The sequence below is a fragment of the Bos indicus genome, chromosome 5 (assembly GCF_029378745.1).
Source record: "Bos indicus isolate NIAB-ARS_2022 breed Sahiwal x Tharparkar chromosome 5, NIAB-ARS_B.indTharparkar_mat_pri_1.0, whole genome shotgun sequence".
NCBI classification, from domain to species: Eukaryota; Metazoa; Chordata; class Mammalia; order Artiodactyla; family Bovidae; genus Bos; species Bos indicus.
Genome location: NC_091764.1, coordinates 310,544 through 432,439, shown reverse-complemented (window position 1 = coordinate 432,439; position 121,896 = coordinate 310,544). Strand labels below are relative to the sequence as shown.

General features: G+C 43.9%; 1 protein-coding gene and 1 long non-coding RNA gene across 3 annotated transcripts; both read right to left on the bottom strand.

The window, feature by feature from the left end:
• Positions 1-7,079: 7,079 nt before the first annotated feature.
• On the bottom strand, positions 7,080-17,238 carry LOC139176098 (uncharacterized). The gene is made up of 4 exons (XR_011566502.1): positions 15,103-17,238; positions 12,236-12,269; positions 8,038-8,098; positions 7,080-7,948 (listed from the first exon to the last, which is right to left on the bottom strand). It is a non-coding gene; the product is annotated as an uncharacterized lncRNA (long non-coding RNA).
• Positions 17,239-17,362: 124 nt separating this feature from the next.
• LOC109558650 (uncharacterized) lies at positions 17,363-84,542 on the bottom strand. 2 transcript variants are annotated; one of them, XM_070788803.1, is made up of 10 exons: positions 83,871-84,542; positions 68,269-68,351; positions 66,027-66,148; positions 45,939-46,009; positions 45,055-45,148; positions 43,975-44,087; positions 42,304-42,433; positions 24,262-37,952; positions 19,821-19,927; positions 17,363-18,339 (listed from the first exon to the last, which is right to left on the bottom strand). In XM_070788803.1, the coding sequence occupies exons 1-2, from the start codon at positions 84,425-84,427 to the stop codon at positions 68,276-68,278; spliced, it is 633 nt and encodes a 210-aa protein (XP_070644904.1). In that variant the 5' UTR covers positions 84,428-84,542; the 3' UTR covers positions 17,363-18,339; positions 19,821-19,927; positions 24,262-37,952; positions 42,304-42,433; positions 43,975-44,087; positions 45,055-45,148; positions 45,939-46,009; positions 66,027-66,148; positions 68,269-68,275. The 2 variants fall into 2 exon arrangements, with proteins under 2 accessions (XP_070644904.1, XP_070644903.1); XM_070788802.1 differs by lacking the exon at positions 68,269-68,351.
• Positions 84,543-121,896: the final 37,354 nt, after the last annotated feature.

Below are 121,896 nucleotides of genomic sequence, written 5' to 3'. Positions count from 1 at the left end.
ACTCTGTGAACCTCTCCAGGTGTTCCTCACTGTGTAGGAGCTTTTCATCATTAACCTAGATGTTTTATCATTGGTGCTGTATAAATGTAGAAGTCTTGAGGCTACTGTAAGAATAAGACTGAAAACCAGAGGCAGGAGGCTTAAGTCCAAAACCTGAGAACACCAGAGAACTCCTGACTCCTGGGAACATTAATTGATAAGAGCTTATCCAAAAGCCCCCATACCTACACGGAAACCAAGCACCACCCAAAAGCCAACAAGTTGCAGAGCAAGACAAGCCACACAAATTCTCCAGCAACGCAGGAACATAGCCCTGAACTTCAATGTACAGGCTGCCCAAAGTCACACCAAAACCATAGACATCCCAAAACTCACTACTGGTCACTTAATTGCACTCCAGACAGAAGAAATCCAGCTCCACCCACCAGAACACTGACACAAGCTTCCCTAACCAGGAAATCTTGACAAGCCAACCGTCCAACACCACCCACAGTGAGGAACCTCCAAAATAAAGAGGAACCACAAACTGCCAGAATACTGAAAGGCCACCCCAAATGCAGCAATCTAAACAAGATGAAAAAGCAGAGAAATTCTCAGCAGGTAAAGGAACATGATAAATACCCACCAAACCAAACAAAAGAGGAGGAGATAGGGAGTCTACCTGAGAAAGAATTCAGAATAATGATAGTAAAAATGATCCAAAATCTTGAAAACATAATGGAGTTACAGATAAATAGCCTGGAGACAAGGATTGAGAAAATGCAAGACATGATTAACAAGGACCTAGAAGAAATAAAAAAGAGTCAATCAATAATGAATAATGCAACAAATGAGATAAAAAACACTCTGGAGGGAACCAACAGTCGAATAGCAGAGATAGAAGATAGGATAAGTGAGGTAGAATATAGAATGGTAGAAATAAATGAAGCAGAGAAGAAAAAATAAAAAAAATAAAATAAAAGAAATGAGGACAACCTCAGAGACCTCTGGGACAATGCTAAACACCCCCATATTCGAGTCAGAGGAGTCCCAGAAGAAGAAGACAAAAAGAAAGGCCACGAGAAAATACTTGATGTGATAATAGTTGAAAACTTCCCTAAAATGTGGAAGCAAATAGTCATCCAAGTCCAAGAAACCCAGAGAGTCCCAAACAGGATAAACCCAAGGCAAAACACCCAAAGACACATATTAATCAGATTAACAAAGATCAAACACAAAGAACAAATATTAAAAGCAGCAAGGGAAAAACAACAAATAACACACAAGGGGATTCCCATAAGGATAACAGCTGATCTTTCGATAGAAACTCATCAGGCCAGAAGGGAATGGCAGGACATACTTAAAGTGATGAAAGAGAAAAACCTACAACCCAGATTACTCTACCAAGCACGGAGCTCATTCAAATATAAAGGAGAAATGAAAAGCTTTACAGATAAGCAAAAGCTGAGAGAATTCAGCACCACCAAACCAGCTCTTCAACAAATGCTAAAGGTTCTTCTCTAGACAGGAAACACAGAAAGGGTGTATAAACTCGAAACCCAAAACAACAAAGTAAATGGCAATGGGATCATACTTATCAATAATTAACTTAAATGTAAGTGGATTGAGTGTCCCAACCAAAAGACAAAGACTGGCTGAATGGATACAAAAACTAGACCCCTATATATGTTGTCTACAAAAGACCACTTCAAAACAGGGGACACATACAGACGGAAAGTGAAGGGCTGAAAAAAGTTATTTGATGCAAATGGAGGCCAAAAGAAAGCAAGAGTAGCAATACTCATATCAGATAAAGTAGAATTTAAAATAAAGGCTGTGAAAAGAGACAAAGAAGGAAACTACATAATGACCAATGGATCAATCCAAGAAGAAGACATAACAATTATAAAAATATATGCACCAACATAGGAGCACCACAATATGTGAGGCAAATGCTAACAAGTATGAAATCAGAAATTAACAATAACACAATAATAGTGGAAGACTTTAATACCCCGCTCACACATATGGATAGATCACCTAAACAGAAAATTAACAAGGAAACACAAACTTTAAATGATACAATGGACCAGTTAGATGTAAATGATATCTATAAGACATTTCACCCCAAAACAATGAATTTCACCTTTTTCTCAAGTGCACATGGAACCTTCTCCAGGATAGATCACATCCTGGGTCATAAATCTAGCCTTGGTAAATTCAAAAAAAAATGAAATCATTCCAAACCTCTTTTCTGACCACAATGAAGTAAGATTAGATGTCAATTACAGGAGAAAAACTATTAAAAATTCCAACATATGGAGGCTGAACAATATGCTTCTGAATAACCAACAAATCACAGAATAAATCAAAAAAGAAATCAAAATATGCATAGAAATGAAGGAAAATGAAAACAAAACAACCCCAAACCTATGGGACACTGTAAAAGCAGTGTTAAGGGGAAGGCTCATAGCACTACAGGCTTACCTCAAGAAACAAGAAAATAGTCAAATAAATAACCTAACTCTACACCTAAAGCAACTAGAAAAGGAAGAAATGAAGAACCCCAAGGTTAGTAGAAGGAAAGAAATCTTAAAAATTAGGGCAGAAAGAAATGCAAAAGAAACAAAAGAGACCATAATAAACAAAGCTAAAAGCTGTTTCTTTGAAAAGATAAATAAAATTGACTAGCCATTAGCCAGACTCATCAAGAAAGAAAGGGAGAAAAATAAAATCAACAAACTTAGAAATGAAAATGGATAAATCACAACAGACAGCACAGAAATACAAAGGATCATAAGAAACTACTATCAGCAACTATATGCCAATAAAATGGACAACTTGGAAGAAATGGAAAAATTCTTAGAAAAGTATAACTTTCAAAAACTTAACCAGGGAGAAATAGAAAATCTTAACAGACCCATTACAAGCATGGAAATCAAAACTATAATCAGAAATCTTTCAGCAAAAAAAAGCCCAGGTCCAGATGGCTTCACAGCTGAATTCTAACAAAAATTTAGAGAAGAGCTAAAACCTATCCTACCGAAACTCTTCCAGAAAATTGCAGAGAAAAGTAAACTTCCAAACTCATTCTAGGAGGCCACCATTACCCCAATACAAAAACCAGACAAAGATGCCCTGAAAAAAGAAAACTACTGATGAACATAGATGCAAGAATCCTTAACAAAATTCTAGCAAACAGAATCCAACAACATATTAAAAAGATCATACATCATGACCAAGTAGGCTTTATCCCAGGGATGCAAGAATTTTTCAATATCTGCAAATCAATCAATGTAATACACCACATTAACAAATTGAAAGATAAAAAAACATACGGTTATATCTCAACAGATGCAGAGAAAGCCTTTGAGAAAATTCAACATCCATTTATGATAAAACTTTCCAGAAAGCAGGAACAGAAGGAACATACCTCAACATAATAAAAGCTATATATAACAAACTCACAGCAAACATTATCCTCAGTGGTGAAAAATTGAAAGCATTTCCCCTCAAGTCAGGTACAAGACCCAGGTACCCACTCTCACCACTCTCACCACAAGGGTGCCCACTCTACTCAACATAGTTTTGGAAGTTTTGGCCACAGTAATCAGAGCAGAAAAAGAAATAAAAGAAATCCAGATTGGAAAAGAAGAAGTAAAACTTTCACTGTTTGCAGATAACATGATCTTCTACATAGAAAACCCTAAAGAGTCCACCAGAAAATTACCAGAGCCAATCAACGAATATAGTAAAGTAGCAGGATATAAAATTAACACAGAGAAACCCCTTGCATTCCTATACACAAACAATGAGGAAACAGAAACAGAAATTAAAGAAACAATTCAATTCACCATTGCAATGAAAAGAATAAAATACTTAGAATATACCTACCTAAAGAAACAAAATAGCTATATATAGAAAACTATAAAACACTGTTGAAAGAAATCAAAGAGGACACAAATAGATGGAGAAATAGACCATGTTCATGGATTGGAAGAATCAATATAGTGAAAATGAGTATACTACCCAAAGCAATCTATAGATTCAATGCAATTTCTATCAAGCTACTGATGGTATTTTTCACAGAACTAGAACAAATAATATCACAATTTGTATGGAAATACAAAAAAACTTCGAATAGCCAAGGAAATCTTGTGAAAGAAGAATGGAACTGGAGGAATCAACCTGCCTGACTTCAGGCTATACTACAAAGCTACAGTCATCAAGACAGTATGGTACTGGCACAAAGACAGGAATATAGATTAATGGAACAAAATAGAAAGCCCAGAGATAAATCCATGCACCTATGGACACCTTATTGATGACAAAGGAGGCAAGAATATACAATGGACAAAAGACAGTCTCTTTATCAAGTGGTGCTGGGAAAACCGGTCAACCACTTGTAAAAGAATGAAACACGAATACTTTCTAATACCATACACAAAAATAAACTCAAAATAGATTAAAGATCTAAACATAAGACCAGAAACTATAAAACTCCTAGAGGAAAACATAGGTAAAACACTCTCCGACATACATCACAGCAGGGTCCTCTATGACCCACCTCCCAGAGTAATGGAAATAAAAGCAAAAATAAACAAATGGGATCTAATTAAACTTAAAGGCTTTTGCACAACGAAAGAAACTATAAGGATGGTGAAGAGAGAGCCTTCAGAATGGGAGAAAATAATAGCAAATGAAGCAACTGACAAAGAATTAATCTCAAAAATATACAAGCAGCTCCTGCTCCTCATTCCAGAAAAATAAACGACCCAATCAAAATATTGGCCAAAGAACTAGACAGACATTTCTCCAAAGACGACATACAGATGGCTAACAAACACATGAAAAGATCCTCAACATCACTCATTATCAGGAAAATGCAAATCAAAACCACCATGAGGTACCATCTCATGCCAGTCAGAATGGCTGCTATCCAAGAGTCTACAAACAATAAATGCTGGAGAGAGTGTGGAGAAAAGGGAACCCTCTTACATTGTTGGTGGGAATGAAAACTAGTACAGCCACTATGGAGAACAGTGTGGAGATTCCTTTAAAAAACTGGAAATAGAACTGCCATACGACCCAGCAATCCCACTGCTGGGCATACACACTGAGGAAACCAGAAGTGAAAGAGACACATGTACCCCAATGTTCATTGCAGCACAGTTTATAATAGCCAGGACATGGAAGTAACCTAGGTGTCCATCAGCAGATGAATGGTTAAGAAAGCTGTGGTACATATACACAATGGAATATTACACAGCCATTAAAAAGAATATGTTTAAATCAGTTCTAATGAGGTGGATGAAACTGGAGACTATTATACGGAGTAAAGTAAGCCAGAAAGAAAACCACCAATATAGTATACTAACACATATATATGGAATTTAGAAAGATGGTAACAATAACCCTATATGCGAGACAGCAAAGGAGACACAGATGTAAAGAACAGTCTTTTGGACTCTATGGGGGAAGGCAAGGGTGGGATGACTTGAGAGAATATCATTGAAACATGTATATTATCATATGTGAAACAGATTGCCAGTCCAGGTTCGATGCATGAGACAGGGTGCTCAGGGCTGGTGCACTGGGATGACCCAGAGGGATGGGATGGGGAGGGAAGTGGGAGGGGAGTTCAGGATGGGGAACACATGTACATCCATGGCTGATTCATGTCCGTGTATGGCAAAACCACTACAATATTGTAAAGTAACTAGCCTCCAATTAAAATAAAAAATAAATAAATAAAAATAACGTGGAATGTACATGTTGCTAGAGATATTTTTAAAAGAAAATAATATCTTCCACAGATAATTTTGTAAACTCTGATGGTAATTTTTCTTTCCTTATGATTTAATAATAACAAGTAGTCTATATAAATGGCAACCCACTCCAGTATTCTTGCCTGGAGAATACCAGGGACAGGGGAGCCTGGTGAGCTGCCGTCTATAGGGTCGCACAGAGTCGGACACGACTGAAGCGACATAGCAGCAGAAGCAGCAGCAGTCTATATAAGAAAAAAGCATAAATCGTGATTTCATTCATTTAATGTATATTCAGTTCAGTTCAGTTCAGTCACTCAGTCGTGTCTGACTCTTTGCTACCCCAAGAATCCCAGCACGCCAGGCCTCCCAGTCCATCACCAACTCCCTGAGTTCACCCAGACTCACGTCCATCGAGTCACTGATGCCATCCAGCCATCTCATCCTCTGTCATCCCCTTCTCCTCCTGCCCCCAATCCCTCCCAGCATCAGAGTCTTTTCCAATGAGTCAACTCTTCGCATGAAGTGGCCAAAGTACTGGAGTTTCAACTTTTGCATCATTCCTTTCAAAGAAATCCCAGGGCTGATCTCCTTCAGAATGGACTGGTTGGATCTCCTTGCAGTCCAAGGGACTCTCAAGAGTCTTCTCCAACACCACAGTTCAAAAGCATCAATTACCCATTATTTGCTGACATTCAGAAAAAAAGAAATCAGAATCTCTCCAGAGGAAAAAAGTATAATTCTACATTTCTTCTTTCAGACTGTTGCAGCTGAAAATTTTCTTATTTAATGAAGAGAGATTAAGAATCTCATTTATAAAATTAAAAATTATAATTTTAGTAAGAATAATTGATAAAATGCTTATGTATTTCCTCTTTATTTTCAGAAACACCTAAAACACCCACCAAGATTATAGCAAACAGTAAGATAAATTAAACAAGTACATTAAGTATTTAGTGTTGGACACGACTGAGCGACTGAACTGAACTGAAGTTAGAAACCACAAGAAACAGAAGGGCCAGAAATTCTTAATTCATAATACATCTCCGAAGGCCTAAAACAGGGCTCATCTTGAATTATATCTAAACGAAAGTTTTGCTAGGTTAAACAGAAGACATTGCTTCATTAATTTCAAAGTAAGAATTTTTTAAAAAAGAGAAATCACTTCAAATTTAAATGAACTTCCAGAGGGAACTATAATATATATATAGTTATATATATATTAATAATACATAATAATATATTATTATATTAGTAATATATATAATATATATATAACTACAATTAAATATAACAACTATATTATATATATATATACACACACACATACACAAACACAAGTATAAACAAATCACATTGCTGTACACCTGAAACTTACACAGTATTTTAAACTGACTACACTTCAATTCAACGAAAAAACAAGAACCACCACCAACCTCAAAAACAACCACCAAAAAAAAAAAATAATAATAAGGAACACATTTTTTTTTTAGTTCTTCAAAAAATCAGCTATATGTCATTCAAAAGAGTATGAGCATTGTTTTTTTTACAACCTCACTTTCTCTTCTTAAGTTGAATTTGAAATAATTTCTCACATATTTATAATATAGAGTTCCTGGTCTGACTGATCCCACTCTTTCTGTTGTGTTTGTATAGTATCTGTCTCATCTTCACCCTCATTCCATCTTATATTCATCTTGTCTTTCTTAAAGGAATTCTTCCCCTTCATCCTCCTCCCCATCTTCATATTTATTTAGTTGTTTTTCCTCAGTGCTTTGTAATTCTTTTGGCATTCTTTGTAATTCATAATGGCATACTTAGTATACCAATATTTATAAATCTGAATCATGCACATGTATGGCTCTTATTATCACACCATTTCATCTCGTGACTTTGAGGGCTTCTATTTCTGTGGTGGGATCCTTTTTGTCACCATAAGGATCAGGGGACTGCTATGTGAACAAATACAGGAAAAGAAGAGTTACAAACAGAACAACTTACCTTTGTACGACCAAGGCCTGCTACAGACTTGAGAAGTTTTGAAACAGGCTCAGGCAATGGGAAGGCAGGATGACAGATGCCCTCAAACCAGGGTGATGGTTTGGGAAATGTTTCAACCACATCTTCAACGTTACTATCAGAATTATTGTCCTGAGAGAACGTTGTACTCTCTGGTCTCAAAATGCCACATTTTGCTTCTACTACAGTGAAAACAGGAGAGAGTACATGAGAACATGTGTCATTTCAAATCAAGGAATAACACCAGGAGGACAATCTTCAAATAACTTACTGTTTTTCTTGGATTGCTGAGAAGCCTTCATTAGCTTTGTTAACTTTGATTTCAGGACATGCTGGAGAAGAAAATAAGAGCTTGAAGAATATAACAAGTATCAACCTGAATAAAAGAATTATAACATCCCCCATTCCTCTATGATCTAACACAAAGAGCACAGGCTCTGGAGTCATTCAGATGTGGATTCAAATCCCAGTTCTGTCCCTGACTGACCTTCTCATGGGGAAAGGACTATGACAGATCACATCAGAAGCCCCAGATGTTCCTCTCCTTACCCCTAATTGACTGCTATACAAATACTAGGACACCCACTAGATTACTTTCTCTACCAAAATGTTCTAGAGTAATAAGTTATCCCCGGTAGTTTAGAGCACTATTGAAAAACTAAGACATTTAAATTAATTGCTATATTTTGAAATTTGCTTCCATGATTAATATGTACATGGATTATCACTTGTGAAGGGAAATATGAAAGTTTAGGTTTTAACAGAACTTTATTTATATGGGCTAGAACTGCAAACACGATAAGCTACTTCTATTCTGTTTGTCAAACAACTAGAGACCAATGAAACAGGCAAAAAAATTCAGCTGCTTCCATGAAACAGGGAAAAAACAAGGTTAAACCCATAGGGCAATGATCATGAAAGAATGCCACACTCTAAATAGAAAGCCATAAGCAAACATGTTCACAGTAGAGACAGAGAGATGGACTGAAAGAACAGACACTGAAGAAATGTGTTCTGCAAGGAAAAATTAGGTTAACAGTAAATATTAAAAATAAAAAATAAAAAAGTAGAGGAGGAAGAAGAAAGGAAAAAGTGAGACATTCCTAGTTAAGAACAAACTTTATGGAAAAAAAAACAAGTATAATAAAGTATGTGGAGAAACACATATATTTAGACTTTATATACAATAGATCAGTTACATATCAGTATTCTTAAGGATATACTATGAGCAAAACCTCCGTTTCATATGATTTTATTGATATATTTTTATGCATCTACACTGCTCATCAAATTTTATGAAAATATCAACATCAGTTCAGCTCAGTTCAGTTGCTCAGTTGTGTGCAACTCTCTGCGATCCCATGGACTGCAGCACACCAGGCTTCCCTGTTCATCACCAACTCCCAGAGGTTTTACAAACTCTTGTCCATTGAGTGGGGGATGCCATCCAACCATCTCATCCTCTGTCGTTCCCTTCTCCTCCAGCCTTCAAACTTTCCTAGAACCGGTATTTTCCAATGAGTCAGGTCTTCGCATCAGATGACCAAACTATTGGAGTTTCAGCTTCAGCACCAATCCTTTCAATGAATATTCAGGACTGATTTCCTTTAGAATGGACTAATTGGATCTCCTTGCAGTCCAAGGGACTCTGAAGAGTCTTCAATACCACAGTTCAAAAGCAGCAATTATTCGGCGCTCAGCCTGCTTTATAGTCCAACTCTCACATCCATACATGACTACTATAAAAACCATAGCTTAGACTAGACAGAACTTTGATGGCAAAGTATTATCCCTGCTTTTGAATCTGCTCTCTAGGTTGAGCATAGCTTTTCATCCAAGGAGCAAGCGTCTTTTAATTTCATGGCTGCAGTCACCATCTGCAGTGATTTTGAGCCCCCCAAAAGAAGTCTGTCACTGTTTCCATTGTTTCCCCATCTATTTGCCATGAAGTGATGGGACCAGATGCCATGATCTTAGTTTTCTGAATGTTTTGTTGTAAGTCAACTTTTTCACTCTCCTCTTTCACTTTCATCAAGAGGTTCTTTAGTGCTTCTTCAATTTCTGCCATCATGGTGGTGTCACCTGTGTATGTGAGGTTATTGACATTTCTTCTAGCTATCTTGATTCCAGCTTGTGCTTCATTCAGCCTAGCATTTCGTATGATGTACTCTGCATGTAAGTAAAATAAGCAGGGTGAAAATTTATATCCTTGATGTACTCCTTTCCTGAGTTGGACCCAGTCTATTGTTCCATATCCAGTTCTAACTGTTGCTTCTTGTCCTGTATACAGACTTCTCCAGAGGCAGTTCAGATGGTCTGGTACTCCCATCTCTGGTTCCTATGCCTTTTCTAAATCCAGCTTGAACATATGAAGTTCATGGTTCACGTACTCTTGAAGCCTGGCTTGGAAAATTTTGAGCATTACTTTGCTAGCATGTGAGATGTGTGCCATTATGTGGTAGTTTGAACATTCTTTGACATTGCCTTTCTTTGGGATTGGAAGGAAAACTGACCTTTTCCAGTCCTGTGGCCACTGATGAGTTTTCCAGATTTGCTGGCATATTGAGTGCAGCACTTTCACAGCATCATCTTTGAGGATTTGAAATAGCTGAACTGAAATTCCATCACCTCCACTAGCTTTGGTCATAGTGATGCTTCTTAAGGCCTATTTGACTTCGCATTCCAGGATGTTTGGCTCTAGGTGAGTGATCACACCATCCTGGTTATCTGGATCATAAAGATCTTTTTTTTGTAGAGTTCTGTGTGTTCTTGCAACCTCATCTTAATATCTTCTGCTTTTCTTAGGTCGATACCATTTTGTCCTTTATGGTGTCCGTCTTCATGAAATGTTCCCATGGTATCTCTAATTTTCTTCAAGAGATCTCCTGCCTTTCCCATTCTAGTTTTTCCTCTGTTTCTTTGCATTCATCACTGAGAAAAGCTTTCTTATCTCTCTGCTATTCTTTGGAACTCTCCATTCAAATGGGCATATCTTTCCATTTCTCCTTTGCCTTTTGCTTCTCTTCTTTCCTCAGGTATTTGGAAGGCCTCCTCAGACAACCATTTTGCCTTTTTGCTTTTCTTCTTGGGTATGATCTTGATAACTGCCTCTTGTACAATGTCATGAATCTCCATCCATAGTTCTTCAGGCACTCTGTTTATCGGATCTAATCCCTTGAATCTATTTGTCACTATCACTGTCTAATCATAAGAGTAAATACTACATGAACCTAATTTCAGAGCAGGAAAACTAATTTCACAAGAGAACACTTTACCTTGTTTTAAAATCTAAGATTTCATCATTTTATGTAGGCCCTAAATCAATGCCAGGTTTGTTGAGAAATATTTAAACCAAAAACATACAATAAAAATGAGTGAGCTCATGACCTTGAACAAAAGAAAAAAAAAGTGAAAGTTTGTCTATATATTAAATGAACTTTCTTGACATGAATACAATTTGGCCTGTTTTAAAACAGCTTTATTTTTCTAAATTTTTTTTTTTAAGATTTCTTGATGTGGACCACTTTTAAAGTGTTTACTGAATTAGTTCCAATGGTGCTTCTATTTTATGTTTTGGCTGTCTGACCCTGGGTCATGTGAGATCTTAGCTTCTCTGACCGAGTATCAAACCCTCACTGCCTACATTGGAAGATGTCTTACGAACCATCTTAACCACTGCACCCCTAGGGAAGTCTCCAAAAAAGTTTTTTGTTACCTATTTCCGCATCCATCTCTCCCAACCTATGAAATATCTAGTTAACACTCATTCATAGTTTCCATAACAGAGAGTGACAGCCAAGGTATCGGCAGAGGCTAAAAATAATTTTTCACTAAAAGTTCTAATTGCTGAACTGAACTGAAAATCCAGTTGATGGATTGATCAAATAATTCTTGTTTGCCCAAACTGGAATAAACCTGATGACTTAAAACAAAGTGGAAGAATAGGCTTTTCCTTCTTCACTGTCTGTTCAAGGTTCAGAGACGAATCTGAGTCCGTCCAAAATGGGAGTCTTGGTCTGTCAGCAGGGATACCACTTACTGAGACGGCACCACTTCTCTCCTTTACCCTCAGGGAGTACAGGGAGTTTCCCCACATTGTCAAAACTTAAAATGTGCACGTCAAAGAACTAATTTATATCTTTAACTTACATGCTACATGGGTACATCTCATGGTCTCTGCTGAGGGCCATGGGAGTGGACATGGGAGCCAGGAAGGCCAATTGTCAAATCACAGGTCAGCTCATTTTAACCAGGGTCAATTCATTAACCTCCTTAAATCACAGCTGCCTAATTAAGTAAAATTAGGACACAGCTACTTTACAAAGCTGCTGTGATGACTCTATGAGGTCACAAATGTTAAGCACATAATGCAGTGTCTAACCCAGAGTAGAACACCCAACAACCATTAGTTTCTCTTCTCCGTGTTCCCTTAGTTAAACATATAATTTAAAACATCCATAAAATCCTACCTCCTTGAAGAGTCCTCTTCAGAACTCTCATCCACTATTAAAGAAAAAAGCAAGATAAATTTTAAATCCACAGAAGAAAAATATAGACTATTAAAACCTCAACACTGAGACTTTGTTTAAAAGTATTCCTTTCAAACCACACCTGGAGGCCACACTAGAGGAAGGGAACAGTGGTTGTACTATACTCGTAGGCCACTAATACCTAAGAACCACTCCTCCACTTTATAGTCATCAAATGCAAAACAAAACAACAAAGAAAAGAACTGCTGTTTACAATGACTATAATCCTAACCAAACCCCGGTAGACTGACAGAAAATGATACTATACCATTAATACAATAAGTGCTGTAAGCTGACAATAGCACGCATAAACAGCACAGTATTTCTGGATTTCTATTGCCTGGAGCACTGAACAGAGACTATAGGTGTCTTGCTGGGACTGACCACTTCTCTGGCTCTTCAGTTCACAATGAAAACGCCCTATCACAGGGAAGCTTGGTCAAAGGCACTGAACCTCAGAGCAAGGTAAAATACCAGAAACAAAAGTCTTCTGTTCCTGGCCCTCTTTCCAAAGGCAAGAGAAGTATGAAAGATGTAGTGATTCCAGGTTTAGAAAGGACAATGTCTTGAAAGGCAGGTAGGGAAGGGCAAACGGGTAAAGGGGCTCAATTCAGTGATGAGAATGGGGACTAGATTTGTAGTGGTGAGCATGAAGTAGGGTACACAGAAGCTGAACTTTTTAAAAAACTTTTTTAAAAAGTTAAGTTTCTGTGTGTGTGTGTGTGTTTAAAAAGAATCTCTTTAGATTATCTCCTTCAATTGCTCAAGAGTATCTGGACCACACAGATAAGGATGGTCCAAAGAGTACTGAGTACTAGTGAGGGATATCATTATATCAGTCCTTCCCATTATATGGCAAATGTTTATAGAAATCATGCTTTTTCAGCTTGGAAGGCATACATCATCACATCCTAAGCTGATGAACAAGGGGAGGGAGGGAAGGATGGAGGGAACCATGGACTTTGGTGCTGTTGGACAACATTTCCCAGGGGATGTCATGATCTGATGCTGGAGGGATGACTCACATGCAGTGACTCCACGGGGAAAGGAGCACTGCAAGCTTGAGCAAGGAGAGCAGGGGCAGTGATTTTTAAATGTTTTCACCCTGTGACATCAGAACAATGCTTAGTACATAAAAGACACTTGAAAGTTATCTGTTTAATGAACAAATGAACAAATAAATAAGCATGTTTTCTTTGAAAATTTTCTTTAGAAAAATACAGAAATTAACCAGAGAAAAACTCTATTCTGAGCGTATTGAAGACCAAGACACTGTGATTTCTATATCTCATCTGACTAGTGTAATAAACCAACCTACAGTTCTTTGATAGATGTTTTTGTGGTTCAGTCACCAAATCGTGTCTGACTCTTGTGATCCCATGGACTACAGCTCACCAGGCCCTTCTGTCCATGGGATTTCCCAGGCAAGAGTATGGGAGTGGGTTGCCATTTTCTTCTCCAGGGGATCTTCCCAACACAGGGATCAAGCCGTATCTCCTACATTGAGGGGTAGATTCTTTACTACTGAGCCACCTGGGAAGCCCCCTTTGATTAGATAGAGGTCTATTCTGTTAAAGGTATCCTTGGATACCCTGTACAATGTGCTAGATGCCACATCCAGTGGACCTAATGCTGTTTTTCTTAATGCAAAGTATTTTTGTGCTTTTATTAGAACTTGTAGAATCCCTAGTTGTTCTATTTGAATATCTATTATGATAATCTTTTAACTGACGGCAAGAGAACATCTTATTCTTACAAAACTATACTCTCATGACAATTGTCCCACACACAAAAGAAAATATCTGATCCTAAGGAAGTCAACATATCTCACTCTCTCTGGATCTGTAAGGAATGAAGTTGGTAATCTAGACCTGCTTGGTACAATAGGCAAAATAACTGGTTCTCAACCAGGCATTGCTCTTCTGCCTTCTGTACAATTGGTAGGTATCGTTCAGAAATAATCTCTCACTACAATGCTGCACACTGCCTCAGCTTTGCAGTTATTGTTTATCATTTCTTATCCTACCAGGAAGGGATTATTCAGGTTCCCAGTTTTAATGATGGTAACTATTTTAGTGAGACTAATTACTACAAAGTGAAAGTGAAGTCTCTCAGTCGTGTCTGACTCTTTGCGACCCCATGGACTGTAGCCTACCAGGCTCCTCTGTCCATGGGATTTTCCAGTCAATAGTACTAGAGTGGATTGCCATTTCCTTCTCCAGGGCATATTCCCGAGCCAGGGATCGAACCTGGGTCTCCTGCATTGTAGACAGACGCTTTACTGTCTGAGCCATCGTTCACTAAATGCAAACCATTTCTAAAAATGAAAGTTCACTTTCATAAGACGTCCAATCTGCTGTACTATGACTATAGATGAAATATACGTCATACTCACTTAAATTTTTTTCTGATTTACACAAAGATCTAATATAGGACTTTGCTGCTGCTGCTGCTGCTGCTAAGTTGCTTTAGTCATGTCCAACTCTGTGCAACCCCAAAGACAGCAGCCCACCAGGCTCCCCTGTCCCTGGGATTCTCCAGGCAAGAACACTGGAGTGGGTTGCCATTTCCTTCTCCAGGCCATATTAAACAGATGGATTTCTTTTCAGACAATACTGTCTTTGATGTCAAATCACTACAATTAACTTCTTAAAGAATTCTGAATACTAGAGTATAAATAAATTAAAAAATAAAATACACATGAAATTTACACTACTTTTTTCATAGTTCTTCATTATTGAAACGTCCTCATTCCTACTTTATCTACAGTAGAATCACTGAGAGTAATTCGGTATCAGAAGACGTACCTGGGTTGTTCTTTTCAGGAGAAGTTTTAGATCTCTTTTCTTTATATTCAGAAATCAGTTGGCGAAAGCAATGTATGAAAAATGAGATAAATAATATTTTAACACTGATATGAAAAACAACTACCAAATTCTTAGATCATTTCAGACAATTCAGAGATAATATCAAAACTTCAATTGTCATATACATTTCAAGTTTCTAAGTTCTATAAACTTTTATTTAGCATGTAGTAAAGGAGAAAGTAAAGGTATATTTTCACCCTGCTTATTTAACTTATATGCAGCTAGGCTGGATGAAGCACAAGCTGGAATCAAGATTGCCACGAGAAATATCAATAACCTAGATATGCAGATGACACCACACTTATGGAAGAAAATGAAGAAGAACTAAAAAGCCTCTTGATGAAAGTGAAAGAAGAGAGTGAAATAGTTGGCTTAAAGCTCAACATTCAGAAAACTAAGATCATGGCATCCGGTCCCATCACTTCATGGCAAATAGATGGGGAAACAGTGACTGACTTTGTTTTTTGGGCTCCAAAATCACTGCAGATGGTGAGTGCAGCCAAGAAATTAAAAGATGCTTACTCCTTGAAAAGAAAGTTAGACCAACTTACATATTAAAAAGCAGAGACATTACTTTCTCAACATAGGTCCATCTAGTTAAGGTTATGGTTTTTCCAGTAGTCATGTATGGATGTGAGAGTTGGACTATAAAGAAAGCTGAGCACAGAAGAATTGATGCTTCTGAACTGTAGTCTTGGAAAAGACTCTTGAGTGTCCCTTGGACTGCAAGGAGATCCAACCAGTCCATCCTAAAGGAAATCAGTCCTGGGTGTTCATTGGAAGGACGGATGTTGAAGCTGAAACTCCAATATTTTGGCCACCTGATGTGAAGAGCAGACTCACTTGAAAAGACCCTGATGTTGGGAAAGACTGAAGGCAGGAGGAGAGAGGGACAACAGAGGATGAGATGGTTGGATGACATCACCTACTCAATGGACATGATTTTGGGTAAAGTCTGGGAGCTGGTGACAGACAGGGAGGCTTGGCGTCCTGTGGTGCATGGGGTCCCAAAGAGTCGAACTCGACTGAGCAACTGAACTGAACTGAAAGGAGAAAAAAAGGAAGATGAAGTAGGCATGAACTCAGGGCAGTACAGCTCGAATAATTAACTAGATTTAGCTTGGCATACAAAAAATCTCTTGAGCTTGCAAATCCTACCTCTATAACCAACTGCTCTTTGTTCCTGGAGGAGTTGTTTCTCTTCAGTTCAAACTCCTTCCTCTACACAACTGGGCTATTACTATCTTATTTCAAAAGAGGATTAATAGAATGTAATGAGATAATATACACACAAAATGCTTGCAGAAACAAAGAGTGGAATAATTTCATCTTCAACTTTGTTGCTGTAACTACTTTGGAATTCAAAGTAAATCCCAATGTGTGAGTTTTCATATGTTTAACATTCAAGTGTTGCATGAAACTGTTATTAATTCTGGCAATTAGCTATTCTTTGTGGTTTGTAATTTAGGGAATCTCAGCTTTTAGATAATGTGTACCTAAATTTATTTATAACATACGAATTCACTACATTAGAGAACATAATGATCCCCCATTATTGCAACTAATTACACCAAGAGCAGAAAACTAATCACAATCAAGACCTGGCCTGGACCACTATTCTTCCTTATCTACCTACTCAAACTCTGAACCAGCAGATCTTTCTGACAATGATGTTTAATCTCCATGTTCCTCTCCAATTCACTTGGAAGACATATCTCTACTCTTACAGTGGGTACTGGCAAGTTCTAGACAGGGCTTACCTCTCTGAATTCCAACTATCTTACTTGAGATTTAGGGATTTCTGCTGAATGGGTTCCTTATGGGGCAGATTCTGAAAGCATTTAAGGTGGAGGCAGACAGAAATCCATTGGAAGATGTTCATTATTACAGGAAACAGATCCCATGAGGGGCCAAGCATAATTAGGGAATCTCAGGCAAGCTGGCACCCACTACTCTGGGAAGGATGACAGGGAACCTGTGACCTAAGAAAAGGTGCCCCCATAGGACAGAAAGCCACCTTGAGTTTCAAGTCTAGATACAAAGGAGAAAGGGAAGTCTGCTCAATCCCTGCAGGAGCACTTGACCCTCTCTGACAGCCAAAAATGGTCCCCACTGACATCGGCTAGGAGAAAAGATAAATAAGAGCCTCAAGGGCACCTCATCGTGAAGATCTAGGCTTCCACTTGGGCTCCACATAAGGTCTCTGAGTGAGAGGTGAAGCTAGGCCGCCCAGCTGCCCAAACTGGGTGCTGGAGCTTTGTTTGCAGCAGTGATTGAGCGACAGCATACATATGAGAACAAAGGAGCTCTCACTCTGAAGTCAACATGTGCATCACCTTAAAGGCTGGGGAATCGGGACCCAGAGGGGCGGCCTGGGAGCAAAGGTTAATCAAGAGCCCACTGCAGGATGAGTTTTGTTTTGTTTTGTTTTCCTTTTAAAATGATTTTATTAAAGGTCTTTATAGAGCCCTATCCAGACTCCAGATCCAGCTGCCAAGCAGACCCTGTCAAGACCAGCTGTAGCAGCAGTGCTACATCAGTAGAATCAATGCAAGGAACAGAATGATGAGAAGGAACTATTTTCTCCCCTCCAAATGACTTATGGAAGAGGACTGTTTCATTGATCTTAGGGAATCCTCCGGGTTCTTGGAAAATTCAAGCAGAAGTGTATAGAGAGGCAAGCCCTCAAGGGAAAACAGGATTTGCTGCTGAAATAAATATTTCAAGACCCAAAGAACTAGTTAGAAATATCACAACTGTGACACTGTTCATACACCATACCAAGAGGTCACACTTGAAATGAAATAGCTAATGTCAAGCTTTCTAAGGATCAAGGTCTACATGTCCTGAGATAAAGCACCCCAAGCCACAGCCAAGAGTAACTAATTGGCTTTCAGCTCTTGAGGGGGAACATCTCACCACCATTCTCCAAACTGCTTGCATCAAACTGGAACTCTCATTGGTCATGTAGCAAGTAACAGTTAAAATTATTTTTGGCTGCAGTTTAGTGACAACTGGCATTTTAATGTGAACACTTACATATTAAAACCACTAATAACAGCATATTCTTCTGCAGTCCATCCAAAAACATCTTGAGAAAAGATGTCAGCACCTTGTTGAAGAAGAAGTCTGATGACATTTGCTGATTCATACTTGACAGCAAGCATGAGGGCTGTTCTAAAACAACAGAGAGATGACTTCAGCCTCAGGAAGTTGAGTTGACTTATTAAACAGTTAATTTGATATGCTTTACCAAGTGAACGCCTTGCTCTTTCATGAAGAACTGACCATTTACAGGCTCAAGTGTGCATCTTTGCAAATTACCTCCAAGGCTAAAATGAAGGGACAGAAAAGAAGCCTCCTGTCCCACTTGGATGTCAGGTAGCAGCACTTACTATTTCAAAAGTCCCTGATGGGACTTCCCTGGTGGCCCAGTGGATAAGACTCCAGGCTCCCAAGGCAGGGGCCTAGGTTCCATCCCTGGTCAGGGAACTTGATCCCATATGCTGCAACTAAGAGTTCCCACAACTAGGACCCCATGTAGCCAAATAAATAAATGTTTTTTTTTTTTTTTTTTTTAAATAACAATAAAGTCCTTGATGGACAAGAAATGATGCTGAGGTCACTTATCTGAGGCAGATGACTATTTAAGGGATAAATTCCCTATTTCCTCCTTAGTCTGATATATTCGGCTTCAAAGTCAGCTAGAGGTTGGGTTAAGGAAAGGCTACTTGCAGGTTTAAATAAAAAATATTGATAATAATGGGAATAAAAATAGTCATGGTGGCAGTTAATGATGTGGATAAGCATGTGCTAGGTGCTAAAAATGAAATACTATACATAAAATCTTTCTTACACACAGGGACCTTTGAAGGATGCATTACTATTTGCCTTTTGTATCAGGAAACGTATTTGCTGATGATAACCCTAATCGGTAGGAAACCTAGGAATTGAACCTAGTCTGAATCTAAAGCCCATCATTTTCGTCTGTATCGTTCACCTCTGACTTGTCTTTGTTAAAGGAACTGTTTCTCTGATCAAAGCTATCCTTCTTGCTTCTACCTGCATTAAAAATGAAAATATCAAAATGTACTAAAATGAGAAAGGATAAAAACTGATGAGCCTAAAGTGTCTGGTGACCATGAGTAATAATCACCTTTTTGTGGCTGTTGTTATTTAGTAGCTATGTTGTATCTGAATCTTTTGTAACCTAGTAACATCAGCATTCTTCAAACAAAGAGTTATCCAAAAGACCAAATCAAGTCTTTTAGTTTTACTATGCATCTTATAAAAATATATACATAAAAAGTAGAGGTTAAAGAATTCTTTTAAAGGAATTAAGAAACTCGATACTGTCATGAGGTAAACTCAAAAGCAGAATCCATATTTCACAAAGCTAATAAAACTAATTTGAAATACCTCAGCTATTACAAGATCAACCAACCAAACAAAAAGAGGTTGCATATGACATCAGTCAATATTATAAAGGAATATGAATCCTGCTATACATTCCTGCTATATATTATTCATGATTTCCAGTCAGAAAAATTGATTTTCTACCTAAGTAGATCACAAATGAATCCTCTTATTCATTTAATCTTGATATTACCATCCTAGAACAGCACTAAGGGTTTTAAAAAGTAAAAGAACAACAATACCTTTTCATCTTATCAACTGCATGTATATTTGCTTCTTTCTTTACTAAAAACTCCACCATTTGCCCTCTGCTTTCACATATCGCAAGTAAGAGTGGTGTCAGGTCATCCTGTAAAACAGGGAGAACCATTTCTAATGTACACAGTTAACCTATTTCTAAACTGAAATTAAAATCGTGCAATAGATTCTCTTAACTTAAAAATAAAAGTCAGAAAGTAAATGAAAGACAGCCCCCTCCTCATTGCCCTGTGCATCTTCTTTCTCTTTAATATGCTCCTCCTCTGGGCCTTCCTTGGCGGTCCAGTGGCTAAGTGTCAAGCTCCCAATGCAGGGGGTGCGGGTATCATTTAGCTACTGTATCAGCTGCATATTTTAGGGACAATGCTGAGGCAGAAATATAGAATACTATCTGTAGCATGCATAACCTATCCAAAGATGACCATGAGTAAACTCAAAAGGTTTACAGACATTCCAGTGGGAATATTATTCTCTACATGAACATGCAAAGAGATAAACTTTTTTTTCTTTTCAAAAAGTTAATTCTGGGAACCCTGTTTTACTGTTTTCTCAGAAATGTCTCTTGGACTGTAATATTACTCATTCTCTCTTCCTTGCTTGCTCCTTTCCACCACCCTTCCTTAAGTTAGACATTCTTGCTGAGAGGTCAGCATTAGCTAGATGCTAACTGCATGCAGAATGAGCACCCTCCCCACCTTATCTTCAAAGACCCTTCTTGATGACTCTCATGTGATTACCTCCAGACCACCAGAAGGAAGCTTCCAAAATCCTAGAGTTTTGGTGTCTGTCTTGCTTTAATGTTTTAGTTAAAGATTGCAATATAAAATTACCAATAAATACATGGTCAACATTTTCTTGGGGAGTTGCTCTTCCACCAGCTCTCCCTGCACTGTCTCTTATAATCTTGTGTGTTTGTGAGAGTTATTCAGTTCAAAACCACCACAACCAACTTAAAAATTCTAATTTGAAAAATTAAATCCCATTCTTAAGAAATTTTTTAAAATATGAAATCAATTATAGATTAATTAGACTGTCTTTAAAAACCTTCAAATATTTATCAAAATAAACTATCAATCAACAATTGGAAACTCAAATGCTTATGGATGGAAAGCTGATGACCTGAGTAAGTGAAAAAGCGAGGTGAGAATGGTAACCCCTCAAACACATGTCCCACACCAAAGGGGTGGCCTCTGCATGCAGACTAAACAGTAGGATGGGCTCAAGGGGGTCCAGATTTGGTCCTTGGAGAAGCCTGAACTTCTGCATGAGCCTCCTAAATTTGAAATGTTGACTCAATGTATGGAGGTAAACTAAACACATCCAAGGTCCATGTCTAGTTTATGGCCCACTTTGGGTTTTATGTTTGCTCTTTCCAAACAGGTGGGTATAAAGCAAATATTTGTATGTGAAACCTTTCCTTTCTTTAGTATCATATGTTTCACAAAAATAGTGGGTCACAATATGTAATAAAAAAGCTATTAAGACTCATAATTCAATTAAACATAAATTCTTTTAAAATGACTCATAATTCACAGTCAAGAATGTTTCCACTGCCTGTTGAAAGTACAATCTATCTCTAGATTCTTCTAGATTGTTAATAAAATGGATCATGAGTTTCCAAGCCTGCTTAAAATAAATGCTTAAAACAATTCCCCTCTGTACTGTTACTAATTTCAAGGGTTTTAAAGCTCTCATCTGCTTATGCCAGGGATCAGCAATTCTAACAGACACACTGCAAGAGTCCGTCCTGAAGCTGACACCAAAAAATGCTCATGAGTTACTATTACTGCAGTCAGGAAAACCCTGTTGGTAACAAACATCTGTTGACCTAATGACCTGGATGATAAGTGAAGGTGCAAAATCCTTAAAGGGTCAGACTCTACAGACGAAGTGACTTCGCCATGAGCAAATCGCTAAAGACTCTCAGAGTGTCACTGAATGATGAGTGGTTGGAAGGAAAAGGAGTTATCATTCAAGCCCATAGATATTGCCAAAGATACTCCTTTTAATGTCTCAAACACAGGGGCAGAGAAAAAGTCAGGCTAATATTGTTGGAAAGGAGGGAGCTGATGGATGTAGTTAGCACTGATCAAACTCCAACACTTAGGGAGACTATTTTCTTTTGTGAATGGTACATTTAGAAATTACATGTATTCAGTCTATAGTTGTTCATCAAGGATTGGATCAGAATATCAAGGGAATATTTCTAAATACACACGTCCAAGCATTCCTTGATTTACTCAGTCAAAATCTACAGTGAACAGCCTAGGGTTATACATTTTTAAAATAAGTTTTCCCAAATAATTGTGGTTCACCAGCAGAATATAGCTGAGAATTAGTGCAGTAACCACTCCAGTCTCATCTCTTACTCACACAGCCAATTCCTTCTCTTACGTGAAAGTTTGAATAAAAAAGAAAAGTGTAAGAAGCAAGAGTCATCAAAACTGCAATTTTTAAAATTTTCCTGGGTAAACAGTGGTAGAACAGGGACTAGTAAACCCAAAAGGCAACCTGATCTCATTATTTATAAACCCCTTACTTCCTTCCCATCAAGACATTCTAGATGGGAGAGCAGAGTCTAGACTCTTATCTAAGTGGATGGTTCTGCCAGAATAGGATAATATCAGGTAGTTATTTGTTCTTCCCTCTTAATTCCCACTTAATAGCCACCTATTCACTGTCAGTCTGTTTTGATCAGAGTCTTCTTAAAACTGGCACCTAGGTAAGTTTACAATTCACTCACACGCCTTTTCAAAATAACAACTATTATCCCTGCAAACTGAAAAGCATATTAGAAATATATGAACTGAAAGGAATAAAAAGCATAAACCAAAATCTCGGGACTTCCGTGGTGGTCCCGTGACTGGGTCTCAGTGCTCCCAGGAAAAAGGACCTGGATTCGACCCCTAGTCAGGAAACTAGATCCTACATGCTGAAATGAAGCCCAGCTCAGCCAAATAAATAAATATTAAAATAAATAAATCCTCTTCTTGGCATTTCCCAACTGCCAAAATTCCAGCTTGACTTGCACTTTTCACTTGCTTGCTCCTTTTCCTTTCCTTTTAGCCTCTTAAGACTTGGGCAATGAGAGAGAAACTGTTTATATAAACTTTTTTTCATAAAATGGGAATTTGTGAACAGCAGCAAGATTTCTAATACATTGTAAAATGCTTTCATTATGTTTGAATTTTAAGACAAAGTCTACTGAGGCAAATTTTTCTTTACTGTGTTATTTTAGACTGCTTACAAAAAAAAAAAAAACCTTAAGTGGGGGAAAATATTTGGAAAATGTTTTGCCTTTAACAAGTGCAGTATTTCACGAATACCAGCCATAAATGCATAAAGGAATGCTTTACTCTCTAATCTTGAGAAATATCATGATTTAAAGTGAAATCTTAGACAACTTGGTTCCTTCAAAATACTTTCACTCAGGGAAGGCTGGAGCTTCCAAAGAAGGAAAACTGAGCCCACCTGTTAGAGTGGAGGGAGTTCCTGGTGGGGCTGCAGCTATAGGACGTCACGTGTGTCCTGGAGAAAGCAGGAGGGGTGACTTCATCATCATCAGCTCCACAGGCACAGCTGCAACCTCACTGAGCAGCTCCCTGGGGCTGAGCACAGGAGACCCCGAGATGTACATCACAAACCAAGTGGTCACCAGCACAAGTGAACGCCCTTGCTGGGAGTCAAACATGACCTGACCCTCTTGGCTGGATCTCAGAACCAGGGTCCTGGAGGGCTCAGAGCTCCAGGCCTGCTGCCTCCCAGGCCCACTTGCACTCACCCGGCTCCCCCTCATGGGCACTGGGTGTCCTTCCTCCTCCCACCCACCCCCAGGGGCACCCATTCTTTGAGCTCCTGGAAGCAGCCACTTCTCACATCACTTCACTCCCCCCAGGTCTTCATCATTTGTAGGCTCTGAGTCTACCACCCACTCCTGGGCACGTTCTGATGGGAAATCTTCCTTCTGGGGTAGACGGCTGGGTGGGAGACACAGCTTTGCCCTCTCTATGGGATTCAACATTTTCCCCCCTGCAGTGGCTTTGGAGTTGTTTCCATGGTAACAGGGTTTGATGGACACTATTCAGTTTACCTATTTACATAGTTAGAAATAAAACACTTCTACTCTTGCCTGGAAAATCCCATGGATGGAGGAGTCTGGTAGGCTGCCATCCATGGGGTCGCAAAGAGTCGGACACAACTGAGTGACTTCACTTTCACTTTCCACTTTCATGCATTGGAGAAGGAAGTGGCAACCCACTCCAGTGTTCTTGCCTGGAGAATTCCAGGGATGGGGGAGCCTGGTGGGCTGCCGTCTATGGGGTCGCAACAAGATAGGACTGAAGCGACTTAGCAACAGCAGCAGCAGCAGCAGTTTAAAAAAAATGCTTTGCAAATATTTTGTAAATAAAATTAGTTGAGATATACCTTGTTCCTGGCTTTTATATTGGCGTCGTAGGAAAGCAGCTTTGCTGTGAGTGATATATTCTGGCAAAAGACAGCTTAGTGGAGAGCGGTATTCCCACAGACGTCCATGACATTTGGGTCAGCACCATGCTCCAGCAGAAGAGTCGCACACTCCTCTTCTTAGCATTCTATGACCTGTCAGTGATGTGCCAAGAAACAGAATGTAAATTCTAGGAATTCAAAGTAAACAGTCCACAAGCTTCACCGGTTTACTATATCTAAATGAGATGAATTCACTTTTAGTCTCAGTAGTTAAATCACACCCACCTCGTATGGACACGGTTCACTACCCCATACCTTCATCAGCGCAAGCAAGAGGAGTTTTCAAGAAAATGTAGTGTTACTGTTTCAAAACAAATAATTGTTCCTGTGGTTGAAAACATTCAATAGCATGCTATTCCTATCCCTCTAAAACAAATATTTCATTTCCTTCTGGAGAAAGAACATTATATATTAGCATTAGCTCTTCTTAACACAGTAATGAAAGAACAATTTACTTGAATAGAATGACCATGACCTTGAGATTCAGCTCAACTTGGGTTTGAATTTCACTTTCACTCTGTCACTTAGCTGTCACTCAGCCTCTCTGTGCCTCAATTTCCTCATCAGCAAAATGGAGAGAGAGAAGTAGTTCTCTCACAGGACAGCACTGCGGTGCTTAAATGAGATCCATGCAAAGAGTTTAGAACCATTCCTGGCACAGGTAACAGTTCAGTAACTGTTAGGTAATATAATCATACTTATTGCTGCTGCTGCTGCTAAGTCACGTCAGTCGTGTCTGACCCTGTGTGACCCCATAGATGGCAGCCCAGCAGACTCCTCCGTCCCTGGGACTCTCCAGGCAAGAGCACTGGAGTGGGGTGCCATTGCCTTCCGATTTTACAAGGACAACATCTCAATGAAGTCAAAGGATATCATACCTCCTTTGCAGATACATTTTGAGGATTAGAGACAACACTGTGCTTCAATGATTCGAATACCTTCATTTTCTGACATTTTAATGTCTCTGACATTGGAATGAAATTTATAATTCACAATGTATGTACAACTATAATTGGTAGCATTTTTCTTTGCTCATTTCTCATTTTTCCCATTGACCTAATTACTATAAGGTCTTTTTGTCTATGGTTGCTTCTTTTTAATTAAAATATAGATGATGCATACTACATATTATTATATATTAGAGGTACACAACATAGTGATTCACAATTTTTACAGGTCATACTCTATTTAAAGTTATTATACAATATTTGCTATATTTCCCATGTTGTACAATACATCACAGTAGCTGGCAGGATTTTTGTTCCCCCACCAGGTATTGAACCTTGGGCCCACAGCAGTGAGTCTTAACCACTGGATGACAAAGGAACTCCCTAGACTCCCTTGCCTTCTGAAAAGGCTGAAAGTTGTCAGAAAATAGCAATCCTCAAAAAAAAAAAAAATTCTAAAAATAAATTGAAAGTGAGAAATCATTTTTTTTTCTGTGCCACATTCCTATCAGTGCCAAAAAGACAAGCCCTGTCTGCTAATCCGACTTGCCTATAGACAGCTTGATCTACAGAGAGTTTTAATTTTTTTATGTTGTTAAAATGTTAAATCCACATCCAGATTTCTTTTCTTTTCTTTTTTTTTTTTTTGTGTGTGTGTGTGTCTAAATCCAGGAAAATCCAGAATTCTTACTTTTGAAATCATTCTTAGAAAGGTCTTTGGGGTGTTAGGGAGGCTCACAAGGAAGGCGATATATGTATACTTACAACTGATTTATGATGTTATACAGCAGAAAACAACACAACATTGTAAAGCAATTATTCTCCAATTTAAAAAAAATTAAGGTTAAGAAACAGTAGAAAGAGAAAAAACAGAAGGTCTCTGTCAGCAGATAAAAAATGTATAAATAGGAATCTGAGTTTTATTCTGGTACTTTTCTCACTGTGCATATTTGAAATGTTTGATCCATACTCTATCTGAAACTTTTTGGTGAGATAAAAATTGAGTTACTTTTCTCTTTTACCAGGTTATTTCTCCACCATCTACACACAGTTTATCATTTCTAACAGAAAAGGTCATCATTTTCAAGATCTAAAGTTTTACATACATTTGGGTGTTTGGGCATTCTGTTCCATTCATTTATCTATATTTTCAGTTGTTAGTAAATGAACACTTTGTGAGCACTTATAGCACATTTTGATATCTAGAAGCACAAATCTTCCTCTACTATACAAAACTTTTAATTTCATCACAACAATTAAAGACAGCATATGTAACCCAAAATATTTAAAACCATGAAATGTTGATTTGTTTAAATATAGAAAGACCATACATCCTAAGAAAATGTCTTCCTATTCAAGGACACAGCCAGCTTCCTACTTCAAAGCTGGCTTCTAAGGTCCTTCAGCAAAGAACACATATACCTAAGTATACACTGATATAAAATGGATATTGAATTGTATCTGAAGAATTTTTAATCCAGAATTTGATTTGGCATGGGAATTATTTTGCTCAATATGCAGTTTTATGTAACATATAACCTTATGGTATAAAAATATATACATTAAAAATAAGATGTTGACAACATCAGAAATCTGCCCACTGCCATGATCCACAATAGGCGATCCATGAAGAAGTGTTTTCATAAATCACATGAGAAAAAATGCGAGAGCCAGAAGGTTCAGAAGATTTATATAACTTGAGAGCTTTTACTCATGAGTACATCATGCTAATCCATGCAAATAAAAAGTAGGAGGAAGAAAGGAAAAACAGATGCTATTCATGTTTCATTTTATTTCTGTGATTACTAACATTCAGTTAAATGACTTCAAAACTTTCAGTAAAGCTCTATAAGGGGAATTATAAGTGGGTCCAAAACCAGCAAGGCTTTTTGCTGCCTATAAAGTCTGCAGGGTGCTGGATCCCAGGAAGGTATCCAGGAGCCTTGGAGGGGAAACTCACAGGCGGGATCTCTGCCAGGCCCCTCCACCCCGCTTACCTGTTCATCTTATTCCTGATGATTCCTTATTCCATTTTTTCCAAACAACAGAACAGGCTGCACTTTGGCTACATTGCCCATAATGGCAGCTTTGTGGATCTTTCTGAGGTCTTTGTCTTGGGTGCGGTACCCGGGCTGGAAGTTGATTCCATGACCACTGTCTCTCACTGAGTTGATGGAGGAGCCAAAGGGTGACACACCCTTCTTACTCCTGAAGCCAAAAATCTTCTTCATCGCAGAGCCTATGGACTCCAAACACACTTCGGCTCTTCACAGTCCCCTAAACCCAGCACAAGCACAACAGGCAAGCCAGAGTTGTCCCTCCACAACCTCCCAGATGGGAAGCTCAATGGTTTGGAGTCTTTCATCCCAGAATGATCGTTGCTAAGCAACACATCTAAACACATTGCCCATGCGCACAGAGGCCTGGCGTGCCAGCCCAGTGCTCATATGCAAGAACTGTAAGTTCATTTCCTGAAAGAAACAAACCATATCAATAAACCCTTACCTAAACTAAGAAGGAAAGAGAGGAAACTGAAATACAGAAATGAAAGTGACATTATAACTGTGTAACTGTCAAAATAACTATAGTATCCAAAGCAATCTACAGATTCACTGCAATTTCTATCAAATTACCAATGGCATTTTTCACAAAACTAGAACAAAAAATTGTACAGTGTGTATGGAAACAAAAGACCCCAAATAGACAAAGCAATCTTGAGAAAGAAAAACAAGAGCTGACAGAATCAGATACCCTGACTGCAGACTACTCTGCAAGCTTCACTAATCAAAACACAGTACTAGCACAAAAAACAGAAATATATTGAATGATCAAAGGAATAAGACAGAAAGTCCAGAAAGAAACCTACGTACCTGTAGTCAATTAATCTAGATAAAGGAGGCAAGGCTATACAAAGGAGAAAAGACAGCCCCTTCAATAAGTGGTGCTGAGAAAACTCAACAGCTACATGTATAAGAAGGAAATTAGAACACTCACTAACATCATGCACAAAGATAAACTCAAAAGGGATTAAGCATCTAAATATAAAACAGGTCCTGTAAAACTCAGAGGAGAATATAGGCAGGACAAACTCTGATATAAATTACAGCAGGAACATTTTTTCATCCACCTCTTAGAGTAATGAAAATAGAAACAGAAGTAAGCAAATGGGATATAATTAAACATAAAAGCTTTTGCACAGTGCAGGAAATCATAAACAAGACAGATGACAACCCACAGAATGGGAGACAATATTTGCAAATGATGCAATTGACAAGGGATTAATCTCCACCATATTCAAACAGGTCAAAGAGCTCAATATCAAAAAACAAACAACCTGATCAAAAAATGAGTATAAGATCTAAATACACATTTCTGTAAGGAATACCTACAGACGACCAAAAAGCACAAGAGGGATGCTCAGAAAGGATGCTCCACATCACTATTATAGAAATGCACAAATACTACAATAAGGTATCATTTCACTCCAATCAGAATAGCCACCATCAAAAAATATACAAACAATAAATGCTGGAGAGAGTGTGGAAAAAAGGAATCCTTCTACACTGCTTATGGAATGCAACTAGGTACACCCACTGTAGAAAACTCTATAAAGGTTGCTATAAAAACTAAATATAGAGTTGCCATATAATTCAGCAATCTCAATTCTGGGCATATATCTGGAGAAAACCATAATTCAAAAAGGTACATGCACCCCTATGTTCACTGCAGAACTATTTACAATAGTCAAGACACTGAAGCAACCTAAGTGTCCATCAACAGAAGAATGGATAAAGAAGATGTGGTATACACACACACACACACACACACACACACTCACACACACAACAAAAATGGAATATTACTCAGCCATAAAAAGAAATAATAATGCCATTTGCAGCAACGCAGATGGATCTCGAGAAAAACAAGTATCCCATCACTTACATGTGCAATTTAATAAAAATAAACTTATTTACACAACAGAAACCAACTCAAAAGATCTGAAAATCAAATTATGGTTATGAAAGGGGAAACATGAGGGGAAGGACAAATTAGGAGATTGGGGTTAACATATATATACTATTTTCTAGTAGTCATGTATGGATATGAGATTTGTACAATAAAGAAGGCTGACTGCCAAAGAATTAATGCTTTTGAACTGTGGTGTTGGGAGTAGACTCTCAAGAGTCCTTGGACTGGAAGGAGATTAAACCATTTAATCCTAAAGGAAATCAATCCTGAATATTCATTGGAAGGACTAATGTTGAGGCTGAAGCTTCAATACTTCAGCCACTTGATGTGAAGAGCTGACTCATCAGAAAAGACCCTTATGCTGGGAAAGATGGAAGGCAGGAGGAGAAAGGGGACCACAGAGGACGAGAGGGTAGGATCGCATAACCAACTCAATGGGTATGAATTTGAGCTAACCCCACAAGATAGTGGAGGACAGAGGAGGTTGGTGGGCTGCAGTCCATTGGTCGCAGAGTCGGACACGACTGAGTGACTAACATTTTCACTTTGAATATGGAAAACTTAACAGTGCTGGTTTTTAAATCACGTAAGTTAGCTGCAGAGAAAATACTTAGTATCGAAAGTACTTAGATACTACTGTTTAAAAGTAGTATTAATACTACTTAAAAGTAGTATTTTTAAAATCCCGTATAAATTTTCATCATACACACAAAAATATTTCCCTTTAATAAAGATTTTCTCAACTAAAATGTCATGAAAACAGTCCAGAAGGGAAATTTTTATTATTTATCTTTTAGATCATATATTTTTCTTCAAAATCTGTACATATACTTGTGATGTTTTCAAAAGCAGGTCCTGAGACAGATTTGACCCATCTGTAGCTCCTAGAGGAGACAACCCATAGGACTCTGCCAGGAGCCAGCGAGAGACATTCCACTCGTGACAAAGGTCATGAGGAAGGAGGCTTGGCATACGCAAAGGTGGGATCGAGCCTCAGGAGTCCCCCTGGATATTCTCGAGCATCTACCCCCAAAAAACCGGAGTCTGCCTACTTTATTGCTTTGTGCTCTCACCTCTGACTTTACTGCGGGCTGTCCCCCACCATCATCTCGCTCTCTCTGTCAAAGAGTTAACTTACAGCTCCAATTAATAAAGTTCCTGGGCAATTAGGAGTGTTTAAATCCAAACCCCTCAGATAGCCCTCTAACTCACCTGACAAGTTTACCCGGACTTCTACAGCTATGCATATGATTGTTTACAGTCTCCCAGCCTCGAGAGGCACGGGAAGCTTAGAGCCTCTCAGAGAGTTAGAAACTGTCAGAATAAAACTAGTAAAAGATATCATTGATGAGCCAATGCTTATTGCCAAGTTTTCACATCCCCTGTATTGTATCCTTGAATATGTATTAATTAATAGTTGGTATGTAGAAAAAATTAGTGGCCTTGGTGTTAGTAACTTTAGACCCTTAAGGTAATAAATTCTTTCCTTTGTTGTAAACCCATTACACATCCGCCCTATGGGAATGCAATTTTATCTAACACCTTCGGAAGATGGCGCCAAACCTTAAAAAAATTACTCTTAGAGAAAATAAGTCTTTGTCAAGAGTCATAAAATGTTAATAGGCCTTCTGGCCAGAAGATGATGTAAATCACCTTAACCATTTGTGTACGATAAATGTGCAGGAAAGAAACCCTGGTTTTCGATAAGGATCAAAGACTGCTGACTTTGCATCCCCTATTACCCTCTATGTGTAACTTAGGGTACAAAAACCCTTGTTGAAAATAAAGCTACAGGCCTTGCTCACCAAAGCTTGGTCTTCCCATGTCATTCTTCCCCTCAATTTCCAGCCGAGTCTCCATCTGGAGCGCGGAAATCCTCTGCGACCATTTATTTGCCTGGGCTTCTAAGACCCACTCGAGAAGGTGTCTAAGGTGGGGCACCCTCCGCTATTCAAGAGGGCGCCTGCGGCCTCCGTGGTCAGAGCTAACCTGGTGTCACGGGTTATATTGATTTTCCGCATAAACCAAGATACTCAGCTTCTTTTCTCCACTGAATTTTCCTACTGAGCTATCCTCATTCTATTACTCTTTATATCTTTGATAAATAAATAAATAAATAGGTCGCCGAAGCCGTCTCTCCTTCGAATACCCTGGATCAGCCGGGGCTGGACCTCGGCAGGACTCAGATTCAAATTCAGCAGCAACTGGAAAGAAAAAGGATTATATCCTTTATCTAAAATACTTGAGTTAACTTGCTGCTGCTAAGTCGCTTCAGTCGTGTCTGACTCTGTGCGACCACATAGATGGCAGCCCACCAGGCTCCGCCATCCCTGGGATTCCCCAGGCAAGAACAATGGAGTGGGTTGCCATTTCCTTCTCCAATGCATGAAAGTGGAAAGTGAAAGTGAAGTCGCTCAGTTGTGTCCAACACTCCGCAACCCAATGGACTGCAGCCTACCAGGCTCCTCCGCCCATGGGATTCTCCAGGCAAGAGTACTGGAGTGGGGTGCCACTCTGTGAGTTAACTTAGTAAAAAAACAAAACAAAACAAAAAAAACCCTGAAATATTTCTAAGTACTCTGAAAAAGGAAACATATCTATAAATGACAGAAAACAAAATACAAGATTACAATTATATAATCAGCCCAAGGTCCCAAGTGTGGCTGAGTATCAGAGCTTCTGGCTTTCTCATTCTTCATTCATTTACTCAATAACTATCTGCTAAGGTGCTGTGACAAACACTGGAATTACAAGATGAAGGTGACCCCAGTCACCCTGATAAATGATAATGCCATAAACTGTAAAAACAGATCAACAGACAATTTCCATATGGAGTCATAAATACTAAGACAGGTATACAAGATGGCACAAGGAACACTCAGAAGGGACAGCCGGCTTTGTGTCAATACTGCCAGCTTTTTGGTGGAGGTGCTATGGAAGTAGCTACCTGAAGGACAGGAAAAATACAAGAGTCAGAGGGGAGAAGCATATACAAAGACCAGAGGTGAGGAAACGAATCTGTGGGATCCTACACAGTCTGGCTGGTTAGATGCACAGTTAAGTGGCAGAATAAGGTGGTAAAGAGATAAGGCCAACTACTTTGGAAGGACCCGCATTGATGCAGGTGTTTGGAGCCTTTCCTGAGGGCAAGAGATAAACTAGTGACAAAGTTAATGACACAGAAATTATAAAGCACCCACCAAGTGACAGCTACGCAAACATGACTGCTTGAGTCTGGGTGTTCTAGCCTTAACCACTACAAGACACTTGAGACGTTGATGAACTCCACGCTTTCTGAGAATGGTGTCAGGGTGTAGATGGACAGTTTCACAGTGATGGCAGTAGTAGAGAAAGGATACAGCCAGAAATAAATAGAAATACATAGACCTTTTTAGATTTTTTTTTAAACTATGGAACATGATGAATAAATGAGGAAGAAGAATATTTTTTACTATGACTGCTCAGGCTTTCACATTTTTCATTATCTATGTATAAGAAAAAAATTAACATGGCATTTATTATCCAAACAATGGAAAGAGATGTCATTTATTGTTTACAGTGTATTTCAGAAATCAATATCTAAATTTAATTCATACATTTTGGCAACATTCCTTCTCTTAGTTCTCTAGTTATACTCCTGTGCAACTCCTGCTGCATCTGAAATAAGTCAAATATCATTTATCTTTAAGTTAAGCAAGAGATATTATCATAGGAATGTTATACAGCTTACTAAGTGTGACATTTAAATAATACTTTTAGAGACTAGACCTAACTTGAAGATTACTTAAGTAGAAAAATAATCACATAAATAAAAGAAAATACATTCCTACCTATTCCGCTTATAAATAACAGAGAACACACATATATATAGAATGTTAATCTGATAATAAGTACAATAAATATCAGTCTCTAGAGTACACATAATTTCAAAGAATTAGAGAATGACCTAGGTCAATCCTAGGATTGACCCACAAGATTACTATCTTCTCCCCCTAAGAGCTCCTGCCCTGAATACATACTTCTGAGACCTTTATTTTGATTTCTAGGTGAAGATCCTGTTCAAATGGAGGAAGTAGTTTGAGTTGAATGTTATTAAGGAGAACACACCTGCAATTTTCTTTAAACTTTTCTATTTAACAGAAACACAGAAAGGTGAGAAAATTATACACAAGAAAACAATGTACCAGCAAGTTTTTATTCTAAAGGTGTTTAGTGAGAAGGATTAACACATAACTGTTGGTTTCTATACTATGTCCCGTAGAAAGGGAAGGTCCCACAGGGGTCACTGCAGGGTTGAGGAACTGAGAAGTCACAAGTGCAGGACCTCTGGCCACTCCTTTGGCTAAAAGGCTTTATACTTATCTCTGTTTTATATAATATGGTTCCACACAAAATTTTTTTTAAAGAAAGTTTGTTTTCTTTGAAAAAAAAAATTTTTTTTTAAGGTATAAGAGTCATGATTTAGGCAAAGTTCGTAATTCTACAAAAGAAGTAAGAAAGCCAATGACTTTCTTACTGAGTCCAGAGTCCTATGCCAGCTACTTCCTCAGATTAAGGAAAAAACACATAGATTTTTAACTATAATGCAGAGAAAATGAATATGTAAAACCACTTACATAGTTCAATAATGCTTGTGGCATGACATGACATAGTAGCTTTCTAACTAAATCATGTTTTAAAGGCAAGAACAAGAATAAATTATTGTCAAACTCCTATATGTAGCAGTCATTTGATATAGTTAATTTATAAAGCATACATTAAAAAAAAAAACACATGACAGGGAACTTGAAGGAGAAAAGTTTCAAGGTGAGGACTTATACTCCTACCCTCTTTATGAGAGGTGAAGAGATTTACCTAACTGGGTAAACTGGGAGAGGGAACTTCTCCCAAAGTGCTTGCTTGGTTCCAAATCTCTACTTTGAAAAGATGTATGTGCCCACAGCACCATGAAATTGGGTGTGCAGTAGGCAGCGTGTGTCTGGGATGGGGGTCAAGCATTTGCTTATTCCTCTTAGGCCTGAGTGGGAAAGTGTCTGGCTTGGGATGAAGTGTTCAGAGGCCCGCTGTGACTGCACAGCTAAAGCACGTCCTCCAGTTTCACAGCTCTCATGTAGATGCATCTACATCTACCCAGTGTAGATGCAGTGCTGTGAAAGAAACCTTAATTTCTCTCCTGCAATGGCAAGAAGCCAAATGATAAAACAGGTTGAGACTGCATTTAACAAGGGCTACTTTCCATCATCACAAACATCAGGAAAACACCATTAAAACTATAAACCTGTGTGCACTGACTGAAATGGATATTTTAATCACAATGATTGAACAGTGAAAACTGGTTGCAATTTAAAGACTCCCCATCATTGCTATCTTAGATACCCTTCATCCACGTGATGTCAAGATAAAGTGAGCCTCATTTATAATGTTTAAATGTTTGAATTAACTACAAATCTAGAAATATTCTACAAATGCTCAGCAAGATTGTTCTTTTTTAATTTTAAATAAAAATGCTATAGGTAAAATAGCAATTAAAGAAAATGACAAAAAATGTCATTTTTGTAAGAAATGACAAAATTTATGTAAGAAAATGACAAGAATGTTAAGCTAAAACTATAAATTAATGTTTTGATTTAGTATTGTAAGTTTATTTAATTCATAAAAAGGATTTATCTAGAATTCCTTTAAACAAAAAGCATCCATATGTGGTTAGTGTTTAGATGCCAGTGATTCACTTATGCTTAGAGGCAGAAAAACTTTGTTGGGTACAGCAGAGCTTGGAAATGATTATGAACCATTGCCAACTGAAATCAATTAGAAAGGAAGTGAAACATCTGAAAGAATACTTTGGATATTAGGCAATAAGATTTCATTTCTAAAGTAGAATTTAAACTCAGCTTTTCAAGAAATTTAATAATTTAGCAAGTATCTCTTAAAATCACGAATTCTGGGACAAAAAAATCATCAAATTTCTGTCTCCTTTATTAGCACAGCTAATTATGACTTTTACTTAGGGTGCATTAAGTCAAATAAACAACTTGGAAGTTCACCAAATTCAAAACAAGGATCATTTGTATCAGAAATCTGAAACCCAGTGGAGAAAAGATAATAGAACTAACTTTGGTCAAGTAATTCTCTATGCTGTTATTCGAAGGGTGTGGAATTGAGGTAGAAGAACCTATGTTTGCTCTTGGGGTAAGATTTCCATTGAGCACTAAAGGATTATTGAAATTTCCAACACAAGGGGGCTCCAGGACTGGCCTCATGCTAAGATTGCCGAGTAAAGATTTGTTCTGCTCTTTCTCCACCTCAGGTTTGGTGTTGATCACTGCCAGCCTCTCATGAGTCCTGGGGAAGATGGAAAACACCAATTTAATGATTTGCATTTTTAAAGTTGCCATATAGTAAATGGAATTCCCAATAAACTCTTTGAACACTGAAAACACACAGCAGACCTCCTGTAAACAATGATAGTTGTAATCTTGTTCTAAAGAAGTACACATGTGTCTAGGGCTCTTCAAGTAACAAGTCACAGAAAAGAAAGGGCATCAGATAGAAAGGAAGGTGGCCTCACAGTGACACCTACTGCCCTCTGGGACACACCTGCCTCCATGAAACAGTTCAGGGATGAAGAAACACCCCATCCCACAAAGCCACGTTCAAGCATTTGCTTTCACCACCCTTGTATACACGTTTCACTCATGACCTCGGACAAATTAAGCTTTTGGCTCTGAGGAATCATCTAGAGTCACAATCTAAAGGGGAGGACAACAAAGTCAATGGGTGATTGAAAAGAGCTAAAAATAGCCCCAGGAACAATTACAAGTATCCCCTGCTTTTCCAAGGTTCACTTTATGTTACTTCCCTTCTAGGAAAGGGCTACATCAGCATCTGTTTTTGATAATAAAAAAAAAAAAATTTTTTTTGAAGAGACTTTTTGATTTCATATAAAAGGTTTCAGCATATGTTTTACAGTGAGAGGCATCACACTCCCCAAGCAGGGAGACTGGCCCCACTGAGCTCCTTCCCTGGAAGCCACACCACATCTCAGTGTCAAGTCACCACAACCCTGAATCCTATATGGGAGCACCTGTGCTTCACTTGTGCATATTCATTTTAGGCTTCAAGTAGCAGAACGTGCCCTCGGGTACCTGCTTCTTTGCTGTATGCTGTTTTGGCTTATGAAAGGCTTCCTAGGAATGCTCTGCTTTCAGACAGTGGGGAAATCTGGACTAGGCACTGGAGGTGCCATCTGCCCTTTCCATACTCCATACCCCCACCCTCAGTCAGGTCACCATACTATTTCTAGCCACTCTGTGAATTATCCTGTCTTTCACTCTTGTGTTATTTGCCCCCAATTTCACAAGCATGACTTTATGCAGTATGCTGCTGCTGCTAAGTCACTTCAGTCATTTCCGACTGTGTATGGTAAAACTTAAAAGGACACAATATTAATAGTTTCTCTTGGGCCACCCTCTAGCAGTGACCATCTAGTTAGCTTTCACTTCCTATTAATCTCATGAACTGCGCTCTATAAAAATTAGGCTTTGGAAACAAATTAATGAACTAAATTTACTTCCTGTGATTCTGTGTTTTGACTTACTTGTCTAGTTGACCTTCAAATGACTTTCTAAATTATAGTTCTACTAGGTAGAGTTGCTTATATTTTTCCAACTCTGCTCTATGAAAATATTCTTGCAAAAGTTTCCACCTTGGAGAGTTCAGATTCCAAGTCCTTAATTCTGAGTTCCATCTGACTTCTTATGGAAGCATTATTCTTCTCTTGTAACTGCTCTAAGTTCTCCCGAGAGCTGCTTGTATCTAAAGCAAATTTTAAAAGATAACATTTTAAAAATAATCATTACTCTGGAAAATGATATTTGCTCCCTTTAGTTTTGAGTCAGTGATTCGGAAAGCAATTTTAAAGGTTAAAAAGAAAAAGAGCAGAAGTTTAAAATAATTATCATCAATGTGAAGTGAATTAAATGTGAATTATAAAATTAAAGTGGAATTATTGTTATAATGGTGCTTATATAATTTGTTAATTCAAAGAACAAGAGGATCAACTTAAAGTTTTAAAAATTGAACAAGACAACTTAAAAATAATTCAAGAGGATGGTACCAGTTCTAAACCACAATATTTTCTTTTCCTTCTAGTAGTCTTGTTTTATACCAATTGGTCTTATAAATGAAAGGATTCTCTAGTGAGAATCATTCTGATAGGTCAATTTGGTGATAACTGTGATGGAAGCAGAAATATTTAAAGGGAGAAACAAGTGTCCCCTTCCTTCCAGAAAACTACCAAACCAACTGTTCTAAGGGAAGTAGAGGAAACACATAAGCTGTATAGATCCAAAACGTAATTTACAATGAGGTCAATTCAAGCACATGACAGATGAACAAATTAACCTGCAAACATAGATTGACTTCCTTTAATTTCTCTACGAGATCCTGTCTCGCCCTTTCTTCGATCTCCTGTTTATACTGCTCTACTTGACTGTGTTCTATCATATTCATTTCTATATGACTTCTGAGGTTCACTACTTCTTGCTCCAACTTCTTTTTATTCTTCTCTACTTTTTCACATTTCTTTTACATTCCTTTCATAGATAATAACTCCTCTCGAAGAACTTGATTTTTTGCATCCAGATGCAGACATTTTGAACATGCAGTTTCCAGCTCTGCTGTAAGATCATCAATCTGCAAGAATAAAACAATATTGTTTGGTAATGAGGCAAGTGGACTGAGCACAGCCTAACTCAAACCCAGTACCAAATAGATATGATGGTATATGTATTGTAGAATGTAGGACCAGGGATTATTCAGAGAATCAAGAAAGAAGTTCAAATCACCAAGAGTCACAAAATATATTCTTCACTGTCATCATCTTTGTCACACAACATTTGCACTTGATTTTACACTCATTTCTATTTTTTCTCCATAAAATGACTTCAAGTCACCTCTTAGTAGAATGTCTCTTACTCCTTCCCCCCATCTTAATGCCCCATGTTTTAAAGACATTTGAGGGATACTGTATTGAGTTATCTAGGATTGAGTTAATAAACGCTTCCCAAAAGAAGATTGTGAAAGTAAGACTCTCAATAATAAATCTTATAAATATGGATTCTAATCCCATAAGTCTTTTTCTGAACTATGAATACTTTTTGCTAACTTGAACTGCATTCCAAAGAAAAAAAAAATTTTAAAGGTTAAAGAAATCCCATCTCCTAATAGCTTAATGAGATGATCCATACATTTTTCTGAACAACAACAACAACATCAAATGCCTCATTCTTGTAACCATTTGTTACTTTTCACAGAATGGAACATACCAAACAAAACAACAAACAAAATTTGCCAGAATTTCAGTGACACCGAGTTGCAAAGAACTTTCCTTTAGACAGAATGATTACTCAGTAAGTCAAGGTGAGTGGAGGTGGGGTATTGAAACTGTCTACAAATTCTTTGACACTTTTCTCTGAAATGTCCTCCCATTAAATATGTGCTGGCCTCAGTAACTGATTTCTATTGGACAGAGTCTGGGGAAACTGACTTTTGCTCTGTGGGAAAGCCCACCCTTAGCATCAGTCACTACGCTGCGAAGAAGCCCAGACCACATACTGAGCACCATGTCAGTGCCCCCACTGACTGCCCCCAAATAATGCCCCATCCAAAAGCCAGCTCCAACTGCTAGACATGTGCATGAACTAATCTTCAGATGACTCTGGTCCCCACCTTCACAACATCCCAGCTGATGCCGACTGGAAAAGAAACGTGCTGGCCTCACTCACTGAGCCTTGCCCCAACACAAATTGTTGAACAAAGTAAATGCTGTTTTGAGCACTAGGCTTTGACATGCTTTATTATAAAATTTGCTGGCAATAAATACCTGGCACAGATACTGATACTAAAAATGCCATTAAAAAAGAACTAAATGATGTGAGAATGTCTTTCAACCTGGAGGTAGGTGAGATCTGAATGGATGCAGAGAAAGAAATGAAAATCCAAAGGGCTTCATGACGTTGGAAACTGAATCCTGATGGCCCTTAAAGAGGCTGCTGGTGACAGCTTCTAGGCAAGAGAAGAAAACGATACTGAAACACAGGGGAAAGGAGACTTTTGCTATGAACCAGCTGAAAGTAACATCAATGAGAAGGATAAGCTATCTAAAAAAGGGGGGGTGGCTGTTAAATATAAAGGAACCAGGCTGAATTATATTTGGGTTCAATATCTGTTATGTCCTTTACAGCATCTCCACATGTCCAGTGGTCACATGATGCTAAAAGAGAGAAACAGCTTCTGGGCTAAGATCAAATCTAGAGTGCTGTCAGGAAAACATGGTCTAAAGGTGAAACCTGTAGACTGTAAAACCCTTTATTAAGACCCTGTAAATACTTAAGGTGGTGCCTCAAATCCCTTTAAAGATCTTAAGGGCATAAGAATTTTAAAGGCATCATCCTACAAAGCTTCACGAGAAGCCCAAGCTGCAGAGCTTCTCTCAAAAAAGATTTGTGAGGGTAGCTTCTCCAATGACGTGAACCCCAATCCAATTCACAGGACACTTAAAGCTTTAAAGAGAACCTTGGCAGCAAAAAAACAAAAAACAAAAAAACAAACAAACAAAAAAAAACAGTGCTTGGCCTAACAGAGACCAAGACATACAAATGAGAATAGGCCTTTGGGATTTTCTTAGAAGTTCAATAAAGAGGAAGCTGGCTTAAGAAACATGACTCAGCTACAGACAGAGGTCATTTCTTAGGAAAAGGACAGCACACAGAGCCCAGAGGGTATAAAAAAGGAGAAGCACTCCTATGGGCAGGACCAAGTCCTCATCAAAGGGCTGGCAGCACCAAACTGGACCTCAGAGCTGCTATGGACTATAGTGCCTCCCACTTCCCATTTCTGAACGGGAGAGTCTAGTCATTCAGCAGAATGGTGGGGGTGTGGGTGGCAGATAACTTTTCCCTTTAGTTCTCAAGTCTTAGTACTGAGAGGGTTGTGCTCACAGGGTCACACTCTAGAAATCACACCCAGAAACCTCATCTGCATGTGCCATCTGTACCTGATGAAGACGGTAAGACCTCTACTTGAGCCTGGGCCTGACACTGTTAACAACTGAGACTTGTGAGGGAACGGGTAGGGAAAAGGGTATTTTTCATTGGAAGGGGTATAAAAAATTGTGGCCAGTGAGTAACTGTGCTAGTTTTTAAATGTACCCATTAGTTTTAAAAACTTTATTCTGTAAAAAAACGGTAGAATATAGGCCAAGTATAAGTGACTTACTCCTATTGAACAGAAGATGATGAAAGTGATGCTGTGTGAACTGCAAAGCGAGGTTAGACAAGGCAGCAGAGCTTCTGCCTGGCTCTCAACCTGGGAACCAGGCTCCATGTTGCGAGGAAGCCCAGGCTGCAAAGAGAGCCTAGGTGTTCAGGGTAGATGTTTCACTTGTCTGCCTTCACCAAAGTCCAGCCGACCACAGATACCAACTATCAGACATGGGAATGAACATACTTTCACCCAATTCTAGTCCCCAGCCCTCGAGCTGCCCCACCTGAAGCTGAGGGGACGAGAAGCCAGCCGTCCTGGCTACCTTTTCCTAAGTGTAGATTTTGAACAAAACCAATGTTGTTTATTGGAGCCACTAAACTTAAAGCTGATTAGGAAAAAAACAGAAAAATGGATTTTTGAAAAAGAGAAAATAAACAAACATAACTTAAATTCAGGTAGAAACTGGTCTCCTATAAACTGGAATATAATAAAAGGTGAGATTTTTAATGACAATGTTGATGAGAAGCATATAACTAGAAGGAAGACTTAAGAACTATTCATGAAGAAGTTTGTTCAGGGTTCCCTTCAATGACAATTTCTTACAAATAGGCAGTTGTGACTCCTTAGAATTTCTGCTCAAGTTTGAATGCAATGAAGACTAGTAAGCAATGAGACATATGATTTGAACTATAAGAAATAACTAGAAATAGTTTAATTACCAAAATCAGACTTTTGATCTCATCTCATCTAAAAGAGATGGGTAGCTTTGAGTAGTTACTAATGTAGAACTCAATTTCATTGTCCTCTCCTCAGAGAGAGAAATAAAACACCACAAGATGCCACTTCATACTTGCTAGGATGGCTATATTCACAGAGACAGGTAATGACTAGTGTTGACAGGAATGTATAGAAATGGGAACATTTTACATACTTTGGATAAAAATATAAAATGATGCAGCCATGCTGGAAAACAGTATGGAAGGTCCTCAAAAGGTAAAACAGAATTGCTGTATAATACAGCAAATCTATTCATAACTGTATTCCCAAAAGAAATGAAAAAAATATGTCCACATCAAAACTTAGACATAAATGTTCACAGCAACATTACTGACATTGGCCAAAAAGTAGAAACAACCCCAAAGGCCCATCAGATGATGAATGGAAAAATAAATGTGGTACGTCCATACAATAAAATCAAGAAAATACTGATATATGTTAGATGTACCTTGAAAATATTATGCTAAATGAAAGAAGGCAGTCACAAAGGATCCCATATTGTGTGATTCCACTGACACAAAATATCCAGAAAAGGGACATCTACACAGTCAGGGAGTGGAGTCATGGTTCCCTCAGGCTGGGAAGATCAGAAAAGGAAAACCGGCACACGGTGATTTCTTTGGAAGGTGATGAAAATATTCTAATGTGGTAATGCCTGTATAATTATTTAAATACAATAAAGTTACTGAAGTGTACCGTTTAAATGAATGAACTGCATGGTATGTTCATTAGATTTCAACAAACCTGTCACCAAAAACAACAGATACTTTGGGGTCATTAATGCTGTGCTGCTCAGCTTCAGATCACCAGCCAGGGTTCAAGACAGAGAGAGTCAAGAGTGTGCCCTTTTTATCTCGAAATGATATAGGGAAAAGCTGTCATTTTTACTGGTGTCTAACCTAAAAAATTAATAGACAAATTTGTTTCACTGCTCAAAGCATGGAATGATTTATATTTACTCAAATTAAGTGATTTTGGGGTTCTAAAACTGATTAAAAATTACCTTATGTTTTAGCATATTAATTTGAATATCCATTTCAGCTTGACTGGTTTTTAAATCTCCGTGGAAACTAAGCTCTCCATTTTCATATTCATTTAACTTCCTTCTTGTCATTTTTAAGAGTTTCTTAAATCTGTAGAAATGTATAGAATGAGTAAGTTCTTTAAGAGCAGATATTTAATAATTAAACAGATATATGTTCTATCAGATAAACAAATCTATAAATTATAATCCTTTCTCATTGTTCAAATTTAGTATTCCTTGAAAGCATAATAACTAAATTATAATCTTAGATAAATATTATGAAGAAAAATTTTATCACATTTAAATATACTGTGTGTGATATATGTAATATATGAGTTCTTACAAATAACGTCAATTTTTAGCATGCTAGTGTGAAATATTAATTTATTAAATATTAGTTATAAATGAGAGATCAGTATTCAAGCTAAAGATGAAGATATATTATATATGAATGTTTTTTTGAAAAGACACAAGACACGTTTGTTCCTACTGACCACAGCCTCTACAAAAAGAAAAGGAAGTAGATACAAAAAACCAACAAGATTCTTACTCAAAATTGAAAAGAAAAGAAAAAGAAAAATCTTTGGAGCCTGAGTTAAGCGGGAAATAACCCAGGCTGACAGTTTTAGAAGAAAGGAAATCAGAAGAGAGAGAGAGGGTACCAGTCTCTTCAAGACTGTTTTAACAGTAGAAATCTTGCCCAGCACATTGTTAACAAAATGCAAAGCAATGTAGAGAAAATTAAAAGAGAAAAATATTAATGAGAATCAGAGAAGAATCCTTTGTATAATCATCCCTTGGCATCCACAGAGGACTGGTTCAAAAATCCCCCAACACTCCATGGATACAAAATCCACTGATGCTCAAGTTTCCCTAAGCACATCTTCCCTATACTTTCAGACATCCCTAGTTTACTTACATTATCTAATACAATGTAAATGCTTTGTAAATAGTTATAAATACAGTGTAAACACTATGGAAATAGTTGCCAGCTTGAGACCAATCCAAGTTTTCCTTTTTGGAACTTTCTCAAATTTTTTTTTCCCTGAATACTTTTGATCTTGGGTTGGTTGAATCTGTAGATGATGAGGGTTAACTGCACTCAGCAAAAAAACAGAAGCAGGTTTTTATCTTACTGATCAAAACATGGTCACTAATTTATTATTCTTTAAGTTACACATAGATTTTCATATATACATTTTATAACTAAAATTTTGGGGCCAAAAGAAAATATAAGCCAAATCAGGATACATTTTAATGTTGTTCAACAATAACACAGGTAGGTTTTTAGATAATAAATTCCTTGAATGATGAAGGGAAGGAACACAATTAAAAGAAGGCAGGACTACCAAAAAGAACAAAGATACTTTGCAGAAGTAAAAATTCAGCATAGATGATGAGGAAGAGAGTGACGTTACTACATGCAGAGGCACGGTTGTTACTGTTTTAGAAATCATTGTAGATAAGTATAACACTGCTGCACTCAAAAACATTTCAGATTGTGCTGACTTTCCACAGTCAACCTTGAAATGGGATAATGTGTTTAATTATGAAAATACACATAAAAATGAATTTGTATCTAAGGTTTTAAATAAAATAAAATTATACTTTTATTAATAGTTGAGATTATCAGAAATATTAAAGTCTTACCCAATAATCTCTTTTTCAAACTCATTGTTTTTCTTCTTTTCTTGGTCCAAGCTATTTTCCAGAGATTGTTTTAATTCAATGTATTTCTTTAATTGTTCCTTTTCATCCTCAGACTTAGAAAAAAACAATTTAAGAAAATTATTTTTAAATACCTAGAGAGACTTATTCTTTCTTAAAAATATTATTTCTCATGAGTTCACAGGTTAATATGAATTTATAGTAAACACAGTTTTTAAACCTGATTGATGCCAATTACAGATTTAAAAATTGATGACTTTTCCTAAAACAACTTAAAATGATTTTTCATTTCATCATTTTCCTGGAATTTAAATTACCAACATTTATTTGTTAAAAATAGAGACTTTTACACATAAAATACTAAATGTTAATGAAAGTTTTTTTAAACACTGCCTATATTTACATTTTACTTTCTAGAGATGCTCTAAAAGCATTTTCATCAATGGTTCAAGATATTCCAGGTTTTGGTAAGTCACACCTTACTGAAGTAATCTTTGAAAAATTCCCATGCAACCCCCATCTCTTAAAAAAAATGTAACAAATGAAAAATACAGTCGTACAGAAAAATGGTTCTATACAGACATAGTATTCATTCTTAATGAAGAGAACAAACTACAATATTTAAAATGATTCATCCTCAGAAATCTCACAGAAAGATCTAGATTACAAAAGAAACTTAAAATTCTCAAATCATTACTCAAATTTCTGGACTCAAATAGATGTTTGTGTACCAATGTTCAAAGCAGCATTATTAACAATAGTCAGAAGGTGGAATTTCATTGACAGACGAATGAATAAACAAAATGTGGTCTATATAAAATATTGCTTTTGGACTGTCACAATTTTTAAAATTAAAATCTTACTATAAAAATCATTAATTTTATGAATTCAGTCGATTCCTTCTATAGAGGAATCACAGTACTAGTAGCAAGCAGTATCAATAAAAATACAATAAGCTAATCAATGAGACTTTTCATATTGTCCAAAATATTCTTATATGTTACTAGCAAAAAAAAATTAAAATCCTTTCTCAGTATGACAGAAATTAAGAGGTTGACTTACCAATCTTGTACATAACAGGTTTTTCTGAAGCTGTTCAATTTTGCCCATTTGCTTTTTGACTGTAGTCTGTAAGTTGACATTTTCAATTTCAAGCCTAAAATGCAGATTTTAAATAATTATTCTCACACATGGCTTTTTTTTTTTTTTAAGGTTTTTTTTTTTTTTTTTTTTGATGTAGACCATTTTTAAAGTCTTTATTGAATTGACTGCAATATTGCTTCTGTTTTATGATTTTGTTTTTTGGCTACGAGGCACCTGGGGCCCCAGCTCCCCAACCAGGGATCAAACCCACACCCTCTGCCTTGGAAGGCATAGTTTTAACCCTTGGACTGTCATGGCATTCCTTCACACATAGATTTTTAAAATATCACACTGTTTTTGAACAAACATCTTCAGGTTCAATTACACAGGTTCTTAGAATTTTGAAAAGTGATTTGGCCACTGTATTGTTTTTCTATTTGTGACTAATCACCTTCCCTGGTGGCTCAGATGGTAAAGAATCTGCTGACAATGCAGGAGACCCGGGTTCAAACCTGGAGTCAGGAAGATCCCCTGGAGAAGGGAATGGCAACCCACTCTAGGTTTCTTGCCTGGAGAATTCCATGGACAAAGGAGCCTGGACGACTAGAGTCCATGGAGTTGCAAGGAGTCAGACATAACTGAGTGATTAAAATTTTCACTTTTCAGTTGTGGATAATGTGCAAAATATGGAAATAATGGGGGAAAATTATGCATCTCAAAATAGCTCAAAGCTGAAATGTTACACAGCTTCATGATAATGTGCTTATTATCACTATTGATCTATTCTTATATTATACTGTTTATCTGCTTTATATTTATTTTCTACTTTAAATTTTATATTTATTTTCTGCTTTAAATCATACTTTTGGATGTGATCCTGTGTTTTCTCAGCACATCTCACAGCCTCTGTAAGTTGATCTTGTGCTTCTTGCAACTAAAAAAAAAAAAAAAAAGAAAAAAAAAAGAAAAAACAACTGTTTTAACTACTACCTAGTAAATCCGCCATCATTGGTGTTTTTCTCTTTTGTCTGCATATTGTCAACAGCTGCTTTCCCACCATACAGCAGAGATGAGTTGTTACAGCAGACACCTTACAGTCCACAAAGTGAAAATACGTCCTGTCTGCCCTCTGCAGGTTACTGACCTTTCCACTAGCACTCAAACACAACATCATCCATGCTTTAAATCAGGTTTTCTCAAATAAACACACAAATTTATAAACTACTCAAATGGGGGAAGACAGAAGACTACCTTATGGTAAAGAATTTTTTTTTTTTTTTTAATCCAGGCTCCACATCGGCTATCACTTTAAATATCCACATATGTAAATAACCACAGATCTTCCAATGGTTATGAGAGCTAACACTGCTGTTGGTGACAACCAGATGCTTCAGGAACTAGTGTGAGAGGCAGTAGCTACACAGGAGCCAGAATGAGTGGGCCTGTGTGACAGTTCCATCAGTTCTGATCTGTGTGTCCTGGAGCAAATCACTTAACCTTCCGGTATTTCAGTTTCTCCATCCATAAAATGGACATAATGGTAGCATCATTGGGATGTTTGAAAGATTATATTGCGGACTTTACATAATGTACTTTAGAGAAAGAAATGGCTCCAGTATTGCCAGAAGGAAACCCGCTCCAGTATTCTTGCCTGGAGAATCCCATGGACAGAGGAGCCTGGTGTGCTACTGTTCATGAGGCCACAAAGAATTAGACACGACTGACTAACCACATACATAAACTATTTAGAAGAGGAAGTGATCTAAAGTGAGGCCTGATCCCCTGCCGTGACTCCAGAGCACTCCCGCGCTCACCCTCACAACTCGAATGGAGACTTGACATTCCTGAGGCAACACGAGAGGCTCCCTGAGTTCCCTGTGGTACCTAGAGAGGAATCCCAAGCCTCCCGCCGGAATTTGAGACAAATCATGAGATTCCCCCGTCAACTCGACATGAGGCTGTTTTCTCCTGCAGCTCCTAGAAAGCATTCCCACGTTCCCTCTCAAAACTCGAGAGGAGGCTTGACTCCCTTCATGCAACTCAAGGGGGCCCAGAGATCCCCGTCACAACTCGAGATGAAAGCTGAGTTTCCTGCCACAGCTCGACAAAAGCCCCGTGTGTTCTACATCATCTGGAGATGAGGGCCCATTCCTGCTTCAACTCAAGAGGAATCCCAACTTCCACTCGCACCACAAGAGGAGGTCTGTGTCACCGATTGAATCTCAAGTGGAACCCAGCAGATCCTGCTGCAAGGAAAAAGGAAGCCAAGTTCCCCCTCTGCTCCAGATAAGTCCTGATTCCCCTGCACTGGCTCCAATGGATCACTGAGTATCTCCTCACAAAAGGATGGGAGGCCTGTCACCCCTGCCTATCCTCTTGAAAAAGCCCCAAATCCCTGCCTGAACTCGACCAGAGGCCTGAAACCCCTTTGATAACACGAGAGGAATGCAGAGTTCCATGCCTCAACAACAGACGAGCACTGATTTCCTAGCTGAACCTTGACAGGAAGCCCGAGATCCCGGTCACAGCCAGAGAGGAACAATGAGTTTCCCGACTGAATTCTAGACACGGCCCTATTCGCCAGCAGCAACTCGAGAGGAATACAGATGTGCCCTTTGCAACTTGAAAAGAGACCTGACTTCTCTGAGGCAACACGAGTGGGTCCCTGAAGTCCCCATCACAACTTGAGAGGATCCCCAAGCTTCCCGCCACAACTTAAGAACAACCACGAGGTTCTCCCCTCAACGCGAGATGAGGCCCTTTTCCAAAGCAGTGTCTGGAGAGAAACCCCGCGTTCCCTCTTGAAATGCAAAAGGCTACTTGACACCATTGAGGCAACTCAGGAAGGCCCCCGAGATACCCGTCCCCACTTGAGAGGAACAAGAGTTTCCCACCACATCTTAAGAAGAGCCCCATTGTCCCCTCCTCATCTTGAGATGAGGATCCATTCCCCTTCTTTGCCTGTAAAGGAATCCCGACGTTCCCGTTGCACCTCAGGAAGAGGCCGGTCTCACCTTGAAACTCGAGAGGAACTCCAGGGGTCGTGCCACCATTTGAAAAGACCCTGATGTCCCCATCCACTCGAGATAATGCCTCATTCCCCTGCAATGACTCGAATGTTACCAGGACATTCATGACATATCAACTCACGACATGAAGGGAGGACTGAGAGCCCCGTGACGCCTCTAGAAATAGCCAGAGATCCCTGCCTGCACTCGACAGGAGGCCTGACACCCCTTTACCACCTCAAGATGAAAGTGGAGTTCCATTATGCAACACGAGACTACATGTGACTCCCCAGTGGAATCTCCATAGGGACCCTGAGATCCCTGTCAAAGCTGGAGAGGAACACTGAGTTCCCCACCTCTACTAGAGATGAGGCCCTAGCCGCCTGAACCAACTCGAGTGGAATCCCTAGAGGCCCCTCACAACTCGAAAGGATTCCTGACTTCACAGAGACAACATGAGAGGCTCCCTCAGGTTCCCGTGGCAACTTGAGGGAACCCATACTTCCTGCCGCAACTCGAGAAACACCTTGAGATTCCCCCTTCCATGCGAATTGTGGCCTGATTCCACTGCCGTGACTCCAGAGCACTCCCGTGCTCGCCCTCGCAACTCAAATGGAGACTTGACTTTCCTGAGGCAACAGGAGAGGCTCCCTGAAGTCCCCGTGGTACCTGAAGAGGAATCCCAAGCCTCCAGTCGCAACTCGAGACAAACCACCAGATTCCCCTGTCAACGCGAGATGAAGCCTTTTTCTCCTGCAGCACCTCAAGAGCAATCCCAAGTTCCCTCTCAAAACTTGAGAGGAGGCTTGACTCCCTTCATGCAAATTAAGAGGGCCCAGAGATCCCCGTCACAACTCGAGATGAAAGCCGAGTTTCCTGCCACAAGTAGAGAAGAGCCCTGTGTTTCCCACCTCATCTGGAGATGAGGGCCCATTCCCTGCTTCAACTCGAGAGGATTCCCAACATCCGCTCACACCACAAGAGGAGGCCTGTGTCACTGCTTGAATCTTGAGTGGAACCCTGCGGATCCTGCTGCAAAGAAAAAGGATGCCTAGTTCTCCCTCCGCTCCAGGTAAGTCCTGATTCCCCTGCATTGGCTCCAAAGGAACACCGAGTATCCCCTCACAACAGGGTGCGAGGCCTGTCGCTCCTGCCTATCCTCTTCAAAAAGCCCAAATTCCCTGCCTGAACTCGACTGGAGGCCTGACACTCCTTTGACAACTCGAGAGGAATGCAGAGTTCTATGCCTCAACACCAGATGAGGCCTGACTCTCTAGTTGAACCTTGATAGGAGATCCCGGTCACTGCTGGAGAGGAAAACCGATTTTCCCGACTGAACTCTAGACACGGCCTTATTCGCCAGCAATGACTCGAGAGTAAACCCGACGTGCCCCTCGCAACTTGAAAAGACAACTGACTTCTCTGAGGCAACAGGAGCGGGTCCCTGAGGTCCCTGTAGCAACTCAAAAGGAACCACGAGATTCTCCCCTCAACGTGAGATGAGGCCCTTTTCCAGACCAGTGTCTCGAGAGAAACCCCACGTTCCCTCTTGAAACGTGAAAGGATACTTGACACCCTTGAGGCAACTCAGGAAGGTACCCGATATACCCATCCCCACTCGAGAGGAACACCAAGTTTCACACCACAACTCAAGAAGAGGCCCGTTTTCCCCCTCCTCAACTCGAGATGAGGGCCGATTCCCCTGTTTCGTCGGGAAAGGAATCCCGACGTTGCCGTTGCAACTCAGGAGGAGGGAGGTCTCACCTTGAAACTCGAACGCATCCCCAGGAGTCGTGCCTCAATTCCAAAAGACCCCGATTTCCTCATCCACTCCACATAAACCTGATTCCCCTGCGCGGGCTTGACTGGAACCCTGCGGATTGCCTCAAAACATGAAGGGAGGTGTGACAGTCACGTGGCACCTTGAGAAAAAGCCCCAGACCCCTGTGTCCACTCGACAGGAAGCCTGACAACTCTTCTACACCTTGAGAGGGAAGCAGAGTTCCATGTTTCCACATGAGACGAGGCCTGACTCCCCTGTTAAAACTCCATAGGAACCCTGAGGTCCACGTGAGAACTGGAGAGGAATACTGAGGTTCCAGCCTCAACTCGAGATGATGCCCTATGAGCCTGCACCGCTGGGAGAGGAGTCCCAAGAGGCCCCTCGCAACTCAAATGGAGACTTAATGTTCCTGAGGCAACATGAGTGGGTCCCTGAGGTCCCCGTCGCAACTCAAGAGGTACTCCAAGTTTCCTGCTGCAACTCGAGAAAACCCATGAGAGTCTCCCCTCAACACAAGATGTGGCCTCTTTCTGCTGCAGCATCTCGAGAGAAATCCCACCTTCCCTCTTGAGCTTCGAAAGGGTGCTTGACACTCTTCAGGCAAATCAAGAAGTTCCCCGACATACCCGTCTGCACTCAAGAGGAACACCGAGTTTCCTGCCACAACTCAAGAAGAGCCCCATTTTCCCCTCCTCATCTCGAAATGAGGGTCCATTCCCCTGCTTCATCTGCAAAGGAATCCTGACGTTCCCATCGCACCTCAGGATGAGGCCGGTCTCACCTTGAAACTCGAGAGGAACTCCAGGGGTCATGCCACCCTTCGAAAAGACCCTGATGTCCCCGTCCACTCGAGATAAGGCCTCATTCCCCTGCAACGACTTGAATGTCACCCCGAGTATCAACTCACAACACGGAGGGAGGACTGAGAGTCCCGTGGCGCCTCTAGAAATAGCCCCAGATCCCTTCCTCCACTCGACAGGAGGCCTGACACCCATTTTCCACCTCGAGAGGAAAGTGGAGTTCCATGCCCCAACACGAGACAATGTCTGACTCCCTAGTCGAATCTCCATAGGGACTATGAGATCCCTGTCAGAGCTGGAGAGGAACCCTGAGTTTCCCACCGTGACTCGAGACAAACAACGAGATTCCCCAGTTAATGCGATATGAGGCCCTTTTCTTCTACAGCGCCTCGAGAACAATCCCAAGTTCCCTCTCAAAACTCAAGAGGAGGCTTAACTCCGTTCATGCAACTCAAGGGGGCCCAGAGATCCCTGTCACAACTCAAGATGAAAGCCCAGTTTCCCGCCCCAATTCGACAAGAGCCCCGTGTGTCCCACCTCATCTGGAGATGAGGGCCCATTCTCAGCTTCAACTCAAGAGGAATCCCAACTTCCCCTTGCACCACAAGAGAAGGCCTGTGACACCCATTGAATCTCAAGTGGAACCCTGTGGATCCTGCTGCAAGGAAAAAGGATGCTGAGTCCCCCCTCTGCTCCAGATAAGTCCTGATTCCCCTGCACTGGCTCCAATGGAACACCGAGTATCCCCTCACAACATAATGGGAGGCCTGGCGCCCCTGCCTATCTTCTTGCAAAAGCCCAAATTCCCCGCCTGAACTCGACCAGAGGCCTGACACCCCTTAGACAACTCTAGAGGACTGCACAGTTCCATGCCTCAACACAAGACGAGGCCTACCTGCCCTGTTCAAACTCCACACAAAGCCCGAGATTGATGTCAGAAATGGTGAGGAACCCTGAGGTTCCCGCCTCAAGTCGAGATGAGGCCCTATTCATCCTTGCAGCAACCTTGAATTTCCTGCCTCAATTCGAGATGAGGCCCTAGCCGCCTGCACCAACTCTAGAGGAATCCCGAGAGGCCCCTCACACCTTGAAAGCATTCCTGACTAACCAGAGACCACATGAGAGGCTCTCTCAGGTCCCCGTGGCAACTCGGGGGAACCCAAACTTCCTTCTGCAACTGGAGAAACACCTTGAGATTTTCCGTTCCATGCGAATTGAGGCCTGATTCACCTGCCATTACTCCAGAGCATTCCCGCCCTCCCCCTTGCTATTAGAATGGAGACTTGACTTCCCTGAGGCAACACAAGAGGCTCCCTGAGTTCCCCATGGTACCTGGAGAGGAATCTGAAGCCTCCCACAGCAACTCGAGAAAAACCACGAGATTCCCCTGTCAACGCGAGATGAGGCCGTTTTCTCTTTGATAGGAAGCCCGAGATCCTGGTCCCCGCTGGAGAGGAACACTGAGTTTCCCAACTGAACTCTAGACACGGCCCTATTCACCGGCAATGACTCGAGAGGAATCCTGACGTGCCCCTCACAACTGGAAGACAACTGACTTCTCTGAGGCAACACGAGTGGGTCCCTGAGGTCCCCGTCACAACTCAAGAGGAACCACAAGCTTCTCTCCGCTACTCGAGAACAACCACGAGATTCTCCCCTCAACATGAGATGAGGCCCTTTTCCAGAGCAGTGTCTCGAGAGAAACCCCACATTCCCTCTTGAAATGAGAAAGGATACTTGACACCCTTGAGACAACTCAGCAAGGTCCCTGAGATGCCCATCCCCACTGGAGAGGAACGTCGAGTTTCACACCACAACTCAAGAAGAGCCCCGTTTTCACCCTCCTCAACTCGAGATGAGGATTGATTCCCCTGCTTCATCAGGAAAGGAATCCCAACATTGCCGTCGCCCCTCAGGAGGAGGCCGGTCTAACCTTGAAACTCAAGCACATTCCCAGGAGTCGTGTGTCAATTCGAAAAGACCCCAATTTCCACATCCACTCCAGATATGCCTGATTCCCCTGCACTGACTTGACTGGAACACCGTGGATCAACTCAAAACACGAAGGGAGGTGTGACAGCCCCGTGGCACCTTGAGAAAAAGCCCCAGACCCCTGTGTCCACTTTACAGGAAGCCTGACACCTCTGTTACACCTTGAGAGGGAAGCAGAGTTCCATGTCGCCACATGAGACAAGGCCTGACTTCCCTTTTGAAACTCCACAGGAACCCCGAGATCCATGTCAGAACTGGAGAGGAACCCTGAGGTTCTAGCCTCAACTCGAGATGAGGCCCTATGCCCCTGCACTGATGGGAGAGGAATCCCAAGAGGCCCCTCGAAACTTGAATGGAGACTTGACTTTCCTGAGGCAACACGAGCGGGTCACTGAGGTCCCATCGCAACTCAAGAAAACCCAGGAGAGTCTCCCTTCAATGCGAGATGAGGCTCCTTTCCACTGCAGCGTCTTGAGAGAAATCCCACCTTCCCTCTTGAGCCTCGAAAGGGCACTGGACACCCTTTAGGCAACTCAAGAAGTTACCTGATACACCCGTCTCCACTTGAGAGGAAAACTGAGATTCCCACCACAACTCAAGAAGAGCCCCATTTTCCCCTCCTCACCTCGAGATGAGGGCCCATTCCCCTTTTTCGTCTGCAAAGGAATCCCGACTTTCCCGTCGCACCTCAGGAGGAGGCCATCTCACCTTGAAACTCGAGAGGAACTCCGGTGGTCGGGCCACCGTTTGAAAAGACCCTGATGTCCCCACCACTAGAGATAAGGCCTCATTCCCCTGAAACGACTAGAATGTCACCCCAAGTATCAAGTCACAACAAGAATGGAGGATTGAGAGCCCCGTGGGGCCTCTAGAAATAGTCCCAGATCCCTACCTCAACTCGACAGGAGGTGTGACACCCCTTTTCCACCTGGAGAGGGAAGTGGAGTTCCATGCCCCAACATGAGATGACATCTGACTCCCCAGTGGGATCTCCATAGGAAACCCAAGATCCCTGTCAGAGTTTGAGAGGAACCTTGAATTTCCTGCCTCAATTCGAGATGGGGCCCTAGTCCCCTGTACCAACTCAAGAGGAATCCCTTGAGGCACCTCACACCTTGAAAGCATTCCTGACTTCCCAGAGACCACATGAGATGTTCCCTCAGGTCCCCGTGGCAACTCAAGGGAACCCAAACTTCCTGCCACAACTCGAGAAACACCTTGAGATTCCCACTTCCACGTGAATTGAGGCCTGATTCACCTGCCATTACTCCAGAGCACTCCTGTGCTCCCCTTCGCAACTCAAATGGAGACTTGACTTCCCTAAGGCAACACGAGAGGCTCCCTGAGTTCCCCGTGGTACCTGGAGAGGAGTCCCAAGCCTCCCACCGCAACTCGAGAAAAACCATGAGATTCCCCCATCAACGTGAGAAGAGGCCATTTTCTCCTGCAGCGCCTTGAGAGCAATCCCAAGTTCCCTCTTAAAATTCAAGAGGAGGGTTGACTCCCTTCATGCAACTCAAGGGGGCCCAGAGATCCCTGTCACAACTCAAGATGAAAGCCGAGTTTCCCACCACAAGTAGAGAAGAGCCCTGTGTTTCCCACCTCACCTGGAGATGAGGCCCCATTCCCTTCCTCAACTCAAGAGGAATCCCAACTTCCGCTCACACCACAAGAGAAAGCCTGTCTCACCTACTGAATCTCGAGTGGAACCCCGCAGATCCTACTTGAAGCAAAATGGGAGGCCAAGTTCCCCCTCAGCTCGAGATAAGTCCTTATTCCCCTGCACTGGATCCAATGGAACACCGAGTATCCCCTCACAAAAGGATGGGAGGCCTGTCTCCCCTGCTGATCTCTAGAAAAAGCCCAAATTCCCCGCATGAACTCGACTGGAGCCCTGACCCCGCCTTTGACAACTCGAGAGGAATGCAGAGTTCCATGCCTCAACACCAGATGAGGCCTGACTCCCTAGCTGAACCTTGATAGGAAGCCCGAGATGCCTGTTGCCACCGGAGAGGAACACTGAGTTTCCCGACTGAACTCTAGACACGGCCCTATTTGCCGGCAGTGACTCGAGAGGAATCCTGACGTGCCCCTCGCACCTCGAAAAGAAACCTGACTTCTATGAGAGAACACGAGCGGGTCCCTGAGTTCCCCATTGCAACTCAAGAGGAACCCCATGTTTCCTGCTGCAACTTGAGAAAAAACACGAGATTCTCCCCTCAATGTGAGACTAGGCCCTTTTCCAGAGCAGTGTCTCGAGAGAAATCCCGCATTCCCTCTGGAAATGTGAAAGATGTTCCCTCCTGACACCCTTGATGCAACTCAGGAAGTTCCCGGACATTCCTGTCCCCACTCAAGAGGAAAACAAAGATTCCCGGCACACCTCAATCTGAGCCCCTTTGCCACTCCACATCTCAAGATGGGGGTCAATTCCCCTGCTTTGTCTGGAAAGGAATCCCAATGTTCCCATTGCACCTCAAGTGGAGGCCGGTCTCATATTGAAACTCGACAGGAACCCTAGTGGGTCTTGCCACTATCCCAAAGACATCGATTTCTACATCCACTCCAGATAAGGCCTGATGCCCCGGCACCGATTCGAATGTAACCCTGAGTATCGAGACCCAATATGAAGTGGCACTGACACCCCGGGTGCAACCTCCAGAAAAAGCCGCAGGTTCCAAATCCAACTCGACAAGAGGCCTGACACCCCATTCACAGCTTGAGAGGCAAGCCAAGTTCCATGCCTCAACACAAGATGAGGCCTATCTCCCCTGTTCAAACTCCACACAAACCCCGAGATTGATGTCATAAATGGAGAGGAACCCTGAAGTTCCTGCCTCAACTCAAGATGAGGCCCTATTCATCACTGCAGCAACGCGAGAGGAATCCCGAGGTGCCCCTCACACCTCGAAAGATCTGACTTCCCTGAAGAGACATGAGCAGGTCCCCCATGTCCACACACAACTTGAGTGGAACCCTAAGGTTCCTGCCATTACTCCACAAAAACCACAAAATTCTCCCCTCCACAGGAGATGAGGCCCTTTTACGCTGCAGCATTTCCCAAGAAATCCCACGTTCCCTCTTGGAACTCGAAAGGGAACTTGACACCCTTTACGAGACCCCAGAAGCTTCCCGAGATACCCGTTCCCACTGGAGAGCAACACTGAGTTTCCCACCACAACTCAAGATGAGCCCCGTTTTCCCCTCCTCAACTCGAGATGAGTGTCAATTCCCCTGCTTCGTCTGGAAAGGAATGCCAACATCAACGTCGCACCTCAAGCAGAGGCCGGTCACTACTTGAAACTGGAAAGGAACCCGGTGGTCTTGCCACAGTTTGAAAGACATGGATATTCCCATCCAGTCGAGATAAGGCCTGATTCCCTTGCACCTATTCGAATAGAACCCTGAGAATCAACTCACAACATGAAGGGAGGACTGATACCCCAGTTGCAAATTTGAGAAAAGCCCCAGGTCCCCAATTCAACTCAACTGGAGGCCTGAAACCTCTTTTACAGCTCGAGAGGAAAGCAGAGATCCATGCCTCAACACAAGTCGAGACTTGACTCTGTGTTTGAAACTTCGGACACACACCCGAGATCCTCGTCAAAACAGGGAGGAAACCTGAGGTTCCCGTTTCAACTGCAGATGAGACCCTCTTCCATTGCACTGACCCCAGAGGAATCCCGAGAGGCCACTCACAACATGAAATGAATCCTGACTTCCCATAGGCATCATTGAGAAGCTCCCTGAGGTCACCTTTGCAACTCGAGGGAACACAAAGTGTCTTGCCGCAACTCGAGATAGACCTCGAGATTCACTCTTGAATGCGCATTGAGGCCTGATTCCCCTGCCGTGACTCGAGAGCAATCCAGCGCTCTCCCTCACAACTCGAATGGAGACTGGACTTCCCTTGGGACAAGAGACTCTCCCTGAGAACCCGTTGTAACTCGAAACACCATACTTCCTGCCACAACTCAAGAAAAACCAAGAGATACCCCCGTCATCGCCAGATGAGGACCTATTTCCTGCAGAGCCTAGAGTGCAATCCTGAGTTCCCTCTTAAAGCTGCATAGAAGGCTTCACTCCCTTTAGGCCACTCCAAAGGCTCCAAGAGATTCGCGTTGCATCTCAAGAGGAGAGCAGTGTTCTTTGCTTCAACTCGAGATGAGGCCTGACTCCTCAGGTGAACCTTGAACACAACCCTGAGATCCCTGTCACCACTGGAGAAGAACACGGAGTTTATGGACACAAGTCTAAATGAGGCCTATTTCCACTGCAGTGACTTGCGAGGAATCCCGAGGTGCCCGTCACAACTCGAAATGAGACCTGACTTGCCTGAGGCAATAAGATTGGGACACTAAGGTTCACGTAGCAACATGAGAGGAACCCCAAACTTCCCGCCAAGCCTCGAAGAAAACCACGGTATTCTCCCCTCAACACGAGATAAGGCCCTTTCCCACTGCAGTGTCTCAAGAGAAATCACACGTTCCCTCTTGAAACTCGAAGTGGTAATCGACACCCTTTAGGCAACTCCAGATTCTGTGACATACCCGTCCCCACTCGAGAGGAACACCGAGTTTCCCGGCACACCCCAATCGGAGCCCCTTTGCCCCTCCTCATCTCGAGATGAGGGTCGATTTCCCTGTTTTGTCTGGAAAGGAATCCCGACATTCCGGTTACAGCTCAAGAGGAGGCCGGTCTTACATTGAACCTTGACAGGAACCCTCTAGGGTGGTGCCAGAATCCCAAAGACACCGATTTCCCCATCCACTCGAGATAAGGCCTGATGCCCCTGCACCGATTCGAATGGAACACTGAGTATCGACTCACAACACGAAGGGGCATTGACACCTCAGTTGCATCTTCCAGAAAAAGCCGCAGGTTCCAAATTCAACTCGACAAGAGGCCTGACGCCCCATTCACAAATCCAGAGGCAAGCCAAGTTCCATGCCTCAACATAAGACCAGATCTGCCTCCCCTGCTCAAACTCCACAGAAAAACTGAGATCAATGTCAGAAATGGAGAAGAACCCTGAGGTTCCCACCTCAGCTTGAGAGGAGGCCCTACTCATCCCTGCAGCAACGCGAGAGGAATCCCGAGGTTCCCATGGCAGACAGCAGATTTGACATCCCTGAGGAAACACGAACATGTCCTCCAAGTCCCCATGGAACTCGAGAGGAACCCTAAGCTTCCCGCCACAACTCCACAAAAACTACGAAATTCTCCCCTCCACACGAGATGAGGCCCTTTTACACTGCAGTGTTTTCCAAGAAATCTCACGTTCCCTCTTGGAACTCAAAAGGGAACTTGACACCTTTTATGAAACCCCAGAAGCTTCCCGAGATACCCGTTCCCACTCGAGAGGAATGCTGAGTTTCTGGCCAAAGCTCCAGAAGAGCCCTTTTTCCCCTTCTCAACTCGAGATGAGGGACGATTCCCCTGCTTCATTTGGAAAGGAATGCCGACGTCCCTGTCGCTACCCAAGAGGAGGCCGGTCTCAAGTTGAAATTGGACAGGAACTCGGGGTCTTGCCACAGTTGGAAAGACACGGATTTCCCCATCCACTCGAGATAAGGCCTGATTGCCTTGCACCGATACGAACGGAACCCCGAGAATCAAATCACAACATGAAGGGAGGCCTGATAACCCGGTTGCAAATTCGAGAAAAGGAACAGGTCCCCAGTTCAACTCGAATGGAGGCCTAAAACCTCTTTTACAGCTCGAGAGGAAAGCAGAGTTCCATGCCTCAGCACAAGTCGAGACCTGACTCCCTGTTTGAAACTGCAGACACACACTGAGATCCACATCAGAACATGAGAGGAACCCTGAGTTTCCCATCTCAACCACAGATGAGGCCCTCTTTCATTGCACCGACTCCAGAGGAATCCAGAGAGGCCCCTTACAACTTGAAAGGATTCCTGACTTCCCATAGGCACCATGAGAAGCTCCCTGAGGTCACCGTCACACCGCAAGGGAACCCAAAGTTTCCTGCGTCAACTCGAGAAAGACCTCAAGATTCCCCCTTCAGTGCAAATTGAGGCCGGATTCCCCTGTGGTGACTTGAGAGCAATCCCGCACTTCCCCTCCCAACACAAATGGAAACTGGACTTCCTTGAGGCAATAAGAGAGGCTCCCTGAGTTCCCCGTTGTAACTCGAGAGAAAAGCCAAACTTCCCGCCGCACCTTGAGAAAAACCAAGAGATTCCCCTGTCATCGCCAGATGAGGCCCTTCTTTTCCTGCAAGGCCTAGAGAGCAATCCTGAGTTCCCTCTTAAAACAACATAGGAGGCTTGACTCCCTTTTGGCCACTCAAAGGGCTCCAGGAGATACCCGTCGCAACTGGACAGGAGATCAGAGTGCTTTGCTTCAACTCGAAATGAAGCCTGACTCCCCAGGTGAACCTTGAAGACAACCCTGAGATCCCTGTCGCCAATGGAGAGGAACACGGAGTTTCTGGACACAAGACTAGATGCGGCCTATTTCCCTTGTAGTGACTTACGAGGAATCCCCAGGCGCCCGTCACAACTTGAAATGAGACCTGACTTCCCTGAGGCAATAGGTTTGGGACACTGAGGTCCACGTCACAACTCGAGAGGAACCTGAAACTTCCCACCAAGCCTCGAGGAAAACCAGAGGATTTTCCCCTCAACACGAGATGAGGCCCTTTCCCACTGCAGCATCTCGAGAGAAATCCCACATTCCCTCTTGATTCTCAAAACGGTACTCGACACCCTTTATGCAACTCCAGAAGTTCCAGGACATACTCATCCCCATTCGAGAGGAACACCTAGTTTCCCAGCACAACCCAATCTGAGCCCCTTTGCTCCCCGTCATCTCGAGATGAGGGTCGATTTCCCTGCTTTGTCTGGAAAAGAGTCCAGACGTTCCCATTACAGCTCAAGAGGAGGCCGGCCTCACATTGAACCTCGACACAAACCATTGTGGGTGGTGCCAGAATCCCAAAGACACCGATTTCCCCATCCACTCGAGATAAGGCCTGATGCCACTGCACCGATTCGAATGGAACACTGAGTATCAACTCACAACACGAAGGGGCACTGACACCTCAGTTGCATCTTCCAGAAAAAGCTGCAGGTTCCAAATCCAACTCAACAAGAGTCCGGACGCCCCATTCACAAATCGAGAGGCAAGCCGAGTTCCATGCCTCAACACAAAACCAGGATTGCCTCCCCTGTTCAACATCCACAGAAACCTCAGATCGATGTCAGAAATGGAGAGGAACCCTGAGGTTCCCACCTCAACTCGAGATGAGGCCCTACTCATCCTTGCAACAATGCAAGAGGAATTCCGAGGTTCCCATTGCAACTCGAAAGCAGATTTGACATCCCTGAGAGAACACGAGCATGTCCCCCAGGTCCCCATGCAACTCGAGAGGAAACCAAAGTTTCCTGCACATCTCCGCAAAAACCAAGAAATTCTGCCCTCCACACGAGATGAGGACCTTTTTTGTTGCAGCGTTTCCCAAGAAGTCCCTGGTTCCATTGTGGAACTCGAAGGGGAACTTGAGACCCTTGATGAAACCACTGGAGCTTCCCGAGATACCCAATCCCACTCTTCAGGAACACTTGAGTTTCTGCCACAACTCAAGAAGAGCCCCGTTTTCCCCTCCTCAACTCGACATGAGGGTCGATTCCCCTGCTTTGTCTGGAAAGGTATAACGATGTCCCCGTCGCCCCTCAAGAGGAGGCCGGTCTCAACTTGAAACTGGAAAGGAACCAGGGGTCTTTCCACAGTTCGAAAGACAAAGATTTCCCCATCCACTAGAGATAAGTCCTGAATCCCTTGTTCCGACTCGAATGGAAATTTGAGAATACAATCACAACACAAAGGGAGGCCTGATAACACGGTTGCAAATTCGAGAAAAACCCCAGGTCCCCAATTCAACTCCACTGGAGGCCTGAAACCTCTTTGACAGCTCGAGAGGAAAGCAGAGTTCCATGCCTCAACACAAGTTGAGACCTGACTCCCTGTTTGAAACTGCAGACACACCCTGAGATCCATGTCAGAACAGGAGAGGAACTCTGAGGTTCCTGACTCAACTGGAGATGAGGCCCTCTTCCATTGCACCAACCCCAGAGGAATCCCAAGAGGCCCCTCACAACTCGAAAGAATTCCTGACTTCCCATAGGCACCATGAGAAGCTCCCTGAGGTCACCGTCACAACTCGAGGCAAACCAGTTTCCCACCGCAACTCGAGAAAGATCTCGAGATTCCCCCTTCAAAGCGAATTGAGGCCGGATTCCCATGCCGTAACTTGAGAGCAATCCAGCACTCTACTTTGCAACTCAAAGGGAGACTGGACTTCCCTGGGGCAACGAGAGAGGCTCCCTGAGTTCCCCGTCGAGAGAAATCCCACACTTCCTGCCGCAACTCGAGAAAAAACAAGAGATTTCCCCGTCATCGCCAGATGAGGCCCTTCTTTTCCTGCAAGGCCTTGAGAGCAATCCCGAGTTCCCTCTCAAAACTCCGTAGGAGGCTTGACTCCTTTTAGCTACTCAAAGAGCTCCAAGAGATACCCGTCGCAACTGGAGAGGAGAGCAGAGTGCATTGCTTCAACTCGAAATGAGGCCTGATTCCCCAGGTGAACCTTGCACACAATCCTGAGATCCCTGTCACCACTGGAGAGGAACACGGAGATTCTGGACACAAAACTAGATGCGGCCTATTTCCCCTGCAGTGACTTGCGAGGAATCCCGATGTGCCTGTCACAAGTTGAAATGAGACATGACTTCTCTGAGGAAATAAGATTGAGACCCTGAGGTCCACATCGCAACTCGAGAGGAACACTAAGCTTTCCACCACAACTCCACAAAAACCATAAAATTCTCCCCTCCATGCGAGATGAGGCCCTTTTATGCTGAAGCGTTTCCCAAGAAATCCCACGTTCACTCTTGGAACCCGAAAGGGAACTTGACACCCTTTATGAAACCACAGAAACTCCCTGAGACCCAACGCTACTGGAGAGGAACACTGAGTTTCCCGCCACAAGTCAAGAAGAGCCCCGTTTGCCCCTCCTCAACTCGAGATGAGGGTCGATGTTCCAGCTTCATCTGGAAAGGAGTAACTATGTCCCTGTCGCCCCTCAAGAAGAGGCTGGTCTCAACTTGAAGCTGGAGAGGAACTGGGGGTCTTTCCACAATTCGAAAGACACGGATATCCCCATCCATTTGAGATAAGCCATGATTCACTTTGTACTGATTCGAATGGAAATTCGAGAATCAACTCACAGCACGAAGGGAGGTCTGATAACCCGGTTGCAATTTCGAGAAAAGCCCCAGGTCCCCAATTCAACTCAACTGGAGGCCTGAAACCTCTTTGACAGCTCGAAAGGAAAGCAGAGTTCCATGCCTCAACACAAGTCGAGACCTGACTCCCTGTTTGAAACTGCACACACCCCGAGATCCACGTCAGAACAGGAGAGGAACTCTGAGGTTCCCGACTCAACTGGAGATGAGGCCCTCTTCCATTGCACCGACCCCAGAGAAATCCCAAGAGGCCCCTCAAACTCGAAAGGATTCCTGACTTCCCACAGGCACCATGAGAAGCTCCCTGAGGTCACCGTCACAACTCGAGGCAACCCAAAGTTTCCTACCACAACTCGAGAAAGACTTCGAGATTCCCCCTTCAATGAAAATTGAGGCCCAATTTCTGTGTGGTGACTAGAGAGCAATCCAGCGCTCCACTTTGCAACTCAAAGGGAGACTGGACTTCCCTGGGGCAACAAGAGGGGCTCCATGAGTTCCCTTCGTAACTCGAGAGAAACCCGAAACTTCCTGCTGCAACTCGAGAAAAAACAAGAGATTCCCCCGTCACGGCCAGATGAGGCCCTTCCTTTCCTGCAGGGCCTAGAGAGCAATCCCGAGTTCCCTCTCAAAACTCCATAGGAGGCTTGAATCCCTTTAGGCCACTCAAAGGGCTCCAGGAGAGACCAATCGCAACTGGACAGGACAGCAGAGTGCTTTGCTTCAACTCAAAACGAGGCCTGACTTCCCAGGTGAACCTTGAACAAAACCCCGAGATCCCTGTCACCACTGGAGAGGAACACGGAGTTTCTGGACACAAGACTAAATGAGGCCTATTTCTTGTGCAGTGACTTGCAAGGAATCCCTAGATGTCCGTCACAACTTGAAATGAGACCTGACTTCACTGAGGCAATAGGTTTTGGACCCTGCAGTCCATTTCACAACTCGAGAGGAACCCCAAACTTCCCTCCAAGCCTCGAGGAAAACAAGTGGATTCTCCACTCAATGCGTGAGGAGGCCATTTCCCACTGCAGCATCTCATGAGAAATCCCACATTCCCTCTTGACACTCGAAATGGTACTCAACACCCTTTTTGCAACTCCAGAAGTTCCACAACATACCTGTCCCCACTCGAGAGGAACACCGAGTTTCCTGGCACACCTCAATCTGAGCCCCTTTGCCCCTCCCCATCTCCAGATGAGGGTCGATTCCCCTGTTTTGTCTGAAAAGAAATCCTGACATTCCTGTCGCACTTCAAGAGGGACCTGGGCTCATCAGGAACTCATCAGGAACTCATCAGGAACCCTCGTGGGTCGTGCCACAATCCCAAAGACACCGATTTTCCCATCCACTCGAGATAAGGTCTGATGCCCCTGCACCAATTCGAATAGTACCCCAAGTATCGAGTCACAACACAAAGGGGCACTGACACCCCAGTTGTATCCTCTAGAAAAAGCTGCAGGTTCCAAATCCAACTCGACAAGAGGCCTGACACCACATTCACAACTCAAGAGGCAAGCTGAGTTCCATGCCTCAACACAAGACCAGGACTGCCTCCCCTGTCCAGACTCTACAGAAAGCCCAAGATAAATGTCAGAAATGGAGAGGAATCCTGAGGTTCCCACCTCTACTTGATAAGAGGCCCTACTCATCCCTGCAGTGATGTGAGAGGAATCCCGAGGTGCCCCTCACAACTCAAAAGCAGATCTGACTTCCCTGAAGAAACACGAGCATGTCCCCCAGGTCCCCATGCAACTCGAGAGAAACGCTAAGATTCCCATTACAACTCCACAAAAACCACGAAATTCTCCCCTCCATGCCAGATGAAGCCCTTTAATGCTGCAGTGTTTCCCAAGACATCCTACGTTCCCTCTTGGAACTTGAAAGGGAACTTGACACACTTTATGAAACACCAGAAGCTTCCCAAGATACCCGTCCCTACTGGAGAGGACCGCTGAGTTTCCTGCCACAAGTCAAGTCCCGTTTTCCCCTGCTCAACACGAGATGAGGGTCGATTCCCCTGCTTGGTCTGTAAAGGAATAACAACGTCCCCATCACCCCTCAAGAGGAAGCCGGTCTCAACTTGAAACTGGAGAGGAACTCGGGGGTCTTGCCACAATTCAAAAGACACGGATTTCCCCCATCCACTTGAGATAAGGCCTCATTGCCTTGCACCGATTCGATTGAAACCCCGAGAATAAACTCACAACATGAAGGGAGTCCTGATACCCTGGTTGCAAATTCGAGAAAAGCCTCAGGTCCCCAATTCAACTCGACTGGAGGCTTGAAACCTCTTTTTACAGCTCAAGAGGAAAGCAGAGTTCCATGCCTCAACACAAGTCGACACCTGACTCCCTGTTTGAAACTGCAGATACACCCTGGGATCCACATCAGAACAGGAGAGGAACCCCGAATTTCCCATCTCAACTGCAGATGAGGCCCTCTTCCATTGCACCGACCCCAGAGGAATCCCGAGAGGCCCCTCACAACTCGAAAGGATTCTTGACTTCCCATAGGCACCATGAGAAGCTCCCTGAGGTCACTGTCGCAACTCGAGGGAACCCCAAGTTTCCTACCGCAACTCGAGAAAGACCTCAAGATTCCCCCTTCAACGTGAATTGATGTCTGATTCCCCTGCCGTGACTCAAGAGCAATCCCACATTCCCCCTTCCAACTCGAATGGAGACTGGACTTCCCTGGGGCAACAAGAGAGGCTCCATGAGTTCCCCATCGTAACTCGAGAGAAACCCCAAACTTCCCACCGCAAGTGGAGATAAACCATGAGATTCCCCCGGCATCGCCAGATGAGGCCCTTCTTCTGCTTCAGGGCCTAGAGAGCAATCCTGAGTTCCCTCTCGAAATTCCATAGGAGGCTTGACTCCCTTTAGGCCACTCAAAGAGCTCCAGCAGATTCCCGTTGCAACTGGAGAGGAGAGCAGAGTGCTTTGCTTCAACTTGAGATGAGGTCTGACTCCCCAGGTGAACCTTGAATGCAATCCCGAGATCCTTGTTGCCACTGGAGAGGAACACGGAGTTTCTGGACAGAAGTCTAGATGAGGCCTATTTCCCCTGAAGTGACTTGTGAGGAATCCCGAGGTGACCATCACAACTCGAAATGAGACCTGACTTCCCTGAGGGAATACGAGTGGGACCTTGAGGTCCATGTTGCAACTCATTAGGAACCCGAAACTTCCCGCCAAGTCTCAAGGAAAACCAGAGGATTCTCCCTTCAATGCGAGATGAGGCCGTTTCCCACTGCCGCGTCTTGAGAGAAATCTGACTTTTCCTCTTGAAACTCAAAATGGTACTCAACACTGTTTATGCAACTCCAGAAGTTCCGCGACATACCTGTCCCCACTCTAGAGGAATACCGAGTTTCCTGGCACACCTGAATCTAAGCCCCTTTGCCCCTCCTCATCTCGAGATGAGCGTCGATTCCCCTGCTTTGTCTGGAAAGGCATCCCGACATTCCTGTCGCCCTTCAAGAGGATGCCGGTCTCACACTGAAACTCGACAGGAACCCTCGTGGGTCATGCCACAATCCCAAAGACACTGATTTCCCTATCCACTCCAGATAAGGCCTGATGCCCCCGCACTGATTCGAATGGAACACCGAATATCATGATTAAACATGAATAAACATTAAAAGCATCTTTAGTGAAAAATATCCATATAGAGAAGTCCTCGCAGATCCCATTTTCACTATGTCTTCTTTAAATCCATCAAGTTTGTCCAAATCACTGAAAATCTCAGTAACACTCTTTAAAAAAAAAAAAAGATGGGAAGAAAAGATATATTCATACAATTGAAAAATTGCTGAAAGGGTAGTGTGGCGGTGGATTAATTTATACTGTAGAAACCATATGATTTCCTTATTTTGGAGATTATGTGCTGGTTTTGCAGGAGAATGCACCCATTTTGGATAAAACACATAGAGTATTTTAGATGATGTGGCAAATGCGAGCACTTTTTCCCATTACTAGGGGTTTTCTGTACATTTTAAATTCCTGGAAAGTAAATTATGTTTCAAAACAAACTAGTCAATACCATAAAAGAAAATCAGATTAGACAGGCATGAAACTTTCCTACACAGGTAAAGACTTACCCAGACGAAGTTCAAGGGAAGCTGTGATTGATGCTCATTGCCCTTGAAGGAGTCCACATGGAATGAAGAAGTACTGTGGGAAGTCTATTAGTAACCACCATGCCTTGGGTCCTCTGGATGACCTATTGCAGGAGAAACAGATTTTACAAATAAAAATTTCCCCATAACTTCACAAAAAGTTGTTAGACTACATTCAGTAAAGTTGAATAATTTCTGATCAATTTACAATCATATAAAATACTACAACTTACAATCCCAATCAATATACAAAAATCACTTGCGTTTCTATACACTGATAACAAAAAAATTGTTAAAAAATTGTTTTCAGGAAAAAAATTAAGAAAATCCCACTTGTAATTGCATCCAAAAGAATAAAACATCTAGCAACAAACTTAATCAAGGACATAAAAGACCTGTAGTCAGAAAACTAGAAAGCACTCATAAAGAAACCAAAGAAAACACAAATAAACAGAAAACTATTCCACACTCACACACTGGAACAATGAGGAATTAAAATGTCCATTCCAACCAAAGCCATCAACAAATACACTGACTGCAATCACAAAATAATATTCAATGGCTTTTTTCACGAAATATAAATATTCCTAATATTAGGCTGCTAATATTGAACAGGACCTTAAACAGCCAAGAAGACTCTGAGAAAGAAGAACACAGCTGGAGGCATCTTCCTCTCCAACTTCAAACTACATCACGTACCTGTAGTAACCACCACAGTGAGGAACTGGCAGGAACACAGACACATGGACTCCAGGAAAGAATAGAGAGCCCAGGAATAAACCCACATGTACGTGGTCAATTAATGAAAACCAAACCAGGAACGAGCAAAGAGTCTTCTTAAGAAACAGTGACAGGAAAACTGGCCACCTACTCGGAAGAACACCAGTGAAGGTCATCCTCTAGACCATTTAACAGAAATCGAACTGAAAATCTGCCATTTTGCACATGGAGCTCTTCCCCCGCCACCCCCCGAGTCCTCTGAGACGGACCTCTGGTCAGCGCTCAGCTCAACACAGGAAACGTCTACTTCGTCCTCATTTTTCCTTCTTGCCTTTCCTTCTCGCCTCCCTGCTGGCAGGCACTGAGGCAACCCCGCTCCTCTCAGCCGGGACGCAGCCCCGTTACCCGGGAGCCCGAGCCCTGAGGGCCCTGAGGAGACAAAGCTTCCACCAGAGAAGAGCGGGCAGCCCTGTGCTCGCAGACTTCAGAGGGCTCACCCAGAAGCAGCTCTGCTGTGAGCCTTCAGACTGGAAGCCCAAAATGAAATGGAGCAGAATAGCTCCATGACCCTCCTCAAAACACAGCTAAGGAACAATCAGAGCCTGTATGGAATACAGACATAAAAAGGAATACATTTGAGTCAGTTCTAATGAAGGGGATGAACCTAGAGTGTATTAAACAGGGAAGTCAGTCAGAAAGAGAAAAACATGGAATCGAGAAGGATGGGTCTGACGAATCTGTTCACATAGCAGCAGCGGAGATGCAGACATAGAGAACAGACTTACAGACAAGTGTGGGGAACAAGAGGGAGAGGGTGAGATGAATGGAGAGAGGAGCATGGATGCATGTACACCAACATTTGTAAATAGACAACCAGTGGGAATTTGCTGTATGACTCAGGGAACTCAAACTGGGGCTCTGTAATAACCTAGAAAGATGGGGATGAATGGAATGTGGAAAGGAGATTCAAGAGTGAGGGGACACATATACATCTATGGTTAATTCATGTGGATGTATGACAAATCAAACCAATATTGTAAAGCAATGATCAATCAACTAAAAATAAATAACTGTTTAAAAAATATATGAGATGAACAGAAACACGAACTTTGCAACTAACACCGTAATTAAAAAAAAAAAAAAAAACTATACAATTTTAGAAAACAACAAAGGATCTACATGATCTTTGGTCTGGTGATGAGTTCTAACACACAACAAAAAAAGCCAACTTACCAAATTAGGAATATAAATTATATAAAACATTGACTTTTACAATTTTATACATTTACTCTGTGAAGGACCTTATTCGAGAGAACCCAAAGACAAACTGTTAAATGAACCACTGACCACTCACCCTTGCCAGGCAACAGAAAAGAGAAAACACTTACAGGAGTCATGTTACAACAGGAGATCCTGGTAAGGAACAAGGAACTAACAAGCTACCACCAACCAGGATTCTGGAGAGGTCAAAAAGAGATGGGAGACTGCAGTCCAGAGGTCCTACCAACTTCTCAGGATCCTCCTCGCTGGAATCCATCTCGGCTGAGTGATGCATGTGCCCCCAGGAAGGATCCCAATTCGGAATGACTGGAAAGAGGCAAACCAGAAAATAACCCAATGACCATAAACCCTAAGACGGTGAGCCGCGTGGCAGAGCAGTTTTCTCCATTTCCCTCACCCGCCTGCCCTCCACCCCGGCAGCCTTTCCCAATGAAGTCTCTCGCTTGGACGGCACTCCTCTCCTCGGACAACTCATTTCCAAGTGTCAGACAAGAATCCACTCTCAAGCCCTGGAAGGGATCCCCCTTCCTTCATCAAAACCACAAGCCAGGAGAAAATATCTTCCAAATGCTACCTTGTAGAGAAGGCAATGGCACCCCCTCCAGTATTCTGGCCTCAGAAATCCCGGGGGCAGAGGAGCTTGGTGGGCTACAGTCCAACAGCAGGGCATTTCTGAAGGGAGGAAACAATCCCAGGGAAGCTGAGGCGTTCGCCAAAGGCCTCAGAGCTTTGGATGGCACAGCCAGAACTGTGGCTGAGGACTCCCAGCGGCCAGCCCTCTTGATCCTGGCCTCTCTCATCAGGTACATGTGTGGACAACTAGAATAAAACATATGCCTGAGGGCTTCCCTGGTGGCTCCGTGGTAAAGAATCCACTTGCCAGTGCTAAAGATGCAGGTGTGATCCCTGTTATGGGAAGATCTCACATGCTATGGAGCCCGTGTGCCACAACTGCTGAGCCTGTGCTTTAGATCCTGGAAGACACAATACCGAGCTCACATACTGCAACCACTGAAGCCCGTGAGCCTGTGCCCCACAACAAGAGGAGCCACTGCAGCGAGAAGCCCAGACACCACTAGTTATGGCCCACGCTCACCAGAACTAGGGAAAAGCCCACACACAAAGATCCAACACAGCCAAAAATAAATACAACTGTTTGCCTTAAAAATGCATATCTGACAAAGAATCTGTACTCAAATTGTCCAAGAACACTAGAGCAAACAAACCCATTCATAATCAGTAAAGATTGAAATAGACACCTGGCCATGGAGGGTACACTGATAGTAAACTATTCTACAGAAACATACTCAGGATACTGGTGGGATGCAAGCACAGCCCCCTTTGGAAGACAGTCTGACAGTTTTTTCAGTAACCACATGGGACAAGCACTGAATTCTATACATGACAAGTGGTGGAAGCCAGGTATCTTACCATTGGAATGGGAAGTTATGGAGAAACAAAAGGAAAGGTTACAAGATCCATGGAGAAATCGTCACAAATTACCTTTAACTGAATATGTTCAAAGGTAAGCTGGAATACATGTATATATTTCCAAGTATTGTCAGCTGAGCATATTTAATTCCTACATGTCTGTTTTGCATATCATTCTCTAATGAAAGGGAACAGGAAAGGTCCCTGGTGGTCCAGTGGTAAAGGATCTGCAGGGAAAACGGGTTCACTCCCTGGTGCTAGAAGATTCCACATGCCGAGGGGCAACTAAGCCCCTGTACAACTATTGAAGTACTTGCATGCTCCAGAGCCCAAGTTCTGCAACCAGAGAAACTGCTGCAATGAGAAGCCATAGCATGGTAACTAGAGGGCATCCTCTGTTCACTACAACTAGACATCTAGCAACAAAGACCCAGCATAGTCAAAAATAATTCAATGTTAAAAAAATAAAAGGACAGAAGTTCTTTGAATAAATGACTGAGATTAGGTGTGAGGCAGTACATATATGAGCCAGGATAATCTTTAAGTATGAGAAAGCAAAGAAAGTAAAGACAACTATCAAGCTGTCCAAACTGATAAAAATGAATGATCACACAGTTTTATCTGTATACACTAGCAAATAATAATCTGAAAAGGAATTTTAAAAAAAAGCAATTGCTTTTCAATAATGTCAAAATTAATAAAATACTTTGCCATGGATATAACAAGGATGACAAGACTGGCACACTGGAAATTATACACGATTGCTGAAAAAATATTCTGAATACATGTACAGATATCCCATAGCGATGGAAAGACTTAAGATGGCAATAACATGGAATGCATCTTCAATCTGAAATGAAGATCCAATATGACTTGATCGCTCAGAGCTTTTGTGTCATAAAGTTTTATTAAAGTATAAAAGAGATAGAGAAAGCTGCTGACATAGACTTCAGATGGGGGCAGTAAGAATACCCACTGCTGGTCTTTAGCCAGATGTTATACAGCCACTAGCAGTCTGCTAAGGAAAGAAAGGCAATGTCTCAGAGAATGGCACCAGGCCCCTCACCCGCAACATGCATTGAGATAACATTGACAGCAGGTGAGTCATCACGGGCCATAAAATGATTGACATGAATCTTGAAGAAAGGCAAATTTCCAGGCAAATATATCATTTCATTAACATAGATTAGGAGAACAAGGTATGAGTAAGACATACTGGTTTGTCAAGTCGGTTCTGAGCCTTTAGGGAGAAATGACCTAAAGACAGAGTCTACCGGAAATACATAGTATATTAACATAGCTTAAGACAAACATTTCCTTATGAAAAAATGCATTGCTTAGCTCAAGGTTTGAGGAAAGTTAAGTTCAGGTGGAGCCAGGAGTCGTCATGGCAACACAGAATTTTCAGAGAAACCTCCTTTTAAATTTGTATTGAGAAGGGGAAAAAAATGTAACACTAGTTTGTTCCCTCCGGATGCTTGAGAGAGAGAGAAAAAAACGTCTGACATTTGCAGCTTCGGTCTGGAGGCTCTCCTTCTGTCTGGAGACCCCCGGCCTTCCTGCCTGTTACCCTCTCAGGGCCTTTAGGAAGCAATACACAAGCTGACCCTAACATACACGTGGAATGACAAGGAACTTCAAAGAGCCAGAACAATCACGTGAGTCTGCAGTTCTAAGGTCCTCTGGTATGCTGTGCTAAGTCGCTTCAGTCACGTCTGACTGTCAGAGCCTGCCAAGCTCCTCTGTCCATGGGAATTTTCCAGACAAGAATACTGGAGTGGGTTGCTGTGCCCTCCTCCAGGGGATCTTTCCAACACAGGGATCTGATTCCTGCATTGGCAGGTAGGTTCTTTACCATTAGCACCACCTGGGGCAAAAGTGCCTAAGCAGAGATCAGGGAAACCCAGTTAGGAGAAGGAACTCAGAGGAAAGGAAATGAGGGAAGGAGACTCTTAGTCACACTCAGAGAAGCCCGGTAGGTAGTTCTGCAGGTGGAAGAGGGGGAGGAAGCAGGCTGGAGCTGTGTAGAAGATGAAAGAGGGAACTAAAGCAGGGGCCCCCAACCTCTAGGATCTAATGCCTGATGATCTGAGGTGGAGCTGATGAAATCATACTAGAAATAATTGTTCAGTCACTCAGCCGTGTCCAATCCTTTGTAGCCCACCAGGCTCCTCAGTCCATTAAATTCTTCAGGCAAGAATACTGGAGTGGGCTGTCATTTCCTTCTCTAGGAGATCTTCCCGACCCAGGGGCTGAACCTGGGTCTCCCGCACTACGGGCAGACTCTTTACCAACGGGGCCACCAGGGAACAAAAATAGAAATAGAGTGCACAATAAATGGATTGCACTTGAAACATCCCAAAACCTTCCCCCACTCCTGTCTGTCAAAAAATTGTCTTCCAAATACACTCTCAAGGTCAAGGAAGGAACTTCAAGTGTACTCAACTGTCCCAGGTTGCCGGCTTAGGGAGATGCAGAAGCAGGGGTGTCCCAAGACATAGAACCTCCCTTGCATGGGGTGCTCAACAGACCTCCGATAGCCTTGGTGATGAAGGGAGAGATTTGTTTCATTTTTTTAAAATATCCTTGTGGAATAAACTGAAAACTCAGCAATTCTCTTACAGTCCTCCTAATAAAATGTTTTCTTTCTTTACTGATCTGTGAGGTACCAACTGTGACAATCACTGTTCTAATATACCTCATAGTGTTGCTGACACTATGGATATAATTATGTGAAATTGAACTTATTCAATAAAAATGATGAAGCATCTGCCCTGTGCCCAGCACTTTCCAAGGGTTGGGGAGTACAGTGAAAATACTCCATAAGATGCACAGCTGGTAGGCACATTCTTTAAAAAAGCCTTTTACATTTCCACCAAGAGTTTATTCTCAATGTCAACACTTGCCAATCAATGACCATGCTGGGTGGGAAGCTCATTAAAAACTCAGGAGCCAGGGTTCCTAGAAGGATATCCCATTCTCCCTTGGACAGTCCTCAACCCTCTCTGGCTCTCAGTTTCCTCATCTGCAAAATCATGGACAACTGACTATAATTCATCCCTGGAACCCAAGCCTATTGAGGGGGAGGGGAAATGTTACTCCAAGGCCTGGAGGAGAGACCAGATTGAAAGAAAAATATGTCATTGCTGGTTTTCAGTCAAACAGACACATACAATGAAGGAAGGAGCCCCTGGCCCTGTGGAATTTGCCTAGGGGTCTAGTCTGGGAAATTCTTACACATCAGGAGATGGCTCTGAGCTGGATTTCCACCAACAAGAACATCCATACAAAGGACAAGCCTGCAGAGCTCTGTGCCCATCAGCCACAGGAAGAGACTGACTCCCGATAGCCAGCAGCATTTACAAGTGACCTCCTAAGGCCTTCACCAAACTACAGGGGCACCTCTGGGTTTTCTGTTTCCCTCACTTTTCTGACTCTTTTCTTAAAAAACGCACATTTCTTCGTAGACTGCCACACTGGAAGGAAAATAGGCCCTCAAATTTTAGACCTCAATTTGCAAAAAACTTGTAGCTTGTTTGTGTGTGTGTGTGTTTTTAAATTAAAGCACCACATAATTTAAAATTTTTACAAGTTCTAATTATTCAGTTCCAAAACACCAAACGTATTGCACAGGGTCCCCATGGAAAGGCGCCCTCTCAGCAGGACAGCCACAGATTCCACCATGAAAGGGCAGCAAGGTGCCCTCCTCCCTTCTTTTCTGCCTGGGTGGCCACCAGATGTTTAAATCCATGCACCCTACTAAATTTCTAGGGTGCAACTGGTGGACCCTTCCCTTTCCCATCCCAGCAGGTGGTCAAGGGCCCGCTGGGCTGCAAAGTGGCAGAAGCAGGGCTGGGCCAGCCGGCTAGAGTAAGGGTTATGAAGTCTCCGTGGGTGAAATCACCAGGCAGGATAAATCCCTTGGACTTCCAGCAAGCACTAGGCTGCTTGGGAAAACCTGCATGGGTCTGAACTTTATGTGAAGGGGTAAAGCAGTAAAGGCCTTGACCCGAAAGGTGAGGCCTTTCCGTGACCTCCAGGTTAGGGGGCTCCGAGACTGTGCCAACAGAGAAAGTGGACTAGGTAGTTCTCTGCTCCACTGAGTCCCAGTTCACTTACCTGTGGTCTGCACCCCTCCACTCTACTCACTGGATGCCGATCGCTGGGGACCCAGGAACGCGTGAAATGGGCATTCCCAGCCGCAATGGCCACCCCTGAGAGCACAACTGGGACCCCCCCGCCCCGGATGTGCTCCCGGTGTGCAACACCTCCCGCCCCCAACCCCAACACGCACTCCTGGTGCACCCCGCCCCGACGCCCACTTCTAGGAGAGGCCCGCGGGCCTCACTACTGCCCCAGGTGAAACACAAGGACAAGCAAATCCACCCCACAGAGACAATCCAAGCTTTTTATCAGCTGATCTGTCTATGATTCAGGGATAAAACTATGACTACAGAAATTAAAGATGACCTGACCTAGGATAGCCATGATATTCTATAGAACCAGACAAAATTGGTTACAAGGAAATTTCTTTTTTTCTTGGAAATCGTAAAGCTGGTTCTTTTGCATATGCAATTAAAAACAATTATCTTGTTACAAGGGCCTGCCTAGGGCAATGCTTAAAGTTAATCCTTGCCACAGAATTCAACAACTTCCCTGGTGGCTCAGATGGTAAAGTGTCTGCCTATAATGCGGGAGACCTGGGTCCAATCCCTGGGTTGGGAAGATCTCCTGGAGAAGGGAATGGCAACCCACTCCAGTATTCTTGCCACCACCCGCCTCCCCCCACTCCCGCTCCCCCCAAAAAAAGTGGCTCAAAGAAATATTTTAAATCTCAGGTGGAAAACTAGAAGATCCCTTGTCTGTCTGTCTGGATTTATGTATGTCTCAGTGTGAGTCTTCTGTTTTTTGATAATATTGCTCAAGTTCTGAGTTCCTATTTAAATGGTCTCAAGAAAAGGAAGCCCTTACAAATCAAACAGTTGGAAATACAAGAAAACATTGACCAAAATGAATTTCAGATTCACATGAACTGAGAAATAGTCAATATTAAATATCTAGTATTTTTTTTTTTCTGCTACTCTAGTATAGATACGTCTAAGAGTCATTAACATTAAGCACAAAATTTTCATAGTGCCTAGGTTTATTATAAGTTAAAAATTGCTATATTGTTATATCTGTCACAAGTTTGTCAATAAGAAAGTACCTCTAAACAACAACAAAACTAAAAAATGTAAATATGATATGAGCTTTTAGATAAAATATTAACAATAATTATACTCTAAAATTTGTATTTTTATAAATATACTATTATTATATTCTAAATTTTTTTCTCAACATTGAAACTCTGGTATCTAACAGAGCAGCTGCCTCATGGCAGTCACTCAACAGTCACTTGCTAAAGACTGGACTCAACAATTCCACAAAATGAGGTGTGTCATACATGTCCATACTCCATGTAATATCCATGTACTGGAAACAGTGTAACTACCTATCAACAGGGAACTTGATTAAATACACAGTAAGGCATTAATACAATGGAATATGACACAGTTGTTTAAACCAAGGTATTTGTCTAGATATAGCAACTTGCATGTCTACTTCCACGTACCCACTTGTGAACAAAGCAGGGCACAACCACATGTGCACATTGCAGTGCCACTGGTACCAAAAGTGTGTGTTATTCACAGAGTCATGTCCGACTCTTTGTGACCCCATGGACTGAAGCCCATCAGGCTCCTCTGTCCATGGGATTCTCCAGGCAGGAATATATGAGTGGGCTGCCATGCCCTTAAAGAAGACAGTGAATCTTGACTGAACTGTTTGTTGGGGGAGAATACTCAGTGAAAGCTTACAAGAAACTATTAACAGTGGTTATTCGTTTGGAGGGTAGGTGGGAACTGGGTGGATGGGTGTCAGAGGTGGGAGAAAAAAACTCTGACTACCATTTTAGACTTTATATAATCCACATGCACATGGTTTATAACTCAGTACATGAATTTTTAAGTGGTCTGTGACCAGAACCCAGTAAATTCTGTTGAATGAATTACAACACACATGAGAGCTTCCCCATCATCTGTTCCCCTCTGCATCACCTACCCTGTCACCATTGCTCCCACTGCCACTGCCCTGGGAAGGCACAGGAAGCTTTTTAAAAGTTGTATCATCTTTAAGTTTTAAAGCCATACTTTCTAACTATCCATTTATAGTCATAAACCCCTCCATCACTCTTTACAACTGACAAAGTGCTTTCAAACCTATGATCTAATTGGGTCCTTAGGACAACTTGAGACAGTTTATAATTTTTGAAATTGAAAGTCGCTCAGTGGTGTCCAACTCTTTGTGACACCATGGACTATAGCGTTCATGAAATTCTCCAGGCCAGGATACTGGAGAGGATAGCCTTTCCCTTCTCCAGGGGATTTGCCAACCCAAGGATTGAACACAGATCTCCTACACTGCAGGGGGATTTTTTTACTAGTTGAGCCACAAGGGAAGCCCAAGAATACTGGAGTGAATAGCCTATCCTTTCTCCAGCAGATCTTCCTGACCCAGGAATCAAACTGGGGTCTTCTGCATTGCAGGCAGATTTTTTTACTAACTGAGCTATCAGAGAAGGAGAAAACTGAAGTTTTGGGAAATTAAGGGTTCTGCCTGAGGTCACGCCTCTGAAAATGGCACAGCCAATCCTGATTGCCTGATGAGGATGGCCCCTCCCTCACCATCCTTCCCAACTCTAGAAAGGGAAAAAAAGAAAGAGGACAGGAGGTCTTCCACAGATTTTATGTCAGTCCCATGATACTCTAGGTCGGATTGATGAATGTATGGGTCAGTCTAGGTCATGATCCCAGGGGACAGGACTTGCTGAGAGAGGAAAACAGCCAAGTTTTATTTTGATTGTTACACTCACCCAGCAGGGAAGAAAAAAGGAAAGGAAAAGGAAGAAAAAAGGAAAGGAAAATGTTCTTAGCTGGCGTGGAGAGAACCCTGCCAGAAAATGGGATGGATGCTCTAACTTGCCAAACACACCCCCAAAGGCCCCACTAACACCATTATACTGAACCAGAGAGATGCTGAACACTTAGGAGTACTGCTGATTCCCTGGAAACTTTTGAAAGCAAGCTTATGTTTCCACTGACTGAAGCAAGGAGTGGGGGAGGGGGGAGTGGTGGGATGACTAAGGATGGATTTAGAGAATGGGAGGATTTGGCTGCTGAGGACGGAGGTGCAGGTTGTCCTGGGTATGTATCACAAAAGTTTCCCTACATCAGCTTTTCCTCTGTTTCCATTTCTTAACCTCCAGACTGACCCTAGAGTCCCAGATTCATGTGAGCTGCAAGACAATGAGAAGGAGGAGATGCACCCTTCACGACCATGATCTAAACACACTGTTCGAGCTGACTGGGGACTTAGAGAAGAGCAGCAACAACAGTGGAAATGATGAGAATTCATCAGTGTGCCCCCTGAATTCATCATCATCTAAGACATGGCATGTGATATAGGGAAATTGTGTAATGTGAACCGTCCATGGCCATTCATAATGGTTTCACAACAAATGAAGGATTCACATGTTCCCATTAGCAAGAGTCTAACTGGAATAAAAAGGTGACCCAACAAGCTCCTCTGACCCCGTCTAAGATGGAAGACCCATCACCTTAGGAAAAAACAGACTGTTTGTGTTGTAACATGATTTATTTACCCTGCATAGGAGAGAAAGCAGGATACTCACCTTCACACAGAAAAAGCAGAGAGAGTTCCCTGGTGGCACGGTGGATAGGAATCCATCTGCCAGAGCAGGGACATTGGTTCAATCCCTGGTCCAGGAAGATTCCACAAGATGCAGATCAACTAGGCCCGTGTGCCAAAACTAGTGAGCCCACAACCCACAACTACTGAAGCCCATGTGCTCAGAGCCTGTGCTCTGCGATGAGGGAAGTTACTACAATAAGAAGCCTGTGCACTGCAACAAAGAGTAGCCTTTGCTTGCCATAACTAGAGAAAAGCTCACATGGCAACAAAGATCCAGTGCAACTGAACATAAGTTTTTTGTTTTTTTAAAGCATATAATTTTTAGTTTTAGTTTAGTTTCTTTTTTTCAAGAAAGGAACAAGTAACTGTCCACAATTCTTCATTTAATTCTGACACCTTCAGTTCACAACTATTTTAATCACCACAGAGAAAGTAAAAACTTCTCAAAGAATATCATAAAATATAAATGCTAGCACCTTAGTTTTATTTTAAGCCTAAATTATCAAGTGAACTAGCTAATTTAACTCATCTCTGATGTGGTACCTTTCAAAGGGGGCAGAAGAAGGAGGCAAGATGTGATACATACAAAGTCCATCAACACCTCAATTTGGCTCTGCAGCAGCTCAGCAACGTGGAACAATTAATTATCTTTCCCCAAAAGCTTCTGACACAGTGCAAACACACATACCCACCCTCTGTTATCCAAGAGACCAGGATGATGAAAGGGAAAAGGAATTCTCCCCAAGATCAACATCTGACCACCCAAAATAGGACTTCCTTCACATTAAAACAATTCTCCACAGTCCCATTGTTCTATTTGTTTCAAATGATGGAAAATCTAATTGCAGCAAAATTGTGTGACCACAGGGCTAATCACTTATATATCTAAAGAGTTTGGGGCTCAGCTGTGAGGTATTTTTGGATCAATATCTGATCTCTTGACATCAATGTACTATTACCAAGGATTTAGTACATGAAGCAAAAATCCCACAAAATGGCAAACCACAAGACCAAGACTAAAAAGATTTAATTTGAACATGCTACGGTCTGTCCCAGGCTGGGGATACTCAGGCTCATACTTGGTGGGTCCAGTTCAATGTGGAGTGGGCGCTGGCACAGATTAAGAGTCGGGTAGAAAAAAAAAAAAAAAAAGAGTGGGGCAGGGGGAAAGAAAGGTGCTTAGATCCATGTGGGGAGTGAAATATATGACAAGCACTCAGAAAATTTTGGCAAATCTTGAAGAGGGGTCAGGGAGTTGAGAACTGTCAGTAGGGCAGGCCTAAGGAAGGAACCCTGGATAACGTATGGAAAGGAAGAATCAACACTTTTCCACAGTCGGATGTACTTGCCCACGATGAGAACAGTTTCTGTGCAAAGAACATGAAGAAAGCCTTCAGGTGCCATGGAGCCCTGGGCAGGAGGTTTGGAAGAACAAGGCCACTCCCCTAGGCCCACCCACCAGACAAGAGAAAGACAGCACCCCCACCAAGGGCACCACAGATTGGGGAAAGAAGGAAACCACCTAATACATGCACATTGGTTCATTAACTCACATCAGAACTGTCTCCTGTGGTCTGGCACATGGTCCTATAAACATCTTGGTGGGAGACTGGGAGCGATGGGCCATGGCCTCCCTGCTCCCCTGGCTCAGGTGCAACAACGACACTGCTCAGAGAAAGCGATAGTCCTCGAAATATCCCCACAACTCAGGCCTCTGCCTCAGACTGAACGATGCCTTTTCTATCTTCATGCCCAGAGTCATCCAGATCCTTCTGTTCCATGGGAACTATATCCTGCCACTAAGGGTTTGCATGCTGCAACTGAAGATCCTGCATGCTGCAAGGAAGACTGAAGATCCCACATGCCACAACTAAGACCCAGCAGGGCCAAGTAAAAACATACATAAGTATTTGAAATCAACAATAGAAGTAGTCATAACAGCTCAGTGTATTGAGTGCTTACTCTCAAAGACCTCACTAAAGGCTTTACCTATGGACATTCCCTACATAGTTAAATCATGTCGCATCTGCCCTAAGATACAGATGTTACAATGGCTTCCAATTTACAGAAGAGGAAACTGAGGCACAGCATGCCAACCTTTAGCCCATCTTGTCCCCTCACTTTGTGAGGAACCTCATGCCACACATTACAGCCTGAGGACTCCAGAGTTTATGAGCAGTGCTTGTTAACTTCTGGGAGGGCTGTGGAGAGGGTGAAAAATACTTCTTGATCTGGACTTTGGAAGAGGACTCTTGACTCCCTTGCTCTCAACATTCATATGAGTCATGCTGCTGCTAAGTCGCTTCAGTCATGTCCGACTCTGTGGGACCCCAGAGATGACAGCCCACCAGGCTCCCCCGTCCCTGGGATTCTCCAGGCAAGAACACTGGAGTGGATTGCCATTTCCTTCTCCAATGCATGAAAGTGAAAGTGAAGTCTCTCAGTCGTGTCTGACTCTTAGCAACCCCATGGACTGCAGCCTACCAGGCTCCTCTGTCCATGGGATTTTACAGGCAAGAGTACTGGAGTGGGGTGCCATTGCCTTCTCCATCATATGAGTGATAGCTATCTTATTATTTTGCTGTAGCACAGGGTATAGCCAATTCTTACCCTAGTGTCTTATTGGACCTCCCAGTCACTGGAGAAAGTTGCCAGCTGCTGCCCTTGTGAACAGTTTGAAAACTGGAAAATGCTAGAAAACATCCTTCTGTTCTCTTGAGTGTCTGGAAAGATAGCATCTTGGAAATTGACTCCATGAGGCAAGAGGTTATAGTTCTCATCCATCCTAATGGAAAAAAAGGAGGCAAGAGCTGTAGACTGGACACCCATGGGGTGTACCATTTTGAATCGAGAGTCAACAGAAGACTGTGACAGTGTTGCCAGTTATAAAACGTCTTTTTTATTTTTTAAGTAGAGTTTAATTACAATGTTGTGCTAATTGCTGCTGTAAAGTGACTCAGTTATACATACATTTTTAAATATGTTTTCCATTATGGTTTATCCCAGGAGATTGGATATGGTTCCCTGTGCTAAGGTAGGACTTTGTTGTTTATTCCAAATGTAACAGTTTGCATCTGCTAACTGGAAACACCCAGTCCATCCGTCTCCCTCCTTCCATTCCCCTTGGCAACCACAAGTTAATTCTCTGTATGCATGAGTCTGTTTCTGTTTTGTAAATAGGTTCATTCGTGCCATATTTTACATTCCACATATAAGTGATATAATATGGTATTTATTCTTCTCTTTGTGACTTACTCCACTTAATATAATTATCTCTAGTTCCACCCATGTTGCTGCAAATGACATTATTTCTTTCTTGTTATGGATGAGTAATGTTCATATATACGTACCACATTTTCTTTAATCATTCAACTATCAAGGGACATTTAGGCTGTTTCCATATCTTGGCTGTTGGGAATAGTGCTGCTATGAACATGGGGGTGCATGTATGTTCCTGAATCAGAGTTTTGTCCAGGGATATGCCCATGAGGGGGACTGATGGATCATATGGTGGTCCTATGAATTTTCTGAGGGTCCCCCATACTGTTTTCCATAGTGGCTACCCCAACTTACATTCCCACCAACAGTGTAGGAGGGTTCCCTTTTCTCCACACTGTCTCCAACATTTGCTATTTGTTCTTTTTTTGATGATTGCCATTCTGCCTGATAGGAGGTGGTACCTGGCTGCAGCTTTTATTTGCATTTCTCTAAGAATTAGTGACACTGAATATATTTTTATGTGTCTACTGGCCATCTGCATTCCTTGGAGAAATGTCTATTAAGGTTTTCCGCCCATTTTTTGATTGTTTTTTGTTGTTGTTGTTGAATTGTATGGTCTGTATATTTGATATTAAGCCCTGGTCTACTGTATCATTTGCAAATATTTTCTCCCATTCTTAGGTTGTCTTTTTTTTTTTTTTTTTACGGTTTTCTTTGCTGTGCAGAAGCTTGTAAGTTTGATCAGGTCCCCTTTGTTTATATTTGGTTTTATTTCTATTACCTTGGGAGACTGACCTAAGAAAACAAAGGTCCAATTTATGTCAGAGAACATTTTGCCCATGCTCTCTTCTAGGAGTTTTATGGTGTCATGTCTTATGTTTAAGTCTTTAAACCATTGTGAGATATTTTTGTGCAGTGTGAGGGCATATTCTAACTTCTGATTTACATGCAGCTTCCAATTACACATCTACATGGCTCACATTAGAGGAGTCACTCTCTCTGATTGTTTCTGTACCTCACACTGCACGTGTCTCTCCTTAAGTTTTTCAAAACATGTGAATTGGGGGATGGGTGCGGGTGAACATTTGTGTACCTCCCAAGCCGCCTTCCTTCTCCTAGTGGAGTGTTCCTTGTTTCCTGGGCAAAGGAAAGCCAATTGCAATGACTCAAGATTCAAGTCCTATCACTGCTACTTGTCTCTTGTTTGACACACAATGAATTTTTAAAATTCTCTTAAGCTTAAATGTACAATCTATAAAATGAGGGTGACAACAGCATCCTTATTTGTTTAATGGTGGTGTAAGGAATGCATTTTTTTTAAAGTAAGTAAAGTATTTGGCACAGAGTAAGCACAGTATAAAACTTAACATTTTTACAGAACCCTGCATAAAGTACCTATTGGCAAGATAGAGAAGTCAAGAGAAGGAAAAGGAGAGATGGAAGCGGCACTCCAGCCCAAAGTAGGCATTTGGGGGCTCACCAGGGAGTCTCCACTGCCACTTTCTCCTGTGACACTGACCAGAATCTGTTCTCCTCTCCAAGGGGCCCAGAATAACAGAGGAATGATTTGTATGTGGTTGTTAGTACACATCAGGGCAACACAGCCCTGTGAAATGGAAATCTTGTCAGACTCTGTATCTCTGCCCTAACGTTTTATAAATAAGTGAAAGAAAAAGAGGAAAGAGCTGGCTGACCACCAGAGAGCCAGTGGACAAACCTGTATTTCATTATAAAACCGGAAAAGAAAATAATGTCTTCTTAAGTACTGTGGCTCTTTTTACTTTGGAAAATAAAGTTTTCTTGTTGAATAGTTTTAGAGCTGGTTTCCCTAAATAAAGACATGCAAAAATCTAAGTTTCTCCATATCAAGAAGGTACTCTCTCATTCCTTGCCTGGAGAAAGTGGAGAAACTGTACTTCTCCAGTATTTTTTTAAATTCAACTTAATCTGGCTAAACTACCCTAGCCAACACAAAGCATGCCTTGTATTCTAAACCTAGATATTCTGGCTTCAAAATGGAAAACATGTGTTACTGTGAGCTTATGGAGGCCCCTCTGTGGAACCTTCTGTCTTCTTTCTCAGTGATGTGAAATCTCAAGAGCTAAAATTAGTCTGCAGACCAAGGTCATGGCCATTCCAAATACCCTTAATGCTATGCCACATACTGGGACTTATTGTCCAATCAATATCCCTTAGATTCCATTTTGAGCTTCCTCCAGTTCCTCTGTATCAGCTTCCTCCTCCAACTGGAGAGAACCAATGCAATAGGGTTCCACCTGCTGTTTTGTATTGCAAACTTCAGTTGAGACCATAACCTGAACGCTGACTTACATGCATTTCATTGTGACCACATGACAAACTTTCATGGAACTTCACAAGATTCCAGGAGTCTTCCAATAGACAAGGCCTGGTCTAATTCACCTCTCTGTTCTTCAAAGCCCTGTGAGCACCTTCCCAATCCCTTAATGCCCCTGCCCCCAGACCCTTCCTCTATAAACTTTTGCTATTTGGAAGAGCCTGGCATTGAGGTCTGCTGGCAGCTGATATGAGCGAATCTGAGTGAAACAAGAGGACAGCTGGGCTGCATTCCACACCAGTCCCCTCTTGGCATTTAAGCAGGTGTGCAGGATTGAGTAATTACACATTCCTAATCTAACCTACACCAGGTGTTCTGTATCTGTTACTAGGATTTAATCTCAACCAACCTTGTTTGTCACATTATGAAGGTGAGGCTCTTGAGGTTCTTGACAAGGACAGTAACTTGCTCAAAATGACAGGAAGAACGGACCCAGAATTCCAACAACCATCTGATTCCAAAAGTGTTTGGACTAGTTTTGACCACTGTCCATCCCAAACAACTCCCAAGGCATCCACTTTAAAATATAGCTTTCCTCGTCTATAAGGATTCCACCTCAATTAGGGTTCACTTTCTTATTTCAAACTCCAGGAGATGCCATCTCCTGAACTCTTATCCACAGGCATCTCATCTGCATCACAGACCAACTTGCATGGAACTCAACCAGAGAGGGCTCCTGTCCGATTGCCCTCCATAGTCCTCAGAGCGCTGTGACCAGGGCCTTCTTCCCCCATTACCCACCGCATAAACCTCTGCTATTGGGAATAGGCTGTTTGTTGCTGGAAACCACCTTGAGCTTTGGCCTGAAACACTCTTCCCTGGTCAAGCACGGGAGCCATCCCTGTTTTTCCAACAGTGTTAGCCAGAGGCACCCAAGATCTCTGTAGACTCAACATGAGGAGCACCAAAGAGCAGAAAATGTGAAGGAGACCAGGGGAGACCAGGGCATCACTTAACATCGCCCAGACATGATTCTGGAGGAGTTCCTGAGACTGCTGGGGATAAAGGTACCTCTGCTGGTCATGCCAAGTGGCCAAAGGGATGGTATGGGCGAGAGGTGGCAGGCTCACCTGAGGAAGAAGAAATAGGAGTAATCCTGGACCACGGTGTGGGAGTGACTGGAGAAGTAGCCCAGGCCGATGAGGTTGAGCCTGGAGCCCCCGGGCACCTCGAGCATGCTGCCCCACGCCTGGTCGCACAGCATCCATCTTGATCTCAGCGGAGTAGAAGAGCCCCCCGTGGCTGACTTAATATTGGCAGGGCAGGTCATTGTACAGGCCGTGAACCTCCTCATGCAGCGCCAGCACCTTGGCGTACAGGATGATCTCGGCCAGCTCAGCTCGGCAGCCCTCGCTCGGGGGTCTCCACTTGGAGGGAAGCTAGCAGCCGTGGGTGGCCTCCAGCCCGCCGTCCAGGCATACTGCGGCGAGCAGCAGCTGGCGCAGCATGCTGGCGGCGAGGGCGGGCGGTGAGAGCCGCCGGGTGGGCTGTGCGCCCCAGGCGCGCTACCCAGGGCGCATGGCGGGGGGAAGGGGGAGCCCCGCGGCAGCAGCGAGAGCGTCAGGGAAGCCGAAGTGCCAGGCCCCACCAGCGGGAGGCGCAGCCGGGTGCTCTCGGCTCTGCGCATCGATGCGGAAGCTCAGCGTGCTGCTCCCTCCTCCGCCAAGATCCCCCTGAGGGGCCTCGCTTTGGAACCTTTTAAAAGGGCACCGGGAGGGCCGGCCACCGCCGCCTCCTGTCCACCCCTCTTCCGTGGCCGGGGCGTGGGCGGCAGTGGGAGGGGCGGAGGCAGGAAGTCGTCCAGGGCTGCGCTGTGCTGGGGAGACAGCGCAGTCGGCGCTGGACCGGGAGCCCCCGGGCGGAATTCGGTGTTTGCGCCAGCGCGGAGGTCCGCGGCCTAAAAGTCAGTGTGGGGAGAGGCGGCCCAGCCCTCTTCCGGCGCCCTGCGCACGGACCAGGTGGAAGCTTTGCAGGCACAAAGTGCGCTCCAGACATGGCCTTCTTGGAATGATTGCTGTCAATTGCCATGAGTATTCAGCGTACATTTTTGCCTTTTATGAGTAGTTCATTTACACTCAAGTGGCACAGAAATCTAACTTGACCGTCGCAGAGTTTACCTTGGAAATTCTGGGTGATCTAATAAACTTTTCTGAATCTCTCTCTCCCTTTCCATCTCTTATGTTTTAATGATGCTCTTAGGGAAGCCTTCAACATCTGAAAAGCCAAAGCCACATTGCTTGGATCTTCCTACAGCTACATGGTCTCATGATTAACCTCATTCCTACGTTCAGATTCTGAACACCCTACACCTGAGAAATAGATTCAGAAGTTCCAAAGAGCTTTTCACAAGTCAATGAGTGACTCTGAAGAGACCTAAACTCCACAGTTAAATCTTTATTTCTAAATTAGGAAGTTCCTTTTATCTCCCAATTGCCTTAATTATTCTTCGTGTAGTAAGAAAAAAAAAAGATTATTTATAAGTATAAATATTTTGTATAGTCAAAACATCATATATATGAAATAGCATGGATATAATATGTCATACATATTATATTTACAATAAGTTGATAAGCAAAACTGCTGTAAAATGGAAGGTTCTTTGTTCTGCAAGCATCTTATTAACCAGGCTTTCTACAAGTTTAAGTCTTAGGACTCAGCCAAAGTCTTCTCTGACTGAAAGGAAGAGTTCTTAGGGAATTTGGAAAGGAAAGGTAAGGAGAAAAGTGGGGAGGGGGGAAGAGAGGAAATTCCAAGGCCTCACATCCTGTTACAACCAAATCTTCCTGTGATCCCCAGGTCTTCAGTTAGGACAATTAAATTCATGCATGCTTCTTGTGACAGGGCAGAAATATAGCTGGCATGAGGCAGGGACTCAGAAGGAAGAGGCCATGAGCAGCATGGTCTCAGGGAACCGGAAGACCTGGGAAGGTTTTGGGCGTGCCTTGTAGTGAAATGGCCAGGACTCCAGCCAGTGTGGCCCAGCTTCTGAGGGAATGAAGGCTAAAGATCCATAAGGTCACACCAATCCAGAATCCAACCGGTGACTCAATGGACAGATGTGTGCTTAATCGCTCAGTCATGTCCTACTCTTTGCAACCCCAGGGACTGTAGCCTCCCAGACGCCTCTGTTCATGGGATTCTCCAGGCAGGAGTACTGGAGTGGGTTGCCATGCCCTCCTCCAGGGGATCTTCCCAACCCAGAGATCGAACCCAGATCTCCCACGTTGCAGGCAGATTCTTTACCATGTGAGCCACCAGGGAAGTGGTGACTCAATGGACCAGATTCTTATTCCTACAAGATCATCTGTGCTGGAAGAGGAAAGAAGTAAGAGTAAGAGCTCCTCACGGACAATAACTAATCTCTACATAGCTGGAAGTCAGCCTGGAGCCTCGATTCATCTGTAGAAAACAGTTATATTGAAGGAAGCAAGTGGACAGTAGTTCTGATGCTATATGACTCCTCCCGACTACCTGACCACCACCATGGGAGATGATAGAATCAAGTTTCTCCCACAAGGAGAAATGGCATCTGAGGATGGCATCAGACATCCTACGTTAGGACTGCCCGTTTGTCTCTCCTTCAATATACAAGTTAAAACATTTCATAACGTCTTAGTCTGTTCAGGGTGCCATGGCAAAATACCACAGCCTGAGGGGCTTAAACAACAGACATTTATTTCCCATAGTGCTGGAGCCTGGAAGTCCAAGATCAGGGTGTCAATGTGATTGGTTCCAGGCTAGTAAACGGCCACCTTTCCTCTGTGTCCCCACATGGCCTGTCTTCTTTGTACATGTAGAGAGGCAGAAATGTCTGGCCCTTCTAAGGACACCAGGCCTATCAGATTAGACCGCATTCTTTTGACCTCATTTAACCTTAATCACTTCCATAAAGGTGCTATCTCCAAATACAGTCTCATTGGGAGTTAAAACTTGAACAGAAGAATTCAGGGCAGAAAGGAGAAGATGTGAACAAGGGACAGAATTCAATCCATAACAGTCACTTAGCAGGTGTTCTACAGGTTTGTAGAGAAAGAGGGGATATAAAATGGTTTATATTTCTGGCACGCTAACTTAGAGCAAGCATTGCCAAATTATAATATTAACAATAACAACTGCTAACATTTATTCACCGCTTACTATGTGCCAAGCACTATTGTAACATATTGCCTATGTTATCATAATGAATGCTCCAAACACTCAAAATGGGCACTGCTATCATCCTCTGGTTAGAGACAGGGGACTTAGGTATGGAGAGGTTAATTGACTTACCCAGGATCACATAGCCAGAAAGGAACTGAGCCAGGATTCAAACACCAGCATCAGATTTCAGAGTTCATGTTCTTAATTACAGCATTAAAATATGGACAAAACAAGCAATGTTTTAAAGTCACAGGTGGGGCCTTTATCAAGAAACAAGTAGAGGGGGCTTCCCTGGTGATCTGTGGCTAAGACTCCATGCTCCAAATTCAGGGAACCCAGGTTCAATCCCTGATCCAGGAACTAGATCCCACATGTTACATCTAAAACTCGGTGCAGCCAAATAAATAAATGAATATTTAAAAAGAAGCTGAGTTTATAAATAGTAATAACCTTCACAGAATCACCAGTGATGGCTAAATGAGGGAGTAACCGGACTAACATTAATTTTGTTTTCACCAGCAGCCCTGCTCTATTTTCAGTTGTTAAGTTTATTTTAAGTTAGTGTTGTAACTTATGCAGACAAGAGAATAAAGAAGTTTTTTTTTTTAATTGTTTCTAGTGCTTCAGAGGGCTGGAAAAAGTTTTTCTGTTTCCACAGACCTGAAGACCCTGATTATTCTTTCCATTTAGATGAACAAATAAGTAAAAATCAGTATGCACAGTTGATGTCTCTCTTGTTTTATAAACTGGACAGAATCAAAATCCTTCCAGTACTACCCAGAATGCATTTTCTGGATGCAGGAGCCTGTGAGGGTTGTCCTACTCCTGGCTTCTTCACAGACACATCAGTCATGTTTTTGCTTCTCTAGAAGGTCTGGCAAAGTGCCTCCCTGATTGGGGTTGTTCACCTGGAGCCCTGGACATATGTGAGCATCCCCTGGTGAGCAGCTCCCATTTGGGGACCAAGATCTCCAAAGAAGCAGAGCTCAAGGAAGCCAGGATGGGAAGCAAAAATTCTACAACTGGGTTGTGGGTTCACTAGTGAAACAAGCTGCTTCCATCCCTTGATTACAAGACACATATGTTCTGGCTGTGGGGGGAAGATAGCACCATTATGCTTCAAATATACACTATATCCTTCACAGCATGTACAATAGCCTTTAAGACTGCACCCCACCCTTTCAGGATGTTGACTCCCATCTGACACACTTGAGTCTTCATTAGCTGTCACACTGTCTCAGTAAGCTTTCAAAATTTGCCCAGTTGTTTCTAGGTGATGGCGTCCTCGGTAAAACCAGTTAATTCCATGGCCAAGGGCACATGGCTGTATTCCCTTTGCCATAAAAGAAGAGATGTTATGAAAGTCACTAATCAGAAGCAATGCTATAGGAAGTATCACGATGCTGGAAAATGGGTTCTGTGGACAGAGTTCCTGGAAGAAGCACTGTGCAGCAGGAAAGACAGATCTACACCTAGAATATATCTACTCTAGTGAGGACAAGTCTCTGCTCCTTCCAAGATGGAAGAGGTTTGGTGTAGTCACTTCAGTCATTTCAGTCGCTCAGTTGTGACTGAGTCTTGTCAACCCCACGCACTGCAGCACGCCAGGCTTCCCTGTTCATCACCAACTCCTAGAACTTGCTCAAACTCATGTTCATTGAGTCAGTGATGCAATCCAAACATCTCATCCTCTGTAATCCCCTTTTCCTCCTGCCTTCAATCCTTCCCAGCATCAGGGTCTTTTAAAATGAGTCAGTTCTTCACATCAGGTGGAAAAAGTATTGGATCTTCAGGGTCATTTCTTCCAATGAGTATTCAGAATTGATTTCCTTTAGTATTGACTGGTTTGATCTCTTTGCAATCCAAAGGACTCTCAAGGGTCTTCTGCAATACCACAGTTCAAAAGCATTAATTCTTTTGTTTGTAGCCTTCTCTCTCACATCCATTCCACTCCCAGTCTCGAGATGAGGGTCCATTCCCCTGCTTCATCTGCAAAGGAATCCAGATGTTCCCACTGCACTTCCGGAGGAGGCCGTTCTCACCTTGAAAGTCGAGAGGAACTCCAGGGGTAGGAGCACCCTTTGCAAAGACCCCGATGTCCCCATCCACTTGAGATAAGGTCTCATTCCCCTGCAACAACTCGAATGTCACCCCGAGTATCAACTCACGACACGAAGAGAGGACTGAGAGCCCCGTAATGCCTCAGGAAATAGACCGAGATCCCTACCTCAACTCCACAGTAGGCCTGACACCCCTTTTCCACCACGAGAGGGAAGCGGAGTTCCATGCCCCAACAGGAAACGATGACTGAATCCCCAGTGGAATCTCCATAGGAAGCCTGAGATCCCTATTAGAGCTGGAGAGGATCCCAGACTTTCCACCTCAACACGAGATGAGGCCCTAATCCACTGCACCAACTCAAGAGGAATCCCAAGATGTCCCTCACAACTCGAACGGATTCCTGACTTCCCAGAGACAACATGAGAGGCTCCCTCAGGTCCCCATGGCAACTCAAAGGAACCCACACTTCCCGCTGCAACTTGATAAACACATGGAGATTCCCCCTTCCATGTGAAATGAGGCCTGATACTCCTCCCATGACTTGAGAGCACTCCAGGGCTCACCCTCACAACTCGAATGGAGACTTGACTTTCCTAAGGCAACTCAAGAGGCTCCCTGAGTTCCTCTTGGTACCTGGAGAGGAATCCCAAACAACCCGCCGCAACTCAGGACAAACCACGAGATTCCCCTGTCCACGCGATGTGAGGCCATTTTCTCCTGCAGCGCCTCGAGAGCAATCCCGAGTTCCCTCTCAAACTCGAGAGGAGGCTGGACTACCTTCATGCACTCAAGGGGGCCCAGGGTCCCCGTCACAACTCTAGATGAAAGCCAAGGTTCTGGACACAAGTTGAGAAGAGCCCCGTGATTCCCACCTCATGTGGAGATGAGGGCCCATTCCCTGCTTCAATCCAAAAGGAATCCCAATTTTCCCTTGCACCACAAGAGGAGGCCTGTCTCACCTGTTGAATCTCAAGTGGAACCCCGCCGATCCTGTGTCAAGGAACAAGGACACAGAGTGCCCCCTCAGCTCGAGATAAATCCTGATTCCCCTGCACTGGCTCTAATGGAACCCCAAGTATCCCCTCATAGCAGGATGGGAAGCCTGTCTCCCCTGCTGATCCTCTTGAAAAAGCCCAAATTCCCTGCCTGAACTCGACCAGAGCCCTGACACTCCTTGGACAACTCGAGAGGAATGCAGAGTTCCATGCCTTGACACCAGACGAGGCATGACTCCCTAGTTGAACCTTGATAAAAAGCCCAAGATCCCATTCACCGCTGGAGAGGAACACTGAATTTCCCGACTGAACTCTAGACATAGCCCTATTCGCCGGCAGCAACTCGAGAGGAATCCAAACGTGCCCCTCACAACTCGAGAAGAGACCCGACTTCTCTGAAGCAACACGAGCGGGTCACTGAGGTCCCCATCACAACTTGAGAGGAACCCCAAGCTTCCCACCACAATTCGAGAAAAACCACGAGATTCTCCCCCCAACGTGAATTGAGGCCCTTTTCCAGAGCAGTGTCTCCAAAAAAATCCCACGTTAACTCCTGAAACGAGAAAGGGTACTTGACACCCTTGATGCAGCTCAGGAAGGTCCCCAAGATACCCGTCCCCACATGAGAGGAACATTGAGTTTCACACCACAACTCAAGAAGAGCCCTGTTTTCACCCTCCTCAACTCAACATGTGTGTCGATTCCTCTGCTTTGTTGGGAGAGGAATCCCGAAGTTGCTGTGTCCCCTCAAGAGAAGGCCAGTCTCACCTTGAAACTCGAGTGCATTCCCGGAAGTCGTGCCACAATTAGAAAAGACCCCGAATTTCCAATCCACTCCAGATAAGCCTGATTCTCCACATTGCCTCGACTGGAACTGCGAGTATCAACTCAAAACACAAAGGGAGGTGAGACAGCCCTGGCCCACCTCGAGAAAAAGCCCCAGATCCCAAGGCCAACTCGACAAGAAGCCTGATAACCCTTTTACACCTGAAGAGGGAAGCGGAGTTCCATGTCTGCACATGAGACGAGGCCTGACTCCCCTGTTGAAACTCCAGAGGATCCCAGATAGCCATGTCAGCACTGGAGAGGAAACCTGAGGTTCTGGCCTCAATTCGAGATGAGGCCCTATGCCCCTGCACTGACTGAAAAGGAATTCCCAGAGGACCCTAGCAACTCGAACGGAGAGTTGACTTTCCTGAGGCAACACGAATGGGTCCCTGAGGTCCCCATTGCAACTCTACAGGAACACCAAGTTTCCTGACACAACTTGAGAAAACCCAGGAGATGCTCCCCTCAACTCGAAATGAGGCCCCTTTCCGCTGCAGCATCTCGAGAGAAATCCCACATTCCCTCTTGAGTCTCGAAAGGGTACTTGACACTCTTTAGGCAACTCAAGAAGTTCCCCGACATACCCATGTCCTCTCGAGAGGAACACCGAGTTTCCCGCCACAACTCAAGAAGAGCCTCGTTTTCCACTCCTCCTCTCGAGATGAGGGTCCATTCCTCTGCTTCGTCTACAAAGGAATCCCAACGTTCCCACTGCACCTCAGGAGGAGGCTGTTCTCACCTTGAAACTCAAGAGGAAATCCAGGGGTTGGGCCACTGTTCTCAAAGACCCCGATGTTCCCATCCACTCGAGATGAGGCCTCATTCCCCTGCAACAACTCAAATGTCACCCCGAGTATCAACTCACAACACGAAGGGAGGACTGAGAGACCAGTGGCATCTCTAGAAATGGACAGAGATCCCTACCTCAACTCCACAGGAGGCTTGACACCGCTATTCCACCTCGAGAGGGAAGCAGAGTTCCACGCCCCAACACGAGACAACGACTGACTCCCCAGTGGAATCTCCACTGGAAGCCCGAGATCCCTGTCAGAGCTGGAGAGGAACCCTAAGTTTCCCGCCTCAACTCAAGATGAGGCCCTAGTTCCCTGTACCAACTCGAGAGGAATCCCGAGAGGCCCCTCACAACTCGGACAGATTCCTGACTTCCCAGAGACAACATGAGAGGCTCCCTCAGGTCCCTGTGGCAACTCGAGGGAACCCACTCTTCCTGCCGCAACTCAAGGAACACATGGACATTCCCCCTTCCATGCGAAATGAGGCCTGATCCCCCTCTCGTGACTCCAGAGAACTCCCGGGCTCGCCCTCGTAACTTGAAAGGAGACTTGACTTTCCTAAGGCAACATGAGAGGCTCTCTGAGTTCCCCGTGGTACCTGGAGAGGAATCCCAAGGCACCTGCAGAAACTTGAGACAGACCAGGAGACTCCCCCGTCAATGCAAGATGTGGACCTTTTCTCCTGCAGCGCCTCTAAAGCAATCCCGAGTTCCCTGTCAAAACTCAAGAGGAGCCTAGACTCCCTTCATGCAACTCAAGGGAGCCCAGGATCCCTGTCACAACTCGAGATGAAAGCCAAGGTTTCTGCCACAATTTGAGAAGAGCCCCGTGTTTCCCACCTCATCTAATGAGGGCCCATTCACTTCTTCAACTCAAGAGGAATCACAACTTCCCCTTGCACCACAAGAGGAGGCCTTTCTCACCTGTTGAATTTCTAATGGAACCCCACTGATCCTACTTCAGGAAAAAGGACACTGAGTGCCCCCCCCCCCCCCCAGCTCGAGATAAGTCCTGATTCCCCTGCCCCAGCTCCAATGGAACCCCAAGTATCCCCTCACAACAGGATAGGAGGCCTGTCTCTGCTGCTGATCCTCTTGAAAAAACCCAAATTTCCCCGCCTGACCTCGACCGGAGCCCTGACACACCTTGGACAACTCGAGAGGAATGCAGAGTTCCATGCCTCGACACCAGACGAGGCCTGACTCCCTAGTTGAACCTTGATAAAAAGCTCGAGATCCCTGTCACTGCTGGAGAGGAACACTGAGTTTTCCTACTGAGCTCTAGAGACAGCCCTATTCGCTGGCTGCGACTGGAGAGGAATCCAGATGAGCCCCTTGTAACTCGAAAAGAGTCCTGACTACCCTGAGGCAACACGAGCCAGTCACTGAGTTCCCCATCACAACTTGAGAGGTATATGAAGCTTCCCGCCACAGTTCAAGATAAACCACGAGATTCCCCCCTCAACGTGAGATGAGGCCCTTTTCCAGAGCAGTGTCTCAATAGAAACCCCACGTTCCCTCTTGAAACGCGAAAGGGTACTTGACACCCTTGCTGCAACTCAGGAAGGTCCCTGAGATGCCCGTCCACACTCCAGAGGAACACCAAGTTTCACGTCACAACTCAAGAAGAGCCCCGTTATGCCCCTCCTCAACTCCAGATGAGGGTTGATTCCCCTGCTTCTTCGGGAAAGGAATCCCGACGTTGCTGTTACCCCTCAAGAGTAGGCCGGTCTCACCCTGAAACACGAGCACATCCCCAGGAGTCGTGCCTAAATTTGAAAAGACCCCGATTTACCCAGCCACTCCAGATAAGCCTGATTCCCCTGCACTGACTCAACTGGAACCCCAAGGATCAGCTCAAAACTCGAAGGAAGGTGTGACATCCCCGTAGCACCTCAAGTAAAAGCTCCAGATCCCTATGTCCACTCGAAAGGAAGCCTGACACCCGTTTGAAACCTCGAGAGGGAAGCAGAGTTCCATGTCTCCACACGAGACGAGGCCTGACTCCCCTGTTGAAACTCCATAGGATCCCAGAGATCAATGTCAGCACTGGAGAGGAACACTGAGGTTCCAGCCTCAGCAAGAGATGAGGCCCTATGCCCCTGCACCGACTAAAGAGGAATTCTGAGAGGCCCCTCACAACCTGAACTGAGACTTGACTTTCCTGAGGCAACAAGAGTGGGTCCCTGAGGTCCTCAACACAACTCGAGAGGAACCCCAAGTTTCCTGCCGCAACTCGAGAAAACCAAGTAGATGCTCCCCTCAACGAGAGATGAGGCCTCTTTCCACTGCAGCATCTCGAGAGAAATCACACCTTCCCTCTTGCGCCTCGAAAGGATACTTGACACCCTTTAGGTAACTCAAGAAGTTCCCCAACATACCCATCTCCACTCGAGAGGAACACCGAGTTTCCCGCCACAACTCAAGAAGAGCCCCGGTTTGCCCTACTCATCTCGAGATAAGGTTCCATTGCCCTGCTTCATCTGCAAAGGAATCACGACGTTCCCTTCGCACCTCAGGAGGAGGCCCGTCTCACCTTGAAACTCGAGACGAAGTCCAGGGGTCATGCCACCGTTCAAAAAGACCCCGATGTCTCCGTCCACTAGAGATAAGGCCTCATTCCCCTGCAACGACTCGAATGTCACCTCAAGTATCAACTCACGACATGAAGGGAGGACTGAGAGCCCCGTGACGCCTCTTGAAATAGCCCCTGATCCCTACCTCAACTCGACAGGAGGCCTGACACCCCGTTCCACCTCGAGAGGGAAGGGGAGTTCCATGCCCCAACACGAGACAACCTCTGACTCCCCAGGGGAATCCCCATAGGGACTCCGAGATCCCTGCCAGAGCTGGAGAGGAACCCGGAGTTTCCCGCCTCAACTCAAGATGAGGCCCTAGTCGCCTGCACCGACTCGAGAGGAATCCTGAGAGGCCCCTCACAACTTGAAAGGACCCCTGACTTCCCAGAGACAACATGAGAAGCTCCCTCAGGTCCCCGTGGCAACTCGAGAAATACTTTGAGATTCCCCCTTCCATGTGAATTGAGGCCTGATTCCCCTGCCATGACTCCAGAGCACTCCTGCGCTCGCCCTAGCAACTCGAATGGAGAGGTGACTTCCCTGAGGCAACACGATAGGCTCCCTGAGCTCCCGGTGGTACCTGCAGAGGAACCCCAAGCCTCCCGCTGCAACTGGAGACAAACCATTAGATTCCCCCGTCAACACGAGATGAGGCCCGTTTCTCCTGCAAAGCCTTGAGTGAAATCCCGAGTTTCCTCTCAAAACTCGAGAGGAGGCTTGACTCCCTTCATGCAACTCAAAGGGGCCCAGAGATCCCCGTTACAACTTGAGATGAAAGCCGAGGTTCCTGCCACAAGTTGAGAAGAGCACCGTGATTCCCACCTCATCTGGAGATCAGGGCCCATTCCCTGCTTAAACTCAAGAGGAATCCCAACTTTCCCTCACACCACAAGAGGAGCCTGCGTCACCAATTGAATCTCGAGTGGAACCCCGCGGATCCTGCTGCAAGGAAAAAGGACTCTGCGATCCCCCTCAGCTCCAGGTAAGTCCTGATTCCCCTGCACCAGCTCCAATTAAACACCGAGTATCCCCTCACAACAGGATGGGAGGCCTGACGGCCCTGCCTATCCTCTTGAAAAAGCCCAAATTCCCCGCCTGAACTCGACCGGAGGCATGACACCCCTTGGACAACTCGAGAGGAATGCAGAGTTCCATGTCTCAACACCAGGAGAGGCCTGACTCCCTTGTTGAACCTTGATAGGAAGCCCAAGATCCCTTTCACTGCTGGAGAGGAACACTGAGTTTCCCGACTGAACTCTATACATGGACCTATTCATGGGCAGCGACTCAAAAGGAATCCGGACTAGCCCCTCGCATCTCGAAAAGAGACCTGACTACTCTGAGGCAACACGAGCCAGTCCCTGATATCCCCGTCACAACTTGAGAGGCACACCAAGCTTCCCGCTGCAACTCCAGAAAAACCACGAGATTCTCCCCTCAATGTGAGATGAGGCCCTTTTCCAGAGCAGTGTCTCGAGAGAAACCCCACGTTCCCTCTTGAAACACGAAAGGGTACTTGACTCCCTTGATGCAACTCAGGAAGGTCTCCAAGATACCCATCCCCACTCCAGAGGAATACCGAGTTTCACGCCACAACTCAAGAAGAGCCCCGTTATCCCCCTCCTCAACTCAATTTGCGGGTCGATTCCCCTGCTTCTTTGGGAAAGGAATCCCGACGTTGTCGTTGCCCCTCAAGAGGAGTCCGGTCTCACATTGAAACTCGAGCACATCCCTGGAAGTCCTGCCTCATTTGAAAAGACCCCGATTTACCCAGCCACTCCAGATAAGCCTGATTCCCCTGAACTGACTCGACTGGAACCTCGAGAATTGACTCAAAACGAGAAGTGTGAGAGCCCCATGGCTCCAGGAGAAAAAGCCCCAGACCCGTATGTCCACTCGACAGGAAGCCTGACACCTCTTTGAAAACGTGAGAGGAAAGTGGAGTTCCATGTCTCCACATGAGACGAGGCCTGACTCCCCTGTTGAAACTCCATAGGGACCCCGAGATCCATGTCAGAACTGGAGAGGAAGCCTGAGGTTCCAGCCTCAACTCAAGATGAGGCCATATGCCCCTGCACCGACTGCAGAGGAATCCCGAGAGGCCCCTTGCAACTTTAATGGAGACTTGACTTTCCTGAGGCAACACGAGTGGGTTTGAGATCCCCGTTGCAACTCGAGAGGAACCCCAAGTTTCCTGCCGCTACTTGAGAAACCCCAGGAGATTGTCCCCTCAATGCGAAATGAGGCCCCTTTCCACTGAAGTGTCTCGAGAGAAATTCCACCTTCCGTCTTGAGCCTCAAAAGGGTACTTGACACCCTCTAGGCAACTCAAGAAGTTCCCCAACATACCCATCTCCACTCGAGAGGAACACTGAGTTTTCCACCACAACTCAAGAAGAGCCCCGGTTTCCCCTCCTCATCTTGAGATGAGGGTCAATCACCTGCTTTGTCTGCAAAGGAATTGCAATGTTCCTGTTGCACATCAGGAGGAGGCCGGTCTCCACTTGAAACTCGAGACGAACTCTAGGGGTCATGCCACCATTCGAAAAGACCCCGATGTCCCCATCCACTGGAGATAAGGCCTCATTCCCCTGCAACCCGGGTATCAACTCACAACTGAGAGCCCTATGGCACATTTAGAAATACACCCTGATCCCTACCTCATCTCGACAGGAGGCCTAACACCCATTTCCACCTCGATAAGGAAGAGGAGTTCCATCCCCCAACACGAGATGACCTCTGACCTCCTAGGGGAATCTCCATAGGGACCCCATGATCCCTGTCCGAGCTGGAGAGGAACCCTGAGTTTCCCGCTTCAACTCGAGATGAGGCCCTAGTCGCCTGCACAAACTCGAGAGGAATCTCAAGAGGCCCCTCACAACTCGAAGGGATTGCTGACTTCCCAGAGACAGCATGAGAGGCTCCCTCAGGTTCCCGTGGCAACTCTAGGGAACCCACACTTCCTGCCACAACTCGAGAAACACATGGCAATTCCCCCTTCCATGCAAATTTAGGCCTGATTCCCTTGCCGTGACTCCAGAGCACTCCCGCGCTCGCCCTCACAACTTGAATGGAGACTTGACTTCCCTGAGGCAACTCGAGAGGCTCCTTGAGTTCCCCGTGGTACCTGGAGAGGAATTGCAAGCCTCCAGCCGCAACTTGAGACAAACTACGAGATTCCCCCATCAACACAAGATGAGGCCCTTTTCTCATGCAGCACCGTGACAGGAATCCCAGGTTCCCTCTCAAAACTCGAGAGAAAGCTTGACTCCCTTTAGGCAACTCAAGGGGGCCCAGAGATCCCCATCACAACTCGAGATGAAAGCCGAGTTTCCCACCACGACTTGACTAGAACCCCGTGTGTCCCACCTCATCCGGAGATGAGGGCCCATTCCCTGCTTCAACTCAAGAGGAATCCCAACATTCCCTCGCACCACAAGAGGAGGCCTGTGTCACCACTTGAATCTCGAGTGGAACCCCGCGGATCCTGCATTAAGGAACAAGGACACCAAGTTCCCTCTCCGCTCCAGATAAGTCCTGATTCCTCTGCACCAGCTCCTATGGAACACCGAGTATCCCCTCACAACAGGGCCTGTCGCCCCTGCCTATCCTATTGAAAAAGCCCAAATTCCCCACCTGAAGTCGACCAGAGGCCTGACAGCCCTTTGACAACTCGAGAGAAATGCAGAGTTCCATGCATCAACACCAGACGAGGCCTGACTCCCTAGTTGAACCTTGATAGGAAGCCCGAGATCCCAGTCTCCACTGGAGAGGAACACTGAGTTTCCCGACTGAACTCTAGACACGACCCTATTCACGGGCAGTGACTCGAGAGGAATCCCGACGGGCCCCTCACAACTCGAAAAGAGACCTGAATTCTCTGAGGAAACACGAGCCGGTCCCTGAGATCCCCGTGGCACATCGAGAGGAGCCCCACAGCAACCACCACCCCTCCCACCATCCTCCCACCATCCTCCCAACACCCTCGAACCACCGTCCCACCAATCTCCCACCACCCTCCATTCCACACTCCTGTTCTTTTTCCCACTACCCTCCCACCTTCCTCCCACCACCCTCCCAACCACTTTCCCATCCGTCCTCCCATTCATCCTCTCACATCTTCTCACATCCTCTCATTCATCCTCCCATCTACCTTCCCACCGTCCTTCCACCATCCTTCCACAACCCTCCCACCATCCTCCCACCATCCTCCCATCCACCGTCCCATCCAACCCCCATCCACCCTCCCACCATCCTCTCACCCATCCTCCTATCTATCCACCCACACTCTCATCATCCCTCTCATCATCCCTCACATCTACTTTGCTTCCCTCCCTTCTTGTCTTTCCTTCCATATAGTATTTATTGAGGGTCTACTGTGGGATGCAGTAGACCCTGATGATGCAATGATGAACATGGCACAGTGACCCTTTTTCCAGAGGGGTGCAGACTGGGAAGCCATATGGTGTCCCTCTGTCTTTCTTTGGATGAAATGTCACCTAGAATCACAACACAGAATGCCAATAAATCCTAGATACGCTAGAGCTCCAAAAGGTCAAGTTTATAAACCATAGATCGAGCTAGATCCTCCCATTTTATGTATAAGAAAACAGGTTCATCCTGCTCCATCCTATTCCACGGGGGTGGGAAGATAAAAGGGAGGGTGGATTGAAGGGTGGTGGGAGGATGGTGGGCGGGTGGTGAGAGGGTGGTGGGCGGGTGGTGGAGGATGGTGGGAGTGTGGTGGGCGGTTGGTGGGTGGGGTGGTGGGCGGGTGGTGGGAGGATGATGGAAGGGTGGTGGGCGGGTGGTGGGATGGTGGTGGGCGGGTGGTGGGAGAGTTGTGGGAGGGTGTTGGGAAGGTAGATGGGAGGGTGGATGGGAGGGTAGCGGGAGGATTGTGGGAGGAAGGTGGGAGCATAGTGGGAAGATGAATGGGAGGGTTGAATGGAGGGTGGTGGGAGGATTGTGGGAGGGTGGTGGGAGCATGGTGGGAGGGTGGTGGGAGGTTGGTGGGAGGGTGGTAGGAGGGTAGTGGGAAGGTGGATGGAGGATGGATATAGAGTGTATGCAGGTATATCTTCAGTGAGCTCCTGGTCTGGAACAAGGAGGACCCCAGAACTGCACAGTACACAATGAATTGGCCCGGGCAGCACAGCTCTGTAGTATTAGCATCTGGCTGACCACCACTGGGATTCCCGTCTGGCCGGGAGGAGATGGGGTTTTTGGAAGAGGGAGGAGGGGATTTGAACCTGGGGGCCCATAAATACATCCCTTCGTGGCCTGTGTCTGTTTCCCCATTCCTAGCAGCCCCTTGTCTGGACCCGAGTTCATGGCTTGAGGGCTGAGGATGGTGGACACACCAAGAGGCGTGCCTCCTCCTGCTTCCACCGATTCTCCTCCTCAGCCTTGATCGCCTCCTTCCTCTTCATCTCCTGTCCCTGCTCAAACCTGCTGGTCAGGTCCCTGGGCTGTTTGATGGCGTACTTTTTAGGGGGTGCCTTTTCCTCCTCCTTGACACTCTGTCACGAGACAAGAGGAAAAGGATCGGCAGCCACCCACACTCTTGCTCCTGGAGTCTGCAGGCTCTCTGACCCCACACACAGAATGTCTCAGCTCCAGACCTGTGACTGTGGGCATGTCCTCCCATTTCCCTAACCGCAGCATCTTCTGCAAAATTCAGTGAGAACCTTTTCCCCAGGCTTGATCTGCCAAATGCAGACAGGCCATTGCCTGTATGAGTTGCCCATCCAGGCTGGAGCTCAGGAGGTGTGACTTTTGTTCTTCATCCCCCACTGCCTAGACTAGCTACAATCTGGATCTGATTTAGACAATGAGGCAAAATGTCAGGAATCAGATTTTCCAGGTTTTACCACTGCAGGGCTTCACATGTTGACTTGAAGTGAGAGTTTCCTGGGCTCAGAAAAAGAACAAAGCCTCTGTGTGTGTGTGTGTGTGTGTGTGTGTGTGTGCATGTGTGCATTAGCATGTGTACACAAATGTGTGCTAGGTGGTCAGAAAAATGTCCAGGAAAAGACACCACAGAAGCTACAGAATGGGGAGAATCTCCTGGGTTTGCTTCTCTTGGGTTTGAATCTCCTGGTTTGCTTCCCGCCAGAACCCATGAACGACCATGAGATTCTCCCCTCAACGTGAGATGAGGCCCTTTGCCAGAGCAGTGTCTCGAGAGAAACCCCACATTCCCTCTTCAAATGCAAAAGGGTACTTGACACCCTTTATGCAACTCAGGAAGGTCCCCGAGATACACGTCCCCACTAGAGAGGAATGCCGAGTTTCATGCCACAACTCAAGAAGGGCCCCGTTTCCCCCCTCCTCTATTCAAGATGAGGGTCGGTTCCCCTGCTTCTTCGGGAAAGGAATCCCCACCCTGCCATTGCCCCTCAAAAGGAGGCCGGTCTCACCTTGAAACTCAAGGGCATCCCCGGGAGTCGTGCCTCTATTTGAAAAGATCCCGATTTCCCCAGCCACTCCAGATAAGCCTGATTCCCCTGCACTGACTCGACTGGAACCCCGAGGATTGACTCAAAACAAGAAGGGAGGTGTGACAGCCCCGTGGCACCTCGAGAAAAAGCCCCAGACCCCTATGTCCACTTGACAGGAAGCCTGACATCTCTATGAAACCTCGAGAGGGAAGTGGAGTTCCATTACTCCACATGAGACGAGGCCTGGGTCCCCTGTTGAAACTCCATAGGAACCCTGAGATGCATGTCAGAACTGGAGAGGAAACCTGAGGTTCTGGCCTCAATTCGAGATGAGGCCATATGGCCCTGCACTGACTGCAGAGGAATCCTGAGAGGCCCCTTGCAACTCTAATGGAGACTTGACTTTCGTGAGGCAACACGTGCAGGTTTGAGGTACCCATCGCAACTCGAGAAGAACCTGAAGTTTCCTGCCGCGACTCTAGAAAACATAGGAGATGATCCCCTCAACACGAGAAGAGGCCCCTTTCTGCTGCAGCATCTCGAGAAAAATCCCACCTTCCCTCTTGAGCCTTGAAAGGCTACTTGACACCCTTTAGGCAACTCAAGAAATTCCCTGACATACCCGTCTCCACTCTAGAGGAACATCGAGTTTCCCGCCACAACTCAAGAGGAGCCCCGTTTTCCACTCCTCTTCTCAAGATGAGGTCCATTCCCCTGCTTCGTCTGCAAAGAATCCCGATGTTGTCGTTGTACCTTAGGAGGAGGCCGTTCTCCCGTTGAAACTCGAGAGGAACTCCAGGGATCAGGCCACCGTTCGCAAAGACCCTGATGTCCCCATCCACTCGAGATAAGGCCTCATTCCCCTGCCACAACTCGAATGTCACCCCGAGTATCAACTCACGACACGAAGGGAGGACTGAGAGCGCTGTGGTGCCTCTAGAAATAGACTAAAATCTCTACCTCAACTCCATAGGAGGCTAACACGCCTTTTCCACCTCTAGAGGGAAGCGGAGTTCCATGCCCCAACACAAGACGACGTCTGACTCCCCAGTGGAATCTCCATAAGAAGCCCAGGATACCTGTCAGAGCTGGAGAGGAACCCTGAGTTTCCCACCTGAACTCGAGATGAGGCTCTAGTCCACTGCACTAACTTGAAAGGAATCCCGACGGGCCCCTCACAACTCGAACGTATTCCTGACTTCCAAGAGACAACATGAGAGGCTCCCTCAGGTCCCCGTGGCAACTCGAGGGTACCCACACTTCAGGATGCAACTCGAGAAACACATGGAGATTCCCCCTTCCATGTGAAATGAGGCCTGATCCCCTTCCCACGACTCCAGAGCACTCCCGGGCTTGCCCTCACAACTCGAATGGAAACTTGACTTTCCTGAGGCAGCACAAGAGGCTCCCCGAGTTCCCCTTGGTACCTGGAGAGGAATCCCAAGCCACCAGCCGCAACTCGAGACTAACCACGAGATTCTCCCGTCAATGCGAGATGAGGCTCTTTTCTCCTGCAGCCCCTCGAGAGCAATCCCGAATTCCCTCTCAAAACTCAAGAGGAAGCTGGGCTGCCTTCATGCAAATAAAGGGGGCCAACGATTCCCATCATAACTCGTGATGAAAGCCAAGGTTCTCACCACAAGTTGCAAAGAGACACGTGTTTCCCACCTCATCGGGAGATGAGGGCCCATTCCTTGCCTCAACTTAAGAGGAAACCCAATTTCCCCTAGCACCACAAGAGGAGGCCTGTCTCACCTGCTAAATCTCGAGTGGAACCCTGCTGAACTGCTTCAAGGAAAAAGGACACCAAGTGCCCCCTCAGCTCTAGATAAGTCCTGATTCCCCTGCACCAGCTCCGATGGAACCAAAAATATCCCCTCACAACAGGATGGGAGGCCTGTCACCCCTGCTGATCGTCTTGAAAAAGCCCAACTTCCCCTCCTGAACATGCCCAGAGCCCTGACAACCCTTAGACAACTCGAGAGGAATGCAGAGTTCCATGCCTCGACACCAGACGAGGCCTGACTCCCTAGTTGAACCTTGATAAAAAGCCCAAGATCCCTGTCACTACTGGAGAGGAACACTGAGTTTCCCGACTGTCTCTAGACACGGCCCTATTCTCCAGCAGCAACTCGAGAGGAATCCCGACGTGCCCCTCGCAACTCGAGAAGAGACCCGACTTCTCTGAGGCAACACGAGCAGGTCTCTGAGGTCCCCGTTGCAACCTGAGAGGAACCCCAAGCTTCCTGCCACAACTCGAGAAAAACCACAAGATTCTCCCCTCAACACAAGATGAGGCCCTATTCCAAAGCAGTGTCTCCAGAAAACTCCCCCGTTCCCTCCTGAAAGGTGAAAGGGTACTTGACACCCTTGAGGCAACTCAGGAAGGTCCCAGAGATACCCGTCCCCATGTGAGTGGAACATTGAGCTTCATGCTACAACACAAGAAGAGCCCCGTTTTCACCCTCCTCAACTCGACATGAGTATTGATTCCTCTGCTTTGTCGGAAAAGGAATCCTGTATTGCTGTGTCCCCTCTAGAGAAGGCCAGTCTCATCTTGAAACTTGAGTGCATCCCCGGAAGTGGGCCTCAATTCAAAAAGACCCTGAATTCCCCATTCACTCCAGATAAGCCTGATTACCCTGCACTGCCTTTAGTGGAACTGCACGTATCGAATAAAAACATGAAGGGAGGTGCAACAGCCCTGGGGCACCTCGAGAAAATGCTGAAGATCCCAAGGCCAACTCGACAGCAAGCCTGATAACCCTTTACACCTAAGAGGGAAGTGGAATTCCATGTCTTCAAATGAAACGAGGCCTGACTCCCCTGTTGAAACTCCATAGGAACCCAGAGATCCATGTCAGCACTGGAGAGGAACCCTGAGGATCTGGCCTCAACTCAAGATGAGGCCCTATGCCCCTGCAACGACTGAAGAGGAATTCCGAGAGAACCCTCGCATCTCAAATGGAGACTTGACTTTCCTAAGGCAACACGAGTGGGTCCCTGAGGTCCCGGTCACAACTCGAGAGGAACCCCAAATTTCCTGCCACAACTCGAGAAAACCCAGGAGATGCTCCCCTCAAAGTGAGATGAGGCCCCTTTCTGCTGCAGCATCTCAAGAGAAATCCAACTTTACCTCTTGAGTCTCGAAAGGGTACTTGACACCCCTTAGGCGACTCAAGAAGTTCCTCGACATATCCGTCTCCACACGAGTGGAACACAGAGTTTTCCACCACAACTCAAGAAGAGCCCTGGTTTCCATTCCTCCTCTCGAGATGAGGGTCCATTCCCCTCCTTAGTCTGCAAAGGAATCCCGATGTTCCCGCCAAACCTCAGGAGGAGGCTGTTCTCACCTTGAATCTTGAGAGGAACTCCAGGGGTCGGACACCGTTCGCAAAGGCCCCAATATGCCCTACCACTCTAGATAAGGCCTCATTCCCCTGGAACAACTAGAATGTCACACTGAGTATCAACTCACGACACAAAGGGAGGACTGAGAACCCCATGGTGCCTCTAGAAATAGCCAGAGATCCCTAGCTCAACTCCACAGGAGGCTTGACACGGAGTACCATGCCCCAACACGAAATGATGTCTGACTCCCCAGTGGAATCTCCATAGGAACCCAGAGATCCCTGTCAGAGCTGGAGAGGAACCCTAAGTTTCCAGCCTCAAATCGAGATGAGGCCCTGGTCCCCTGTACCAACTTGAGAGGAATCCCGAGAGGCCCCTCACAACTCGAATGGATTCCTGACTTCCCAGAGAAAACATGAGAGGCTCCCTCAGGTCCCCGTGGCAACTCGAGGGTACCCACACTTCCTGCCGCAACTCGAGAAACACATGGAGATTCCCCCTTCCATGCGAAATGAGGCCTGATCCCCCTCCCGTGACTCCAGAGCACTCCCGGGTTTGCCCTCGCAACTCGAATGGAGACGACTTTCCTGAGGCAACACGAGAGGCTCCCTGAGTTCCCCTTGATACTTGCAGAGGAATCCCATGCCACCAGCCGCAACTCAAGACAAACCACGAGATTCCCCTGTCAATGCGAGATGAGGCTCTTTTCTCCTACAGCGCCTCGAAAGCAACCCCGAGTTCCCTCTCAAAACTCAAGAGAAGGCTGGACTCCCTTCATGCAACTCAAGGGAGCCCAGGATCCCCGTCACAACTCGAGATGAATGCCGAGGTTCCCGTCACAAGTTGAGAAGAGACTCGTGTTCCTAACTCATCTGAAGATGAGGGCCCATTCCCTGCTTCAAGTCAAGAGCAATCCCAACTTCCCCTCGCACCACAAGAGGAGGCCTGTCTCACCTGTTGAATCTCGAGTGGAACCCCACCGATCGTGCTTCAAGGAAAAAGATACTGAGTGCCCCCTCAGCTTGAGAAAAACCCTGATTCCAATGCACTGGCTCCAATGGAACCCCAAGTATCCCCTCACAACAGGATGGGAGGCCTGCTCCCCTGCTGATCCTCTTGAAAAAGCCCAATTCCCCACGTGAACTCGACCAGAGCCCTGACACCCCTTGGACAACTCGAGAGGAATGCAGAGTTCCATGCCTTGACACCAGACCAAGCCTGACTCCCTAGTTTAACCTTGATAAAAAGCCTGAGATCCCTGTCACTGCAGGAGAGGAACACTGAGTTTCCCGCCTCAACTCAAGATGAGGCACTACTCCCCTGCACCAACTCGAGAGGAATCCTGAGAGGCCCCTCACAACTCGAACGGATTCCTGACTTCCCAGAGACAACAACTCTTGGCAACTCGAGGGAACCCACACTTCCGGCCGCAACTCGAGAAACACATGGCGATAACCCCTTCCATGCGAAATGAGGCCTGATCCCTCTCCGGTGACTCCAGACCATTCCCGGGCTTGCTCTCGCACCTCAAATGGAGACTTGACTTTCCTGAGGCAACACGAGAGGCTCTGTGAGTTCCCCGTGGTACCTGGAGAGGAATCCCAAAACTCCCACTGCAACTCGAGACAAACAACGAGATTCCCCCGTCAACTCGAGATGAGGTCATTTTCTCCTGCAGCGCCTTGAGAGCAATCCCGAGTTCCCTCTCAAAACTCGAGAGGAGCCTGGAATCCCTTCATGCAACTCAAGGGGACCCAGGATCCCCGTCACAACTCGAAATGAAAAATGAGGTTCCAGCCACAATTTGAGAAGAGCTTCGTGTATCCCACCTCATCTGGAGATGAGGGCCCATTCCCTGCTTCAACTCAAGAGGAATCCCAACATCCCCTCGCACCACAAAAGGAGGCCTGTCTCACATGTTGAATCTCGAGAGGATGCCCTTAGATCCTGCTTCAAGGAAAAAGGACGCCGAGTGCCCCCTCAGCTTGAGACAAGTCCTGACTCCCCTGCATCGGCTCCAATGGAACCCCAAGTATCCCCTCACAGCAGGATGGGAGGTGAGTATCCCCTGCTTATCTTCCTTAATAAGCCCAAATTCCCCACCTGAACTTGACCGGAGCCCTGACATCCCTTGGACAACTCGAGAGGAATGCAGAGTTCCATGCCTCAACAACAGACGAGACCTGACTCCCTAGTTGAGCCTTGATAAAAAGCCCGAGATCTCTGTCTCCGCCAGAGAGGAACACTGAGTATCCCGACTGAACTCTAGACACTGCCCTATTGGCCGGCAGCGACTCGTGAGGAAACCCAATGTGCCCCTTGCAACTTGAGAAGAGATCCGACTTCTCTGAGGCAACATGAGCAGGTCCCTGAGGTCCCCATCGCAACTTGAGAGGAACCCAAAGCTTCCCACCACAACTTGAGAAAAACCACGAAATTCTCCCCTCAACGTGAGATGAGGCCCTTTTCCAGAGCAGTGTCTCCAGAGAAATCTCACTTTCCCTACTGAAACGCGAAAGGGTACTTGACACCCTTGATGCAACTCAGGAAGGTCCCCAAGATACCCATCCCCATGTGAGAGGAGCACTGAGTTTCACGTTACAACTCAAGAAGAGCCCCGTTTTCACCCTCCTCAAATTGAGATCAGTGTGGATTCCTCTGTTTCATTGGGAAAGGAATCCCGAAGTTGCTCTGTCCCCTCAAGAGAAGACCATTCTCACCTTGAAATTCGAGTGCACCCCAGGAGTCGTGCCTCAATTAGAAAAGACCCTGAATTCCCTATCCACTCCAGATAAGCCTGATTCCCCTGCAGTGCCTTGACTGGAACTCGAGTATCGAGTCAAAACACAAAGGGAGGTCTGACAGCCCCAGGGCACTTCGAGAAAAAGCCCCAGATCCCAAGGCCAAATCGACAGGAAGCCTGATAATCCTTTTACACCTGAAGAGGGAAGCAGAGTTCCATGTCTCCACACGAGACGAGGCCTGAATCCCCTGTTGAAACTCTATAGGATCCCTGAGATCCATGTCAGCCCTGGAGAGGAACCCTGAGGTTCCGGCCTCAGCATGAGATGAGACCCTATGTCCCTGCACAGACTGAAGAGGAATTCCGAGAGGCCCCTCGCATCTCGAATGGAGATTTGACTTTCCTGAGGCAACACAAGTGGGTCCCTGAGGTCCCGGTTACAACTCGAGAGGAACCCCAAGTTTCCTGCCGCAACTCGAGAAAACAGTGATTCTCCCCTGAATGTGAGATGAGGCCCCTTTCCCTGCAGCATCTCGAGTGAAAAAACCTTCCTTCTTGAGTCTGGAATGGGCATTTGACACCCTTTAGGCAAGTCAAGAAGTTCCCAACATACCCATCTCCACTCGAGTGGAACGCTGAATTTCCCACCACAACTCAAGAAAAGCCCCGTTTTACACTCCTCCTCTCGAGATGAGGGTCCATTCCCCTGCTTCTTCTGCAAAGCAATCCCGGCGTTCCCGCCGCACCTCAGGAGGAGGCTGTTCTCACTTTGAAACTCGAGAGGAACTCCAGGGGTCAGGCCACCGTTCGCAAAGACGCTGATTTCCCCATGCACTCGAGATAAGGCCTCATTCCCCTGCAACAACTCGAATGTCAAGCCAAGTATCAACTCATGATACGAAGGGAGGACTGAGAGCCCCGTGGCGACTCCAGAAATAGCCCAAGATCCCTACCTCAACTCCACAAGAGGCGTGACATCCCTTTTCCACCTCGAGAGGGAAGCGGAGTGCCATCCCCAACATGAGATGATGTCTGACTCCCCAGTGGAATCTCCATAGGAACCCCGAGTTCCGTGTCAGAGCTGGAGAGGAACCCTGAGTTTCCCACCTCAACTCGAGATGAGGCCCTAGTCCCCTGCACCAACTTGAGAGAAATCCCGAGAGGCCCTTCACAACTCGAACGGATTCCTGACTTCCCAGCAACAATATGAAAGGCTCCCTCAGTTCCCTGTGGCAACTCGAGGGAACCCACACTTCTGACCGCAACTCGAGAAACACATGGAGAGTCCCCCTTCCATGAGAAATGAGGCCTGATCCCCCTCCTGTGACTCCAGAGCATTCCAAGCTCACCCTCCCAACTCGAATGGAGACTTGACTTTCCTGAGACAACATGAGAGGCTCCCTGATTTCCCTGTGGTACCTGGAGAAGAATACTAAGCCACCCGCCGCAGGTAGAGACAAACTACCAGATTCCCCCCTCAAATCGAGATGAGGCCCAGTTCTCATGCAGTGCCTAGAGAGCAATCCTGAGTTCCCTCTCAAAACTTGAGAGGAGGCTGGACTCCCTTCATGCAACTCAAGGGGCCCCAGGATCCCCATCAAAACTTGAGATGAAAGCCAAGGTTCTCGCCACAAGTTGATAAGAGACCCTTGTTTCCCACCTCATCTGGAGATGAGGAGCCATTCACTGCTTCAACTCAAGAGGAATCCCAACTTCCCCTCAAACCAAAAGAGGAGGCCTGTCTCACCTGCTGAATCTCGAGTGGAACCCCGCCGATCCTGCGTCAAGGAAAAAGGACACCGATGCCCCCTCAGCTTGAGATAAGTTCTGATTACCCTGTACTGGCTCCAATGGAACCTCAAGTATCCCCTCACAACAGGATGGGAGGCCTGTCTACCCTGCTGATCCTCTTGAAAAAGCCCAAATTCCCCATCTGAACTCACCCAGAGCACTGAAACCCCTTGGACAACTCGAGAGGAATGCAGAGTTCCATGCCTCGACACCAGATGACGCCTGACTCCCTAGTTGAACCTTGATAAAAAGCCCGAGATCCCTGTCACTGCCAGAAAGGAACACTGAGTTTCCCGATTGAACTCTAGACACAGCCCTATTCACGGGAAGCGACTTGAGAGGAATCCCGACGTGCCCCTCACAACTCGAAAAGAGACCCAACTTCTCTGAGGCAACATGAGCGGGTCCCTGAGGTCCCCATCGCAACTTGAGAGGAACCCCAAGCTTCCTGCCACAACTCGAAAAAAACCACGAGATTCTCCCCTCAACTCGAGATGAGGCCCAATTCCAGAGCAGTGTCTCCAGACAAATCCCACTTTCCCTCCTGAAATGCAAAAGGGTACTTGACACCCTTGATGCAACTCAGAAAGGTCCTGGAGATACCCGTCCCCCTCTAAGAGGAACACTGAGTTTCACACCACAACTCAAGAAGAGCCTCGTTTTCACCCTCCTCAACTCTAGATGAATATTGATTCCTCTGCTTCATCGGGAAAGGAATCCCGAAGTTTCTGTGACTCCTCAGGAGAAAGCCAGTCTCACCTTGAAACTCAAGCACATCCCAGGGAGTCGTGCCTCAATTCAAAAAGATCCCGAATTCCCCATCCACTCCAGATAAGCCTGATTCCCCTGAACTGCCTCGACTGGAACCATGAGTATCCACTCAGAACACAAAGGGAGGTGTGACAGCCCCGGGGCAGCTTGTGAAAAAGCCCCAGATCCCAAGGCCAACTCGACAGGAAGCCTGATAACCCTTTTACATCTGAATAGAGAAGCAGAGTTCCATGTCTCCACATGAAACAAGGCCTGACTCCCCTGTTGAAGCTCCATAGGATCCCTGAGATCCATGTCAGCACTGGAGAGGAACCCTGAGGTTCCGACCTCAAATGGAGATGAGGCCCTATGTACCTGAACCGACTGAAGAGGAATCTCGAGAGGCCCCTTGCAACTTGGAGACTTGAGTTTCCTGAGGCAACACGAGTGGTTTATTAGAATTTGTGTCATCATAATTTTTAAAAAAGAAAATGAATTAATTATATAACCCATCATAACAAACATATAATATGGAATAAACTTTAATATTAATGAGAACATTCTGAGAAACATTTATAATGAAGGGTAAAATGAGTTTTCTTCCAATTTTGTTCATGATATTCAGGAAAATAGGTGAATTATAGCAACAATTGTTTAAAGGAAAGTCTAACTTTCAGATAGAAACCAAAGGAAAGGGTATCTAAGAGTTTCTCAAGGACCACTCTGTAATACTCCAAATTCTTCTCAACTATAAACAAATGACTTAGTTAAATGGCTCACCTATTTGCCTGTGATGTTCAGATAGGGACTTGGACCTCCAAAGCTAGCTCGGTTTACTACAGAGCAGGGCTCTGTTCATTTTGCTGGTCCTGGGCCTTCAACCCATTGAAAATAGGGAGCTTATAATTGTGCTATTTTCTTATCATTTGCTTCCTTATCCTTCCACTTCCGCCTAGGTTGCACCTGGTGTGGGTATGTAATTATTCTTTGATTCCAAAAATTGTTTGATATGTTACCAAAATTTGGTTTAAAAAACTTTACAAGAGTGTGTGATACAATAGATGGTTACTTTTTAAGCCTGGAAAATTTCATTCATTTTTATCTATTCTGTGCAAATGTGTGTGTGTTTGTGTGTGCATGCTTGTGTGTAATTGACATAGAGAAAGAGAGAGCGAGCAGGAAGAGAGAAATGGTTACTGAGTATAAAGATGGAACAATTTCATCCTGAGAATCCAGTTTACATGATCAAATTCACATACATGATTTTTTCACATGGCTACAGTGAAGATAAAAGTGATAAAACTAATGTATATAAAGGTGCTTGTAAATTACAAAGTATCATCTAGATTTATTATATTAATGTATAATAAATTATGAAATTAGTTATGCAGAAATCAAATACTTTGGTAAAAGGTATATGGTGTATGTTAATTCAAGGTGATACTATGAAAAATTAGCAAATTTAAAGCTTTAAGTTAGTGCATGGATTTATGGCTTTAAAAAAATTAGCCATTGTCATTATTGCAGGTTTTACAGTCTGCTGATGGGACAAATTTGCTCTCTTTATTTTGTGTCCCAAGCAATTTTGTGTTATCATACAGAACAGATTTGGAAACTTTTTTTAAAAAATAGAATTGTTTATAATTGTTCATAGTTGCTGAATTAAAAGTGACATATTTCTAATGAATTTCATTTCATTTAAAACAAGTCCATAATATAGTCAGTTGCATGGCAAGAGAAGATAATTAACTTCTGTCTGTGTTATGTCTATGGAAAATATTTCTGTTGAAGTCCCAGTATGCTACTTCTACATTTTGCAGAACATAGAAGCTAAGATATCATGGAATATGGCTGTAGCTTGGTCATCTGCATGCCTTTAACTCCTTCATGTGCTTATATTTCATTATATCATGCTTTGGGCTTCCCTGGTGGTTCAGACGGTAAAGAATTGCCTGCAGTCTGGGAGACCTGGGTTCAGTCCCTGGATTGAGAAGATCCCCTGGAGAAGGCAAGGGGTACCCAAGCCAGTATTCTGGCCAGGAGAATTCTATGGACAGACAAACCTGGAAGGCTGTTAAATGTTGTACTAATAAAATAAATACTTCTTTATTAACGTGTGTGTGCCCAGTCGCCCCAGTCTTGTCTGATTCTTGTGACACTAATAGACTGTAGCCTGCCAGGCTCTTCTGTCCTTGGGATTCTCTAGGCAAGAATACTGGAGTGGGTGGCCATGTCTCCTCCAGGGAATATTCCCAACCCAGGGATCAAATCCCCTTATCTTACAGCTCCTGCATTGGAAGGCAGGTTCTTTACCACTAGCACTACTTGGGAAGACCCTTTTTTATTTATATCAATGACTATAAACTTCCTCTGAAAATTTTTGTTTCTGTTGGAACTAAAGAATGTATATCAAACTGCCAGTTCATGTAGAAATAGGCATGCATGAATTGCATCACTTTTTTCATTTCCTATAGAACACAATGGTTCAGTGGTTTACTGAATATAGCTGTAACTAGTTTCAGGCAAGAATCCGACACTCTTTAATGAGTCATGTGTTCTCTTGGAGAACTGTGTAAAGCAACAAGACACTGCCTAGGACAGTTAGAAAAGATAGCCACATGCAGATTCCTTATCAAATTGTCCTCTTATTTGTCAGTTAGATGAGTAAAGATTAGTCATCTACCTCTTCTCAAAAACTACTCAGAAGAGATATGCATGGCCCTGCATTCATTTTTCAGGGAAAGAATGACTGTAATACTTATAAAGTTTCTCTCTTGCTGCAAAATGGCCCATCAGGGCTCTAGCCCGTATATGTTGTATTGATATACTGGCAGCAAATACCTATTTCAAAATTAACTATCTTGCATCCCATTAATATGAATATGCTGTGTCATAAAAAGTATTTTGGCACTGATTAGAGGATGAAGCTTGAAAACATTATAATTTTCTATGTCTGTGGCCATGCTACATTATTATTTTTAATATAAATTTATTTATTTTAATTGGAGGCTAATTACTTTAAAATATTGTATTGGTTTTGCCGTACATTGATATGAATCCACCATGGGTGTACACGTGCTCCCCGTCCTGAACCCCCCTCCCTCCCTATACCATCCCTCTGGGTCATCCCAGTGCACCAGCCCCAAGCATCCTGTATCCTGCATCGAACATGGACTGGCGATTCATTTCTTATATGATATTATACATGTTTCAATGCCATTCTCCAAAAGCATCCCACTCTCCCCTTTTCCCATAGAGTCCAAAAGACTGTTATATACATCTGTGTCTCTTTTGTTGTCTCTCATAAAGGGTTATCATTATCATCTTTCTAAATTCCGTACATATGCATTAGTATACTGTATTGGTGTTTTTCTTTCTGGCTTACTTCACTCTGTATAATAGGCTCCAGTTTCATCCACCTCATTAGAACTGATTCAAATGTATTCTTTTTAATGGCTGAGTAAAACTCCATTGTGTATATGTACCACGGCTTTCTTATCCATTTGCCTGCTGATGGACATCTAGGTTGCTTCCATGTCCTGGCTATTATAAACAGTGCTGCAATAAACATTGGGGTACACGTGTGTCTTTCAATTCTGGTTTCCTTGGTGTGTATGCCCAGCAGTGGGATTGCTGGGTCATATGGCAGTTCTATTTCCAGTTTTTTAAAGGAATCTCCACACTGTTCTCCATAGTGGCTGTACTACTTTGCATTCCCACCAACAGTGTAAGAAGGTTCCCTTTTTTCCACACCCTCTCCAGCATTTATTGCTTATAGACTTTTGGATAGCAGCCATCTGACTGGCGTGAAATGGTACCTCATTGTGGTTTTGATTTGCATTTCTCTGATAATGAGTGATGTTGAACATCTTTTCATGTGTTTGTTAGCCATCTGTATGTCTTCTTTGGAGAAATGTCTGCTTAGTTCTTTGGCCCATTTTTTGATTTGGTAGTTTATTTTTCTAGAATTGAGCTGCAGGAGTTGCTTGTATATTTTTGAGATTAATTCTTTGTCAGTTGTTTCATTTGCTATTATTTTCTCCCACTCTGAAAGCTGTCTTTTCATCTTGCTTATAGTTTCCTTTGTTGTGCAAAAACTTTTAATTTTAATGAGGTCCCATTTGTTTATTTTGTTTTTATTTCCAATATTCTGGGAGGTGAGTCATAGAGGATCCTGCTATGATTTATGTCGGAGAGTGTTTTGCCTATGTTCTCCTCTAGGAGTTTTATAGTTTCTGGTCTTAGGTTTAGATCTTTAATCCATTTTGAGTTTATTTTTGTGTATGATGTTAGAAAGTGTTCTATTTTCATTCTTTTACAAGTCATTGACCAGTTTTCCTGGCACCACTTGTTAAAGAGATTGTCTTTTCTCCATTGTATATTCTTGCTTCCTTTGTCAAAGAGAAGGTGTCCATAGGTGCATGGGTTTATCTCTGGGCTTTCTATTTTGTTCCATTGATCTATATTTCTGTCTTTGTGCCAGTACCATACTGTCTTGAAGACTGTGGTTTTGTAGTAGAGCCTGAAGTCAGGCAGGTTGATTCCTCCAGTTCCATTCTTCTTTCTCAAGATTGCTTTGGCTATTTGAGGCTTTTTGTAATTCCATACAAATTGTGAAATTATTTGTTCAAGCTCTGGGAAAAATACCGTTGGTAGCCTGATAGGGATTGCATTGAACCTATAGATTGCTCTGGATAGTATACTCATTTTCACTATATTGATTCTTCCAATCCATGAACATGGTATATTTCTCCATCTATTAGCGTCCTCTTTGATTTCTTTCACCAGTGTTTTATAGTTTTCTATATATAGGTCTTTTGTTTCTTTAGGTAGATATATTCCTAATTATTTTTTTCTTTTCGTTGCAATGGTGAATGGAATTGTTTCCTTAATTACTCTTTCTATTTTCTCATTGTTAGTGTATAGGAATGCAACAGATTTCTGTGTGTTGATTTTATATCTTGAAAGTTTACTATCTAGGAATTTTCTGGTGGAGTCTTTAGGGTTTTCTATTAGAGGATCATGTCATCTGCAAACAGTGAGAGTTTTACTTCTTCTTTTCCAATTTGGATTCCTTTTATTTAATTTTCTGCTCTAATTGCTTTGGCCCAAACTTCCAAAACTATGTTGAATAATAGTGGTGAAAGTGGGCACCCTTGTCTTCTTCCTGACTTTAGGGGAAATGCTTTCAATTTTTCACCATTGAGGATAGTGTTTGCTGTGGGTTTGTCATATATAGCTTTTATTATGTTGAGGTGAAGTGAAGCGAAGTGAAGTGAAGTTGCTTAGTAATGTCTGACTGTTTGCGACCCCATGGACTGTAGCCCATCAGCCTCCTCCATCCATGGAATTTTCCAGGCAAAAGTGCTGGAGTGGATTGTCATTTCCTTCTCCAGGGGATCTTCCCGACCCAGGAATCAAACCCGGGTCTCCCGCGTTGCAGGCAGATGCTTTACCGTCTGAGCCACCAGGGAAGCATGTTCCTTCTATTCCTGCTTTCTGGAGAGTTTTTATCATAAATGGATGTTGAATTTTATCAAAGGCTTTCTCTGCATCTATTGAGATAATCGTATGGCTTTTATTTTTCAACGTGTTAATATGGTGTATTACATTGATTGATTGTATCGAATATTGAAGAATCCTTGCATCCCTGGGATAAGCCCACTTGGTCATGCTGTATCATCTTTTTAATATGTTGTTGGATTCTGATTGCTAGAATTTTGTTAAGGATTTCTGCATCTATGTTCATCAGTGATATTGGCCTGTAGTTTTCTTTTTTTGTGGCATCTTAGTCAGGTTTTGGTATTAGGGTGACGGTGGCCTCATAGAATGAATTTGGAAGTTTACCTTCCTCTGCAATTTTCTCGAAGAGTTTGAGTACAGTAGGTGTTAACTCTTCTCTAAATTTTTGGTAGAATTCAGCTATGAACCTGGCTGAACCTGGGGTTTTGTTTGCTGGAATATTCCTGATTAGTTTCAATTTCCGTGCTTGTGATGGGTCTGCTAAGATTTTCTATTTCTTCCTTGTTCAGTTTTGGAAAGTTGTACTTTTCTAAGAATTTTTCCATTTCTTCCAATTTGTCCATTTTATTGGCATATAATTGCTGATAGTAGTCTCTTATGATCCTTTGTATTTCTGTGTTGTCTGTTGTGATCTCTCCATTTTCATTTCTAATTTTATTGATTTGATTTTTCTCCCTTTGTTTCTTGATGAGTCTGGCTAATGGTTTGTCAATTTTATTTATCTTCTCAAAGAACCAGGTTTTGGCTTTGTTGATTTTTGCTATGGTCTCTTTTGTTTCTTTTGCATTTATTTCTGCCGTAATTTTTAAGATTTCTTTCCTTATACTAATCCTGGGGTTCTTCATTTCTTCCTTTTCTAGTTGCTTTAGGTGTAGAGTTAGGTTATTTATTTGACTTTTTTCTTGTTTCTTGATGTATGCCTGTATTTCTATGAACCTTCCCCTTAGTACTGCTTTTACAGTGTCCCACAGGCTTTGGGTTGTTGTGTTTTCATTTTCATTCGTTTCTATGAATATTTTGATTTCTTTTTGGATTTCTTCTGTGATTTGTTGGTTATTCAGCAGCGTGTTGTTCAGCCTCCATATGTTGGAATTCTTAATAGTTATTCTCCTGTAATTGAGATCTAATCTTACTGCATTGTGGTCAGAAAAGATGCTTGGAATGATTTCATTTTTTTTTTTTAATTTAACAAGGCTAGATTTATGGCCCAAGATGTGATCTATCTTGGAGAAGTTTCTGTGAGTACTTGAGAAAAAGGTGAAATTCATTGGTGTTGAAATGTCTTATAGATATAAATTAGGTCTAACTTGCCTATTGTCTCATTTAAAATGTGTGTTTCCTTGTTAATTTTCTGTTTAGTTGATCTATCCATAGTTGTGAGTGGGGTATTAAAGTATCCCACTATTATTGTGTTCTTGCTAATTTCCCCTTTCATACTTGTTAGCATTTGTCTTACATATTGTGGTGCTCTTATGTTGGGTGTATATATATGTATAATTATTATATCTTCTTCTTGGATTGATCCTTTGGTCATTCTGTAGTGTCCTTCTTTGTCTCTTTTCACAGCCTTTGTTTTAAAGTGTATTTTATCTGATATGAGTAGTGCTACTCCTGCTTTCTTTTGGTCTCTATTTGCGTGGAATATCTTTTCCCAGCCCTTCACTTTCAGTCTGTATGTGTCCCTTGTTTTGAGGTGGGTCTTTTGTAGACAACATATATAGGGGTCTTGTTTTTGTATCCATTCAGCCAGTCTTTGTCTTTTGGTTGGGGGATTCAACCCATTTACATTTAAGGTAATTATTGATAATTATGATCCCGTTGTCATTTACTTTATTATTTTGGGTTCGAGTTTATACTCCCTTTTTGTGTTTCCTGTCTAGAGAAGATCCTTTAGCATTTGTTGGAGAGCTGGTTTGGTGGTGCTTAATTCTCTCAGCTTTTGCTTGTCTGTAAAGCTTTTGATTTCTCCTTCATATTTGAATGAGATCCTTGCTGGGTACAGTAATCTGGGCTGTAGGTTATTTTCTTTCATCACTTTAAGTATGTCCTGCCATTCCCTCCCGGCCTGGAGAGTTTCTATTGAAAGATCAGCTATTATCCTTATGGGAATCCTCTTGTGTGTTATTTGTTGTTTTTCCCTTGCTGCTTTTAATATTTGTTCTTTGTGTTTGATCTTTGTTAATCTGATTAATATGTGTCTTGGGGTGTTTTGCCTTGGGTTTATCCTGTTTGGGACTCTCTGGGTTTCTTGGACTTGGGTGATTATTTCCTTTCCCATTTTAAGGAAGTTTTCAACTATTATCTCCTCAAGTATTTTCTCATGGTCTTTCTTTTTGTCTTCTTCTTCTGGGACTCCTATGATTCGAATGTTGGGGCGTTTAACATTGTCCCAGAGGTCTCTGAGATTGTCCTCATTTCTTTTAATTCGTTTTTCTTTTTTTCCTCTCTGATTCATTTATTTCTACCATTATATCTTCTACCTCACTAATCCTATCTTCTGTCTCCGTTTTTCTACTATTTGTTACCTCCAGAGTGTTTTTGATCTCATTTATTGCATTATTCATTATATATTGACTCTTTTTTTTTTTAAATCTCTTCTAGGTCCTGGTTATACTTTTCTTGCATCTTCTTAATCCTTGTCTCTAGGCTATTTACCTGTGATTCCACTTCGTTTTCAAGATTCTGGATCATTTTCACTTTCATTACTTGGAATTCTTTAACAGGTAGATTCCCTATCTCTTCCTCTTTTCTTTGGTTTGGTGGGTATTTATCCTGTTCCTTTACCAGCTAGGTATTCCTCTGTCTCTTTATCTTGTTTATATTCTGGCAGTTTGTGGAGTTCTCTTTATTGTGGAGTTTTCTCATTGTGGGTGGGGTTGTACAGGTGGCTTATCAAAGTTTCCTGTTTAGGGAAGTTTGTGTCAGTATTCTGGTGGGTGGAGATGGATTTCTTCTCTGGAGTGCAATGAAGTGTCCAGTAATGAATTATGAGATGTCATTGGGTTTGGAGTCACTTTGGGTAGCCTGTATATTGAAGCTCAGGGCTGTGTTCCTGTGTTACTGTAGAATTTGTGTGGTATGTCTTGCTTGGAACTTGTTGGCCCTTGGGTGGTGCTTGGTTCCAGTGTAGGTATGGAGGCGTTTGATGAGCTCCCATCAAGTAATGTTCCCTGGAGTCAGGAGTTCTCTGGTGTTCTCAGGATTTAGACTTAAGCCTCCTGCTTCTGGTTCTCAGTCTAATTTTTAAAGTAGCCTCAAGATTTCTCCATCTATACAGCACTGTTGATAAAACATCTAGGTTAAAGATGAAAAGATTCTCCACATTGAGGGACACCCAGAGAGTTTCACAGAGTTACATGGAGAAGAGAAGAGGGAGGATGGAGATAGAGGTGACCCAAATGAGATGAGGTTGAATCAAAAGAGGAGAGAGCAAGCTAGCCAGTAATCACTTCCTTATGTGTGCTCCACAGTCTGGACCACTCAGAGATGTTCACGGAGTTATACAGAGAAGAGAAGAGGAAGGAAAGAGACAGAGGTGGCCAGGAGGATAAAGGGGGAAATCAAAAGGAGCGAGACAGATCCAGCCAGTAATCAGTTTCCTAAGTGTTCTCCACCATCCGGGAGACACAAAGAGATTCACAGAGTTGGGTAGAGAAGAGAAGGGGGAGGGAGGACATAGAGGCGACTTGGTGGAGTAAAAGGGGATTCCAAAGGGGGAGAGAGCAGTCAAGCCAGTAATCTCACTCCCAAGTAAAAATGAGTAATGAAGATTGGGTTCTTAAAGGTACAAAATTGATAACTAATACCAAAAAGCCAAGATTAAAAATCGAGAGTACAGGTTGGATTTTCAAAAATACAATATTAAAGAAAAAAATTCAGAATAATGATAATATATATGTGTGTGTGTGTATATATATATACACACAAATATATATATGAAGTTTGCTTTAAAAAATAGTGTCTTTTTTTTGCAAGGTAGTAGTTTATAAAAATGAAAATTAAAGGAGTAATAAAAGGGGACTTAAAAACTAAAAAAAATAAAGAATGATAATAAAAATAGTAAAAATATATCTAGGACTTTCTCTGGTGTTGTTGTGTGCAGTGTGGGGTCAGTTCATTTTCAGATAGTTCCTTGATCTGGCTTATATTTCTCAAGATCTATAGGCCCCTTCCTATGTAGTCAGTACTAACTACAGGGTTTTAATCTATTGCACCTGTCACTTCCAAGGCGGTTCCCTCTGTTTTAGCTGCTTCTGTTTGCTGGTCTCTCCAGTGTCTAATTTCTGCCCTGACACAAGGGGGCGGTGGTGGATACTTTTTTAGGCTCAATTTTTCAGTCATGCTGTGGGAAGGGAGGGACGCTGGCAAGCAAATAACACTGGCATGTGTTCGCAGTGTGTCAGCAACACTGGGTTTGCCCCCACTCAAGGAGTGTGTGCTTTCCCTGTCTACACTGCTCAGGCTCTAGGTTCCTCTGCTGGGAGCACTCTGAGGCCGCCCTTGGGTTGTATGCACTTCCCAGGTCTAAGCCACTCAGGTTCAGGTACTCGGGTAGTCCTGAGAGGCACAGACTCGGTTGGGCCTACGTTTTGTGCCCTTCCCAGGTCCGAGCAGCTCAGGTGACCAGGTGTTTGGAGAGCACGGTTGCTGCGATCAATCACCTCCCCCATCCCTGCTGCTCAATTTTCTGGGTGTACAACTGGCGCACCTTCTCAGGTGGATGTTGACCATCCAGTATGCCAAGAAGTCTTAGTTAGCAATGAAGGCTGCTTGCAGTTTGGTAGATAAAGCCTCTCTGAGGCCACAATTACTGGCTTCCGGCTCAGGTTGCCTGTCACCAGAGGGGGATGGTCTGCAGCTGGCCCAACTCTGCTCAGACCTTTGTTCTGTGAGTGGGCCTGACGGTGTCTTAGATTAGGGCTTTTCGTGTGGTAGATATCCAACACTCTGGTTTGCTTTCCCAAGTTAGTTCCCTCAGATTGCCCTCAGGGCACTCAGGCCCAGGCCTTACTCTAAGCAGTGCAGCCTTCGCCTCCCTGCCCAACCCCCGCTTGCTAGTAGCGGATGCAGGCGTCTGCGCTGCTCCTCCACTGGGGGAGTTACAGCTGGGCACGTAATCTGTGGGTTTTAATTATTTATTTATTTTCCTCCTGGTTATGTTGCCCTCTGTGGTTCCAAGGCTCACCACAGACTCGGCAGTGAGAGTGTTTCCTGGTGTTTGGAGACTTCTGTTTTTTAAGGCTCCCTTCCCAGGATGGAGTTCTGTCCCTACCTCTTTTGTCTCTCTTTTTGTCTTTTATATTTTTTCCTACCTCCTTGTGAAGAAAATGGGCTGCTTTTCTGGGTGCCTGATGTCCTCTGCCAGCATTTAGAAGTTGTTTTGTGGAATTTACTCAGCGTTCAAATGTTCTTTTGATGAATTTGTGGAGGAGAAAGTGGTCTCCCCATCCTATTCCTCCACCATCTTAGGACCACCTCCTACATTAGTTTTTAATGAGAGAATTCTGCGAAAGTCAACAATTAGAAAGTATAAGTACCCACATTATTTACATCATAAACAGCATCATATATTCTTTAATGAGCACTTTTTCTTTTCTTCAATGATAGAATTTACACCCTGGAAGCTCTTATAAGATTGTATATTCGACATTTTCTCTTAAAAGAAAAATATACATGTAGTTACATATAATACTATTTAGTATGTAAATGTGCATTTAATGTAGAAAATTAAATTTATAGGGAAAGGGCAAAAGACTAGCTCTAAGACAGTCTTTTAGCTAAACAACTCCTTTTATACTCAAGACTAAACTAACAGCAATTCCCCACAGGAAAATTTGATTTCTCTCTGGTCATTCTCCCACAATCAGCTGTTTCATCCTGCAGCCACGTTTCTCATTCTGAAGCATCAGGCAGATACCAGCAAAATAGGTTTATCTGTGCAGCAACTATGAACATAGGACAAATCTCTACCAATCATTGTCAAGGGTATTTGACTGTTTCCCTGAAGGATGGCTTGTTTCAGATCTTGGTTTACCTTAATTTCTTCTTTTCTGACTTTCTGGTCTGTGTCACATTTTTCTACTGTATTTTTGCATGATGCTAGAGCATAGGTAAAATATAGCTGAAAGAGGTTAAGTATTTTACTAGTTTTATTAAAACTGAGTATTTTCAGTATGTTTTTTGATTTAAAAATACACAAACTTTAACCTGATGAATAATTACATGAATATGATTGGTTAATAACAAAGACCATATACTAGCATTTTTGGGGGGTTTTCTGCTGATTGCTTTTCTTGGAGTTTTAGTATTAAAATTATACTAATTATTCTCACAACTTGAAACTTTGAAATAATAGTCCCTTAAATTTTTTTTTTTTTAAATCTTCCAATTTTATTTTATTTTTAAACTTTACATAATTGTATTAGTTTTGCCAAATATCAAAATGAATCCGCCACAGGTATACATGTGTTCCCCATCCCGAACCCTCCTCCCTCCTCCCTCCCCATACCATCCCTCTGGGCCGTCCCAGTGCACCAGCCCCAAGCATCCAGCATCATGCATCGAACCTGGACTGGCAACTCGTTTCCTACATGATATTTTACATGTTTCATTGCCATTCTCCCAAATCTTCCCACCCTCTCCCTCTCCCACAGAGTCCATAAGACTGTTCTATACATCAGTGTCTCTTTTGTTGTCTCGTACACTGGGTTATTGTTACCATCTTTCTAAATTCCATATATATGCGTTAGAATACTGTATTTATGTTTTTCCTTCTGGCTTACTTCACTCTGTATAATAGGCTCCAGTTTCATCCACCTCATTAGAACTGTTTCAAAAGTATCCTTCAGAATGGGAGAAAATAATAGCAAATGAAGCAACCGACAAACAACTAATCTCAAAAATATACAAGCAACTCCTACAGCTCAACTCCAGAAAAATAAACGACCCAATCAAAAAATGGGCCAAAGAACTAAATAGACATTTCTCCAAAGAAGACATACAGATGGCTAACAAACACATGAAAAGATGCTCAACATCACTCATTATCAGAGAAATGCAAATCAAAACCACTATGAGGTACCATTTCACACCAGTCAGA

Bases quoted from the DNA above. Each gene is read 5' to 3' on its own strand.
- LOC109558650 (XM_070788802.1), bottom strand. From the start codon at position 84,427: ATGCGCAGAGCCGAGAGCACCCGGCTGCGCCTCCCGCTGGTGGGGCCT. The intron at 66,149-83,870 runs GTGAGCCTGCCA...CTCCTGCAATAG, and splicing joins TCCTATTTCTTCTTCCTCAG to GTCATCCAGAGGACCCAAGG.